The 102,291-nt window shown below is 60.5% G+C and overlaps 9 protein-coding genes across 26 annotated transcripts; 3 read left to right on the top strand and 6 right to left on the bottom strand.

Annotated features, from left to right (window-relative positions):
• The first annotated feature begins 3,206 nt into the window (after positions 1 to 3,206).
• On the top strand, positions 3,207 to 11,835 carry ARAF (A-Raf proto-oncogene, serine/threonine kinase). 2 transcript variants are annotated; one of them, XM_029067014.2, is made up of 16 exons: positions 3,207 to 3,261; positions 6,385 to 6,581; positions 6,882 to 6,985; positions 7,122 to 7,224; positions 7,327 to 7,481; positions 7,917 to 8,018; positions 8,340 to 8,478; positions 8,604 to 8,631; positions 8,908 to 9,068; positions 9,202 to 9,404; positions 9,531 to 9,707; positions 10,064 to 10,110; positions 10,236 to 10,354; positions 10,516 to 10,647; positions 10,900 to 11,034; positions 11,257 to 11,835. In XM_029067014.2, exons 2-16 carry the CDS (start codon positions 6,396 to 6,398, stop codon positions 11,389 to 11,391), a joined length of 1,926 nt encoding a protein of 641 aa, XP_028922847.1. In that variant the 5' UTR covers positions 3,207 to 3,261; positions 6,385 to 6,395; the 3' UTR covers positions 11,392 to 11,835. The 2 variants fall into 2 exon arrangements, with proteins under 2 accessions (XP_028922847.1, XP_028922848.1); XM_029067015.2 differs by having other exon boundaries at positions 8,908 to 9,059; positions 11,257 to 11,391.
• A 293-nt stretch (positions 11,836 to 12,128) lies between these two features.
• Positions 12,129 to 33,231, bottom strand: SYN1 (synapsin I). 2 transcript variants are annotated; one of them, XM_029067013.2, is made up of 13 exons: positions 32,305 to 33,231; positions 27,917 to 27,974; positions 27,604 to 27,695; positions 27,286 to 27,442; positions 25,536 to 25,625; positions 16,443 to 16,505; positions 16,190 to 16,332; positions 15,935 to 16,009; positions 15,683 to 15,785; positions 15,087 to 15,227; positions 14,250 to 14,337; positions 13,414 to 14,107; positions 12,129 to 13,103 (listed from the first exon to the last, which is right to left on the bottom strand). In XM_029067013.2, the coding sequence occupies exons 1-13, from the start codon at positions 32,709 to 32,711 to the stop codon at positions 13,076 to 13,078; spliced, it is 2,139 nt and encodes a 712-aa protein (XP_028922846.1). In that variant the 5' UTR covers positions 32,712 to 33,231; the 3' UTR covers positions 12,129 to 13,075. The 2 variants fall into 2 exon arrangements, with proteins under 2 accessions (XP_028922846.1, XP_028922844.1); XM_029067011.2 differs by having other exon boundaries at positions 12,129 to 13,141; positions 32,305 to 33,230.
• TIMP1 (TIMP metallopeptidase inhibitor 1) lies at positions 21,356 to 25,188 on the top strand. 2 transcript variants are annotated; one of them, XM_029067018.2, is made up of 6 exons: positions 21,356 to 21,452; positions 22,608 to 22,752; positions 23,298 to 23,386; positions 23,490 to 23,616; positions 24,363 to 24,484; positions 24,853 to 25,188. In XM_029067018.2, exons 2-6 carry the CDS (start codon positions 22,629 to 22,631, stop codon positions 25,036 to 25,038), a joined length of 648 nt encoding a protein of 215 aa, XP_028922851.1. In that variant the 5' UTR covers positions 21,356 to 21,452; positions 22,608 to 22,628; the 3' UTR covers positions 25,039 to 25,188. The 2 variants fall into 2 exon arrangements, with proteins under 2 accessions (XP_028922851.1, XP_028922849.1); XM_029067016.2 differs by lacking the exon at positions 21,356 to 21,452 and adding an exon at positions 22,020 to 22,138.
• A 9,011-nt stretch (positions 33,232 to 42,242) lies between the features above and the next one.
• On the top strand, positions 42,243 to 44,354 carry LOC114812903 (serine/arginine repetitive matrix protein 1-like). The gene is made up of 5 exons (XM_039912445.1): positions 42,243 to 42,544; positions 42,832 to 43,001; positions 43,463 to 43,678; positions 43,865 to 43,934; positions 44,147 to 44,354. Exons 1-5 carry the CDS (start codon positions 42,478 to 42,480, stop codon positions 44,224 to 44,226), a joined length of 603 nt encoding a protein of 200 aa, XP_039768379.1. The 5' UTR covers positions 42,243 to 42,477; the 3' UTR covers positions 44,227 to 44,354.
• Positions 44,355 to 45,220: 866 nt separating this feature from the next.
• LOC100080161 (complement factor properdin) lies at positions 45,221 to 51,400 on the bottom strand. 2 transcript variants are annotated; one of them, XM_029067069.2, is made up of 10 exons: positions 51,222 to 51,400; positions 50,696 to 50,909; positions 50,140 to 50,312; positions 49,647 to 49,817; positions 49,186 to 49,380; positions 46,644 to 46,817; positions 46,264 to 46,455; positions 45,993 to 46,104; positions 45,662 to 45,810; positions 45,221 to 45,388 (listed from the first exon to the last, which is right to left on the bottom strand). In XM_029067069.2, exons 1-9 carry the CDS (start codon positions 51,286 to 51,288, stop codon positions 45,663 to 45,665), a joined length of 1,446 nt encoding a protein of 481 aa, XP_028922902.1. In that variant the 5' UTR covers positions 51,289 to 51,400; the 3' UTR covers positions 45,221 to 45,388; position 45,662. The 2 variants fall into 2 exon arrangements, with proteins under 2 accessions (XP_028922902.1, XP_007657408.1); XM_007659218.3 differs by having other exon boundaries at positions 50,872 to 51,028; positions 51,222 to 51,398.
• An 8,005-nt stretch (positions 51,401 to 59,405) lies between these two features.
• On the bottom strand, positions 59,406 to 67,112 carry ELK1 (ETS transcription factor ELK1). 5 transcript variants are annotated; one of them, XM_029067855.2, is made up of 7 exons: positions 66,916 to 67,109; positions 65,936 to 66,144; positions 64,609 to 64,623; positions 64,255 to 64,386; positions 63,236 to 63,757; positions 62,556 to 62,657; positions 59,406 to 62,144 (listed from the first exon to the last, which is right to left on the bottom strand). In XM_029067855.2, exons 1-7 carry the CDS (start codon positions 66,965 to 66,967, stop codon positions 62,046 to 62,048), a joined length of 1,131 nt encoding a protein of 376 aa, XP_028923688.1. In that variant the 5' UTR covers positions 66,968 to 67,109; the 3' UTR covers positions 59,406 to 62,045. The 5 variants fall into 5 exon arrangements, with proteins under 5 accessions (XP_028923688.1, XP_028923689.1, XP_028923687.1 ...); XM_029067856.2 differs by having other exon boundaries at positions 64,255 to 64,377; XM_029067854.2 differs by having other exon boundaries at positions 64,255 to 64,623; positions 66,916 to 67,110.
• A 955-nt stretch (positions 67,113 to 68,067) lies between these two features.
• UXT (ubiquitously expressed prefoldin like chaperone) lies at positions 68,068 to 72,817 on the bottom strand. 2 transcript variants are annotated; one of them, XM_029068112.1, is made up of 7 exons: positions 72,740 to 72,817; positions 72,455 to 72,548; positions 70,427 to 70,508; positions 69,956 to 70,023; positions 69,249 to 69,356; positions 68,478 to 68,541; positions 68,068 to 68,270 (listed from the first exon to the last, which is right to left on the bottom strand). In XM_029068112.1, the coding sequence occupies exons 2-7, from the start codon at positions 72,535 to 72,537 to the stop codon at positions 68,205 to 68,207; spliced, it is 471 nt and encodes a 156-aa protein (XP_028923945.1). In that variant the 5' UTR covers positions 72,538 to 72,548; positions 72,740 to 72,817; the 3' UTR covers positions 68,068 to 68,204. The 2 variants fall into 2 exon arrangements, with proteins under 2 accessions (XP_028923945.1, XP_039768368.1); XM_039912434.1 differs by lacking the exons at positions 68,068 to 68,270; positions 68,478 to 68,541 and having other exon boundaries at positions 69,249 to 69,423.
• A 1,448-nt stretch (positions 72,818 to 74,265) lies between these two features.
• USP11 (ubiquitin specific peptidase 11) lies at positions 74,266 to 83,431 on the bottom strand. 3 transcript variants are annotated; one of them, XM_029067909.1, is made up of 21 exons: positions 83,311 to 83,431; positions 82,980 to 83,089; positions 81,898 to 82,028; positions 80,614 to 80,731; positions 80,114 to 80,259; positions 79,900 to 79,961; positions 79,527 to 79,626; positions 79,240 to 79,413; positions 78,917 to 79,075; positions 78,558 to 78,782; positions 78,278 to 78,361; positions 78,073 to 78,167; positions 77,720 to 77,920; positions 77,435 to 77,541; positions 76,780 to 77,151; positions 76,296 to 76,366; positions 76,073 to 76,185; positions 75,822 to 75,971; positions 75,540 to 75,655; positions 75,262 to 75,350; positions 74,266 to 75,053 (listed from the first exon to the last, which is right to left on the bottom strand). In XM_029067909.1, exons 1-21 carry the CDS (start codon positions 83,394 to 83,396, stop codon positions 74,901 to 74,903), a joined length of 2,862 nt encoding a protein of 953 aa, XP_028923742.1. In that variant the 5' UTR covers positions 83,397 to 83,431; the 3' UTR covers positions 74,266 to 74,900. The 3 variants fall into 3 exon arrangements, with proteins under 3 accessions (XP_028923742.1, XP_028923743.1, XP_028923744.1); XM_029067910.1 differs by having other exon boundaries at positions 77,441 to 77,541; XM_029067911.1 differs by having other exon boundaries at positions 78,917 to 79,048.
• Positions 83,432 to 85,390: 1,959 nt separating this feature from the next.
• On the bottom strand, positions 85,391 to 101,096 carry CDK16 (cyclin dependent kinase 16). Of its 7 annotated transcripts, XM_029067431.2 has the most exons (18): positions 95,372 to 95,509; positions 95,168 to 95,294; positions 94,240 to 94,479; positions 93,596 to 93,729; positions 93,238 to 93,363; positions 93,025 to 93,081; positions 92,610 to 92,724; positions 92,262 to 92,356; positions 91,881 to 91,943; positions 91,539 to 91,662; positions 91,166 to 91,286; positions 90,963 to 91,060; positions 90,742 to 90,847; positions 90,591 to 90,633; positions 88,949 to 89,039; positions 88,690 to 88,767; positions 88,442 to 88,521; positions 86,203 to 88,119 (listed from the first exon to the last, which is right to left on the bottom strand). In XM_029067431.2, exons 1-17 carry the CDS (start codon positions 95,447 to 95,449, stop codon positions 88,484 to 88,486), a joined length of 1,734 nt encoding a protein of 577 aa, XP_028923264.2. In that variant the 5' UTR covers positions 95,450 to 95,509; the 3' UTR covers positions 86,203 to 88,119; positions 88,442 to 88,483. The 7 variants fall into 7 exon arrangements, with proteins under 7 accessions (XP_028923266.2, XP_028923264.2, XP_028923265.2 ...); XM_029067433.2 differs by lacking the exons at positions 86,203 to 88,119; positions 88,442 to 88,521 and adding an exon at positions 85,391 to 85,879; XM_029067432.2 differs by lacking the exon at positions 88,442 to 88,521.
• Positions 101,097 to 102,291: the final 1,195 nt, after the last annotated feature.

Genomic DNA, 102,291 nt, shown 5'->3' with positions numbered 1-102,291 from the left:
TCCCCAGTCCGGGGTCTTTCCATTGAGCCAGGCTGCTTGAGGAGGGGAGGTTGGCCTCTGGGCCAATCCCGGCATGCTCCGCGCGCCAGCCGCCCATCCCTGCGCTCCCATCAAGGGCCGCCTGGGGGCGGCAGATCCTCGGCCCACCGTCCCCGCACGGCGCCACTCCGAATTGCTGAGTAATAATAATAATAAATAATAATTAATAATATTGTTGGCATTTTTTAATTGCTTACTATGTGTAAAGCATTGTTCTAAACGCTGGGAAGGATCCAAGGTGATCAGGTCGCCCCCCTTGGGGCACCCAATCTTCATCCCCATTTTACAGAGGAGGGAACTGAGGCCCAGAGAAGTGAAGTGATTTGCCCAGCCTCCCAGCTGACAAGCGGCGGAGCCGGGATTTGAACTCATGATCCCTGACTCCCCAGCCCGGGCTCTTTCCACTGAGCCCCGGCTGTGGGGAGCATCTTGCCCACAGGGCGTGGTGGAGGGCCGCACCGCCTAGCGTGGCTCAGTCGAAAGAGCCCGGGCTTGGGAGTCAGAGATCGTGGGTTCGAATCCCGACTCTGTCACTTGGCAGCTGTGTGACTGTGGGCAAGTCACTTCACTGGGCCTCAGTTACCTCATCTGTAAAATGGGGATTAACTGTGAGCCTCACGTGGCACAACCTGATTACCCTGTATCCACCCCAGCGCTTAGAACAGTGCTCTGCACAGAGTAAGCACTTAAACATTATTATTATTAACCCAGGGCTGCAGGAGCACCGGGACCTTGCCATGGGGTCTAGGTGCTGGCGAAAGGAAGGCGAGACACCCTTCTTGCCTCTCCAAGAGCGAAGGATAGAGGCTCCGGGACTCCCCACCAGGCCTCACTGAGGACTCAATAAATGCCTTGAGATCCTTGGTGGGTTCTTAGATACCCAAATCCCCTTCCTGGGAGTTACAGCCCCTGGGGACTCGATCGGGGCTCCCCCCGGCCCAGGGCTGGGCCCTCCAACTGCAGGACTGAGAGCGCAGCCCTCTCCCGCCCTGTTTTTTGTGGGAGCCTATGGGCCCCAGTTTTCACACGGTGTCAGGCCTCACTTTCCTGTCGAGGGATTTCCAAACGCCAGAGTCTATAGCTCTAAAATCAGTCAATCGTATTTATTGAGCAGCTCGAGAAAAGCACTTTATTAAGCGCTTGGAAGGGTGCGGCATAACAATGCAACAGATATAGTCCCTGTCCACAGCGAGCTTTCAGTGGGATGGGCGGAGGGGGGAGAGGGAGGAAGGACCCAAATGCCAGGGAAGGAAACTGGGGTACAGCGTGGGGACTCAAAACAGTTGGGTGAAGGGCGAAACCCAGCCTAAACCCACCTTTTCTCCAGCTCCTCCTTTCTTCCCCATCGCCCCAACTTGCTCCCTTTGTACTTACTCCCACCTTCATCTCAGCCCCCTTTTCCCCCCCTTTCCCTCTGTTCCTCCCCCTCTCCCTTCCCCTCCCCTCAGCACTGTGCTCGTCCACTCATTTGTATCTATTTTATTACCCTATTTATTTTGTTAATGAGATGTACATCCCCTTATTCTATTTATTGCTACTGTTTTTGTCTGTCTCCCCCGATTAGACTGTAAGCCCGTCAATGGGCAGGAACTGCCTCTATCTGTTACCGATTTGTCCATTCCAAGATCTTAGTACAGTGCTCTACACATAGTAAGTGCTCGATAAATACTATTGAATGAATACCCCACTCTCCCCGCACAGCACTTGTGTATAATACTAATAACGATGGTATTTGTTAAGCTCTTACAGTCACACAGCTGACAAGTGGCAGAGCTGGGATGAAGACTGGGAGCTTCACGTGGGAAAACCTGATGATCCCTCTGATTTCCCTCTGCTCCTCCCCCTCTCCCTTCCCCTCCCCTCAGCACTGTACTCGTCCGCTCAACTGTATATATCTTCATTACCTTATTTATTTTGTTAATGAAATGTACATCACCTTGATTCTATTTGCTATTGTTTTAATGAGATGTTCTTCCCCTTGACTCTATTTATTGCCCTTGTTCTTGTCTGTCCGTCTCCCCCGATTAGACTGTAAGCCCGTCAAAGGGCTGGGACTGTCTCTGTTACCGATTTGTCCATTCCAAACGCTTACTACAGTGCTCTGCACATAGTAAGCGCTCAATAAATACTATTGAATGAATGAACGATCCTCTAATAATAATGTTGGTATTTGTTAAGTGCTTACTATGTGCAGAGCACTGTTCTAAGCGCTGGGGTAGATACAGGCTAATCAGGTTGGCCCACATGAGGCTCACAGTCTTCATCCCCCTTTTACAGATGAGGTCACTGAGGCCCAGAGAAGTGAAGTGACTTGCCCCCAGTCACACAGCTGACAAATGGCCGAGCCGGGATTCGAACCCATGACCTCTGACTCCCAAGACCAGGCCCTTTTCACTGAGCCACGCTGCTTCTCAGCGCTTAGTACAGTGCTCTGCACCTAGCCAGCGCTCAATAAATCCTACTGAATGAATGATCCTCTACTACTAATGTTGGCATTTGTTAAGCGCTGACTAGGTGCAGAGCACTAAGCGCTGGGGGAGATCCAGGGTCATCAGGTCGGTCCACGTGAGGCTCACCGTTAATCCCCATTTTCCAGATGAGGTCACTGAGGCCCAGAGAAGTGACTTGCCCCCAGTCACCCAGCTGACCAACGGCCGAGGCGGGATTCGAACCCATGACCTGTGACTGCCAAGACCAGGCTCTTTTCACTGAGCCTGGAAGCTCTGCCCCTAGTCAGCGCTTAACAAACACCAACCCGTATTATTAAATACGACTGAACGAATGAACCCAGGCGGTTCGCCATCCTCCGGTTCTCCCGGCCTCTCCTCGTCCTCCGCCTCGGTGAGGACAAGGCCCCGCCCCCGTGGAAAACCCCTCCGGAAGCCCCGCCCAGGAGCGCCATCACGCCCCCGTGACGTCACCCCTCGCCCCCTGCCGTGACGTCACGACCCTCTGCCGCTCAGGGCCCCACCCCCTCCCGGGCGCTTCCTCGAAGCCTCGCTCCCTCCCGGACGTGCCCCCCTCCCCCCTCTTGACGAGCACTGCTCCCAACCAATGGAAGCGGAGGCGGAACCCGGGGCGGGCCAATGAGCGCGCGAAGCGGCCCGAAGGGGGCGGGGCCGGCCCCGGCGGCGCCTCCCCTCTCCCTCCTTCCCCCCCCCCCGGCCGGTTCCTCCCCGCAGAATCGATCCCAAGATGGAGGCGACGGCGGGGCTGTGACAGGTGAGGACGCGCCGCCGGGGCCGGGCCGCGGCCGTCGGCCTGGAAGGATGGTAGGGCTGCCCCTCCGTAGCGGGGGAGCTCCTTCGGCGCAGCCCGGTCGGCCCATCCGCCCGCCGCTGGGCCGGGGACCTTCCCGACACTGCCGCCCCTTCGGGCCGGAGGGGGGAGAAGTGAGCGCGCGGAGCCACGCCCCTCGGCGCGCGGGGGCGGGGGCGGGGCCGAGGGGCTGCGCGCGACCCCTGACCCCCAGAGCTGTCAATCAATCCCCGCGCCTGCGCAGTCCTCTCCACATGGAGCTGTGCAAAGGGGGGGGGGGGCTCAGGGCCCACTGGAGCTGTGGAGGGGGCAATAATATTGTTGGTGTTTATTAAGCGCTTACTATGTGCAGAGCACTGTTCTAAGCGCTGGGGAGATCCAGGGTCAGCGGGTTGTCCCACGTGAGGCTCACAGTTAATCCCCATTTTACAGATGAGGGAACTGAGGCCCAGAGAATAATAATAATAATGTTGGTATTTGTTAAGCGCTTACTATGTGCAGAGCACTGTTCTAAGCGCTGGGGGAGATCCAGGGTCATCAGGTTGTCCCATGTGAGGCTCACAGACAATCTCCATTTTACAGATGAGGCCCAGAGAAGTGAAGTGACTTGCCCACAGTCACACAGCTAAGTGGCAAAGCCGGGATTCGAACTCATGACCTCTGACTCCCAAGACCGTGCTCTTTCCATTGAGCCAAGCTGCTTCTCTATAGGGCGAGGGGGTCCCGCTGCACGGGGAGGAGATCCCCTGACCTCCTCCCAACCCCGGCACGACCCACAGACCATCCCTCGGGCAGAGAAAGTGCTTAGAGATCCCCCCGGGGATGAGCTCGAACCCACTTGTGGAAATGGGGAGGGGACCCCTTAAATAATCATAACGATGTCATTTGTTAAGCGCTTACTATGTACAGAGCACTGTTCTAAGCACAGGGGAGATACAGGGTCATCAGGTTGTCCTACATGGGGCTCACATTTTTGTTTTTTTAAATCCCCATTTTGACAGATGAGGTGACTGAGGTGCAAAGAAGTTAAGTAACTTGCCCAGGGTCACACAGCAGACAAGCCGGGATTAGAACCCACGACCTCTGACTCTGTGCTCTTTCTACTAAGCCACGCTGCTTCTCTTAAACCCGAAGTTGAAAGTTTGCAGGCCGGGCAGCGCCGTGCGACTGCCCCCGACCCGTCCTTCCAGCTCGTTCAGCGGCAGCTCCCTCGGCCCAGGATGCTCTCAGGCCTTCTGTTGGCTCAGCCCCTCCTCTCTTATCCGTCCCACTTCCTCCCCGATCCGAGGCAGAGACACCCCACTCCTTCCTTCTTCCTCCACCCTAGGGCCTCAGCTCTGCCTCGGCTTCTTATTCCCCAGACTCTGCACCCGTTGAGGAGGACCAGGCATCCGGAGGTGGGATGGGCAGCGAGGGTGGGTGATCCCTGGGTGTGCCCCATGACTCTGGCCTGCCTCTCCCTGCTACTTCCTGGTTAATCCCAGGGGTCGGGGAACTAGAGTACTCTCCCGCCAGGCCATCCGATTTACCAGGAAACTACTGAGAGAGGAAGGGCAGGCCAGTGTAAAGTCTGGTGAGGAGAACAGTTGGATTCAGTGGCAGGGATGGGGCGCAGGTGGAGCGAGGTTAGGGGACCGCGTGCCTGGTTACCGGTGGACCGGACTAAGCCCGAGCCCCACAGGCAACCTTCCCTGACCAGAAAGGTCAGTGACCCCCCTCTGGGCAAAGCCTCAAAGCTTCTGGAGGTCCCCACAGAAGGGGCCCCGGGATAAAAATAATAATTACGGTATTTGTTAAGCTCTTACTCTGTGCAAGGCACGGTGTTAAGCGCTGGGGTGGATACTAGCAGATCGGGTTGGACACAGCCCCTGTCCCATGTGATGCTCACGGTCTCAATCCCCATTTTACAGATGAGGTAGCTGAGGCACAGAGAAGCAGAGCGACTTGCCCAGGGTCATACAGCGGACAAGTGGCAGAGCTGGGATTAGAACCCATGACCATGGGATGCTGCTGCTTATTGCCCTCTGACTGGGTCAGGCTTGCAGGGGAAGAGAGGTTAGGACAATTTTGTATGCAGAAGATGTCCGAAGTATTTGCCAGGCTGTAAACCCCCAAGGGTTATCATAGTCTCAGCACCTCCTACTCCCCTCTACCGTGGACCGTGGAGAGGGTTGTGTGTGTATGTGGCTTTGTGTATGCCTCAAAAGGGGACGGGGAGGAAGGAAGCCCACAGGGGACCAAAGTTTCACACATTCAGAATGTCTTTGACTCAGCACTGGGAGAAGAGAGGCCTCAGCATCTCCCTGCCTGCTGTCTTTCCTTCCCTGTGCCGAAGCAAGATCTGGACTGGGGCAGAAGACTCCCGACCCGTGCTCTGACCTCTGTCTCCTCTGCCTTTTGATCTCATTCTCTCCCCCCAATTCTGCTCTCTTCCTCTCTTCCCCTCTCCCTCAGGCTTTGGACAAAGGTCCTGTTTGCTTAGGCATGTGGCCCGGGACTCACGCTGGCGCCAGGTGGGCCGGGTCCTGACGGCTGCTCCGGGTCCAGCCTCCAGCTGGGCCTTACTCCTTCCCCAGCCCTTGGGGCGTGTCTCGCCGTTGCCATCCAAAACACACCGTCTCTGCAGCCCCAGCCTCCGGAACCACTCCCGGGTTCCCGGTCGGCTTCCCTGTCGGCAACTCCCCTTCTTCCCTGCTCGCACAGAAAACCTAGGCATCCTAAGAATCATGATGTTAGTTCGGCGCTTACTCTGTGCCACACATTGTACTAGGCCCTGGGGTAGACGCAAGATAAGCAGGCCTGACTCAGTCCTTGTCCCACATGGGGCTCACAGGTCAAGTCCCAGCCGTAGACTTTCCTTCCTTCACTCTGGGATAAACCGAGGCTTAGGGAAGGCAGAGGCCCACGTGGATCGTTTGTACCGTCTGGCATCGTGGGGACAACCCCTCGCTTTCACCTTCGGATTTCATCCCCTTCCCCTGTATACGTGGCGTTACCTTACCTTCCTTCACCCTCCGTAGACTCATCATTCACGGAATGCAGCCGTGGGCAAGGGCAGCACCCCTCAACCCTCCGTGTCTCCCCCAGGGGCTCCTCTGATGAAACGCAGCCTGGGCACTGCCAGCCTCATCTCCAATGGCGACCATCTGGCCTCGCCCGAGCCCCCCATGAGCCCAGCCCCGGGCCCTATGGAGCCTGCCCGGCGCCCCGCCCCCGATGGGGGCGAGGCTGGCCGCACCGGAGGCACCGTCAAGGTGTATCTGCCCAACAAGCAGCGCACTGTGGTGAGAGGACTCGGGGGTTGGGGGGGAGGGGAAGGGAGGAGGGGAGGCGCGATCCAAGGTGCGGGACCTGGCGAGGTCTTGGGAGGCGAAAAAGGTAAGATCAGCAGTGGGTCAGGAAGGAAGAACTGACACAGGACGGGAGATGAGGGAAGAGCCCGGGACGGAGGAGATCAGTTGGGAGTTGAATGAGGAGGGAGGAAGTGGCATTCCGTAGGGTGGGAAGTTCTCTTGGGGTGCTGGGGGTGGGGGAGGAGGGGTACTGAGGTCCAAGGCTTGAATTGAGCAAGCGGCCGTGTCCAGGTGACGGTGCGTCCTGGGATGAGTGTCTACGACTCCTTGGACAAGGCGTTGAAGGTCAGGGGCCTCAACCAGGACTGCTGCGTGGTGTACCGCCTCATCAGAGGGTGAGCCGCCCCTTCCCCTCTCCCGGAGACCCCGGAACGCTGGCTCCCAGCCTCCCAGGGTTGGGGGTTGGAGGAGCCTGCCCGAACCGGGTCCCTCCCCACGGTTGAGTCCCCCTCCCTGCCCCACGTTTGGCAGGCGGAAGACAGTAACGGACTGGGGCACAGCTATCGCGCCATTGGATGGGGAGGAACTGATCGTAGAGGTGCTGGAGGACGTACCCCTCACCATGCACAACTTTGTGAGTATCCCAGGACGAGACGTGGGCAGAAACGGGGGTGGGGGCATCGGGCGTCACGGCCCGGCTGGAACAGAAGTCGTGTGCCTCCCTGCCCCCTCCCAGGTGCGGAAAACCTTTTTCAACCTGGCCTACTGTGACTTCTGCCACAAGTTCCTCTTCAATGGCTTCCGCTGCCAGACCTGTGGATACAAGTTCCACCAGCACTGCAGCTCCAAAGTGCCCACCGTCTGTGTGGACATGGCCACTGCCCGCCATTCGTGAGCAGGGAGGGCAGGGAGGGTAGGGCCGGGCGGGGGGATTGGGGGGAGCCGGAGTGGGGAGGATGTCCCTGGAATTGGAAGATGGGGCCGTGGCTGCTGCTGCTTCTAGAGAGCCCCTGGACCTGTGCTCCTATCGCCCTCCAGGACCCCTAATACAGGGGAATCCCGGCCCCAGAGTTTAGGGCATATGAGAGTCCTGTCGTTCCCCCCCACCCCGCCCCCTGGAGCACCCACCTTGAGGGGCTAGCGTGCTCCTTCCCCACCTCAACCATAGACCCGGGGGGCAGAGGGTAATTTGGAGGAAAGCCAGCGGTGGCCACATCCCACTTGCCTTCCTCTAAGGATCCAGGGCTGCCAGAGAGGGACTCTTCAAGGTCCTGGGGCAAAGAGTGGCCGGGTGAGGTCCCTCGTCTCTTCCTCTTCCCCATTCAGGATACACACCTATGCCAGTGTACAGGATCTGTCCGGAACCGGAGTCCAAGAGCCACTGTCCAGCCAGTCCCTCCGGGAGCCCCTCACCCCCCAGCCAGTCAGGTATCCCTCCCAGACCTCCTTCCCTCCCCGACTCCCCCTCCGTCCATCGGCCTTGAAGAGACCAGAGGTTCCTTCGTCTACTCATCCTGGGTCCCGCGTCTATTCCCTAGCGCAGGCCGGGACATGTAGTCCTTGGGCCCCGCGCAGGCCGAGGCACCAAAGGTCCCGCTCCCCTTGGGCTGGAACCTAGGGGTTCCTCTTCCACCGAATGCTGGACCTCTCGGACTTTTCTCCATCTGGGGAGCCTGGTGGAGGTCTCTGCGGCCGGGGCCCCCTCGCAAGGTTCGAGGTTGAGTGTGGGGGTGGCCTGTCTGTCCCCAGCTCCCAGCAACACCTGAGCCCAGAAGCCTTCTCCTTCCCAGAGGCCCCAGGACAGGCCCTGCAGCGAATCCGCTCCACCTCCACCCCTAACGTGCACATGGTTAGCACCACCGGGCCAGTGGACAGCAGCCTCATCAAGGTGTGAGCGGGCGGGGGGGCGCCCGGTGGGCAGGATCGGGTTGGAGGGGATGAGGGTTAGGGAGGAGAAGGGCGGGGTCTTCCCCGGAAAGCAGCGAGGTCTGACCCCTGGCTATCTCTCTGCAGCGTGCAGCCCGGAACTTCAATGCCGAGGGTGAGTGTGCCCGCTGGCCTGATCCGGCTCTCCCCAGCCTCCACCATCAGCAGGCGGCCCCTCCCTCTGCTCGGCCTTTCCGTCCTCTCACCAAAGAGAAATCAGTCGCTGAACCCTCCTGTTGCCAGCGTGGCAGTATTAGCCACAGACTGTAGTCAGAAATACTAGACAAATTCAGCTTGCAGCTCCACAGACAACCCCGTCAGCTCCTACTAGAACCCTCTCCCCGAAACTCCCCTCCCCCTGCTCACATCTGCCTCTCTGTCTGCCTCCCAGGGACAGGGAATGGGGAAGAGGGGCACCCCCAGGGTACAGGTGGGGGCAGCTCTGGCCCACCCCAGGTGTCCCCTGGCAGGAAGTACTCTCACCCCAAATCCCCATCAGAGCCCCGAGAGCGGAAAGCTTCAGCAGACGACAAGAAGAAAGTGGTGAGTGGGGTAGGTGTTGGGGGATGGAGGAGGGAGGAGGGAGGGCCCGGTGAGGGTGGTTAGGGGCTGGACAAAGAGGGCCTAGTCAGAATGGGTCAGACCAGGGTTCTCACCCACCCCCATCTCCCCCACCGTCTTCCAGAAAGCCCTGGGCTACCGCGACTCAAGCTATTACTGGGAGGTGCCCAAAAGCGAAGTGCAGCTCCTGAAGCGCATTGGGGCCGGCTCCTTTGGCACCGTTTTCAAGGGCAAGTGGCACGGGGACGTGGCGGTCAAAATCCTCAAGGTGACCAGCCCCACCAGTGAGCAGGTGCAGGCCTTCAAGAACGAGATGCAGGTGCTCAGGTAGGCACGGGGCAAAGCTAGGACTGGCTGGGGCCAAGCCTGGGAGGAGAACGGAGCCAGGATCGAAGCCGGCCCCCGGGGTGGGAGAGGTCTGGCCCCGGCCCACCCCGCCTCCCTTCCCCACAGGAAGACGCGGCACGTGAACATTCTGCTGTTCATGGGCTTCATGACGCGGCCCAAATTTGCCATCATCACTCAGTGGTGTGAGGGATCCAGCCTCTACCACCACCTGCACGTGGCCGAGACCCGCTTCGACATGGTGCAGCTCATCGACGTGGCCCGCCAGACCGCCCAGGGCATGGAGTGAGCGCTAGGCAGGAGGCAAGGGGGACAGGGAGAGAGCAGACGGGGGGAGCCGTGTGAGCTGTGGAGGAGAGTGGATTGGGCCAGGGGATTGAGGGAGAGTGGGGGGATGGGCGTGGCCGGAGGGGGAGAGGAGAGAGACCCCAGTTCTTTTGGGTGGAGGGTGGGGCGGGGGGGAGGGTGAAGGCTGTCCTAGGCCGCCAGGGATTCCAGGGGACAGGGCAGATTCTCGGGAGTGAGAGGAGAAAGAGAGCAGAGGGGGAGACGTGTCAAGGGAGTATAGAACAGAGGACGGGGCTGGAGGAAAGGGGGCAAGAGATGGCCCCCGGCCCTCAACTGCCCCCTCTCGTTCCTAGTTACCTTCACGCCAAGAATATCATCCACCGGGACCTCAAATCCAACAGTATCCACCCCACGCGACCCCAGGAAATGAGGGGTCGGGCAGTCTCTTGGGGGGCTGCAGGAATAATGATGTTGGGCCGGGGAAGGGGGCATAAGGGCGTCCCCCCGTTCTCCTTAACGGCACAGACATCTTTCTGCACGAGGGGCTGACGGTGAAGATTGGGGACTTCGGCCTAGCCACCGTCAAGACCCGCTGGAGCGGCGCCCAGCAGGTGGAGCAGCCCAGCGGCTCCGTGCTCTGGATGGTGAGGCCCCAGGGCCCGTCCGGACAGGATGGGGTGGGAGGGAGGGAGGGAGGACGGGAGAGGGGCGGCCAGGGAGGGAGGGAGGGCGCGGTGTCCGTCCAGGCCTCCTCTCCCCAGGCCCAGGAGCCGACGCCCCACCTCCCCACTCCCCACCCCACCAGGCCCCGGAGGTCATCCGTATGCAAGACAGCAACCCCTACAGCTTCCAGTCAGACGTCTACGCCTACGGGGTGGTGCTCTATGAACTCATGACCGGCAGCCTGCCCTACAGCCACATCAACAACCGAGACCAGGTACAGGTCCTCCCCTAGGGCCCGTGGCAAACTGCCCATCGGCGAGGAGAAGGCGGCGGGTCGGGGGGAGGGAGGCGGGGTCGGGGAGAAGAACACGTGCTGGAGCTCTTACTGGGATCTTGACCTCAGCCCAAGGCGCGCTGAGGAACCACGTTCTGGAACCCTGATCTTGGCCCTAAGGGTGGTAGGTTGGCCCTGTTTCGTGCCTGTGGGTGGGGTGACCCCCTTGAGTCCCCGGATCCCCTCCCCCAGATCATCTTCATGGTGGGCCGAGGCTACCTGTCCCCCGATCTCAGCAAGATCTCCAGCAATTGTCCCAAGGCCATGAGGCGACTACTACCCGACTGCCTCAAGTTCAAGCGGGAGGAGCGGCCCCTCTTCCCTCAGGTGAGCCTGGGGAATGAGAGTTGAGCTGAAAGGGAATGACTGGGGAGCGGGAGTGGGGATTGGGACCGGGGCTGAGAGAAGGAGCCCGGAAAGAAGGTTCAGTGTGGGGAAAGGGGAGGTGAGCCTGAGAGGAGACAGGGCGAGAGACGGGGGAGGAGCGGGAGGAGTCAGAGCCCGGCTCCGATACCAGTTCCTGACGGCCCCCACCCCCACCCCGGGCAGATCCTGGCTGCCATTGAGCAGCTGCAGCGAGCCCTCCCGAAGATCGAGCGCAGCGCCTCGGAGCCTTCCCTGCACCGCGCCCAGGCGGACGAGCTACCCCCGTTCCTGTTCAGCACCCTGCGCCTCGTACCCTAGGGCCTCCCCCACCCAAGTGGAGACTGCACTGGGGGCGCTTGAGGTGGAGAGGACGCGGGTCCCGCTTCTAACTCTCCTGCCCCAAAGCCGCTGCCCCGCCCCACTCCGCGTCCGGGGCCCGGCCCCTCTCCGCCGAGGCCCTCCTGCCCTCCGTCGGCCACGGGCAGCTGAGGCAGGGGCAGCGTGGACTGGACTAGCAATAACGCCCCGCCGGGTCAAGGGCAAGGGGAGGATGGGTGGCGGGAGGGCCTCAGGTTTGTTTTGTAATTGGAGGGGCCTGGCCCAGCCCCCTGAACAGACTGTAATGAAATAAACTGCAATAGGGAGCCAGGGCTGTTCTCAGCCTGGGGCTGGGTGGAGGCGGCCGGGCCCAGCCCCAGAGGCAGGCACACTGGTCCCCAGCGGCCGGAGCTCCCGGAGACAGTGTCCTTTATCTGAGCCACAGAACCTGAACCTAAGATTCTTCCTTGCACCCTCCCCGTGAACGGTGCTCCACTCATGGAGCCCCGTTCGCTCCTCAGCGCTCTGCTCCCTTTTATCCCTCACCTTCAGAGCTTGGCCAGCCCTTGGCGTAGGCTCCCGGCACCACCGCCAGCTGAGGGAGGGATGGGGACCACAGCCACTCTGCAGGCCCCCTAGCCCCACTAGTTAAACGTATTGGGGGACAGGGGGACTCTGCGCTCCAAAGCCTTCACCCTCCTCCATCCCAGGGGCCGCCAAGAAGCACACCACGCTGGTCCAGCTCTCCCTTTAATCACATGTCTTGTCTCTTCTGTCGAGAGCAACAGTAAAGAGGGGATGCGTGGCCGGACCCGGGGAGGGACCGGGCCTGGGAGACGGGGAACGGGCTGGAGACACGGGGCGCCCTGGGACGGTGGGGGTCGGGGGGCCACAACAGCTCACTGCGCGCATCACGGCGTCACGAGAAACTCCAACACACGCCAAGCGGCGGCACAGGGGGACGACACGCAACATGCCTGGCACACGGCACACAGACGGCACGACACACACGGGACGCCGGCCCGGGAGACGTAGGGGCCGGGGAGGGAAGGGGGTTGGGGCAGGGCTGAAGGAGGGGCGGAGGGGGCCCTTGCAGCCTCCCACTTAGCTGGCCTCGGCCTCACCTCCGGCCCCGGCCTGCCCACATTCTGGTGCTGCCCTAGGGTTGGAGGGAAATGGGAAAGGGGCAGTGCCCACTCCATGTGCAAAGGATTCCGGGTAGTGCTCAGTGATAGTGATTTGCATATTTCAAGACACACAAGTCTCTGGTTCGGTTTCCTAGGAGAGGGAAAAGGAGGAGGAGAGAGATGGGGCCCAAGTCAGTCACACAGTAAGGGGAAATACAGGTTTGGTGGGGAATGGGCAGAGAAGCCCTACCGGGTGGAGGGAGATGGTGAGGAGGCCTGGAGGGAATAAGACTGAGAAGGGAAAACCGTGGAGGTGCCGTAGAGACCTGGGGCCAGAGTGAGGGGTCCTTGGGGAGAGGGACAGCTCCATGGGGTGATGGGGGCTCAGGACGCCCGGGAAGGCTGAAGAGGGAGAAACTGCAGGGGTGGAGCCCGGGGCCGGGGTGAAAGAAGGGGGACTCTGGGAGGTCCCTGGGGTCCCAGGGCATCAGTCGGAGAAGAGGCTGGCGAAGGATTTCCTCAGGCTGCGGATGGTCTCCGCCTTCACCTCATCCTGGCTAAGGCTGGGCCGGGGTGGGGCCGTGTCTGGAAGGTTGAAGGTATTGGTCAGAGACTGGGATTTGCTAAAGAGAACAAGGCGGAGGGGGAGAGTGAAGGTGGGGGGGGCAAAAGGGAGGCAGGGAGAAGGGGGAGAGAAACATAGGATTATCGTCATGCCAGCTGTACCACCGCCCCCCCACCCCAGGCACCGCGCAGGAGAGGGGCCTGGGCAGAGAGGGAAGGGGCTGTGGCCGGAGAGGAGCAGGGCCAGAGATTAGGGGGCCGGCGGAGTCTCAGGCAGAGGGCCGGGGGCTGCGGGGGGGACCGATCCCAGGAGTTTGGGTCCTGCCCTTACTTGAGCTGTGGATGCGGGGCCGGTGGCAGGTCCTGGCTGGGCTTCTGGGCAGGCTGAGGCTTCCCCTGGCTGGGGGGGCGGCTGGCAGGGGCCCCAGGGCCACCTGGCCCCTGGCCCTGGGTGCTGGGCCGCGGCTGTTGCGTGGTGGGTGGCATCGGGCGTTGCTGAGGGCCCGCCTGGCTGGCCTGACGTGTGGGGCCTAGGCCTGGAGCGGGCCCGGCCTGGCTGGCCTGGCGGGTCGGGCCTGAGGGGCCGGGCGGCTTCTGTGGGGGCCCTTGGCGCTGTTGGGGGGCAGCCCCAGGAGGTGGTCGCTGCTGGGGTCCCGGGGGCCCCATCTTCTGGGGCTGAGGCGCCCCGCCGGGTTGTCTCTGGGCCGGGGGGCCTCCCCCAGCTTGCCTCTGCTGCTGGGGCGACTGGCTCCCCTGCCGCTGCGGGGACGGGGAGCCCGGCGAGGTGCCCGGCTGGCGGGGTGGAGGGCCCACCCCCGGGCCGGGCTGGCGTGGCTGTTGCGGGGAGGCCCCCGGCTGGCGAGGTGGGCCGGAGGCCTGCTGATTGGTGGGGCTGGGCAGGCGGGGCTGCGGAGGCCCTCCGGCCTGCGGGCTCAGGCCCGGGAGCTGCTGCCCCTGAGGCGGGGGGCGCTGCTGGGAAGGGGGCCCGTGGCGCTGGGAGCCTGGCCCGGGCTGCTGCGGTCCCCCTGGCGAAAGAGGAGACGGGGTGTCAGGAGGGCCCGGAATCTGGCCTGCGCCTCCCCGCCCCAAATCCCCATCCTTCAGAGGAAGGACTCCCCCCGGCCCTCACCCCTTCCGACCGAACCCGGGGGGTGCTCCTATCCTTACCCTGCGGGGGTGGACGCTGTTGGGCAGGCGGTCCTGGTTGGTGGGTGGAACTCTGCCGGGGCATTGACTGGGTCCCTGGGGACGGAGCCTGGGAGACAGCAGGGACAGGGTGGATATGGCCGAACTCGGGGGTCTGCTCCCCATCCCCCAGCTCCTACCTCTTCCCTCCAGGAGGCAGTTGGCCTTAGGGCAATTCCTACTCCCATCGAGGCTATCAGAGCCCCCTCCCCCAACAATTCCCTTCCCCAACAGTCCCGTCTCCCTCTCCCCACCTTGTCGACTTGTATCACTGAGCACACCCAGAATCCTTGGCTCATGGAGTGGAGTTGCCTCTTTCCCTTTCAGGCACCGGTCCATGCCTCTGTTTCCCAGACCCAGTTTCCCTCCGGCGCCTTTGTCCTTCCTCCATAGCAGAGGAGATTTCCCGCTTAAGTTCCCGCAGTCCTCACTCTTCGCTAGGCCCAGATCAGCCACCCATCCCGTCCTCTCTTTCCCCCACCACATCTCCCCTGACCAGAATGTCGCCAAACGGGCTCTCCCTGGCCTGTGCTCCCGACCCCTTTCATTCCCATTCTTGCCCTCCCAGGTGTTCCCTTGGCCTTCCGCTGACCATCCCTGGCCAGTCCTCGGCCTGCACCAAGCTCCTCAGAATTCCCCAGGAGCTCCTCGACCCTGTCTTCCAGTCTCATAGTTCCCCCTTCACCCAACGAGCCTCTTTCAGAGCCCCAGATTCAGTTCTTCCTTTGCCCGGTGACCCCATCAGCCCCCCCGACCTGCCCACCCCAAAGAGGGGCAAGGCTGTGAGAGTCACCGCTGTCAGAGAATTTGGGGATTGACCTGTGAGTGAGGCCCCCGGCCGGGGGAGGGCACCGAGGGGCGAGGCAGGGCTATTCCCATCTTGTTGACCACGAGCTCCACGATAAGTTGCTTGTCCTCATCCTGGTGGTCCCCAATGAGCGGCATGGAGGAGCCCACTACCTGGAAGGAGAGAGGTAGAGTAAGGCAGAGCACAGGGGAAGGAAGGGAATGGAGACTGAGGAAGGGGTAGGACTGGGGCAGATGCAGGGAAGCAGATGGGGGAGGGGAATCCAGAGGGACTGAGCCCAGAAGTGGGAACATGGTCGGGGCCTAGAACCAGGAGGCTTGGGGATGGTCCTGAGTCCCGTGGCTTGCCTCCAGCCCTGGTTGCCTGGCTCTGGGCCAGGGCTAGCCCGCGGGCATCTTGACCCGGCTCCACGCTGACCGTACTGCTCTTAGCCCTCTTGGCTCCAGCTAAGGAGGGATCCTGCGCACGACCCACGTGTGCGTGTCACTGTAGTGGGGCTGGTGATGAGTTAGGAAAGAATGCCAGTCGGCGGGGGGTCAGGGCGGGAGAGGGACCCTCAGGGTTGGTTGGGAGGCGAAGGGGAGGCCGAGGGTTTTGGGGAGCTGACCTCGATGATGTGGTCACGCCCGTCCTTGCCATGCAGAGCTTCCACAGCACAGATGTCCAGGCCGCCGAAGATTTCCGAGCAGGTGTCCACCCACAGCTTGTACCTGTGCCACAGCTGCATCAAGGCCTGCCCCCCAACACACACCCAGCACCCACCCCCAATTGGGCACCCACTCCGGGGACCCTTCCTAAACAGGAAACCCAACCCCTGATCGCGGACCTCCTCCCCGAAGATCTCAGCCCCGGGGCCCACCTGTCAGACATGGCGATCTGCTCCAGCATGGCTGAGCCTGTGTTGGTTTTCCAGTTTCCAGACACTGAGGTTCTCCTGGGAGTGAAGCAAGGAACATCAGGAGGTGTCCTTTTCCTCCCGCAACGGAGAGGGCCCGCACAAGGGGTTTCGGGGACGCCAAGTTTGGCGGGGAGCTCTTAGGGCAGGAGAAAGGAGGGATCAGGGGCCAGGAGGGGGTCAGCGGGAGAGGTCTGGGGAGCCCGGGAGTGTTCTCACATGTAGGCCTTGTAGTTGTGTCCTATCTTCTGCACCCGCACGTCATACTTGGCGTCGATGAAGGGCTCGGCCGTAGCGTAGGTTTTAGTCAAAGCCACCACGCTCGCGATGTCCTGGAAGTCATACTGGTTCTCTACCTTCACCTGTGGGTAAGGGAGAGGGTCAGCGGAGGATGGGGGAGGTCAGCCCTTAGAGGGCCTAAGGGGAGGAGGCATTTCCACATTCCCTAGAGGGAGGCAGGGGAGAGACTCACCTTGCCCATGCCTGAGTGGGCATGGCCCATCTTCACTACAACAGGATACTTGGCAGAGGTCAGCTGAGGGCGAAAAAGACCCAGAATTAGAAGGGCCCTGGGATCACCAAGCCCAAAGAACCTCTTGTTCTCTCTCCTCCATTAGCACGGAATGGGCACTGTCCCTCTTCTTCAGGCAACCGCTTCACTGCCTTCCCCTCCTGGAGGAGGCAGGCCCTCAACACCATCCTGCTGGCTTTCTCTCACCCACCTCATGTGCCTCACTTCCTGACCCCCGGCTTCTCCTCTACTCAGTCCTGGTCCTGAGGCCTCCATTTCCCCAGCTCCCATGAACCTGCTCGACCCAGAACAGGAAGAACCAACCCTCCACCCACCCTCAACCTGCTGCCCTTTGGGGAGCAGAGAAACATAATGGCCTTCCTCTGGGGTGGGTAATGGCATCTCCAAAAGGAAACGGAGGCTATAGAGCAGAGTGCCCTGGGTGCAGGGCAGAAGGAGACTGTCATCTCTTTCAAAAGTCCCTCTCCCCAGTAGGGCATTTGGCTTAGATTGAGGTCTGGTCCCTTGGGTTCTTGAGAGTAGCCAGGGAGGTCTACATTCCGACTTCCCATCTTCCCGATCTCTCCACCTCCTCATTCCCCCTCTCTCATCCCTTCCTCCCCATCACCGCCCCCCTGCTCCCATCATTTGATTCTCCATCTCCTCCTCCCCCTTCTTCCTCCTTTCTCCATTTTCTCCCATAAGTGGGTTGAATGAGTAAGCGGCTTCCAGCAAAAAAAGGGAAAGTTTACTGTATTTTCTCTCAGTGCAACCTGACCCTGAGTGCAATCAGAGATGTAAAATGAGTTCAGCTAGCTGGCCAGAGAGTGACTGGAGACAGCCGCAGCATGCGTTTACCCACTCCCTACCTCCACCACACACACACACACACACACACACACACACACACACACTGACATAGCTTTCCCCTCATCCACATACATTCAAAAGTTACAGATCTAAAAACACTTTCAAAGAGCCAGAAGTACAGCTAGACAGTAATGTGCCACGGATACTCGCATGCACGCGCACGTGTACACACACACTCACACATAATCAGCCACACAACCTCCCCCCCAAGCCGGAACTGCCCCAGACACCTCCCCCGATTGTGGCGGGACCGAGGGCGGTAGTGCTCACTTTGTTAACAACAATGCGGTGGGTGGGGTGTGCAAGGGGGCAATGTGGACACAACATCAAAGCCATCTGACAAGGAGAACTGGATGCGGTGCCCATAAGGCAAGCAGCTGTCCAGGCAGGAGAGAGGGGAGAGTGAGAGATCGAGGGGAGAATGAGAGAACGAAGGGAGGACAGGGCAGGACAGAGAGAGCCCTGACCCTTCTGCCTTTTCCCCCAGCCTCCTCTCAGGGTCCCCTCCGTATTCCCATGAATCTCTCCCTGGATGTGGGGAACCCTCTCAACCATTGCAGACTCTCTCGCTCACTTCCCAATCCCAATCCGCATCTTGAATTCCCTCTCACAGGGCCAAGAAGAGCCAGAAAGTCAGGAATTAAAACCTCTCGTCTCTGTTCCGAGGGCTCTAGGTTTGGGGATTGTGAGGTGAATGGGAGAGATGCAGAAGGTCTGGGAGCGCTCCAGGAAAAGAAAGATGAGAGGATCTCTACAGAACCAGAGTGAAGCAGTGTGGCCTAGTGGAAAGAGGACGTGGGTTCTAATCCAGGCTCAACCATTTGTCTGCTATGTCATCTTGGACAAGTCACTTAACTTCTCTGGGCCTGTCTCATTGATCAAACAATCAGTGGTATTTATTGAACACTCACTAAGTGCAGAGCACCGAAATAAGTACTTGGGAGAGTACAATTCAACAGAATTAGCAGACACATTCCCTGCCTCATCTGTAAAGTGGAGATTTATAATAATTATGGAATTCGTTAATGCTTACTATGTGCCAGGCACTTTACTAAGTGCTGATTAAGACTGTGAGTCCCATATGGGACACACACTGTGTCCATCCTGATTGGCTTGTATCCATCCCGGGCTTAGCTCAGTGACTGGTATAGAGTAAACACTTAACAAATACATTAAAAAAAAAAAAAGACCAGTGCCCAGACGACCATGAACTCTATATGGAAGTGCAGCTGCCTGGGAAAAAGTCAGCCTCCCCAGTCACCCCTGCCAACATCCCTCAGGAGGAAGAGTACGCAGCCAGCTTTGGGGGACGGAGGGAGCCAGACCCAAGGAGGGCCGTGTTGAGCCACATCCGTGCTAAGGAGAGGTAAATATGGCAGTTATTATGCTTGCCACATCCTAGAGGTCCCGCAAGGAGAGGGGCACTTGGGGAAGTGGGATAGACCCACAATGGCAGGGAGCCTAAACTGTCACCGCCACCAACATGCCCCCCGCCCTCCCCCAAAAACCCACTGTGCAGCAACACTATAAAAAAGCAGGCGGTGAGATGGGGTTGGAGTCAGGGCTGGGCGGGACGGCGGGGGATGGGGGAGTCAGACATGTGGGGCCATGCCAGAGGCACGAGAAAATCTTGGCAGTTTTTGAGAAATCTAAAAATGATTGCTCTGCGAACATTTGGCAACGCACAGACATATAGTGTTCGTAACACACGCGTGTGTGAATTTACATTCACTTATGCATATTCCAGGATCTAAAGGGAGAAGTTAAAGTTTCCCTTCCTCCCAGGGTTAAAGCTCTGGAAAGAAAAGGAAGGGGGGTGAGGAGGGAATTCCCGTCACTGTGACGCTAGAGGCTGACAGGAAGTCTCAGCCGGGATTCCATCCTCCCTCCTCCCTCTTCTTCTCAAACTCCTGACCTCCCCCAGTCATTTGAACTTCACTTGCTACTTCATCTCTGCCCCCACTTTCCTCCCTCATTCCCAGCTTCCCAATTTGCAAGTCTAGTCTCCTTCATCCCCAGGTGCACCCCTCCTTCCCAAGCCTGGCTTCTCTGCTCCCTCATTCCCAGCCGACCCTACCCCACCTCCCACCACCCCACCCGGCCTCGCTGCTCCTTCATGCCCAACTGACCCCCCCCCAAATCTAGTCTTCCTGCTCCCGCACCCCCAACTCCCCCCTTCCACTCAGTTTCCCTCTGCCACTGGGTCCCTCTCACCCTCAGCATCCTCTTTTCCCAATCGCAACCTTGATCTGCCTTCCACATCCACAGCTTTCATTCCCTAACCAGGCCCCTCATCCCTATCCCCCACTCCCTCTTCCTCCAACTTCAGCCCCTTCCTTCCTCTTTTCCCGACCCCTCCCACTGGCCTGGTGAAAAGAGCAGAGGCCTGGGAGTCAGGGCCCCAGGGTTCTAATCCCGGTTCTTCTAGTTGCTGTTGACTACTGACCTTGGGCAAGTCATTCTCCTTCATCTGTAAAGTGGGGAATTCGATACCTACTTCCCTCCTTTTTAGATGATGAGCTCCATGTGGGACAGGGACTGCGTCCAACCTGATTAACTTGTATCTGCCCCAGTGTTTAGAACAGTGCATAACACATAGTAAGCACTTAACAAATACCATAATAATAAGCCGTGGCTTTGATTCATCTTCCTAAAACCCAGGGGGCTTCTGTGGGAGGAAAGTGGCTTTATCTTGGAGGAAGAAATGGGAAGGAGCATTTAGGAATAACATACTTCCCAGACATCCCTACCTCTTGACCGCTGACTAATAATATACCCGGGAGGCAGCAGGATTACCAAGACAGAAGAAAGTGGCTCAGGTTAGCAAGGCTTCCCTGCCGGACAAGACCAGACCCCCTCCCAGGACTTATGTCTCCTGCCCCCAATATCCTGACAGGCTCTTGGTCTCCCTCCAGAACCCGCTCACATCCAAGAATCCCAAATTTCTGCTCCCCTCTAGACTGTAAACCCGATGTGGGCGGAGTCTACCAACTCTGTTATACTGTACTCTCCCAAGCGTTTCGTGCAGTACACTGCACAAAGTAAGGGTTCGATAAAGGCGATCGATCCATCGATTGATTCCCCAGCCCCCACCTCGACTCTCCCCTCTAGTTTTCCCAAGAATCCAGGCCTCCTGGCTTCTCGGCTCCTCATCACTTCCCAGAACCAGTAGATAGAGCACGGTCCTGGGAGTCAGAAGGTCAGGGGGTCGAATCCCGGTTCTGCCACTTGCCTGTTGTGTGACCTTGGGCAAGTCACTTGACCTCTCTGTGCCTCAGTTACCTCATCTGGAAAATAGGGATTGAGACTGTGAGCCCCACGTGGGATGGGGATTTCATCCAATCCCTCTGGCTTGTATGTACCCCAGTGCTTAGTACAGTGCCTGGAGCATAATAAGCACTTAACAGATGCCATAATTATATTATTATCATTATTAACCCCGGGGCTGCAAAGCTCTGAACCCAGCCAGGCCCCACCATCACCCTGAGGCACAGGACGCACGAGGGTCCGTGGAGTCTCCGGGTGCCAACCAGAAAACGCAGGGGAAACCCTGACGCCGAATCACCCGGCCTGTGCCCGGTCCGGTGGGGAACGGACGTCACGGCGGCCAGGCGGGCATCCGGGTGGTGGGGCGGGGGGGTCAGCCGGGGGTCGCAAGGTGTCAGGTCCCCACAGAGCTCTGGCCCATGAGCTCTTCTCAGTCCCCCCACCTCATTCCAAGGGGGGGGAAGAGAGCTTTCTCCTTGGCCCTTCCTTGAACGTCAGCCCTCCCTTCTTGGGTTTCTAAGGGCGACGGGAGGAGAGGGCACGCCTGAGTCCTTCAGGAGCAGGGGGCGCATCTTCAGGCCAGCCCCCGCTTCCAGGGTAGTGGCCCTTCCCCGCCCGGGCCGTGAGTAACCGGAAAGCTGGGCGGGTGGGGGCTGCCCTCGGCGCGCAGGCCGCCCCGCCCGCTGGGCATCTCTCCCTCGCTCCCTCCCTCCCTCCTTCCCTCTCTCTGCCGGCGGAGGGAGGGGCAGAGGCGGGGCGAGAGTCAAAGATATAATAGCGGAGCCGGAGCCCCAGTCCGCAGCTTCCCTCTCCGCTTGCCGCTGCCAACGAGAGGTAAGCCAAAGCTGAGCCCGGCCCCGGCCCGGCCTCCTCTCCCACCGACCCCCGGCCCGGGCCCCTTGGCTCATCTGGGAGCCCAGTCCACCCCTCGGGCCTCGGGGCCTAAGAGGGGAATTGGCCTTGGGCGTCTGCCCCAAAGCGACGCCTCGGGCCCGGTGGGGGCATCGGGGGTGGGTTAGGGAGGGAGCCCTGCAGAGCCGAGCGCCACATCTCCTCGGGGCCCCCGGGGTCAGGACAGGGCCACCGGGGGTCCAGGCTGAGGCGGCCCCCGCCGGGGGACCCAACAGCTCCTCTGGCCTTACAGCTCCCCCTTCGTCGCCCCAGACTGATCCCCTTCCAGGCCGTCCGGCGTCCGGAGGCGGGGGGCGGGGGTGTGCCCGGCCTGGAGGTGGCACGGGGAGGCCCCTCCGGCCTGCTGTGGTCCCCGATCGTTCCCCATCCCCGGCCCACAGCAGCCTGAGGGCAGGGGGGCAGCTCAGCTCGGCCCGGGCCGGCCCTCTGGGCGGGGGTTGAGCACTCGCCGCCCCCCTCCCGCCCCCTCACTGCCATCCTGGCACAGTCGAGGCCCTGGGGACGGCGGAGGACATGGAGTCAGCCTGAGCTCCTGGGCCAGGCTCGGACCCCGGGACCGAGGCCGGACCGGCCTGCAGAGGAAGGAGGACGGAGGGATGGGGCTAGTGGTCAGCTCCCGGCCACATCCGTTTCCCCCTTAGGGGCTGAAGGGCCGGCGGGGAGGAGAGGGGCCCGAGGGCTTCCCTCCTTTCCCTCTGCCCCCTTAGGACAAGGCGACTTTTCCCCCCGAGTCCTGACTCTCCAGGCCCGACTGGATGGGACAGGCGCCAGGGGCCGCAGGCCTCTGGAAAGGCGCTGACGGAGGAGGGCGAGGCCGTGGATGCCCGGGACGGGAGGGGAGAAAGCGGGCAGCGAGGCCGGGCCAGAACCCGCTCCGGCTCCTTGCCGGCCGTCCATCCTCCCTGACCTAACTAGGGGCACAAAGGGGCCTTGTAGCAACTGGATAAGAAACCCAGAGACAGCTAGGTTAACCCCTTACCGGCGGCAGGGCCGCCAGCTCCACCCAGGCCGAGGGCCGAGTTCAAAAGCTGGAGCTCTCAAATGGGACAACATATCCTTCCTCCTCCCTCCCTCCAGGACTCACGAGACACCCTCGCTATGGCCTCTCAGATCTACGCCCTCTTGGCATCGGTGCTCTTATGCCCGGCCTTGGTTCCCCCTTCCCAGGCCTGCAGCTGCGCACCCCAACACCCCCAAATGGCCTACTGCAACTCTGACGTTGGTGAGTTTAAGCCCCATCCCCGCTGCCTGAGCCTGTCCCCACAGCAACCCCCAGGACCCCCGCTCCCCGCACCAGTTTCCCGGAGGCACATCCAGGGTGGCAGCACCCACTGTTCTCTGCTTGTCTCTCCCAATCCTAATAATCACTTTCCTTCCCAGACAGGAGTCGGCTCCTGGGTGGTCCCCCAACCCCGTCCCTGGCTCCCTGCCTCCCCACTCCCCCTGTGGTTTGCCTGCTTCTATAAATAGCCCCGAGAATCAGCCACATCCCCCCCCCCCCCCGCCCATGGTGGCTTTGGCTGGGGAGAGGCGGCTGGGCAGGGACCTCCCTGTGGGAGTGGGATGTCAGGAATGGCCAGAGATGATCCCAAGGCCCAGGGGAGGTGCGAGGGCCTGGAAGATGCACTGCCCCCTTCTCAGAGTAGTACGACTCCCCAAAGCTACCCAGGAGAAGCTCGTCGGGCCTGGCAGGATGGCAATGGGGGAAGACCGTCAGGCCAGCCACTCTCTTCTCGCAAACTGACCCTGCTCCTTTCCCCTCCGCAGTTATCAGGGGCAAATTTGTGGGGGCTGCTCAACCCGGCCAAAACGACAGTCTCCAGCATCATCGACAATATGAAATCAAGATGACCAAGGTACTTCTCACCCCATCGCCCACACCCTACCTGGCCTCGGGCCACCCGCCTTGTCAGGGGGCTAGAGCCATCCACTCCCTCTCCTCTCCTCCCTTCTCTGCAGGTATTCAAGGGATTCGAGGCTCTGGGAAACCTCGCAGATCTGCGGTTCCTCTACTCTCCAACACTGGAGAGCATGTGTGGCTATGAGCACAAATCCTTGAACAAGAGCACGGAATATCTCATTGCAGGTAAATATCTCATTGCCAGTCGCCTAGCAGAGTAGACTCCCTGCCGGAGAGTAGAAGGCCCTTGAGCTCCGGCTCCACCCCCACACCCCAGAGCCAGCTGCATCTCACTAGTCAGAAGGTCACTAGTGGGTTCTAATCCCGACTCCACCGCTTGTCTGTTGTGTGACCTTGGGTAAATCACTTCACTTCTCTGGGCTCCAGTTACCTCATCTGTAAAATGGGGATCGAGACTGTGAACCCCACGTGGGACAGGGACTTTGCCCAGACCGATTTTCTTGTATCCACCCCAGTGATTAGTACAGTGCCTGGCACATGATGAGTGCTTAACAAAGATTGTAATTATTATTGCTATTTGGGGAGGAGTCCTTTTGCTTCCCTCCCTACATGTTATCCTCCCTGGCTAACTCGATGGGGCAGGAGCAGCCCTCTCTAGTTGCTTGGCAACGAGGGAAGGGGCGGACCTCGGAGGAAGAGAGGAAGGGGGCCAATCACCTCCCCGGCTGTCTTCATCCTGGTGGCCCTTGGTTGCCTAGCAACTGCAGAGGGGAAATGGTGTGGGGGAGATTAACGCACTGCAGCCCAGCCTGGCCAATCAGGGGGAGCTCCCCCCCCCACCCCCAAAGGGCATTCTGAGTACCCTTGGAGTTGGGGGGGAGCAGAACCCTCTCCCCCCAGCCCCCCCCCCCCACTTCCTTGCCACTTTGCCCTCTAGTCTCACCCTCGATAACAGCCCCTCCTGTCTCTAGGGCGACTGCATGAGGGCCAGGTGCACGTCACCACCTGCAGCTTCATCCAACCCTGGAGCAGCCTCACCCCGGCCCAGCGCCAAGGCTTCACCCAGCTCTACAAGACCAGCTGTGACTGTGAAGTAAGTGATACCCTGAGAGAGAAGCCTGGGGGGAGTGGGGAGGAAAGAGTCGGGAGCCCCCCACTGGGTGGGGGGGAGGGCTGGGATGACAAGAACCCGCAAAATTCACAAGGGCCTCCCTGGCCCTATGTCAGCTCTCCTGCTCAGCTCCCAAGGCTGCAGAAGAGACATCTCTGTACCCTGGGAATAGACTGGAAGGGAAAAGAAGGTTCTTCCATCTTTCGGGAATATGGGAATGTGGTGGGCTCCAGGGCAGAAGCTCTTTTCACCTGGGCACGGCGAGAGAGGGAGAAAGAGCTGGGACGGGGGCGGGAAGGGGCGTTGGAAGAGAAGGCTCTGGGCCAGCGCCGACCCATCTCCTCCCTCAGGTGGTGCCCTGCACAGGAATCCCTTGCTCTGTAAGCGGCGACCTCCAGTGCCTGTGGACAGATCGGGTGAACTCCCGCCTCGGGAGACACCCTCAGGCCCAGCAGTATGCCTGCACGCTCAAGAAAGGGGGCTTCTGCACCTGGACACTCCTGCGGCCCCACCCGACTGTCTCTGACTCCGCCTGAGCCTCTGCCCAGCTCCCCTCCCCTTCCCCACAAGGTTTCCTCCGGGGCCTGCCGCCTTGAGACTCCGCCAAGTGAGAGTGAGGCCCCAGCTCCCCCTGCTACTTCCCCGTTTGTCGTTTTTTGGAAATAAAATAAAAACTACTGGCTCTACGTGTGCCTCTGACAAACAGGGAGGCGAGGATGGGGGCCAGGTCCCTGGCTGGCTGGGAACCCGAGCAAGGAAAATGTAGCTTGTGAGAAGAGATGGGGATGGGGAGGGAAGGGTTCTCCCGAGCTTTCCATTTATCACAATACCAAGGAACTCTCCTGAGCCGTCCTTCCCACCCCAACCCCAATCTCCTATTAGCAGACTTGCCTTCCTCTTTAGCCAGACTCTGCCCCTCTGTCTGGAGCTACAGGCCCCCTGGCTTCTCCCAGACCCTGGCCCTCGATGTCCCCCGTCCCCCACACCCACAAACCCACCCACCACATACACTCCCCCCTTGTAAATGACTCACCATCTCCTTGTGGTTAGGATAGTACGTCTGATCAATGAGCGGAAACTCTTCTGCCCCCAGCTTCTTATGCAGCCTCACCATCTGGGCAAACTGGAGGTGGAGGAATGGGAATAAGGACAAGCTTTGTCATTACTGAGTCGGACCGATGGCCTGTCTCTGACCGTGGCAACGGGATGCTGGGAGGAATTGTAGGCTAGCTGCCTTCCTGGACTGCAGCACTAAAAATCACCTAGCGCCCCTTTGTCCCCTCTGCAACTAACTTTTCACTTGCCCATGAATTTATCCGAACTGCTCTTGAACCTGCAGATATTCTCTTCCCACACAATTTCCGGTGGTTGCCCATGCCTTATTATGAATGCCAGCTGTATTAAAAATGATTTCTGTTTGTTTTGCACGTACCACCTACCATGAGTGTCCTTCCCAGTCTATGGAGTTAAGCAACCACAGTTCCAGGATCACCCTGTCCACCCCGGCCCTGATGTGGGGATTCTAGCCCATCCCCTCTCAGTTTGCATCCTTCCAGATAGAAGAGCTCCAGATAATAACAACAACAATAATAACGATGATAAGAATTGTAAGCGTTTACTGTGTACCAGACTATGCATCCAAGTGCAGGGGTGGATACGAGCAAATCGGGCTGGACACAGTCCCTGTCCCACATGGGGCTCACAATCTTAATCCCCGCTTTACAGATGAGGTAATTGAGGCACAAGGAGGTTAAGTGGCTTGCCCGAGGTCATATAGAAGGCACGTGGTGGAGCTGGGATAAATTCTTCCAACCCAACCTCAGGAGAGACTCCTCCCTTCTTCATTCACCTCAGTCGCCGGTTTCAGCACCTCCTCTTTTCCAAAAGGCAGCGATCAGAACTGTGCACTATTCCAGGTGCAGGCCCAACCTGGCTAGACATAGTGACAAAACTCTGCCTTTCATTTGGTCTCCTCTCCCCTTCCCCCCTGATGCCAGGCAGTTGGGTGGGTCTCTTTGGTTGCTGCTTCCCACTGATTTAAAAGATCGGTCAACAATAACCCCAAGATCTCTCACTCCTGGGTCGCACCCGACAGCTCCTAGTCCACTTCCCTGCTGTGGTATTTGAGAATTTTTTCCTCTGTTATATTACCTTGCATTTGGTCAGAGTGAAGCTCATCTGCCATTTTTCAGCCCACTCGGCTTTATGAGGTCTTCCTGCAGAAGATCCCCATCTGCATGGCATTTCACCATGTGGAAGAGTTTAGCACCATCTGCAAACTTGGAGATCGCACTGCCCACTCCCTCTTCCAGATCATTTGTGAACACGTTAAGCAAAACTGGTCCGAGCCCCCATACCAGGAAATTCTCCATTATACCTCTCCATCCTGAAATCGTGGCCATTTATTCTAACTGTTTCCTAACTCTTAGCCAGTTTTCTCTCTGTGACAAAACATTCCTACCAAACCCATCATATTTTAGTTAAAAAAAACCCCTCAAAAACGATTGAGGAATGAGAGGGAGGTTCCCTGGAAAGCCTTGCCTCCCGCTGCATCTCGAGCAAAGAACCCCTCCCTCGGCCCACAGTTTTCCCCCAGAACCTTAAGGGTCCTTTAAGGGGGTTGGGAAGCCCCCCACCCCCACAACCCGGACCCATTAGTTTCCAGGGTTTCCGGGCCCGGCCCAGGCTGAGCTTAGGGTTGGAGCCGAGGATCCTTCCGAGGGTGAGGAGTTTGGTTCCGAGAGCCCCGGGAGGAGTGTGCGGGGAGAAGGCTGGTCACTCACCACCCAGGGCTTGTCGCAGAAGTTGTAGATGGAGTGCAAGGAGTTGACGCTGGGGACCCCCGCGTACTGCAGCCCGATGACCAGGCTGCGGAAGTCGCCGTTGCGGGCCATGCTGAAGGCATGCTGGCGGATCAGCACGAAGTCTGGCTTCAGGGACCTGCAGGGCGAGCAGCAGGGTGGCCGCTTACCCGGAAAGCTGGAGATCCCCTAGGGATCCCAGTGGGGCCCTGAGCCCTCCCACCTCCCTGCTCCGTCTAACCCGGGGTGGGCGAGTCCTGGGCAGACCGGCCCGGAGGGACCTGCTGGCCTGGCACTCACCTCACCACCTTGACCCCGTTGCGCAGCACTTCCATGTCCACTGAGAAGCTGCCGTTGGCGTGGGCTACCAGGTTCAGGTCAGAGAACTCCGCCTGGGAGGGCAAAGCACGGTTCAGATTCCAAGGATGGAGGGTCTGATCGCCCACCCCGCTACGGCCCTCCAGACGAGCCCCCCCCCCGCCCCAGCCTGGTCTCACCTGCCGCCAGGACCACCCCCCCCCCCCCAAACCCCAGGGGCACCTGGGCTTTAGAAAACAAGCAGAGTCGTGTTGTGCCCCTGATGAGCGCAGAGAGAACAGCCGCTGGAGCTCACCTGCTCCACCTTGATGTCAATCTCCCCATGGATCTTCTTGCCCTTGAAATACTTGGCCCTGGTCGGGGAAGGGGAAACAGGGATCAAACTCGGTCAGAGTGCCCAAGGGAACGAAGCTCTCTAGGAGATAGACTGGAGGAAGCGTTAATTCAATCAGCGCTATTTCTTGAACGCCCACTGCGTGCAGAGCGCTGTACTAAGCCCAGTACAACAGAGCGGGCGGACAAAATAACAGCCACGAAACTGGGTCGTGGGTAATGACGGCGATTGTTTCCTGGTCGGGCCAACCTTAAACAGAGAAGCATCTAACACGCCACCTCTCCGACCAGAAGCGTTGAGACTTGATCCCTTTCAGAGCTGGGCAGACCCTATCTCCCAACCTCTTGCGCTCTCTTCAGATGCGTCATTTCAGTCGGCAGAGTTGCCGATGAGCCATGAAAGAGCGTGGGTGGCCCAAGGCAGGGTTTAGGTGGCCCCAGGTGTTTTGGGAAGCGGGATTGGGAAAGCCGAACTGCCAGGATTCAGGGAATAAAACTTGGCACCAAGCCTCTCGGCGTTGGGGGTTTGTCGCTCAATAGAGAGGACCGGAACGCAGGATTTCTGCCTTCCCAACAGCGGCCTCACCCTCCACGTCCTGCTTACCATCTCAGATCAGGACCGGCAAGAGTCAGAATCCAGCTGCCCCTCCAGCCATCTCGACCCTGGGGGCTCCACCCCTACACCTCACTGCCTCAGTTCCCTCCCCCCACTCAGAGAAAAGAATCTGAGCTAAGCCTGGGGAGGGTCTCATCCACCCATGGGATGGATCCTGAGATTTCCCTCCTCTGAATGCCACCTGTGGTTTTGCTCTTATGGTAACTGCTATAAAAATAATTATGGTACCGGTTAAGCGCTTACCAGGTGCCAAGCACTGTTCTAAGCATCAGGTAGATACAAGTTAATCAGGCTGGACATAGTCCCCGTCTCACTTGGGGCTCCCAGTTTCAATCCCCATTTTACGGATGAGGTAACCGAGGCCCAAAGAAGTGACTTGCCCACGGTCACACAGCAGACATGGGGCAGAGCCGGGATTAGAACCCGGGTCCTTCTGACCCGTGCTCTGTCCACTAGGCCACGCTGCTTCTCCGGGCTGAATGTCACATTCCGCTATGCCCCTCTTCAGAGCTGATGGCATCACAGCAGAGGGGAGATTCCAGAATCCAGAAGGTAATTGAGGAAACACGTGGGCCTCGGGGGACAGACCGTGAGGGCCGCCTCCAGGACGGGATTGGAGCCTAGCCACGGCTCCGCCACTTATCAGCTGTGTGACTTTGGGCAAGTCACTTCACTGCTCTGTGCCTCAGTTACCTCATCTGTAAAACGGGGATTAAGACTGTGAGCCCCACGTGGGCCAACCTGATTACCTTGAATCAATCTCAGCGCTTAGTACAGTGCTTCGCACATAGTAAGCACTTAACAAATACCATCGTTTTTCTTTTTATTTTTTTTTTTTTGCTGAAGGTTGCTGGTTAGAGAGAACCGGGGTCGGGGACATATGTTGGGGAAAGCCCCGGTGGGGCAGGATGGATGACAGCTCCCCAGAGGGAGGAACCTCATCCTTTCAGGAGGAAGCGGATGCCTATCTCGATCAATCAAGGGTATATATTGAGCACTCACTGCGTGCAGAGCACTGTTCACAGCTCTTAGGAGAGTACGATGCAGTAGAGTCAGCAGACGCCATCCCTGCCCTTAAGGAGCTCACAGTCTAACACAGCCGCTTCAGAGAAGCTGCCGGCCGACCGCTGGAGGTCGGTCATGTAGCCACTGGACAGGTTCGTCACGAAGTGGCTGTCGGAGAGGCGTCTCCGGGGATAAGTCATCCTGCTGGTGGGAGGGGGACTCTTGGACTTGGAGAGATGTGGGAGACGCCAGATGATGTTAAGCTCTTACTTATGTGCCAAGAACTGTTCCAAGCACTGGGGGAGATACAAGGTTATCAGGTTGGTCGCAGCCCCTGTCCCACGTGGAGCTCCCAGTCTTAATCCCCATTTTACAGATGAGGTAACTGAGGCACAGAGAAGCTCAGTGACCTGCCCAAGGACACACAGCAGGCAAGTGGCAGAGCTGGGATTAGAACCCCGGTCCTTCTGGCTCCCAGGACCGGGCTCTATCCACTACGTCGCGCTGCCTCTTAGGGGTCTCTCTGTCTCCGAAAGGGGGGAAGGACAAAGTCAGGGGATCATGGCCAAAGGGAAAAGGTACCAGACCTTCCTGCAGAGCCACGGCCATCCAAGCCAACTGAGGGCACAACCGTCCTCTGGTAGTGCCAGACTGTGAAGGATGCCTTCCGGGGGTGAGGGAGGGGCAGCAGGCGCCCTGGGGGGACACCGGCATATGACTCTTCCTTGCAAAAAGGATGCTGCCCAGAGAATATATGGGAGAGACAAAGTTGGAGGGGGATGGATTTGGGAGGGTTTTGCCTCCCGGGAGGGAAAAGGGTCCCGGGCTCCCGGACTCATCACATATTAACCTAGAATTCATTAATTTATTATGGTATTTATTCAGCGCTGACTCTCTGTCAAGCACTGTTATAAACGCTGGGATAGATACAAATTAATCTGGGTGGATGAATCACAGTGCCCCTCCCACATGGGGTTCACGGGCTCAGTAGGAGGGAGAACTGGTATTGAATCCCCATTTTACGGTTGAAATCGAGGCACAGAGGAAGTGAAGTGACTTATCCAAGGTCACCACAGCAAGCAAGTGGCAGAGCTGGGAGAGCTGAGAACGGGAGAGTTTCGAGGCTCCAGCTCTTGGGAAGAACTTGCCAAGGGGAATATCAATTCCAGGTAGAAGGGAAAAAGGAAGGAGACTGTAAGCTCGTTGTGGGCAGGGAATGTGATGTTTATTGTTATAGTGTACTCTCCCAAGCGCTTAGTTCAGAGCTCTGCATACAGTCAGCGCTCAATAAATATGATTGAATGAATAAATGTATGAAGGAGGGATGGGCAAACATTGGAAAAGGAAAAGGGAAGGGAGACGGAAAGGGGCGTTGGGGAGGCGATGACAAAGCAGTTTCCTCTGCTACTTCTCCAACTCCCCCTGCGAGGAACACAAGGATGTTTGTCAGCATCTCAGACAGAGACGGGGCTGAGGGCCAAGAACTGAAAGGAAAAAGGCAGGAATCCTCCACTCTGTCTTTCCCTTCGGGGATGTCCTCCCCAGCCACTGAGATCCGTTCCTTCTCCTACAGGTGTATACTCCAACGGTCCCCTCCAAGATACAATTACAATCACAATCTCTCTCTCTCTCTCGCCAGTCCCCGCAGAGCTCTCCCACACAGCCTCTCCTTCAGGATCTGCCTCTCCATCAATCCATCTCCTCCCCTCCTGGGTTCAACTACCACCGGCCGCCTGCAGAATGCACCCTTGGTTCCAAGAGCTTGGGGTCTCCGGGGGTTGGGAATAATCGCCGGAGGTTCTCTTATTCCCAGGGCTCCTACCTCAACACCGGCAGGAAAATAGCAGCAACGACTGCTGCCGGTCACGGTTGTCAAGAGGCGGGGATTCGCAGCACTGATGCGTGCTCCCTTCGGCCCTCCTTATCCTTCACAGCCCCAAACCCGGAGGACCAGAGACGAGCCCTCCCGCTCTCCATCACAGAAATTTAGCATCCCGCCTTGTAGCAAACAAGGGTCAGGGGTTCCGGCCTGCTCCCCGGCCTCAACCTTTCCTAGCCTGGCCGGCTCTCTGCCCGCCTTAAAGTCAGGCTAGGGGGCTGAGGTGAGAGCTGGGGAGAAGGTGGAAGGGCTAAGTGCTGGACGGGGTGGGGGAGCGGGGAGTAGGGGCCATAAAGATGAAGGAGAGGAAGAAGAGGAAGGAGAGGCCGTAAAGGGGGGAGGAGAGAAAACGGGAGAGGCGGAGGTTACGGGAGGAGGGGCAGGGGGAAAAGAGGCAGGGAGAAGAGGGGCAGGTGGAAGACGGGAAGGGGGAAGAGGGGAAGGGAGAAGAGGGGCAGGTAGAAGACGGGAAGGGGGAAGAGGGGAAGGGGGAAGAGGGGCAGGAAGAAGACGGGAAGGGGGAAGAGGGGAAGGGAGAAGAGGGGCAGGTAGAAGACGGGAAGGGGGAAGAGGGGCAGGTAGAAGACGGGAAGGGGGAAGAGGGGAAGGGGGAAGAGGGGCAGGAAGAAGACGGGAAGGGGGAAGAGGGGAAGGGAGAAGAGGGGCAGGTAGAAGACGGGAAGGGGGAAGAGGGGCAGGGGGAAGAAGGAGAGGGGGAAGAAGGGTCGAGAGAGGAGGAGTCTGAAGACCTGGAGCCAGAGAGGCGAGCGGCTCGATTGGCTTGGCCGCGTTTGGGAGGGAGAGAAGAGGCGAATTCGGGGAGGGGGCGCGGGGGGCGGGCAGCCCTTACCAGTCGGTGTGGGGCTCGTCGATGACGAGGAGGGTCTTGCCGCGTCCGGAGCCCCCGGAGCCCCCCGCCACGCCCCCCACCTGCTCACTGAACGTGGCGGCGGCGGCGGCGGTGGTCTGCTTCACCGCGTTGGACAGGGAGGAGAAGAAGCCCCCGGCGCCGCCCCCGGAGCTGCCCCCGGGGCTGGGGGCCGCCGCCAGGGGGCGCTCGGCGGGGGACACGCTGCCCGAGGAGCCCCCCGACCCGCCCCCCGACCCCACGACTCCGGGGGGCCCCCCGGCGGCCGGGGACGGAGCTGACGGCGGCGGCGGCGGCGGCGGCTGCGGCCGCTGCAGGTCGGTCATGTAGCCGTTGGGCAGGTTGGCCATGAAGTTGCTGTCCGAGAGGCGTCTCCGGAGGTAATTCATCCTGGCGGGGCGAGGGGAGGGGCGACCCTCCGGCTGGGGAGACGCGGGGGGCGAGACACAGAGAGAGAGAGAGAGAGAGAGAGAGAGAGGGAGAGCCCTCGATCTGGGGGAGCGGCCCCTTCGGAAGCAGGGCGGGACGGAGCCCCGCCAACGGAGGAGGGAGGGGAAGCGGGGCGGGAGAGGCCGAGCCCTAGAGGAGCGGCATCTCCGGCGGCGGCGGCGGCGGCATGGGCCGATGCAGGCTCCCTCCGAGGGAGCCCGGGCGCGCAGCCCGCTCCGCCGCTGGAGTCAGACGGCGGCTCTGCCTCGGCGGCGGCGGCGGCGGCGGCGGCGGCGGCGGCGCCTCCCGCGTCCCGGAGCCGACTGAGCCCGAGTGCCTCGCCGCAGCATCACCGCCCTCCTCCCCTCTGCGCGTGGAAGCCGCCGCCTCCGCCTCCGCCGGCGCCGCGGCCTCCCCCGTTCGGGGAGCCGGTGGTCCCGTCCGGCGGTGCCGCGGGCGGCCCGGACCCGCCCATCCAGCCGAGAGCGGGGGGGGATCGGAGCGCCGTCACCTCCCCCGCCCTCCCTCCTCGCCCGGACGCCCGGACGCCCGTGGGCCGCGGGGGCGCGCGCGGGGAGGGGAGGGCGCGGGCGCGGGCACGGGCGGGGGCGCGGGCGCGGGCGCGGGCGGCGCCGCTGGCCCTGGTGCTGACGAGGCCGCGGCGGCGGCGGCGGCGGCGGCGGCGGCGGCGGCGGCGGCGGCCCGATTTGCGCAGCGCCCGCCCCCCTCCCTCCGGCCGGCCGTCAGGCCACTCGTCAGTCTGTCCATCCATCCGTCCATCAGTCCATCAGTCTGTCCACCCGTCAGCCCGTCCATCCGTCAGCGTGTCCATCAGTCAGCCCATCAGTCCATCCCTCCGTCAGTCCGTCCGTCCGTCAGTCTGTCCATCAGTCCGTCCGTCAGTCCGTCCGTCCGTCCGTCCGTCCGTCCGTCAGCCCATCCATCAGTCTGTCCATCAATCAGCCCATCAGTCCATCCATCCGTCAGTCCGTCAGTCCGTCCGTCCGTCCGTCCGTCAGTCCATCCGTCAGTCAGTCCATCCATCAGCCTGCCCATCAATCAGTCCGTCCACCCGTCAGTCCGTCCATCCGTCAGTCCATCCGTCAGTCAGTCCATCCATCAGCCTGCCCATCAATCAGTCCGTCCACCCGTCAGTCAGTCCATCAGTCAGTCTGTCCATCAGTCAGTCCATCAGTCCGTCCATCCGTCCGTCCGTCCATCCGTCCGTCCGTCCATCCGTCAGGCCTTCCATCCGTCAGTCCGTCCATCCGACCGTCAGTCAGTCAGTCAGTCAGTCCGTCCGCCCGCCCTCAACAGCGGCCTGGTGTCCCTCTCACGGCCACTTGCTATTCTAAACACCCCTAGCGCCGACAGTCCCTGCTCCTGCACTCCGACACCTCCACCCACGGAAACCAACACACCATCACACACGCACGGTCGGGATCGAACCGTGTCTGTGTATGTGTGTGCGTGTCCCCTCTCTCTCTGTCACGCTGGATCAGGCTCCGTCTGATTCACAAAGGCCTGAGGAGTCCCAAGGGGAAAAAAGAGCAGGAGTCGGGAGGCAACTCTGTACACTCTGATATTAAGGGAATTGACATGCAAATCATATGCAGAGTGCAGCGATTATTTTTGATTCACCACATCGACTTTTTTTTTTTTTTTTTTTGCCATAGAACTGCAGCTGCAGGACCCTGTTGCATCCATCCAGGGCTATTACTCAGGCCTTTTGGCGCTGTGATTCGATTCCAGTTCTGCTCCCGCTACTGCCCTGTGGCGTTTACACGCCCCCGTTGCTGAACCAGACAGGAACCAGAACGTAGTGGATAGAGCCCGGGCCTGGGAGTCAGAAGGTCCTGGGTTCTAATCTCGCTCCGCCATTTGTCTGCCGTGTGGCCTTGGGCAGGCCACCTAACTTCTCCGTGCCTCACTTCCCTCATCTGCAAAATGGGGATTAATTACTGTGAGCCCCTTGAGGGACAGGGACTGCGTCCAACCCGATTTGCTTCTACCCACCCCGGCGCTTAGTACAGTGCCTGGCACATAGGCGCTTAAAAAACACCACATTTATTATCATTATTATTAAGAACAAAGGGGAAGCTAAGGAAAATGGTACCCGACACCTAGAAGCACCCTTACACAGTTCCTCGCGTGCACACACACACACACACACGCACCTGGGCCTCCCTCAGCCCCTGACCCAGAATGGGCACCTCTGCCTAGCACCATACTTGTCCCCCGCCCCCCCCCCCCCGCGTGCACCCAATATAGACCCGTTCTAGACACTTCAAAAAAAAACTTTCTTTATAAAAACATGCGTGTGGGCAGTAGGAGAAGCTCAACAGGCACGAGCAAATGTGCTCATCCCCTGCCTCCAGCATTCTGTGTATGTTAGGTTCCCTCCCCCGTAAGTCTTTGATCACATGCCACACATGTTCTGACCACAGCGAGCATAACCTCATCTTTCTGCTGCCCCCAAGGGGGATGGGGGGGGGTAAATTTAATCACGGAAACAAGCATGATTAGTGTCGCCTCTCAGGGAGTGGGGAGGCGGGAATGTTCCCTGGGGCACGGGCGTGGGCTCCTCCCCAGAACGGGTTCTGGTCCACGCATGCGCTCGCACACTCCCCCATATACCCAGATGCGCGTCTGTGTCGGAGAAGGCATCCTCTCCCAATCTGGGTATAGACATTAATCGCGATAGAAAGTCATTCACATCACAGGAGACCTACTTAGCCTGGGGAGTGGACAGAAAGGGCAGGAGCCTAAATCCTATGAGAGAGGCCTGGATGGGGTTGGGGGGGGGGGGGGGGTAAGAGAAGGGGACGAGGGGCAGACTCGAAGACTTGGTCAAGGGACCGATCCTTCGTGGTTCAAGGGTCCTCCCTACCTGTCTCTGGGACCCTAAAGGGCCCCTCCACCAGCAGCAGGGGCAACAGCTCAGGAAGCAGGCCTTGCCTCTGGCCACATTTCAGGCCCTTTTCTCACCTGAGGTTTCAATGCTGGGGCTGGATGCCCGAGTCCTGGAAGCGGAGCGAGGTCTGCCAATGCTGTCGGGGGCCGACCACAGGTCTCATCACCGACGCTGCGGCTTGTCTGTCTGACCGCTGCAGTCTCACGGCCTGACTTTTTCTCTTCTTGATGCCCTAACTTACCCCCTTCACCCAGGGAGGAGAATTTCTAGCATCCAGGTTCTTTCCGTAAAGCTCTCCAATCAATCGATAAGTAGTATTTATTGAGCGCCCACTGTGGGCAGCGCTCTGTGCTAACCACTGAGTACAATAGAGTAATAAGATAACAATAATAATAATAATTTATTATTATTATAGAGAAGCAGCGTGGCTCAGTGGAAAGAGCACGGGCTTGGGAGTCAGAGGTCATGAGTTCGAATCCCAGCTCTGCCACTTGTCAGCTGTGTGACTGTGGGCAAGTCACTTCACTTCTCTGTGCCTCGGTTACCTCATCTGTAAAATGGGGATTGACCGCGAGCCTCTCGTGGGACAACCTGATGACCCTGTATCTACCCCAGCGCTTAGAACAGTGCTCTGCACATAGTAAGCGCTTAACAAATACCAACAAATACCAACATTATTATAATGGTATTACAGAAGTACTCGCTCTCTTCTGAGAGCTGGGGTAGGTACGAGGTCATCAGGTCAGACAGTGCCTGTCTCACATGGGAGAAGAGGGGTTGGATCCCCTCTTTACAGAGGAGGAAACGGAGGCACGGAGAAATGACGTGCCCAAGCTCACACAACGGGCAGGTGGCAGAGTTGGGATGAGAACTGAGGTCCCCTGACTGGCCAGGTGTGCCCTTTCCACTGTGCCACACTGCTTCTCGAGGAATTTACCCTCTAGTGGGAGAGATGGGCACTGAAATAACTTTGCAGCTAGGAGAAGGAAAGAGGACATGCCCATGAGAGTGCCTAAGGAATGGGGAAGGTAAGCTAGGCACTTAAGGGCCGCAGGCGGTTGTGAGTACATGAATGCTCAAGTGGTGCAGAAATGCTGAAGTGGCAGTTGGGAGGCTATAACGAGGGGCGTATAGAAATGAACTCATTTGTAAAATGGGGATTAAGACTGCGAGCCCCATTTGGGACAGGGGCCGTGTCCAACCAGGGTATTCTGTATTGACCCCGGCGCTTAGGACGGTGCCCGGCACGTAGTAAGCTCTAAACAAGTGCCATTTAAAAAACAAAACTGGGGAAGGCCTTCTGCAGGAAATGGGATTTCAGGAGGGCTGTGAAGATGGGAAAGCTGTGGTCTGCTGCTGAATCTGAAGGGTGCGGCGGGGAGGGTATTCCAGGCAGGGGGGAAGAACGTGGGCAAGGAGGCAGCAGCCGAAGACCGTGGCCCAGTGAGCTGGGGAGGAATAGAGGGAGAGCTGAGTGAAGTGGGAGAGAGGAGTAGATAAATAAGAAGAGAGCTGACGGACCGTCTTCAATACATTGACGCGGAAAGGCATGGGTAACCACTGGAGGGTCTTGAAGAGTGGAGAGATATGGGCAGAACAACATTTTAGAAAAACGATCCAGGTAGCAGACTGAAGTATGGACTGAAGAAGGGCGAGGCTGGAGGCCGGAAAACAGCATGGTGTAGTGCATGGAGCACGGGCCTGGGGGTCAGAAGGTCATGGGTTCTAATCCCAGCTTCACCACTTGTCTGCTGTGTGACCTTAGGCAAGTCACTTCACTTCTCTACGCCTCAGTTCCCTCATCTGTAAAATGGGGATGGAGACTGGGAGCCCCATGTGGGATAGGGACTGCGTCCAACCCAATTAGCTTGTATCCACTTCAGTGCTTAGTACAGTGCCTGGCACATAGTAAGTACTTAACAAATACCATAATTGTTATAATTACTAGCAACGAAGACTGATGCGGTAGCCAAGCCAGGGTATGGCAAGAGCCTAGACCAGCATGGTGGCCATTTGGTTGAAGAGGAAGGGGTCGATCCCCTAATGTCCTAACTCCATCCCTTACCACCCCTTAGAGGATCTAGCTCTAATCACGCTTTTGCGGGGCAGATTGCTAGTCCCCTTCCTGCTCTGATGGCTGGAACTTTTTAGGCAGTATGGTAAGTACAGAAATGGGGTGGGGGAAAGCAGGAAGCATGCTCCGAGGGAGCTGAGAGAGAGGAGTCGTGTGTGAGTGGGAACGCGGCAAGGTAGGTGTGTTCAGTGTATGAGGTTGGAAGCAGGGTCTGTACGTGACACAGTCGAAGGTAGCGACGTGAAATGTGTCTGGCGTTAGGATGTGGGTAGGGGTCTTTGTGTTGCATGGGTTTTACATCCAGCTTGTTGGGCAAGTGTGTTCTCTATATGGTAAATAGATACGAATGCATTTATGTGCCAGGTCTGGATTACATGTAAATCGTTATAGTAATATATTATTTTTATCATCATCATCATCATCATTATTACTACATGAACCGGGCACAGGAGGGAGTGCCCGGAGGGGTGGTATTTAAGTGAGAGAATGGGATGTGAAGGAGTGGTTAAATATAAGAGTTGGTGGATAAGAGTGGCGTGTGTGTAAGTGGTGGGCATCCAGCTGGTGCAAACTTTTGTCAGGCCAAGGTCAAAACACCTAGCTAGTCCTGCCTTTTTAGTTTCTCCTCCCCGCCAGAAGAATGAAAGAAACAGAATGCACGCAGTATTTGGACGGGATCCATCCTCCCGTATTAGTAGATTAGGTCACAGACCGTCGCCGAACTGCTGCCCTCCGGCTCCCCAACCTGCCATTTTGGCAAAGAGATCTCCAACCACTGATTGGGAATATCAAATTAAAGATATTTCATATTTAAACTTTCAGGGGGCCTAGGCCAGGCCCCGGGTCCACCAATCCCTCCAGACTGTGAGCTCCTTGTGGGCAGGGAAGGTGTCTACCAACTCTACTATCTTGTTCTCTTCCACACATCTAGTACAGGGCTCAGCACACAGTGAAAGGTCAATAAATACTACCGACTGATTGATCAGTCGATGGTCCCATGTTGGCATGTGGTCCCCCAAAGTCAAGGCCTAAAATGCCACCTCCCTGTGCCCTGTGCTTCCACCTGCCACGTTGAGGGGGGGGGGGGTGGAGCGAGGGGGGAGGGAGAGAAGTGCAAGCAGATGTCCCAGTGTGGTAGAGGGGCTCCCTTCCCCTCCCCCTTCACACCCAGCAGGCAACTGCTCTCCCTATTTTCAAGGCCTTTCTGAAATGACATCTTCTTCAAGAGGCCTTCCCTGATAAATCTTTTTGCCCCACCTAACGTTCCCCTCCAATTACTGCTTCAACACTTCTGCGTCACTTAAGCACTTGGACGCTCAAAACCCCTCTTCCCCTCCCCACTGTACTTATGTACAGCTCTTTCAACTCTTACTCCCTCCTACCTATAATTTATTTTAGTATCTCGAGGGCAGTGAACAGGTTGACTAATTCCACCGTAATAATTGTGATATCTGTTAAGTGCTTACTATGTTCCAAGCACTATAATGGGCGCTGGGGGAGATAGAAGATGATCAGATCTGACCTACATGGGGTTCACAGTCTAATTAGGAGAGAGAAGAGGCAATGAATTCCCATTTTACAGATTCTCCAACTGTTTGGTACAGCGCTCTGCATAGAGTAAGTGCACCATAGAAACTCTGATTGATTGCCGGGGCAGTGGTACATACACGGGAGCGGGTCTTTGCTGGTGTGTCCTTCGCTCTATATCCTTTCTGTCGACACCTCCAACCCTCCGAGGGTAATGGCTGTTCTTCCTCCTGTGTCCGCTGTTTGTAGATGTTTTGTGTTATGGCTCCTCTAGCTTCTGGAAAGCAGGAAAAACATGTCATGCTTCCGTCGTAGTCTTCTAAGAGCTCAATATGGTTCTCCGCACTCCGTTGGCACTCAACAAATACCACCGACTGCTTGATTGACTTAACAGACGATGACGGAGGAGGTCCCTGACCTTACTTGTCTCTCAGTGACCCCTGTGACCCCAAGAGCCTCTCGGCGGCTCCTGTGACCTCATGAGTCTCTCAGGGGCCGCAGCCCATGTGCCCCGTGAAGTATATTTCACATTCAGGGCAGCCCATGTGCCCTGAGGAGCAACATGGGGTAGTGGATAGAGCCCGGGCCTGGGAGTCAGAAAGTCCTGGATTCTAATCCCAGCTCTGCCACTTTTCTGCTGTGACCTTGGGCAAGTCACTTTACTTCTCTGTGCCTCGGCAACCTCATCTGTAAAATGAGAATTGAGACGGTGAACCCCACGTGGGACGGGAACTGTGTCCGACCCAATTTGCTTGTATCCACCCCAGCGCTTAGTACAGTGCCTGGCACACAGTAAGTGCTTACCAAATGCCATAATTATTATTTAACTCGTGGGGGCAGAGCTGTAGTGGCTCTCCCCAGGGGGTTATGGAAGTAGGGGTTCGGACAATTCCCCCAGCCCGCAGACCAGCGAGGCCCGTGACTGGCCCCGGGCTGCCCCACGACCGGCCCTGGGCCGCACCGCTGGCCGAGGCCTGGGGGGGAGAGGGAAGGAGACAGGGCAGGCCGGGCCGGGCTCCTGACCCTCTGCCGAGGTCACAGGTCAAGCAGGAGGCAGGAGCGGCACGGTGTACCCGCCAGAGCCCGGGCCCGTGTGTCAGAAGGTCATGGACTCTAATCCCTGCTACGCCACTCGGCTGCTGTGTGACCTTGGGCGAGCCATTTCACCTCTCTGGGCCTCAGTTAGTAAAATGGGGATTGAGACCGTGAGCCCCAGGTGGGACCAACCTGATTACCTTGTACCCACCCCAGTTCGTAGTACGGTGCCTGGCACATGGTAAGCGCTTAATAAATACCATAAAAAGGGGGAGGGTCTCGATGTGGGGGCTGGGAGGTCGGGGGAGGCGGGGGGGGGTGTTGTCGGAACCTCCCGGGCGCCGGCCCCCCAGGACGGATCATGGCGGGGAGGGGAGCGGAGCCGAGCGGAGCGGGGATGTTGCTCACCGGGGCGAAGCTGCTGAGCTCAGCGGGGCGGCGGGGCTCGGGGCGCGGGGGTCGGGACGGGACGGGGCGGGGCAGGCCCGGGCGGATGCAGGTCTGGGCAGGAGCCGCCCCGTCTGCACCGGGCGAGGGCAGCGGGCCGGAGCCCCCACCCCATCCCACCCCCACCGCCTGCCCCCCGCCCCCTCAGCCTGGCTGCCCACGGCTCTCGCCCCGCACGCGCCCCGGGACCGGTCTCCCCCAAGCCACGGACAAGGACCAACGCCCCCCTTCCCAAGCCCCGTCAACGGCCGGCGGCTCCGGCAAGCTAAGGACCGGCCCGGGCCGGGGCCCGCGCCGGGGAGCGCCCCCTCCAGGCCGGGGTGCGCCTCCTATAGGCCGGGGCCCGCGCCGGGGAGCGCCCCCTCCAGGCCGGGGTGCGCCTCCTATAGGCCGGGGCCCGCGCCGGGGAGCGCCCCCTCCAGGCCGGGGTGCGCCTCCTATAGGCCGGGGCCCGCGCCGGGGAGCGCCCCCTCCAGGCCGGGGTGCGCCTCCTATAGGCCGGGGCCCGCGCCGGGGAGCGCCCCCTCCAGGCCGGGGTGCGCCTCCTATAGGCCGGGGCCCGCGCCGGAGAGCGCCCCCTCCAGGCCGGGGTGCGCCTCCTATAGGCCGGGGCCCGCGCCGGGGAGCGCCCCCTCCAGGCCGGGGTGCGCCTCCTATAGGCCGGGGCCCGCGCCGGAGAGCGCCCCCTCCAGGCCGGGGCCCGGCGTCCATGCAGGCCGGGGGAGCCAGCGGGGAGCCAGCGGGGAGCCGGAGGGGTCCGGGGCAGGTCCGGGCAGGCGGCGGGTCCGGGAATGTGCGGAATGCGGACGGCTTGGCGGCCTCTCCCCCGGGGGTGGGAGCAGGAGCCGGGGCGAGGAGGTGGGGCCGGTCCGGGCACGCGCCGGGCAGGCCGGCCCTAAGCGGGGGCGGGGGAGGAGGGGGAGGAGGGGGAGGAGGGGGACGAGGACGAGGGAGAAGAAGACGAGGACGCTGTGGCGCTGACCCTCCCGCTTGCCCAAGCCCCCGGCCCGGCCTCTGTCGGGGCGCAGACCAAGGGGGGCCCGGGACGCCTCTTCCTCCCGCCCGCCCCCTCCCCCAAAGCGGGGAGCCCCCGGCCCGGCCTGCGGGAGCGGGGGGGAGGCCGAGCTCCAGGTCGGCGGCCGGACCGTCCCTGACCTTCCTTTCCTCCCCTCGGAACGAGCTCGCCGGCCCCCCTCCCCTCCAAAAAAAGCCCCCAAAGTACACACACCCGCTTCCACCCAGGCCCCGCTGCCCTGGCAGCATCTAGGCGTCGCGCCTCCCCGCCCTGCCCCGTGGGCGTCCGTCCGTCCGTCCGTCCGTCCGTTCGGCTTTCCTCCCCGCCCCGCCCCCGGCCCGAGGCGCCTCATTTCGGGCGCCGCACCTGCACCTGCCCCGGGCCCGGCGCCCGCCCTCCTTCCCTCCGCAAACAGGCCGGGGCCGGGCCGGGCCCGGGGGCCGGGGGCCGGGGGGCGGGGCGGCGGCGCTGCTCCGCACACTCGCTCCGGGCCGGCTGGGGGGGACCTGTCGGGACGGGCCCCGTCCTGCCCGCCGCCCTCCCCGCATATAAGGCCCGGGCCCGGCAGCCCCGCACTCCGAGCGGGGGAGGCAGAGGCAGCGGACGGCGGGAGGCGGCTCCCGGCCAGATCGGCACCGTCGGACCCCCCGGACCCCCCGGACCCCCTCCTCGTCCGCGTCCTCGTCCTCGTCCTCCCGCGGCGGCCTGCCCGGGATGGCGGTGGCCAATTTCCACTACACCACGGGCATCTCCAGCGGCTTCAAGGTCTACATCTTGGAGGGTGAGTCCTGGCGCGCTCCCCGGGGACCGCGCAGCCGGCGGGGCGGGGAGAGGGACGGACGGACGGACGGCGGGCCCCCGCTCCCTCCGGCCGGGAAGGGTCGGGGAATGGGCTTCGCCCGGCGGGGGAGGGCGGGGTGCTGGGTTCGAGGGGCGAGGTCCGCGGCCTGCGGCGGAGGGCGCCCCCTGGCGGCCGGCTGCGGGCCGTGCAGCGCCCCCGTTGACGGCCGTCCGTCCGTCCGTCCGTCCGTCGGTCGGTCGGTCGGTGACCGGTCCCGGTCCCCTTAGGCCAGCCGAGGCTGAAGGCCGACCCCAGACTCCGGCTCCTGCCCCGCCCGCCCATCCCCATCTACCCAATCAAACGCAAACTTAGCCCGGACCCGCGGCGAGGCAGCCAGGCCCCGGAGGAGCCGCCGCCCGGCAAGCTGCGGAGAGCCCAGCCCGGGACCCCCCCCCCGGTGAGTACCCCGGGGGCAGAGCGCGGGGGACGCCCCGGGGCCCAGGGGCGTCCCAACCCCCGACACCCCCTCCCCCCAAACACACACACACACACCCCCTCCCTGAACCGAGCCCACCCCCCGCCCCGGGACGCCGGACCTCCCCCTTCGACTCTTGGCAAAGGGAAGCCCGTGTCCCTGCAGGACAGGACGTCGCCCCTCGATATGATAATAATAATGGGGGTGGTATCTGTTAAGCGCTTACTATGCGCAAAGCGCTGTTCTAAGCGCTGGCAGGGAATTCAAGGTGATCGGGTTGTCCCACGCGGAGGCTCACAGTTTGAATCCCCGTGTTATAGATGAGGGCACCGAGGCACACAGAAGTGAAGTGACTTGCCCCAAGTCCCACCGCTGGCAAGCGGCGGGGGCCGGGATTAGAACCCAAGACCTCTGACTCCCAAACCCGGACTCTTTCCACCGAGCCACGTTATATCAGCCCCCGCTCCTTCCCCATCAATGATCCCTTCTTCTCCCGCAGCCTTCAGGTTTCTTCTGAGCGACCGGGCCGGGAGGGGGAGCGTCGGGCGTCGGGGGCGGATCCGCCCTCGGTGAGCCCCCGGCCCCTCCCGGACCAAGGGCTGGAGCTGAGCAAAGCGGCGGGGCCGCCGGGGGCTCTGCCGGCCTCGGTGCTGCAGCAGGTGAGGGGACCGGAGCGGGGTCGGGAGCGGGGGACAAGCTGCCCGGGCACCGGCAAGGGGGGTGGGAGAGGGCCCAGGGGACGACCCAAACGGGCCCATCAAAACTCCCGAGATGCCAGACCCCACTGGGCATCCCTTTGCCACGGGCTTCTGGGGGTAAACCAGTGCCCACCCTCCCCCCAACAGATGCGGCCTTCGGTGATCACACGTCTGCCCTCCTTGCCTCGCCCGAGCCCCGCCCCGGCCCGCCGCAGAGGTGAGCGATCCCCAAGCGCCCTCCCTTCCTGCCCTTATCATCATGGGATCACCCATCTGCCCTCCCTCCACCCTGGAGTGCCGCACTGGAACCGTGCCCCTTAACGCCTGCTTCCCTTGTCCTGGAATTTCTCCCCCCCACAACCACCCCAGAGTCAGGGTGGGGGCATCAGAACCCGCATCTGAGAGTGACCTCCTCTTCCCTTCCTGTAGAGTTTCCTGTGCTGCTGGAGTCCCCCTTGGCTTGGGGGCTGGACCAAGAAGTGCCTCTGCTCTGCCTGGAATCCCGCTGAACCAGGAGGCCGCCAGGCTAGAGGACACAGAGCCCCACCCTGCCCTGCCCTTGTACATAGTTATTTATTGGTGGAAGGACCCCCGGTGCCCAGCTGCAGGAGGAATAAAGCATGTGAGGCCAAGTCCATGTCTGCCCTTTTTGTCTCTAACCACCCCCCGCCCCCCGGTGACGTGGTCATTTGTCCTGTTTCATACCGGTCCGATCTTCGGTTGATTGTCCCCCGCCTAGGACGGCAAGGGCGCCAGGTGCCTATGCGGACAGTATTTTTAGTTGAAGTGCCAGCTTCCCTCGCCTCAGCTCCTGCCACCAAATTCCACGGTTTGGACGTGGCACCCGTGTTCACGGGGCCTGCCAAGACGCTGGAGCAAGGTAGAGGCGGGGAGAGCGGTCGGGGTTCCTTCGGAAAAACACTCTCTAGGTCTGGGTGGACACGGACCGACTTCTGCCAAAGGGTGTCCGGGACGCCATTACGTTACGCTCTGTGCTCGGTCTAACGAATGTGACGTCATGGGGGTGCCTGGTAATAATCATAATGTTGGTATTTGTTAAGCGCTTACTATGGGCAGAGCACTGTTCTAAGCGCTGGGGTAGTTACAGGGTAATCAGGTTGTCCCACGTGAGACTCACAGTCTTCGTCCCCATTTTACAGACGAGGTAATTGAGGCACAGAGAAGTTAAGTGACTTGCCCACAGTCACACAGCTGACAAGGGGCAGAGCTGGGATTCGAACCCATGACCTCCGACTCCCAAGCCCGGGCTGTTTCCACTGAGCCACGCTGGTACCAGGAAGTGCCATCAGTAGTCACTCTAATCCCCTGCCATCCAAGTCTGCCCCTTTTCTGGCCCATCTGCTGCCAATCTCCAGCCCCCTGCCTTAGGAACCAGGGACTGTTTGGGAATTCTGGGGTTTCTCCAGCTAGATCTTTAAGAACCCACCCCTACACCATATGGCGTGTGTGTCTGTCTAGATGCGGGTTCGTGTTCCACGCTACTTGTTGCTTGATTCCGTTTATTTGGGGATCGTGAGAGAGGGAAGAGGGTGGTGCCATGGAGGGACCAGGTTGCAGCTGATTGCTTTACCTGCGGGGTGAGAACACTTGGCCGGGAAGGAGGGAGGAAGGCGGAAGAGCAGAGTCTAAGGGTCTTTCTCCTCAGGTCCTCTGGGTAGAGAAGGGTTGAATTAGCAGAGGGACAGGCAGAAAACGCACCAATGCCCTACTCCCTACCACCCACTGCTCCTGCCCCAATTTGCTTTAAGCCTGTCCCATTGGGAGGAGAAAGTTGAGGGCCTGGAACGTCCTGGCGGACAGGAGCGGGGCCTGCCTGATCCTAAGCACTCGTGTCAGCCTGGAATAGGAAGGTCTCCAACGTACTGACAGGACAATAGGGGCAGACGCCCCTTCCACCCCCCCCCGCCCCCTCCAATCACCTACCCTAGTCTTGGCAGGGTGGAGGGTGGAGGCACGGTCTCTTATCCTCCACCTTCAGCTTCTGGCCATTCAGCTCGGAGCAGCTGGGATTTGGCTGCCCCCAGAAGGTCACGTTCTTCTTGGTCGAGCCCTCGACCTGGGAATAGGTGGGCCTGGGTGGGGTGAGGATGAGTGAGGTCGGAGGTCACAGTCGGGAACCCTCTCACCCTTAGAACCTTCAGACCCCTGAGTTCCTCCCCCCGATCTCGGAGATACTGAGGGCTCTGGGATCCTCGTGCCCGGCCCCAGGTTCACCCTCCCCTCCCCAGCTGTGCGCCCCCGGCCCTCCACTCACGAGTAGGGAGGCAGGATGGCCGTGCAGAGGCGTAGGCGGCTGCGGGTGGGGTTGGGGCCACAGGGCGGGGAGCACAGGCTCCACGATGTCCAGTCCGCCCACTGCCCATTCACTGGAGGAGACGAGGGGGATCAGTTCTCGGCTGGACGGAGAGACCTGCTAGGGAGCCCGACTCCCCACCCGGGGAGACGATCGGGGGCAGGGGAAATGGCTGGTCCCGGGCTGGGAAAGCTGTGGGGCTCGGGAGCTAGAGGAGGGGTGGGTCACTCACTTTTACAATAGTTGATATTGTAGCAGTGCCGAAAGTCAGAGGGGTGGCCCGGGCACCGCTGGCCTTCGTGCAGCCGGCCCTTGCAAGTGCGAGCCCGCTGTTGTTGTCCTGCCACCTCCTGGCACCTGATGTTTTGGAGCGGGGGCCGGGCACAGGGGGTCCAAGTGCTCCAGTCCGTCCACCAGCCGTTCACTGGGGCAAAGGGAAGAAACGAGGGCAATAGGGCAACTCTGACCTCAGCCCCCCTCCCTCCCCGGTGCTTCCCCCCCAGCACACCGGCCCCTCACTGCCCCTTCCCATCATCAGCTCCAAGCCCCGCCTGCTCCCCGGACTGGGGAGCGGTTCTTCCCGAAGCACCCTGTCTCCCGGGCTCCACTTACCAGGACAAGGCTTCTTGGTGTGGCAGACGGCAGAGCGGGTCCCCTCTCCCAGGCAGGCGGCCCCGCCGTGTTGCGGAGCCGGCTGATCGCAACGCCGATGCTGCCGATTCTGGCCTATGCCACAGGTCACTGAACAAGGTCCGGCGGGGGCCCACGATCCCCAGCCCCCAGCCACTGTGGGAGGTGAGGGAGGAATGAAGAAGACCCAGATGGAGCCTCCAGTCGGCCTCCCCTCCCGCCTGCCCTCAGAGAGCAGTGGCACCAACCTCCTCCCAATCGATCAGTCATTCAAAGGTATTTATTGAGTGTTGTGTGCAGAGCTCTGTACTAAGCCCTTGGGAGAGCACAGTGCGATAGAATTGGTAGAAACGTTCCCTGCCCACAATGAGTTCACGATCTAGAGGAAGAGGACCCTCGGCCAGTTTCCCATCTTCAGGTCTCATGCCACCCCCCTGCCTTAAATCCCTTCCAGTTTGCCCTTGTTCTGCTGAGCTGAGCGCTAGCCTCCCTGCGCTAACTCTCCAGAGACTTGATCTCCGTTACCCAGTTCGCCGTCAACCTCCTCTTCTCCCAACTCCGTTCCTCTTTCCTCACTGTCCTCCGTCCCTCGTTCATCTTTCCTCATTGCCCTCCGTCCCTTTCATCTTCACTCTTCCTCCTCTGGGCCCTCTGCGGAGCAAAGCCCTGCTCCTCCCAGTCCTTCCTCCAGGCCGGCGGCTGAGGTCGGGAGGGCATCCCAATTTCGCCACTGGGGTGAAGCCTCCGGGGGTGGGCTGGTGTGTTTCCAGCGGGGCTCAGCACTAAATCTCGGCCCGACCAGCCCCCAGGGCCTCATGGGGCCACCTCGCCTTGAGTGTTCGCTCTTCACCCTGAGCGGGAGTCTTCCCGTCCTCCAGGGGTTTGGGAGACAGGGAGGGATGCAGCCCCTGGGCCCAAGAAACAGCCTGGCCAAATGGAGAGAGCACGGGCCTGAGAGTCAGGAGATCTGGGTCCTGGACTCCGCTAATTGCCTGCTTGGTGGCTGTGGGCGAGTCGCTTCATTTCTTTGTGCCTCCATTTCCCCATCTGTAAAATGGGGATTCGATACCCGTTCTCCGTCCCTCTTAGACTGTGAGCCCCAGGGACCTTGTCTGATGCTGATGAACTTGCATCTACCTTAATGCCTGGAACAGTGCTTGGCACCTAGTAGGTACTTAATAAATACCACCCCCCGGGGCCCGTGTGGAGCCCTCTGGATGTCTGGCAAAGCAAGCAGGGAGTTCCCATAGCAGCAGCCCAGGGCAGGGTGGAATGCTGCCGGATCTGGGGTTGCTGGTCTCGGACTGCTGCCAAAACGGACACCAGCTCACAGAGGTGTTCCTGAGCCTCTGTACTAAGCTCTTACCCCCTCTTTCGCCGCCTTCCACCCCAACCGGCCACCTTCTCCTGCAGCAGCTCTGGAGAGAGTGGGTTGGGTCAGAGAGGGGCAGCAGCAGAGCAGGTCAGGCCATCTAGGCCCACAGCAGAAAGCGGAGGGAAGGGTATGGTTGCAAGACCTCTCCAGCCTCCTTCAGGGTCCCTTTGTCCACAATGCCTGGGGTGGCTGTCCTAACAGCCCTCCCCTCGGCCCCTAATTAGCCCACACTGTCCAGGGTAGGACAAAGACATTGACGGTCTCCCCTTCTCCCACTCTGGCCCCACTGAGCTGAGGACAGGAGGCAGGATGGTTGCAGGGAGGGCAGGGCAGGGACGCAGAGGCTGTCAGAAGGGTGCGAAAGCAAAGCTTCCATTAGCTCCGTCCCTGGGGTGGCAGCTGGGGGAGATGGATGCTGAGGAAAGGAAAGGATGGTGCCCCTCCTCCAGTTGTCCATTGCCCAGGAAGAGAGCTCTGCTGGGCATAATATTCAGACAGGGACCTAACCAATGCCAGGTAGAGCAAGTTCCAGCAGGTCTGGCTCCCCTTTACACGTCCCAGATTCCAAAGGCCTTTGACTGTTACAGTGTCGATTGCTGTATTGTACTTTCCAAGCAGTTAGTACAGTGCTCCGGACACAGTAAGCGCTCAATAAATACAATTGAATGAATGAATGAATACTTGGGACCAATCAGTGGTCCACTCTGATTCCTGGGTCTTTTTCTTCCAAACTTATTCTCACCCAGCCTTCCTCCACCCTGGATCTGCACGGCTTCTTCTTGGTCCCTTAGATTAGACAAACCATTCCTCTCCTGTGGCTAACTGCTTACTCGAGTTTTTCCACTCACGCAATTCTACATGAGAGATTCTCTGAGTAAAAGAATAAACTCTCCAAACTCCTCTCTGGGCCATCAAAGCCCTAGAGCTGACCCTACTTGGAACCATCAGGAAGACGCTGAGCCCCTCTCCAAGGCCCCACGCCCTCCAGGGCCTGCCCTGAACTACCGCACGTCCCCTGTGTCCCCTTCAGTGCTCCTCCACTGCCCTCCTGAGCCTTTTTCGATGTCTGCCCTCTTCTGCTCGGGCCCTCGTCCCATTGGGGTCCCTCTGGAAGTCCCCTCCCCGCTAACCACCTTGTCGTCCCTCTACCTGGGCAAGGAGGCAGTCCGGAGCTGCAGCTCCTCTGTTCATAGGCACTGCCGGGGCAGGGTTTCCCCGGGGGGTGGTCAGAGGGGCGGGGGGCCGAGCAGGAGCGGGACCGGCGCTGGGTGGGGGCCGAGGGTCCACCTTGGCAGGAGGCTGAGCAGATATCCCATGATCCCCAGGCACTCCAGCCTCCATGGGCTGGCGGAGAAGAAAGGCAGCAATGGAGAGGGGAAAAAACACCACCTTATATTTTGGTGCCCGGCCTGCTCTCCCCAACCAGCCTCTCCCCTCCATGGGGAATAGCCATCCGTAGCCCTCCAATCCCTCTGACCTTCAGCCCCCTCCCAGCCAGCAGCAGATCGGCCCTCCCCACCCCCTTTCCAGTCTCATCCCCTCCCCCGCCCGAGGCAAGTCTGCTCCTCCGTCCCCCTCCCCCCCGCCCCCCGACCCTCAGCTCCCCTCACTGGGGCAGATCTGCTGCGTGTCACAGGCCTGGCTCTCGCTGGCTGCCCCAGCGCAGCTCCCACCACACTGTGGCGCGGGATTGTCACAGCGTCGCTGCCGGGTCCGATGGCCCTTGGCACAGGTAACGGAGCAGCTTCTCCAAGGCCCCCACTCTGACCAGCCGCCGGCCTCTGCCAAGGAGACATGGGGGGGAGAACGCGGGGGCTTGTCAGAGAGGGGCTGGTTCGCCCCCTTCACCCCGACAAGACCCTCTCCCACCCGACCTCCACCTCTCCTCCAAACTGTACATCCCTACTAACCAAATCCCCTCACCAGGACAGCAGTCCTCCGCCACGTTCCCCTCACCAGGGCAACAGACCTCTTCCACTCTGATCCCCTCACCAGGGCAGCAGTCTTCTCCCGACCTAATCCCCTCACCAAGGCAACAGCCTCCCCGACCCCGATCCCCTCATTAGGGAGGGCAGCAGTCCTCGCCCAACCCGATCCCCTCACCTGGGCAGCATTTCCGCTCTTCACAGGCCTGCAGCTCCCAGCGGATGGGCTTGCCTCCTTCCCCTCCGCTGCACTGTCCCTGCCCGAGGCAGCGCTGGCGCCGCAGCCGGGACCCCTCCCCACAGGACCTGGAGCACGGCGACCAGGCCGACCAGGGGCCCCAACTCGCCGGCCTGAGAGGGGAGAGGGAGTCCGTCCCAGCAAGGGCTCAGTCTCGGCCCCCAGAGAGGGATTGGAGGGGGAGCCTGAGGCTGAGGATCGAAGGGCCAGAGGGCCAAGGGGATTGTGTTTGGGACCCGCAGGTTCGCTCCAGTGGGGAGTGAGAGCTGGGAGGCGTGGACTGAAGGGTCAGAAACTCAGCCTTTTCCTAGTCAGACCCGGGGGGTCAGCGGGAACACCTCCACCCCACCACAGCTTGCCTTTGGCTTCCCTCCTCTGTAGCGTAGTGTACAGGGCCCCCTCGGCCACTGACTCCCTCTCTCTTCCCATTCTGTTGTCCATCCGGGGCCCTCCGGATCCGGCCCCACGTTACCTCCCACCCCACCCTGCAAATCACCTGCACCCCCTGTCTGCGCTCTGAGTCCAAGTTGAGAGGCCCGGGGTCGGGCCCAGGTGGAAGTGGAGTCCTCCTGCACCGTTGGAGGTAGAGGGCCCCTCCGGGGGTTCCTGAGCAAGCCATTCCCTGGAAGCTTCCGGCCTTTGTTCCCTGGCCCAGTCCCCGGCACCCCTCACCTGCAGGACTGGCAGAACCCCTTCGGCACTCCCTCGGGCTGGAAGGCATAGTTGGGATTCATGCAGCAGTCCTCCTGGCTCACTCCAGCCCCCAGCAACTCCTTGCACTGACCCATCACCTCATCGAACTTAGAGTAGCACAGCACCGACTCTTGGCCTGGACACGTAGACACACACACACACACACACACACACACACACAATGGACAGACAGATACCAGGGCTCCAACCACAGCTCTGACCTCAAACCCGCAGCCCAACCCAGATGGCCCCCAACTTCTCCTCCTCTCTGCACCCTTTCCTCTCGCTTCCCTTTCCCCAACCCCACTTCTTCGGCATCTCCTTGTTACCTGCCACCTGGTGGGGTAGGGAGCCGCCACAGGCAAGGAGCACGAGTACAAGGCCCGGGCCACGCATGGTGAGAGGCCGAGGAGGGCGAGGAGGGGAGTGTCCCCTTTGGTCTTATACTAGGATCCCAGATCTCACCCCAGTCTCGCTGACTCAGGTCTTTCAATAAAGAGGAAGAGCTGTGGGGGAACTAACCCCAGGATTACCCAGTCCTTCCCCTTCCTGCCCGTTCCTCCCCCCAGAGCTCACGTTGCTCCCACCCACCAGATAAGATGCCCAATCCTGGCGATCAGGTCTGGTGGGTTCTGTTCCTGACTCCTCCCCACCACGTGACCCTACTTCAAGTCTTTCTTTTCATGTCTTGAGGGAGAAAGACATGCTTCCCTTTCCTTCCCTGCTTGGGTTCCTCTCCCTCCTCCCGCCCCATGCCTTTCCGCATCTGCCACCCCCTCTCCCCGCCGCCGCCACCTCCTGCTCCCGGGGGTCGGTGATGCGGAGGCCCGGGTCCAGGCTGGCCCCCTCCAACACCCGGCGGACACTCTTCCAGGCTGGCCAGCATGGTCCTTCCCAAAGGGTTCAGTGTGGTCAGCCCAGGGAGTGGACAAGAAAGGAAGTGAAAAAAGGGAATGAGTCAAGTCACTGGAGATTGAGGAACTTGGGTTGGGGGAGGTCAGAGATCAGGGCGGACCACCACCTTGGAGCCCCCAGCTAGGACGAGGATGGGAATCCAAGTGATTCGGAGAACCCCAGATAGAAACAGGGAGGGGCCTGGCTTCCCCTTCCTGGCTTCCCCTTCATCGTGACCTGCAAGGGAGCACGCAGCGGGGACTGGGAGCGCCCTACCAGAAATCGATGGCTTTGGTTTAGCCTGGGATCTAGGAAGGGGCCACCCAGGGGAGGTTGTGGTGGAATAGGTAGCAGCCTCAGTCAGGCAGGTGATATAGGTGTGGGGAGGGAGGGAGAGAGGGATGGAAGGATGGAAAGGGAGGAGCAGAAGCATCTCGAGAAGCAGCATGGTTTAGCGGTTAGAGCAAGAGCCTGGGAGTCAGAAGGTCATGGGTTCTAGTCTCCGCTCTGCCACTTGTCTGCCGTGTGTCCTTGAACAAATCACTTAATTTCCCTGTGCCTCAGTTATCTCATCTGTAAAATGGGGATGAAAACTGTGAGCCCCATGTGGGACATGGACTGTGCCCGACCCGATTAGCTTGGACTTACCCCAGCTTTTGGTATAGTGTCTGGTCCATAGTAAGCGCTTAACAAATACCACATAGATATGAAAGATAAAGACTCCTGACTCCCAATCCTGTGCTTTTCCCAGAGGGTCTGAGAGCTGAGGGACATGGGGTAGTTCTAGCGTTTACTGTTCACTGACCCACATCAGGTTTTTGGGAAAGGTAAGGAGAGACGGTACCCTGTGCTGCTCAGAGGGATCTCTCCAGGCCACAGTTAACTGTTGGAACGGAATCAATAATGCATCACTGCTAATGGCTAGTGCATTGTTTTTCCCAGAATGTGAGCTCCTTACCTGTGAGGACTGCCTCGACTCTGGATCTTTACCCCGGGAGAACTTGCTATCGCCCCCTCCCCCAGCCCCACATTTCCCTACACTCTCCCATACAGTAATGTATGTTCATGTCTGCTTCCCCTCTAGAGAATAATAATAATAATAATAATTATGGTATTTGTTAAGTGCTTACTATGTGCCAGGCCTAGGGTGCATACGAGCAAATCGGGTTGGACGCAGTCCCTGTCCTGCACAGGGCTCTCAGTCTTCATCCCCATTTTACAGATGAGGTAACTGAAGCACAGAGAAGTGAAGTGGCATGTCCAAGGCCACCCAGCAGACAAGTGGCAGAGACGGAATTAGAACCCATGAACTTCTGACTCCTAGGCCTGTGCTCTATCCACTGCACCATACTGCTTCTAGATCTGGAGCTCCTTGGGGGAAGGGAACATGTCAACCTCCCAAATGCTTAGCACAGTGCTCAGCACAAAGTATGCACTCAATAAATACCACTGATAGAATCCATCTTTCTCTGCCTAACCTCCAGGGCCCAGTTCCAGATCACTTACACTGGATGGTCTCAATACGTGACGGTGGTGGTTCCTGATCATCAGACACTCGGAAAGTGAGAGGCGGGGAAATGAAAGCGGGGGTGAGGAGGGCCCCCTCGTCTCCTGAAGTGACTCGGGTCTTCTGAGCTGCAGTGTGGGTTCCCACTCTTCCAGGGTCATGGGCCTGGGGGTGAGGGCGGAGGAAGGGAGGTGCCTTGTCAAATCCAATGGCCTCTACTCCATCCTAATCCTCCTCAACCTCTCAGCTGCCTTTGACACCGTGGACCATCCCCTTCTGGAAACATTATCCAAATTTGGCTTCCTTGACACAGTCCTCCCTTGATTCTCCTTCCAGCTCTCTGGCTGCTCATTCTCAGTCTCTTTCACAGGCTCCTCCTCTGCCTCCCACTCCCTAACGGCAGGGGTCCCTCAAGGCTCAGTTCTGGGACCCTTTCTATTCTCCATCCATACCCACTTCCTTGGAGAACTCATTCCCTCCCATAGCTTCAACTACCATTTCTATGTGAGTGATTCCCAAATCTACATCTCCAGGCCTGATCTCTCTCCTTCTCAGCAGTATCGCATTTCCTCCTGCCTTCAAGACATCTGTAGTTGGATTACCACTCTTGGCTTCAAAGCTCTCTATCACCTTGCCCCCTCCTACCTCACCTCCCTTCTCTCTTTCTGCTGCTCACCCCATACACTCCGCTCCTCTGCCGCTCACCTCCTCACTGTCCCCCGTTCACGCCTATCCCGCCGTCGACTTCTGGCCCACGTCCTACCGCTGTCCTGGAATGCCCTCTCTCCTCACCTCTGCCAAACTAACTCTCTTCCCCTCTTCAAAGCTCTACTCTAGGAGGCCTTCCCAGAATGAGCCCCCCCTTTCCCTCTGTCCCCCCTTCCCTCCCCCCACCCTCTGCTCTTCCCCCTTCCCCTCAGCACTGTGCTCATTTGTATATATCATTTTTTACCCTATTTATGTTGTTAATGAGGTGTATATCTCCTTGATTCTATTTATCTTGATGATGTTGTCTTGTTTCTGTTTTGTTCTGTTTCGCTTTGCTGTCTGTCTCCCCCACTTAGACTGTGAGCCTGTCTTTGGGCAGGGATTGTTTCTTTCTGTTGCCGAATTGTACATTCCAAGCTCCTAGTACAGTGCTCCGCACATAATAAGCGCTCAATAAATACTATTGAATGAATGAATGTCCTACCGGCACTTCAAACTTAACATGTCCCAAACAGGACTCCTTATCTTCCCACCCATACCCCGCCCTCCCCAAGATTTTCCCAACACTGTAGACAGCAGCACCATCTTTCCTGTCTCACAAGCCCACAACCTTGGCATTATCCTTGACTCATTCTCACTCATTCAACCCCCATATTCAGTCTGTCACCAAATTCAGTCGGTTCAACCTTCATTCATTCAATTGTATTTATTGAACGCTTACTATGTGCAAAGCACTGAACTAAGTGCTTGGAAAGTACAATTCAGCAACAAATAGAGACAATCCCTGCCCACAACTGACTCATAGTCTAGAAGAGGGGAGACAGACATCAAAACAAGTAAACATCACTAAAATCTGCCCTTTCCTCTCCACCCAAACTGCTAGCACATTAATCCAAGTACTTCTATTTCACCTTGATTACTGCATCAGCCTCCTTTCTGACCTCCCTGCCTCCTGTCTCTGTTTAAGCCAATCCATACCTCACTTTGCTGCCCAGATAATTTTTCGATAAAACCATTGAGTCCACATTTCCCCGCTCCTCAGGTAAGTCCAATGTTGCCCACCCATGGTCTAGTGGGTTGAGATTGGGCCTGGGAGCCAAAAGGTCATGGGTTCTAATTTCAGCTCTGGCACTTGTCTGCGGTGTTACCCTGGGTGGATCGCTTAACTTCTCTGTCCTCAGTTCCCTCATCTGTAAAATGGGGACTGTGTCCAACCTGGTTATCTTGTATCTACCCCAGTGCTTAGAACAGTGCCTGGCACATAGGGCTTAACAAAGACCATAATTATTATTATTATTACCACCAGCTTTAAAGCACTCAATCACCTTGACCCCTCCTACCTTACCTCCCTGGATTTCGTACTACAACCCAGCCCACATATTTCACTCCTTTACTGCCTACCTTCTCACTGGACCTGGATCTCGTCTATCTCACCACTGACCTCTCGCCCACATCCTGCCTGTGTCCTGGAACGCCCTCCCTCTTTATATCAGACAATCGCTCTCCCCGCCTTCAGAGCCTTATCGAAAACACATCTCCTCTAAGAGGCCTTCCCTGCCTAAGCCCTCATTTCCTCATTTCCCATTCCCTTCTGGGTCCCCAGCTACTTGGATTTGCACCCTTTACTCACCTCTCCCTCAGTCCCACAGCACTTCTGCACATTTCCATACTTTATGTATTTATAGTCATGTCTGTCTCCCCCTCTAGTCTGTAAGCTCCTTGTGGGCAAGGAATGCGCCTGTCAGGCTTAGTGCAGTTTGCTCTGCACACGGTAAACACGCAGCAGAAACAGCATGGCGTAGTGGAGACAGCGTGGGCCTGGGTGTCAGAGGTCATGGGTTTTAATCCCAGTTCTGCCATTTGTCTGCTGTGTGACCTTGGGCAAGTCACATAATAGTAATAATAATAATGGTATTTAAGTGCTTACTGTATGCCAAGCGCCGTTCTAAGTGCTGAGGTAGATACCAAGTAATCAGTTGTCCCAAGTGGGGCTCACAGTCTTAATCCCCATTTTACAGATGAGGTAACTGAGACCCAGAGAAGTGAAGTGACTTGCCCAGAGTCACACAACTGACAAGTGGCGGAGCGGGGTTTAGCAACACGACCTCTGACTCCCAAGCCCGGACTCTTTTCCACTAAGCCCCGCTACTTTTCACTCCACTGTGCCTCATCTGTAAAATGGGGATGGGGACCGCCTGCGAGCCCCACGTGGGACGGGGACTGATTCCCGCCCGATTGGCATGGATCCACCCCAGCGGTCAGTCCGGTGCCCGGCACACGGTGAGCACTTAACGAATACCATTATTACAGTGATTACGACTGATCGACTGATGGATTGATTGGGTTAAGCAGCGGAGAGCTGGAGTCAGAGGCTCCGGGTTTTTCTGTGTGAACTTTCCTCCCCATCTGGGGCTGCTGCAGCCCTCCCGGCTTCACAGCTGTGGTTTCCGGTTGCACTTGACAAGACTTGGTCGGCCTCCCCTTCCTCCTCCTCCCTCCCCATCCCCCACGCGTGGAAGGGCTGGGCTCCGGGGCGGGGTAGAGGCCCGAGGAAAGCACGGGATGGTGCTGCCTCCTTGGGGCTGCTCGGGCCCATTGCCGGGGGAGACACCATTTTAGGACTGTATGGGCCGCCCCCGCCTTCCCTCGGGACCACACAACCCCCCACCTAGTTGCCGGCCCTTTAGCTCCTGGCAAAGAGCCAGTATCAAAACGACTATTGGCTTCCATGCTCTCCATCACCTCGCCCCTTCTTACCTCACCTCCCTTTCTCCATCGCAGCCCGCACGCTGGTCCTCTGGTGCCACCCTTCTCACTGGGCCTCCATCTCGCCCTTCTCTTTGCCCACCCCTGGTCCCCCCCGCCAGACTGTAAGCCCGTTGTGGGCAGGGATTGTCTCTTTATTGCTGCATTGTACTTTCCAAGCGCTTAGTACAGTGCTCTGCACACAGTAAGCGCTCAGTAAATAAAATCGAATGAATCCTAATGAGGGTATTTGTTAAGCGCTTACTGTGTGCCAAGGATTATTGTAGGCACTGGGGTAGATACAGGGTCATCGGGTTGTCCCACGTGGGGCTCACAGTCTTAATCCCCATTTTCCAGATGGGGTAACTGAGGCCCAGAGAACTGAAGTGACTTGCCCAAAGTCACAGAGCTGACAAGTGGCGGAGTCGGGGTTAGAACCCACGACCTCTGACCCCCGAGCCCATGCTCTTTCCTTTATGCCACGCTGTTTCGGAATGAATAAATGAGGTCAGGGAAGTGACGACCGGGTCAGCTTCCACACCTCTGAGAGTCAGGTTCTCAGTTGGTCTGTCCCACGGTTGTATCGTGCTCTCCCAAACACTTAGTACAGTGCTCTGCAAGTAGTGAGCACTCAATAAATGCAACCGATTGATTGATCTATTGGAATATAAGCTTCTCAAGGGCAGGGATCATCTCTACGAACTCCACTGTACCCGCCCAAGCTCTTGAACACGATGGTCTGCCCAGTGTAGGTGTTCAATAAATGCTATTACCCGATGGATTGCACTGTTTGGCTGGAGCTTTGGGCACTCTGATGTCTGGCATTTTAAAGTCTCAGTCTCCCTCCACCTCAACTTTGGGTGCTGAGTTTCACGGTGCCCGTGTTCAGAAGAACCGGGAACGGCTCTGGAACGAGTGGGGAACGTCAGGGGACGTTCCCTGTTCCGATGAAATCCGATGGATTTCCACGAAATTTTGTGGGAGACATCATTATGTTAGGCAGTGTGTTGGGAGTGATATCGGTAAATTAGGTGGCTTGTTATGTCAATGACATGGCTATTTTAGACAGCGGGCCTGCCACCAAGGTCATCTCGGGATCTGAATTCATGCAAACCGGCTGCCAGGGGCCACCTCAAACAGGGAACTAGGTCCGGGACGTTCCCGCCCTCTCTGCATCCCCTGTTCCCGGTCAGGAGGTCAGAGCTGGATCGCTAGGACTGAGGGATTGGTGGAGGGGGACAGGGTTGGGCACAGACCTGTCTGATCCCCTGCCCCACCTGCAGGTCCGGCCTCTGATCCCGCTCGGGGACTTGGAGGGCAGAGGTTGCAGTGGGCCGGGGGGAGGGCAAGGCAGGGGCGAGGGGGCTGGGCCTGCCGGCCCCTTCAACCCCAGATGGTGCTCGCGGCCTGTCGGATCCGGTCTGGGCCGGCGGTTTGGGAGTCCGAGTAGGGCAGGTGCAGTGAGTTATGGGGACCAAACTAGTCATTGCAGACCCCTTCACCTTTCCCCCAGTCCGGGCCGCCATCTCATCCAGCTCCCTACCGTCCCCCTGGGTCCGCCGGTCTCCCTGGGTCCGCCGGCCCATTCACGCTCCCTCATCTCCCGACGGATCATCCCCTCCACATCCCTCACCTTCCCAGACCTGCTCCCCACTCCTCTGACTCCAAGAGTGAGAACAGCTTGGCAGAGGCAGAGGCAGATGGAATGGGATCTGGTCATCCTTTCCCTAAGTGCCTCTCCTCCTGCAGGCCTCCCCCCACCTGACCCTTCCCCAACCTCCTGCATCGGTAATTTACTGTAATTTATTTTTGTATATTAACGTCTGTCTTCTCCTCTAGACTGTGAGTTCGTTGTGGGCAGGGAATGTGTCTGTTGTTGTAGTATACTCTCCCAAGCACTCAGTACAGTGCTTCGCACACAGTAAGTGCTCAGTAAAGACAGTTGAATGAATGAATGAAACTGGCCAAGGGCAGAGCTCAGATGAGGGTCAGGTTTGAGAAACAGAACTAGCTCAGGAGTTCCCGGGGTCCTGGTTTGCCCTTGGCTCCCCATCCATTACTCCGGCTGCCCAGGGCAGGAGAGGGGAGGAAAGGAGCTGGGGGCCGGCAGCTGGGACCAGAAAGATCGCCCCTTGCTCTTCCCCCTCAACTGAAGTCAGAAAAATGTCCTTCAGTTGACCGTAGGCTAGTCGGAGAGTTTGTTGGAGGGTGGCCTGGCTCCTCATTAGTTGGGCAAGTAAATGTTGCCCATGAGACCTTGTGTCCCCCTAACCCTGCACCACTGATGAAGCCGAGAGAAGAGGCTAATCAATTGGCCACTCCCACATCCCACCTGGGTGACTGACTGTGATGTGATGCTCTGGTTGCAGTGTCCTGTGTGACTGGGGCGGGGGGGGGTGTAACTCCGAAGTGTTCCTGTGGCACTCTGTCCTCTGGTGCATGAGTTTCAGTCTCTGCTGGTCCATTGGTGGGCCCTTATGGAGGCGGGGAGTCTTCCTATAACTCTCGTTGGTACCGGAAGCGAACAGTTCCAGACCCAGAAGTAATGCCATCAAGCTGTTCACATAGACAGGCCCAGTCACGGCCCCCCACCACCTCCATGCACACACCCGCCGGGCCAAACATCCCAACATCAGAAGAAAGCCGACAACATGAGGCATCTCCTTTAAAAATATATATTTACAAGCCAGAGTTCCCCGTCTCTGGAACTCTTAAAAAACATCATTTTGGGGAAATGAAACGACTGAGACAAATGGCACAGGACCACCCCCTTCAGCCCTAGGGGGTCTCACCCATTCGAACCAGCCCAGGTCCTCGCTCTTAATCCCACCTTGTTGGATCCCAGACAGCGGGGTGACCCCAGAATTGGGCCAAGAGGCCACAGACCGCCGTCCCCTTCAAAAGCTACTCCACAGCCACCTGACCGGCCCATCCTAGCACAACTCCCCGATGACCCTGCCCATGCCAGCTACCTGAGTCTCTACTCACCCCAAGACAAGGGTCTGGATTTCCTGGGCTGCTGCTCTTGCTCCCCTGGCCCAGGGTGGCTCTGAAGGGACCCACCCCATGTCCCTCAGACAGTCCGTGTGAGGTCCCAAATTGGCCCAAGGGTGAGCAGTTTTCCCTTTGACCAGTGAGTGAGCCCAAAAGAGGCGGATCCTTCCCGATCCCCAAAGACCCTGTGCCCCTCCCTATGGCTATGCGGGGCCCCAGAACGGGACCCAAGAAAAGTGCCAATGTGCCTCGCTTTTCCCCCAGAAAAAGAAACCCCCAGAGAGAGACCCTGGGCTGGGGGAAGGAGGGATGGGGAAGGGAGACCGTGACTGCTGCTGGGCATGCTCAATAAAGGCAGGGAAGACCATCTCTCACCCCGCTACCCATCGCAGCACAGCCCCAGGGGCATGAGGCAAATGATTCGGCGCCGGGCGCCTGGCATCCCTCCCTGGCCGCTCCAGAGGGCTGCCGCAAATAGCTCTCTCCAGCACACCTTCACATCCAGACCCTCCGGGGGCCCCAAAGGAGGGGCAGCCAGGGCCCCGGCTGCTGCACACAGCCAATGCCCGGAGGCTCGAGTGATGGGTAGCTGCCTAGACCAACCAGCATCTGTCCCTTTACTCCCACGCTCTTCCAGGATCACTTCCATCTCCTCCACGACCCTTCGGACGTTGCTCCCAAATCTCCTGAATTGCACACTGCCCCTCTTACTCCCCACACCCTAGTCCGGTCTCTGCGTCCACCTTGAAAAGAGGGGGCAGATACTGGGCTCCGGCCCCAAAGCCAGTGAGGTGATCCCAGTCGCACCCCCCAACCCTCCCACCCCCAGTCATGCCCCCGTGACTCCCTGAGACCAACTGACCCCTCACCACGTCCATCCTGCAGGGGGGAGGATGGGGATCCCTGTCCCCAGGATGCCAACGGTGGCTGCGGAGGTTGGCAAATCTCTAAAATACTGGTTTGGTATCAAAAATAAAGGCTCAAGACCGAGCCCTGGGGCAGCCCCAGGCCGGGGGCGAAAGGCAGGCAGGGGGAGGGCCCCAGGGCAGCCTCCCCCTCACCCCAGCCATCCTCCCAGCTCCTTCTAGGTCGGCAGCCCCCAACCCCTCTGTGCATCTCGGATGCAGTCAGAACCCTCTTCCAAGTGAAAAAGCCCTTATGTCGTTCCCTGTTAAAAAATAGAATATGATATCAAAAAGTGGGGCAGGGCCCCATGCACAAACAAGCCCAGGCTCCAGCCGGGAGGGCTCCCCAGGCGGGTGCCTCTCCCCCAATGCCCTCAGCCCCGAGACATGATGGGACCGCCTAGGGCAGTTTGCCAGCTCGGGGGCCCGGGGGCGGGTCAACCGGTCAGGCTGCTCAGAGCCAACACGGCAGCCTGGCTCCCCACACTAACTCTGCTAGGCAAGAAACATCCCTGTGAGAGGAGAAAGAGCAAGAAAGGGCCACGTAGGGGTAGGGCCTCCTCCCCTGCTGCCGTTTTCATGATAAACACCATTTCCGGGCCAGAGACCTGCCCACCGGGTCCTAAAGAAAGAAAATCCCTCTCCCCGGTCGGCTCAAGTGCTTACTCCGGAACAGAAATGGCAGTGGCAGCAGGGGGTGTGGGGAGGAAATGGAGGGATGGGGGACTACGACAACAGTGGGATGTGGGAGGAGAGGGAAGGTACGGAGGGAGGTGGGACTTCACCTGCCTTTTCCCTGGCAAAGAGCCAGTGCCCTATGGTCCTCAGGAAATAAATAAATTGTTCTCCTGCAATTGCGGGAGAAACAGTGTGAGGCCAGGGCAGGCAGGGTGGCCTCCTGGGCCATTTTTGTGACGACAAGGAGTGACCTTTAACTGTACACACTTGCGTACACGTGCGCGCCCATATACACACCCACACACACTCAAGGGGACATAAGCGAAGAGTTCCCACCCGGGGGACCAAGAAAGAGGCCAGGGATCTGGACCAGGGCCGGGCTTCGCATCTCCTCCAGGCTACAACAGGAAACTCCAGCTTCCAGGGAGGCGTTGGGCAAGCCCCAGGGATCCTCTCACCCCAATGTAGAGGGTCTAGAGGCCAAGCCCCAGGGCCCAGAGGTCGGGTTTGGGGAGGGAGACAGCATTCTTCTCAACCTGAAGCTGACTCAAAACAGCCTCCAGCCCTTAGGGTCTCCCCTGACACCATGCAGCTTCCAGAAGACCCCGACCCCCTCCACTCCCACGGCTTATACCTACGCCCTCCGCTGAAAAACCCGAAGGGCCCCTCCCCACATTTGGAGAGGGGGAGCGGGGGAGTAAGGACGGAAAAGGAAAAAGAAGTCATGGCTTCTGGGGCCCAGGAGAGAGCACCACGGGGGTGGAGAGTCCATCCACGCTGAGCGAGGGAATGTGAACCTGGGAGCTGCTGCTGGTTGGAAACTGGGGAGAGAGAGACAGAGACGGAGTCAAAGAGAGAGAACAATGGGGAGAGAAAGAGACACAGAGAAAAAGCCAGGGAGAAGGGGGTGTGGTGGAGAGGGGTTTTAGGAGAAGTTGGACATGGCGGTGGACTCCACCAAGACTGGGTGGGTTCTGCTTTCAGGGGGTCCCTGGCATCACCCCAGGCCTGCCTTAGCGCAGACCTGCTCCCTCAGAACTAGGGCAGGGGCACTGTTCTCAGGACCCTGGCCCCAAGGGACAGGGGATTTGGTCAACCTCTGCAGGATCGCGACCTCTTCCCGCTTCCTCCCTGCCCGAGGCCGAGCCGTTCGAGCCGTGCCGAGAGGACCCGTTCCAGGCTGGGAGCCCACCGCCCGCCGACAGACCCACGAGGTAGTGGGCCGGGCGTACCTGGAAGGAGAGTTTGGCTGGGCTGCGGGGGGCGATGGGGCTGAGAGTGCTCCAGAAGTGGATAGTCGGCGGCAGGGAGCTCGGTGTCAGCAGCACTGGCGTCTGAAAGGCAGAGGAGAGGGGCTGAGGGGTGGCCCTGGGTGACTGACTGGCTCACCCCTGAGCCCCCCGAACCTACAGACCCCCTCTGCACGAAACCCAGTTTTATGCTCTGTCTTCACCCCTACCCAATCCTTTGAGCTTTTGGCTCTGTCTCCTAAGCACCAGTCAATGATAGTAACAATCATAACGATTACAGTATGTGTTAAGCTCTTCCTATATCCCAGGCACTGTACTAAGCGCTGGGGTGGATACAAACAAATCAGCAGGGACATAGTCCCGGTTCCCCAAGGGGATCACACTTAGTCCCGGTTCCCCAAGGGGATCACGCTCTTAATCCCCATTTTACAGTTAACTGAGGCCCAGAAAAGTGACTTGCCCAAGGTCACCCAGCAGAAAAGAGGCAGATCCGGGATTAGAACCCAGGTCCTTCTGACTCCCAGGTCGCTAGTCTATCCATTAGGCCATGCTGCATCTCGACATCTTCCCACCCCAACACACACATCGTAAACTGGGTGGTGGGCAGAGCCCGGGGGGACCCAGCTAGTCCACCTGGCCCTCCCCAGTCCCCGGGCACTCACCAGGGCATGAGAGGTGATGACAGATGGAGTGAGAGAGGTGCTGGTTCCTCCGGGGGCCAGGAGGCCACTGGGGGGTCCCGGGGCCCGATCTGGAGCGGGGCCGGCCAGAAGGCTGGGTGTGAAGGGCAGCTCCAGGTCCTTGGGCTTGCGGCTCTTTTGGGGTTGTGGCCCCTCGGCGGCCCGGACCTGCTCCTTCTCCTGGGCCCCCAATCCGGCCACAGTCCCGGCTCCGGCCCCAGCCAGGCCCAGAGCCAGCTCCGCCTCCACCGTCTCCATAGCGACCATCTCCAGCAGCTCCTTCTCACTAGGCGGGACATCCGGCTTAGCAGGGGGCCCGTCTGGCTCTGGGTTGGCCTCATCTCTGGGTGCTTCCCCACCCCCACCCCGGTCCTCCTCCTCCTCCTCCTCCTCCTCTTCTTCCTCCGGGAACTCCACCTTCACTTCGGGCAGGAAGGGCTGCCGCTCAGCCTCCACCTCCTCTTCCGAACCTTGAACTTTGACCTCCGTGGGGGCCAGGATGACCTGTGCGGGGGGCAAGATGAGAGGCCTGTGAGGGGGACGGCCCAGCCAACACCCAAGGGGCTGCCTCTGGGTGAAGACCGGTGGAGAAAGTTAGGGCTCTAGAGGAAAAAGTTAGGAACGTTGGATGATACTGTGGTTGAAAGGGGGGCAAACATCACCCGGTTGCTCCCCCAGGCATCCTGTTGCCCGCCCGGCCTAATACTGGGCTCCAGCCCGAGGTAACATCCCATCCCCGACACGCACACATCCCCGCCCTGGGCAAAAAGGACCCTGGGATTTAATGATCTGAACGGATGTCTCTCTCCTCCCTTCCCCGCAACCACCGACCCCTTCCCTCTCCCCCACTCCCTCCCTCTCTGTCCCTGGCGTCCCCCCTCTCCTCCACCCCAGTTTAGGGTGGGCATGGCTTCTCTTCCTTTCAGTTCCTGGGCGTGAGACCCTCTGCCTCCGCATTTCTGGAGCTGGATCATCACCGGAGCCCGGGCGGCCCCACTCACCTGCAGCGGGACAGCCGCCTCGGCCGTTTCCAGGCTAATGTCCAGCGGCGGCGGCGGCAGCTCGGATCCGGGGAAGTCGCTGGGGGGCGGAGCCTCGAGGCGGGCCGGGCGCAGGGCCGGAGCCTGCAGGGACTGGATGGTGAAGGTGGAGTAGAGTCCGGAGCGCATGTACTCGTTGCGGCTGCTGCGGGGGGGGGCGCCGCCCCCGCCCCCCCGCGGGGTCTTAGGCAGCAGCCCCGGCGCGGGGGGCAGCTTGGGGGGCTCAGCCGGGGCCTCGGGCCGGCGTCCTTCCTCCCCGCTGCCCGCCCCCTCTGGGTACGAGACAAACTTGTACACGAATTTCTGGCCGCTGACCTTGCGTATGATGTTCTGCAAGAGGAGGTGGAGGAGGGGGGAGTCAGGAGCGCCCACCTTTGCAGGGATGGGCGGGACTTGGGTCCACTTCCTCCCTGATCCCATCCAGTCCATCTGGTTCCAATGGATCAGACTGGGTTTCTGGTGCCAGTGGGACCTAAGTGGAGCCGGGTCTCTTCTCCTTCTATCCCCCATCACCAGGTACCAGAGGGATGGTGCGGGGACAAATGACAGTCAGTAATAATGACGGTATTCGTTAAGCACTTACTAGGCACCAAGCACTGTTCTAACCGCTAGGGTCGATAGGAGGTTATGAGGTTGGATGCAGCCTTAATTCCCATTTTACAGATGAGGTAACTGAGGCACAGAGAAGTAAAGTGACTTGCCCAAGGTCACATAGCAGACGAGTGGCGGAGCCAATATTGGAACCCAGGTCCTTCTGGCTCTATCCGCTATGCCACGCTGCTTCTCAAAGCAGAAACCCAGTCTCCTGCCTGGAGTCTTCATTCGGAGTCCAGGGAGCCTGAGGCTGGGTTTGAGGATGAGCTTAAGGTGCCGGCTGTCAAGGTGCGGAGTGTCACGCTGCCATGCTCCTCTTCTCTACTCCCCTCCCCTCCCTCCCACCCCACGAGAGGGTTAGACCCCGCCCCCCATCATGGCAGTTCAGTCCAAAGAGTTCCCCAGACCTTCCTGGACTATCTTTGATGGTTTAACCCGCTCACCCCCAACCCACCGGTCCAGTAAAAATTTCAAATTCGGCCTGCAGGGAACACGGGACCTTCCCACCTCCCCAGTTCACGGACACCCAGGGGCATAGACTTTGGGCTCGTCCGGCGAGGCCAGTGAGAGAACGGGGGAAAGGTGGGCCTGAGAGTAGGCTCGGGGCCAACAGGAAGGATGGTTGCCTGTGAGGGACGAGCAGCTGTGAGGGGAGGGGACAAACTGAGTGAGGGACGGGACCTGTGAAGCTGGGGCAGGGGGCCGAGGGGATGGAGGCAGTACTTGAAGGAAAAGGGTTGACCGGGATGCAGCTGGGCGGAGAGCTTTGGGTGCGAAGACAGACTCTGGGGGGCCGAGTTTGGAGCTGGGGATTGAGCCTGGGGTCGGGCAGGGTTGAAATCTGAAACTCAAGCTGAAGGCCTGTCACCGTGGGGAAAAGGGAAAGGTACGGAGTGCGGAGCCTGTGCTTGGGCGGGGAGGTGCGAGCCGGGGAGGAGGAGTTGTAGGGGCTGGAGTTGAGGTTAGAGGTCCAGGGGCCTGGTCCCCACCCCCACCCCCCCAAGCCCCCGCAGGTACTCGGAGACACGGGGAGGAGATCAGAGCCAACCTTGTCGTAGTAGTAGCGCAGGGCCCGGCTGAGCTTGTCATAGTTCATGTTGGTCTTATTCTTCCGGAGGCCCCAGAGCCGCGCCACTTCCTCGGCATCCACCAGCTTGAATTCGCCATCGCTGGACGTCCAGGCGATGAGGTGCCCGTTGCTCTGCTCCTCCAGGAGCTGCAGCAGGAACTGCCACAGGGTCACTGAAGGGTCCATAACTGCGGGGGGGACATCGGCGGGGAGAAGGGGGCTGTGGGGCCACGGCTGCTGTGGACGGAGAGGGCTTTTCCCGGGTCCCCCGTCCCCCTTCTTTCGCTCGGCTCCTACCGTTTACACCCCAACCCTCCTCCCTTCCTCTAGTTTTGGTGGGGCTGTGTGTGTGTATGGGGGTGGTGAGGGGTGGGAGGAAGGGTCCTGAGGGGGAAGAAGTGAGGGAGAGGGGATCCCATCTTATCGCTCTCCCCTCCCCACCACCCTGCTCCTTCCGTATCCCCTGCCCACAACTTGTACGGGTGTCCAGGCCGGAGGCGGGGGGCGGGTTGGAGTAAGGGAGAGGAGGATCGGATCCATACTCCTCTACCTATGGTTCTGAAAATGTTGGAGAGGCCCTGCCATCCTTCTCTCAGCTGGGCCGGGCAGAGCTATGCAGGGGAGGGCAGGGCCGAGCCAGGCCGGGCAGGGGAGGGCAGGGGAGCGGAGGGCCAGGCCTGGCAGGGGAGGGTAAGGCAGGGGAGGGGAGGGGAGGGCCAGGCCGGGCAGGGGAGGGGAGGGCATGGCCGGGCAGGGGAAGGGAGGGGAGGGCGAGGGCAGGGGAGGGGGAGGGCAGGGCCAGGTCTGGCAGGGGAGGGAAGGGTCGAGCAGGGGAGGGCCAGGCCTGGCAGGGGAGGGGAGGGGAGGGGAGGGGAGGGGAGGGGAGGGGAGGGGAGGGCAGAGCAGGGCCGGGGAGGGCAGGGGAGGGGAGGACCGGGTCACCGGGACCCAGGTCTCACCTGTGAGGAGGGCGGCAGCCGCGGCGGCAGCCCCCGGGGGCGGGAGCTCCATGGGCCCCGGGCCCCGCCGCCCCCCGGCCCGGTGGTGGGCGCCCAGCCTCCGCCTCCGGCCCCGTGTTCAGGCCCCGTGTTCAGGCCCCGTGTCCAGGCCGGCTCCGGGGGCGGCGGCGGCGGCGAAGCGGAGCCGGTGCGGGGCCCCTCCTCCCGCGGCCCGGCCCGGCCCGGCCCGGCCCCGCCCGACCCGCGGCCCCGCCCGACACTTCCTGAGCCCCGCGAGCCCCGCGAGCCCCGCTCCGACCCGGAGCCCGGAGGCGGAGGACGGGGGACGGCGGGGCGGAGCGGGGCGGGGCGGGGCGGAGCGGGGCGGAGCGGGGGCGGCGGGGGCCCCCGGCCTGACGGGGCCGCTCACATGCGCGGGGAGCCGGAGAGGAGAGGAGCCGAGCTGGCGAGCGGGAGCGCCGAGGGGGCGGGGAGAAAACCGCAGCCCCCGGACCCGCCCCGCCCCGTCCCGTCCCCGCCTCCGGGGCCCAGCCCGGGACTCCACGGCCCAGCGCCCCCGCACCGCTAGGACGACGACGACGACGGGGCTCAGAAGGCCCCCTGTCCCCCGGACCGGAGCCCCCCGCCCTCCCCCCGCCCCCGCTCCTCCGGGGCAGAGGGGGAGGTCCCGAAGGCCCGGAGCATCGTTGGGGCCCCGTCCTCATGGCAACCGCGGAGCGCCCCGGCGGGCGGGGCCCGGTCTCCATGGCAACCCCGGAGGGGGAGGGGAGGGTGGGCGGCCGCGATGGAGGGGATTCGCTTTTGGGCATCGAAGGGTGCGGGGGCTGGCGAGGTCTCGGCGGCGGAGGGTGCGCTGCCCGTCGCCATGGCAATGAGGGTGACGTCACGGCAGCACCCGGGAGCAGCTCGGGACAGACGCTGCTTGGCAACCGGAGGAGGGGGGCAACCGGAGGAGGGGGGCACCCGGAGGGTGGCACGGGCGGGAGCTTCCCCCTCCCTGCTTCTCCCCTCTCACCAACGAGGCAACCTCATTTCCACCGGAGGGTGCAAAGAGGGACAGCCTCGCCACCCCCCCACGGACCCCAAGAGGCCGTGCCCTTCGACGGGGGGGGAGGGGGCACCACCCAAGGGGTCGGGTGACGGCCAGACCCCTTCGTCGTCATCATCGTACTTTATTTACAGTCACAAAAGTGGGACTCTGGTGCCCACATCTCTACTCCCACCCCCCACCACGTTCTTCCTCCTCCTCCTTCTCCGGGGGCCGCAGCGGCGGGGCCGGGACTCGGGGTTCACAGAGGAGATGTGCGCCGTGGCTCCTCGACCAAATCCCGGAGCCCCTGAAGTTCCCGCAATCCCTAAGGACAAAAAGAAAGTCAGGCTGGAAAGGTGGAGGGGGAGTAAGCCGGGGAGACCTGAAGGAGCGGCCCCCGGCCTCGCGCCTGCCCTTGGCCCGACACCCTGTCATACCCCGTTTCCACCCCACTTCTGCCCAGGTGATTCTGGGGCCCTGTGGGGTACAGGGCAGGGAGAGCACCCCGTCTTCCCCCCCGCCCCACACTCACCTCTAGCACCAGGCGGATGTTGGCTTTGATCTTGGCTGAATCCTTGGTGAGGCTGTCGCTGAGGCTGGGGGGCGGGGAAGAGGCGCGGGAAGGCAGGGAGCTTAGGGCCACACACATTTTGGGCGTATACCCCTGCCCCGATCGGAGTTTCACGGCTCAAATGGCATAATCCTCGGTTCTAGGGCCACCCAACTTGGTCCAACTCATCTATAGCACTGGAGTCTTTTGGAGCTGAGCCGGGGGCGAGGGGGGTGGTGGGGGACCGCTGCCGACCTGCAGCTTCTCAGCCCAAACTGGGCCCAAATTAAGAGGCTGTGGGAGTGGGGCGTCCCAATAGGCTGCAAACCTCTCAAGGGCAAAGGCTGCCTCTCTCGCTTCTCTCGTCCGATCCCCAAAGCTTAGTTCAGCTCAGATGCAGCTCCATTGCCGGAGGGGGCAGATGAGAAGTTTCAGGGGGATCGGATGAACTCAGGAAGGAGAGCTTCGGGATGGGACCCTAAAGAGTAAATTAGGGATGTGGACGGAAAAGGCTCCACCTCACCATGAGAACGGCTGTCCCGGAGGGCAGCCGTTACGTCGTTCCTCTGAGCATCCTCTGATCAGGGAGACGCCCGGGCTGGATTGATCTAACCCAGGACCTTTGCTACTTGCGTCAGTCTTGGAGCCCGTCCGACTCTGGACGCTGGCCCTCTTACTCCCGGGCCCCACTCGACCCTTCCCCCCAAACCCCTGACCCAGGACCCCTGGCACTCTGGTTCAGAGGTCATTCACCTGGTCAGGAGGCGGCTCTTGCGTTCAATGAAGCGCAGCGCTTCGGGCAGCGTCAGCTCCAAAAAGAAGCCATATCCCAATGCCACGCAGATCCGTGAGGGGTCTTGCCTGTGTAAGAGGGGCCGGGTGAGCAAAGGTGGCTGAGGTCGGAGGGAGCAGAAGCAGTGAGTGTGTCCTAATGGGAACAGCACAGAACTAGGAGTCAGGAGGCCTGGATTCTAATCCAGCCTCAGCCACTTGCCCGCTGTGAGACTTGGAGTGGGTCACTGAACTTCTCTGTGCCGCAATTTCCTCACCTACAAAATGGGGAGTCAATGCCCGTTCTCCCTCCCGCTTAGACTGTGAGCCCTATGTGGGCCAGGGATTGATTGTGTAGTGTGTGTGTGCCCCAGTGCTTGGCACTTAGTATAACACTATTACATCCAACTCCCAAGTACACAGTAAGTGCTCAATAAATATGACTGATGGTTAGAAAGCTCTTAACCAATACCACAAGTCATATTAGGGAACAGTGCCTCCCTAGTTCTCATTAGTCAAAACCGTAAACGGCCTTAAAGGAGACAATAATGACAAGCAGAGCCTGGGGGGGGGGGGGGGGGGTGATGTCCCCGAAAGAGGATTTCGGAAGTAAATGTCCCGTGAGGGGGACGGGGAGTGAGGGGGAGCAGCTTTTGAGAGGCTGCAGTGACTAGATCCTAGATACTCACACTTCTGCGCTTACGTAGAAGTTGCAGCCCAAATCCACTTGGGTATGGAGCTCCGGGTCAGCCGATTCCTAGACGGCGATGGGAAGGTGAGAGCCTTCTCTGCAGCTGGTAGGTTGGGCAGGGCCGCAGCTAACTCCCTGGTCCGAACACTAGGGTTTGCCCTCCCGCCGTCCCCCTCCCCTTCCATATTGGCGCTCATTTTCTCGTCCCCTCCAGCTGCTGTGAAAGATTTTCCCAAGCTCCCCTCCAAAACACCAGGATGAAAACCTCCTCTGCCACTATGGGAATGCCTCCCCCTTGGAGCTCTCTCTTCCTACCCTATCAGCCTTCCAGCTCGGCCCCAACCAGCCTCTCCTCCCCAATCCCGCTCCCCCCACTTAGCCAGCTCCACTTTTCCCGCTGCCTCATCTCTCCAACTCCCCCTCCCCTGGGGGGACCCTCTCAGCCACCCCAGCCCCTCCCTGAAGTCACCTGCAGCCTCTCAATGATGTTCTTGAGCTGCAGATAGTGAGCCAGCTGCTCGTAGATCTCTTCCCGCTGCGTCAGCACCTGCCTGGAATCAGTACAGTTGACCCATCCGCCCCCTAGGCCGTCCTGGCTTGACCCTGGCCCGTCCTCTTTCCCAATCTCTAGCTCCCCTCCGGTGTGTCTCTACCCTGGTTTCTTCTCACCGTGGAACTGTCCCCTACACCACAATTCTCTCTTACTTCTGCCTCATGGGGACCCACCAGGGTATAAAATCACCAGACAGGAATCTCTCTCTTTCTCTCTCCCCAGGCCTGTTCGGGTTCGGTGGATTTTGTGAACAGAGGATTTCACGGGCCAGCAATCTGAGCAGAAGCTTCTCTGAGAAGCAGTGTGGTCTAGTGGAAAGAGCACAGACCTGGGAGTCAAAGGACCTGGCTTCTAATCCTGGCTCTGCCACTCGTCTGCTGTGTGACTATAGGCTAGTCAGTTGGCTTCTCTGTGCCTCAGTTACCTCATCTGGAAAATGGAGATTAAGACTGGGAGCCCTATGCAGGACAAAGCCCAGGTCCAACCTGATGATCTCATATCTACCCCCAGTGCTTAGTACAGTGCCTGACATGTAGTAAGTGCTTAACAAATACCATTTAAAACAATCTGTGGGCTGGCCTAATTCTGGCCATAGCCCCCCCTCAAGCCAGTTTGGGACTGGGGGAGGTTTTTGGTATTTCTAAGTGCTCACTATGTGCCAGGCACTGTGATAAGCGCTGGGGTAGATACGAAGTAGCGTGGCTTGGTGGAAAGAGCACGGGCTCGGGAGTCAGAGGTCACGGGTTCAAATTCCGGCTCCGCCATGTATCAGCGGGTGTTACTTTGGGCAAGTCACTTCACTTCTCTGGGCCTCAGTTACCTCATCTGGAAAATGGGGATTAAGACTGAGAGCCCCACGTGGGACAACCTGATCACCTTGTATCTCCCCCAGCGCTTAGAACTGTGCTTTGCACATAGTAAGCGCTTAATAAATGCCATCGTTATCATTATTATTATATGAAGCAACGCGGCTCAGTGAAAAGAGCATGGGCTTGGGAGAGGTCACGGGTTCAAATCCCGGCTCCGCCACGTATCAGCTGTGTGACTTTGGGCAAGTCACTTCACTTCTCTGGGCCTCAGTTCCCTCATCTGGAAAATGGGAATTAAGACTGTGAGTCCCAGGTAGGACAACCTGTTCGCCTTGTATCTCCCCAGCGCTTAGAACAGGGCTTGGCGCACAGTACGTGCTGAACAAATACCAAAGTTACTATTATTATAGGAGCTAATCAGGTTGGATGCAGCCCGTGTCCCCCAGGAGACTTCCAGTCTTAATCCCCATTTTCCAGATGAGGTAGCCGAGGCCCAGAGGAGTGACTTGTCCAAGGTCACAGGGCAGACAAGGGATTAGAAGCCGGGTCCTTCTGACTCCGAGGCCCGGGCTGTCCATTCCAAGCACTTAGTCCAGTGCTCTGCATATAGTAAGCGCTCAATAAATACCACTGAATGAATGGGGAAGCAGTGAGGCTCAGTGGACAGAGCCCAGGCTTGGGAGTCAGAGGTCGCGGGTTCTAATCCCGGCTCCGCCTCTTGTCAGCTGTGTGACACTGGGCCAGTGGCTTCACTTCTCTGTGCCTCAGTTCCCTCATCTGTAAAATGGGGATTAACTGTGAGCCTCACGTGGGACAACCTGATGACCCAACGCTTAGAACAGTGCTCTGCACATAGTAAGCACTTAACAAACACCAACATTATTACTCTCTGCGCCTCCGTTCCCTCATCTGGAAAACGGGGACGACGACGACGACGGTGAGCCCCAAGTGGGGCAACCCGATGAGCTCGTCCCCGTCCCCCGCAGCGCTTAGCGCAGTGCTTGGCACACAGTCAGCGCCTACCCAATGCCATCGTTATTATTTATTATTATGAATGACTGAGGACGGGCTGCTTCCCGCTGCAAAAGCCGGCCGGGAGCGGGGGGGGGGGGGGGGGGGGGGGCCAGCCCCTCACCGCAGGTCCCTCTGCAGCACGTCGCTGACGAAGGCCTCGTACTGCAGCACCTTCTCTTCCACGCGCCGCGCCGCCGTCTCCATGGCAACGGCCTAGTGCAGGGAACAGGCGGGGGGGGGGGGGGAGGGAGCGGACGAGGCGTCGCTTCGACCCCCGCCGCGGAAGGACCCTTTGGCCTGCCGCAACGGCCCCACCCGCGTCCCCCGGATCTCGGGTGGGGGGCGGGACCGGCCGCGGTACGGTTCCCCCCCCGGGGCCCTTCCTTCCCCCCCCCCCCCCCCCCCCGGCACGTGGTTCGGTCCCCCTCGCCGAGCTCGCGCCTGAGGCCCGGCGCGAGGCCACTTCCGGGGGGCGGCGGGGCCACTTCCGGTTGGGGGCCGGCCGCCGTTGGGCGGGGCGGAGGGGGGTGGGCTCTGAGGCGGCTGAGGGGACCGAGGCGGGGGCGGGGGCCGAGGCCGGGGCGGCCGCTCCCGCTCCCCGACGCCGTTAACTGCGAGGGAAAGGGAAGGACGAGGCCCTTCCGCCCCACCTGACGGGAAGTGGGCGGACCCTGGCGTCGCCCTAAGCGCTGACGGCCTCCCCACCGCTGCTCTCTAATGAGTCACCATGGCGCCTGCCCAGCCCGGTGCGCAGGGATCGATAGGAGGGAATGGATTTATCCCCCCCGGGGCGGCTCAAAGCCCGGATCGATCCCCATTTGGCAGAGGAGGTCACTGAGGCCCCCACTGGACTGAAGCGCCGCCCCGCCAGGGGTTCGCAGCTCACAAGGACGGGCTGGGTGGAGGCAGGGATTTAGGATCCCCGCCCCGTCAGCTCGGCCTCCGAAGAGCCAAGTGATTTATCCCAGATGGCGGGGTGGAATCGGAACCCAGCTCTGCGGGCATCCCGCCGGGCCGCTCGGGGACGGTCGCTTTCCCGGGCGTCGGAGACTTTGACGGGCCTGGTCCCGTGCACGGGGAGGCATCTCCCCCCTACCTCGAATTCCAAGCCGGTGTTGCAGCCAAGTACGGTGCACAGCTCTGAGCGACACGTTCTGTCCCTCTGCGCCAAGCAGCGGGGCGGGATGCTCCCCCTCTCCGTTCTCTCCCCCCCTTCCTCTACCGTCAAGCGTCGGCTAGTTTTCGGCGGGGTTCCGTCTCTGCGGCCTCAGGTCCTGGTCGGATCACCTCCTTTCCCCTCTCGTTCCTTTCCTAGAGTCGTGGAATGGGACGCCAACCCTAGGCAGGCTTCTGAGGTCCTGCCTTCAGCAGGGGACGCCACTTGGGCAGGCGGTTGGCTCCGGCCCTCGCAACCGCGGTGGGGAGGCGTCGTCAGGACCTAGGATCGGTCCCCGTCACGTCGAGCCGCCGGCTCGCGGGACTGAGCCGGAGGGGACCGGCGCCGGCCCCAGCGGGCACCGAGGAACTCTTGGCTACGGCATCGACCTATCGCTCCCTTATGAACCCTGCTTCCTTCTGGCCCAATCAAGGGTCGCTCGGCCCGTCGACTCGGGGGGGGCGGCTCCGGGATGATAATCATCGTGGTATTTGTTAAGCGCTTACTCTGTGCCGGGCACTAAGCGCCGGAGTAGATAAGAGGTCACCGGAACGGACGCCGTCCCTGTCCCACACAGGGCTCATGGTCTTAATCCCCATTTTCCAGATGCGGTGACCGAGGCCCATCCGCCCGAGGTCACGCGGCAGACACGCGGCCAGGCCGGGATCAGAACGCAGATCCTTCCGACTCCCGGGCCGTGCTCTATCCTCCAATCCGCCGGGCTAGAAGCGGATGTGTGTGCGCGCGTCGGGTGGCGGGGAAGGAGGAGCCAGGCGCTGGGACCGGTCAGGGCTTTATGTACATGGGTCCAGGCAGGTGTCAGTAAGAAAATACAATCTGTGCTCATGGCGCAGCCCTGCCGCCGCACTTCAGCCACCCCAAGGGACAAAAGAGAAAAATACATAAATTAAAAAAAGAAACGGGCTCAGGTGAAAGGGGTCTGGGAGGCAGGGGCGCCGATCTGGAAGGAGGGGTAACCTTATTGCTTCGATCGGGGGCGGGGGGGAGGACGGGGGGGAGGGCAGGCACTTGACTTGCTGCCACGGGCGGGAAGGGAGCGAGATTGTGCTTCTCCCGGGGAGAGAGGAGCTGCGGTGGGGGAGGCGCCGGGGAGGGGGGGCAGTGTTTTGCCTTCCTGGGCCCCTCCCTCTAGCAGGGGAGAGGGGGCGGGGGGGCGGCGGCTGCAGCAGAGTCTATGGCTGTGGGTCCCCGGGGGGTGGGATCAGAAGGGGGGCAGCGAGAGGAGCAGAGCAGGGGGCGGAGTCCTGAGCCGGGGGAGCCCCGGGGAGCCCCGGGGAGCGGTACCTGAGAAGGCCCAGGGAGGGGGTGCTGGTGTTGGTGGGACGGGGGGAGGGCAGGGATTTGAGGGGGTAGGGCCGGGAAACCCCTCCCCTCCCCCCCCGCAGCACTTTCAGTCCACATCCATCGACTCGGCCTGGGGTGCGGGGCCATCGCCAGAGAGCTGGGTCAGAGGGGCGGCCAGGGAGCTGGGGGGTCCGGGGCGTGCCGGGGGCCGCCGCACCTTGTCCTGCCGCTGGTAGAAGAGAACGTAGGCTGCCTTGGACTAGAGGGAGGGAGTGAAAGACGGACAGAGAGACAGATGGGGAACACGCTGAGACCAAGGGCGACGTCGCGTGGCGGTGGCCCCAAAGAGTTACGTTGGTGATGACCCTCACTCTCCGCCCCCCGCCCCGACCCCGCTGGGGCCCACTGCTCCCATGTCCCCGCCTCCTAGTCCTCGGGTCGGCGGGCGGCAACTCTAGCTGGCCTACCTCAATCTGGCTTTCAGACACCGGGGAGACACTGCTGTCATCAAAATAGTGCCACTGTCCACTGTCCTTGTTCCGGGCAAACGTCGTGTCTGTCACGGCAAAGGCCACGGAGGTCCACACCAAAGCGCAGGAACCACTGCCACCCAAACCGATGGCACTGACCCGCCCCCAACACACCCCACTTCCCTCCCAATTGCCACGGCCAAGCACGTCCTCCCCCCGTCTCCCCCCGCCGTACGCCCCCCGCCGTATGCCCCCCAGTTGTGTCTTCTCCGTACAGTGGCCGTCCCGCAGACCCCCGTAGTGGTTGGAGACAGCGATGAGGTCATATTTGCAGGGGGGCGCGTCGGCCTCCGTCCGTGGCTTGATGATGAACTCGGAGAAGTCCAGGTCCCTGTGCGGAGAGGCGGCGGGAGACAGGGTCGGCACGGGGAGGGAACCCAGGGCCCGCTCCTGGGGCGGACCGACCGGGCGGCGGGCCCTGGCCGGTCACCGTCTGCCCGCTCTCCCCCCGAAATCTCACGCTGCTCCCACCCACCCGGCTCCGGGCCCCCTCTGACCGGATGGGGAACTCGACGAGGGTGTCCAGCTTCTCGCGAGAAAACTTGGTGTAGGAAAAACGCTTGAGGTGGATGATGAGGGCCTCAGGCAGCGCCCACAGGTCTAACTTCTTGGTGGCCAGCTGGTGCCGCTTGCAGGTTGGGCAGTACCTGGCGGGGAGGAGGGAGAAGAGGGGAAGCAGGTGAGGTGAGGAGCCCCTTCGTCCCGGGCCCCCGCCCCCCACCCCCAGCCGGACCCTAGGTCCCCCCACCAGGGGTTCTCCTCCTCCAGCGTCTCCACTGTGGTGAAGAGGTCGACGCACTCCTGTAGCCGCACCGGGGTCTTCTTCAGCAAGTAACCCATACAGTCGTGCTTCACGTAGCCCTGGGGGGAGACGGATGGGGGGAGCTCGGGGGAGGGGTCTCTCCACCCCAATACTTCCACCCCGGGGTCCACCCCCAGGATGCCCCCAAACCTTCCCCAGCCCTTTTCACCTCGGCCTCCACCTCATTGTAGTAACGCTTCTTCATCTCCGGATCCCAATCAATGGCAATGTAAGGCTGGGCTGACGGATTAACGACAACAATGATATTAATAACCGTCATAACTCTCGTGGTATTCGTTAGGCCCTTCACTACGTGCCCGGCACTTCGCTAGACGCTGGGGTAGATCCAAGATCAGCGGGTTGGACACGGTCCCCGGCCTACATGGGGCTCAGGGTCTTAATCCCCATTTCCCAGATGAAGAAAGCGAGGCCCGGAGAAGTGAGGTGACTTGCCCACGGTCACACAGCAGGCAAGCGGCAGAGCCGGGTTTAGGACCCAGGTCCACTGTCTCCCAGGCCCGCCGCTCTCCCCATTAGGCCACGCTGCTTCTCTGGGGAGGATCGGGGGAGGGGATGCGCGTGAAACGTCAGAGGGCCCGCCGGCCCGCCTCCCGTCTCGCCCTCCGGGCCCGGCCCCGGGCGCCCCAGCTCACAGTTGAAGGAGACCCCGTTGGCGTCTTCGCTGAAGCTGGCTCGGTCACTGGTGCCGTTGGAGTTGACCGTCTGCAGACTGAAGAGCAGCTTCCGCCTGCGCCTGCGCCTCCTTCTCCGGCGCGGGGGACGGGGCGGGGGGCGGCAGGGCCGCTTGGGCTGGTTGGCGGGGCCGGGGCTGGGGGGGCTGGCGGGGGCGCTGCCCGGATGCCCCTCCATTTCCCCCTCTCCGCCGTCAACTGCCTCTGCCCGTTTCTCCTCTCCATCCGCTGGGGTGGAGACCGGGTGGGCGGAGCCTTCCAGGGAACTTCCCTCCCCTTCCTCCTCTTCCTCTTCCTCCTCTTCTTCCTCCTCCTCCTCTTCCTCCTCTTCTCCTAGGGCCAGGGCAGGAATGAGGGAGGATTAGTGCCGCTGGGACCGCCGCCCTGCCCCCAGGGCTCTGAATTCTTTTTGGCCTCAGTCCCAGGGCTCCGTGGAGCTGTCGGTCAAGCCGCCGAGCGCTTACTGTGCGCAGAGCACCGTACTTTGTGCTCGGAAGAGTACACTATAACAATAAACAGACATTTCCTGCCCACGACGAGCTTACGGTCTAGAAGACTGTCCCCTGACCAACCTCAGCCCCCTCCCAGTCTCCTCCCCCAGCCCCCACCCCCTCACCCTCACTCAGTCCATTAGGCCTCTTGTTGTACAGATTCTCCTCTTCGCTATTCTCTTCCTCCTCTTCCTCCTCCTCGTCCTCTGAGTCCGGCCGAGTCACGTAGCGGCTGGAGGGAGGGAGGGACGGACGGAAAGGGGGTGGCTGGGGTGATGCTGCCCAGGGTGGAGGGGGCAAAAGGAGGCCAGCAGTGGAGCGGACGGACGCCGCGGGCGACCGAGGCCTCGGGGGGCGGCGGCGGCACGGGGTCGGGGTTCGGGTGGCGAGGGGGGTTCGGGAGCACTCACGAGAGGCGATGCAGCAGGATGTGGTACAGGGCGTCCCAGGAGAGGCGATCGCGAGGCACCGACACCAGCAGCGGGTGGCCGAACAGCATGAGCCCGTAGTAGGAGTCGCTGTAGTCCCGGGCGGGTGCCCGCTCCCGCAGGTACACGGGAAGCACCACGTCCTCGCCCGGCCCCTCGCCTGACCCTCCGGACACCTCGTAGCTGTTGGGCAGAGTCCAGGCTCGGGGGGGAGGCCTGGATGGGACCCATCCCCCGTCCCCCTCCACACCCGCCCCCCCGGCCTCACAGCCGCCCCCACACCGCCTCGCCCTCCAAGGCCGCCGCCGCCCCTCGCCCTCCCTACCAATCCTCACATGAAGATGTCATCTCGGTCCAGAATGCAGCTCAGGGCCTCCTCCAGCTGGTAGATCTTATAGAATCGGTGACTGAACACGTCGGCCACCATCATCTGTAGAGACGGGAGGCGGGTCAGGGCCGCCCACGTTGCTCGCTCGCTCCCTCCCTCGTGCGGCCCCCGGCCTCTGGGCCGCCCCATCCCGGCTCCCCTTCAACGCTCACCCGATCAGGAGAGACGCCTGTGTGTTTGGCCAACGCAATGCAGAGATCCAGCACCTTCCCGGCTTTGGGGACCACCAGCCGGTGCTGAGAGGGGAGGTAGCCAGTGAGGCCTACGTCCCCGGCCCCCAGTCCCTCCGGGCCCCGGTTAGCGCTTGACCTCCACCCCCTGGGGCCCTGGGGCCAGATGGAAGACGAGGTGGCTCTGGGCCGGGACAGAAGAGAGGGCCCCATCTCCCCCGGCCCGTCCTCCGTGGTCTTGGTCTCCCCCGGTCCCCGGCACCTGTTCCGGCTTCTTGCGGGGATCCATGGAGACGAAGAAGACCTCCATGCTGCGCTCCTTGCTGACGGGCAGAGGCACGCTCAAATAGCAGAAGGGGTCAAATGTCACCGATACCTTGCCACACTCGGGACAGACCAGCGTGGACTTAAAGAGCCCGTGAAAGGTGTCCACGATGACGGAGTCGTTCCGCCGCTTGTGATTGCGCCAGGCCTCCTCTGCCACTTCCTGGCCGGAGGGGACAGAGCAGGGGGGTCCGTCGGCAGAGGGACGGGCGCCCCGGGGCCCCACCACCGCCCCGTGGACCTGGGCCCCGAGCCCCACCCAAGGGCGGTGGACCTTCTGCCCGCCGCGGGCCTCACCTGGTCTGGCCGGCCGGCCGCGTCCCGCAGCTCCACGTACTCCTTTTTTTTGACACGATTGAGGTCCTCGTGTAGCCCGTCCAGCAGGAAGGAGAGGAGCTCCTGGGAGTCATGCTGCTGGTAGCCCAGGAACTGAGAAGCAAAGTGGCCCACCTTGGTCTGGAGGATCCACGGGGAATAGGGAGATCAGGAAGAGAGAATCGGGGGCGCCGACTGCTGACCCGGCCGCCGCGGAGTCTCCCTCCTCCCCCCGCCACCCCCCGCCACAACCAGACAGGATCCTGGGGTCAAGATTCCAACCCAGGGCGGGAAGAGCTGGTGACCTTGAACATGCGGGGCACGACGGAGCGGTGGTGCCCAGACCAGGCCTGTTTAACCAGGTCAGCGTAGGCCTCGGCAATCTCTCCCTTCATGCCTAGCGGATTGCAGAAATTCAGTTCCTCAAGATAGCGGTTGTGCAGGAAATACTCGGTCAGAGGCGGCACGTTGCTGAGACACTACGAGGGAAGGTGGGAGGCCCAGTGTGAATGGGGGCGGGGGAGGAGGGGCGCACCCCCCAGACTTGGCCTGAACCTCCCAGCCCATCCTCCCGCTTAAGCCAGCGCAGCACCTGCAAGGCGGAGTTCATGAAGCAAGTGTTGCCGAGATTCGTGAGGCCGCAGACTCCGGGCTGGCCCCGGTACGCCTCCTCCTCATCCACCATGTTCTTCCTGGGGGCCAGACACACATCAGCACCCACCTCCCCCGGAATTACTTCCAACGGCCCCTCCGCTTAATCTACTGGGGACTGGGGGTGGGGGGAAAGGGGGCAGGGAAAACGGAACGGCCCCAAGGAGGCAGGAGGATGGTGAGGAGAGAGGTGCCAGGACTTCGAGGACGGACCACCTTCCACTTACCCACCACGACACGGGGGCGGAGGGGAGAAGACTGACCCGAGACGGGACCCTGGCATCCCACCCGCCCACCTGCCCGCCAACACTTACATGATGTGGGGCCGGGAGCTGGGCCAGGTGCCATCCTTGTTGCGTGTCTCCATGACAACTATCTGCAGTGGAGAAAAGAGGAAAGCCGGCCTAAGCTCCCGGGGAGGTTGGCTCCGGGCTTAATGGTGGGCGGGAGGTTCCCAGGGCAGCGCTCTGGCGCGGACACCCGACGGTGGGGCGAGCAGCAGCACGTGTGCCCGGAGGCGCCCCTGACCTGTCCGGGGCTCAGGCAGGCATCCAGGACCGACATGTGGGGGTTGCGCAGCCGCTCGCAGGACCCGTCCGAGTTCTTCACCCACAGTCTCGTCTCCTCTTCGGGTCCCACCTGGAACTGCTGCCGGGCCACACGCAGCACCAGCTCTGGAGAGATCGGCCAGGCCCGGGTCAGGGCGCAGGTGGGAGGGAGGGCGGGATGAGACATCATCCACCGCCTCCGATGCCCGACCAGAGGAAGGAGCCCAGGACCGTCTCGGCAGAGGCACCGCGACTCAACCTGCCAGATGATCCCTCCGATCTTACACGGGGGGGGTGGGACTCAATTCGCAGAGGAGGAGGAGGAGGAGGAGGAAGAATAACTGTCATAGCAGTAATGGTACCGAGCCTCTTCTGGGCGCAATCAAGAGCAGGGCACTAAGCGAGCGGGAAAGTACGAGAGAGGAAAGCAGCAGGGCCGCCCTCCTACACGCAGCCTTCCCCTCCCCCCGGCAGTGTTACCGATGGAGTCTGCGCGGCTGAACTGTGTGGTGTTGAGGCTGTCCATGTCACTGTGCTGGCAAAGGAGCAGCTCCACAGGATACACCTCCACCTTCTGAGTGCTGGGCAGCTCCACCACCTGGGGACAGAGGCAGTCTGGAGGTCCAGCAGTGGGGGAGAAAGGGTGGCGGCCCTCACCTGGACGGCCTCAATCAAGCAACGGTATTTACTGAGCGCTTCCTGAGTGCCCGGCACTGAGCACGGGCGAAAGTACCATTTCCACGGGGCTGGAAGACGCGGTCCCCGCTCACAAAGAAATGACAGTCTACGGGGGAAGACGAGGCATCCAAGTAGATTAGGAAGACAGGGGAATTAGTAGAGTACGAGAACATTTATGCGAGTAGAGTGATGCGGGGGTGTGTATCAAAGGGCTTAAGGGGTACACAGCCTTCGACACAGAGAGGAGGATGGAGAGGGGAAATAAAGGGCTTAGTCTGGGAAGGCCTCGGGGAGGAGATGGGATTTTAGGAGGGTTTTGAGGAATGGGGAAGAGCGGTGGACTGTTAGATATGAAGAGGGAGGCAGTTCCAGGCCCGAGAAAGAACACGAGCGAGGGGTTGGCAGTGAGAGAGGTAAGATCGAGGTACAGCGAGCGGGTTGGTGTTAGAGGAGTGGAGTGCGAGGGCTGGGCTGTAGTAGGAGATTAGCCAGGCAAAGTAGGAGGGAGTAAGCTGATCGAGTGCCTTAAGTCACTGGAGAAGCAATGTGGCTTAGTAGAGAGAGAGCGGGAGCCTGGGAGTCAGAAGAACCTGGCTTCTAATCCCAGCTCTGCCGCTTGTCTGTCGTGTCACCTTGGGCAAGTCACTTCATTTCCCTCTACCTCAGTCACCTCATCTGTAGAGTGCGGATTAAGACTGTGAGCTCCACGTGGGACAGGGACTCTGTCCAAGAGCTTAGAATGCTGCCTGGCACGTAGTAAGTGCTGAACAAATACCACAATTAAATCGACAGTAAGAAATTTCTGCTTGAGGGGACGGTGGACGGGCAGTGTTTGGAGGTTCTGAGGAGTGAGGAACAGAGGGGCCCAACAGGTTTTTGGGGAAAAACGATCCAAGAAGCAGAATGACATACAGACTGGAGAGGGGAGAGACGGGAGGCAGGGAGGTCAGCCCAGTTTCGCAAGACCGCCCCCCTCCATAAATCCTGGTCTCTGACTTGGAAGAGACACCAAGCACCCCCCCACCCCATCCAACCCCAACCCCATCCAGCACCCCCTCCCCGCCCCCACTTTTCCGATCCCCTCACCTTGCGTTCGATGGGCGGCTGTCCGTGCTCCAGTCCATACCAGCTCAGCAGTTTGTGCCAAACTTCAGCAGGAACCAAGATGTAGTCCTCACCCTCCACTAGGCGCTCCTTCAGCCGCCATGACTCCTGATCTGGGGGTACAGGTGAAAGGGTCAGGGGCTGGGGAGCCTCAAGGACAAGGAATCCTGCGTGGGGGGCCGGGGGGATTTGGGACCCCAAGATAGAGGAAAAACTCGCACGACTGCCAGAGGGAAAAGTACCTCGGAAGTGTGAAACACAGGCTGCCGATCAGAACTGAGAAGCAGTGTGGCCTCATGGAAGGAGCCTGGGCGTGGGAGTCAGAGGACCGGGATTCTAATTCCACCTCGGCCTCTTGCCCGCTGTGTGACCTTGGTCAACTTACTTAACTTCTCTGTCCCTCGATTTCCTCACCTGTCAAATGGGGATTAGATACCGGTTCTCCCTCCTACTTTGTGAGATTGTGAGCCCCGTGTGGGGCAGGGTCTGGGTCTGACCTGATTATTTTGCAACTACCCCAGCTTGGCAGATAGTAAGCACTTGGCATACGGTAAGCACTTAAATAAATCACATTCGGTGAACCCTTACTATGCACAGAGCACTGTACTAAATGCTTGGGAGAGTACAACAGAGTAGGTAGGCAGCTTCCTTACCCACAAGGAGCTTACAGTCTAGAGGGAGACAGTACTATAAGCAAATTACGGCTACGTACGGAAGCGACGTGGGGCTGAGGGAGGGGTGCATAAAGCGTGCCAAATCCCACGACAACAGTAGTGATTATTACACAGCTGAAGCTAGCCAAACTCCCTGGTTTGGGATCAAGACTGTTCCAACCCACCTCTCCCTGGGCAGGGGAGTCCAAGTGAACCCCAGAAAAGCCTCCAGAGGTCTGTCTGAAGCCGATCCAGATCCTCAGAACCACAGCTGACGAGGGCCAACTGGTGGGATGTCCCCAACTGGACTATCACCCCGGCCCGAACCGCTACGGAATCTGCCTCCTCGGGGGCTTCCCAACCGTGCGTCCGCTCGGTAGTCGGACGGTAGGACGCAGAGGGGCGCGGTACCTTCGAAGAGCTCGGCGTTATTGATTCGCCCAGGGAAGGTGCTGGACTCCTGGTCTCCGGACTGCACGTAAGCCTCCCACTGCTGATACCAATGCTGTTCCAGGAGAAACCTGGGGGGGAGGAGGGAAGAGGAAGAAGAAGAGGAGGAAATGGACAGAGCTCCCGGTCACTCTCCCTTCTTTCCCTAGCTCGGTTCCCGGGGGTGCCGGCTCACCGAGCGCTGGCATCCCGTCCCGGCCGGGGGCCTCGACAGCCCCTAGCTGGGGGAGTGGCGCCTCTCGGCTTTCCCGTCTCAAAATAGGGGTTTTCTCCCTTCCAACCGGCTGGTTACCTGAGTTTCGGGGTGAGGGGTTGAGTCTCCGAGCAGGGCCAGGGAGTCCTGACCCGAAAGCAGTCCTCTTCCCAGTCCCCGATCATTCATTCAATAGTATTTACTGAGCGCTTACTGCAGAGCACAGGACTGAGCGCTTGGAATGGACAAGCGCGGCTCAGTGGAAAGAGCCCGGGCTGGGGAGTCAGAGGTCATGGGTTCGACTCCCGGCTCTGCCACTTGTCAGCTGGGTGACTGTGGGCGAGTCACTTCACTTCTCTGGGCCTCAGTTCCCTCATCTGTAAAATGGGGGTTAACTGTGAGCGTGACGTGGGACCACCTGATGAGCCTGGATCTCCCCGGGCGCTTAGAACAGTGCTCTGTACAGAGTGAGCGCTTAACAAATACCAACATTATTATTACCATTCGGCACCAGATAGAGACCCTCCCTGCCCAACAACGGGCTCACAGTCTAAACGGGGGAGAGGGACGGCAAAACCCAACAAGTAGTCTGGAGTCGATATCATCAAGGTAAACAGAGTCCCAGAGAGCTGCGGCGTGGCTCAGTGGCACGGGCTGGGGAGTCCGAGGTCGTGGGTTCGAATCCCGACTCCGCCCCCCGTCAGCCGGGTGACTGGGCCGGTCACTTCTCCGGGCCTCAAGTGACCTCATCCGGAAAACGGGGCTGAAGACCGGGAGCCCCACGTGGGACCGCCCGCTTACCCCGCGTCTACCCCAGCGCTCAGCACAGAGTGGGCGCACGGTATCCAGACCCGCCCCTGGTCCCTAGGCGGGGGTCGGGGCGGAGGGGGGGGTGGTCGGGGTCCGGGTCCGCAGAGCGGGGAGAGTGGGGGGCGGGGATGTGGGGTGGAGGAGGGGTTCCCGGGGTCCCGGCCGGCCTCCGCCCCGCCCCCCCCCCCGAGCCCTCACCAGCTTTCCCCCGGCCGCAGCGGCCGCTCTCGCCCGCTCTCTCCGTTCTCCACCTGCCACCGCTGGCTCTCCAGCCCCGGGACGGGCCCGGCCGGATCCCCCCCTTCCAGCTGAGGGGCTCGGCTGCCGCCCGCCGCCGCCGCCATCGCCGCCGCTTCCCCTCAGCCGCCGCCGCCGCCGCCGCCGCCGCCGCCGGATGCAGGAAGCCAGCGCGCGGCCGCCGCTTCCGCCTTCGGCCCGCCTCCAACACGCCCGCGCGCACGCGCAGCCCCCCCCCCCCGGCCGGAAGCCAGGAGGCCGCCATCTTGAGATCGGGCAAGGCGGAGGAGGGGTCGCCATGTCAGATCCGGGCACGGGGAGGGCGAAAGCGCCATGTTAGGTAGGGGCGGACGACGGCCCGCTGAGGCGGGGGATGATTTAATAATAATAATAATAATAATGTGGGTATTTGTTAAGCGCTTACTATGTGCCGAGCACTGTTCTAAGCGCTGGGGTAGACATAGGGGAATCAGGTTGTCCCACGCGGGGCTCACGGTCTTCATCCCCATTTTACAGTTGAGGGAACTGAGGCACAGAGAAGTGAAGTGACTTGCCCACGGTCACACAGCTGACAAGTGGCAGAGCCGGGATTCGAACTCATGACCTCTGACTCCAAAGCCCGGGCTCTTTCCACTGAGACACGGGTTTGGCCGAGCCGTTTCAGATCTAGGGTGGGTCGGAGGAGCTCCCCTAGGAGACGTGGACAGAATTTTTCCTTACCCTATATTTTCATTACCCTATTTATTTTGTTAATGAAATGTACATCGCCTTTATTCTATTTGCTATTGTTTTAATGAGATATTCTTCCCCTTGACTCTATTTATTGCCATTGTTCTTGTCTGTCTCCCCCGATTAGACTGTAAGCCCGTCGAAGGGCAGGGACTGTCTCTATCTGTTGCCGACTTGTTCATTCCAAGCGCTTAGTACAGTGCTCTGCACCTAGTAAGCGCTCAATAAATACTATTGAATGAATGAATTCCATGGCAAGATGGGCTTCCCATCTCATCACCTCGATTCCCACGCCCTCCTACTTCCTTCGGTGCGGTCGTTGTTTCTCCTCCTTTTCCACGAGACTCAACCACGGAGGAGTTGGAGGTGGAGCCCTGCTAATAATCACTGTGGCGTTTCATTCATTCAATAGTATTTATTGAGCACTTACTATGTGCCGAGGGCTACACTGTGTTTCTCAAGCACTTATTCTGTCGCACAGGAGGTACTGGGGCAGTTACAAGATAACAGGGTCCTACGTGGGGACCGTTGTCTAAGGGAGACCGGGCACTGAATCCCCATTTTGCAGATGAGGGACAAGTGAAGTGACTCAACCAAGGTCCCCCGGTAAGGGGCAGGGTCGGCACTAGAACCCAGGCCCACACCGTTCTCACGAGGCCACGTTGCTTCCGCTGGTGGGATACGGGTTGGGGAGTAACCAACTTCTCTGGCCCACGTTGGAGCTAAAGCCAGGCCTTACTGTCAGTCATCGAGTACATATTGCAAACACCGCCATGGAAGACGACAGGTGGCCTGTCGGCCTGCCTGGAATTAGAGTCCTTTCCCCAGCGCTTACGGCGAGCGGAGCTTCTAGCGGCCCGTTCTTCCGTCCGGATGGCTCAGGCGCCCGACTCTGCTCGGAAAAGGCGGTCAGTGAGAAAGCAAAAGAGTAGGCCCAGGTAATGGGGAGGGGGTGGAATCAAGGTTGCTGCTAGAGTGGGGAGACTCAGGAGGAGCACCCCTGGAGGGAGCCTGTCTCCCGCTTTTCGGAACCCCGACGGGCATCGTCACAGTGAGAGCCCGGCCTGGGTGGCGGCCGGTCACGCTAATGAACTCCTCCTCGAGGGGCATTTAGAGGCCAGTCACGCTGAGCTCCTCCTCGTGGGGCATTTAGACCGAGGGGAAATTCCTCGAGTTAGGGGGGCCACGGCCAGAGGGACAGACAGAGTCCAGGCATTGAATTGAGACTTTAATATTTCATACAGCGGATATGGCGCATTCAGTAACCCAATCGAAACCAGAGCAACTGTCCCTCCCGCTCCCCTTGGGGCGTGGAGGCGGGACTGAAAAGCACCCATCCCCCCACTCTCCCCGGGAGGGGGGCAGCGGGGGAGCAGGACCCAGCCCCGGGGCCCTGCTGACCACTAGAAGGGCAGGATAAGGATGAAATGGGAGGCGCTTTGCAGAAAGGGGATTTAAACCATCAAAGGGCTGGTGGAGATGCTCTGGGAGCTTGAGGAAGGAAAGGGGAGGAATCTGGGGGAGGGAAGAGGGAAGGAGACAGCAGAAACCAGCCCGGAGCCCCTGACTCTTCAGGAGGGTCTGAGTCCCTGAACCTCTTCAGCCTCTGCCCCACTGCGAGGGACACAGGGGAACCAGCCCCCAGGCACGGATTGTGTGTGTGTGTGTGTGTGTGTGTGTGTCCATGCGTGCACACGCACGTGTAAGGAGGTGGGGAGAGGAGGGGTGTCCCCACCTCAAAGCAGAGGGGGAAAACCGTTGGACACTCAGCCTTTTCCCACCACTTGTAGCTTCCAGTCCCCCAACTCTAGGGCCAGAACCACGCCACTCCGCCACTCCACGCTGTCACTATGGCTCCGCAACAGTCCCTAGGGTGGAGGAGGAGGGGGGAAGGGAGGGAGCCGGGGGAAATAGCCCTAGGCAAAGGGGTTGAGGGACTCTGAGCATCAGCACCAACCAGGGAGAAAGGAGGCAGGGAGGTTGCTGGACTGGGAAGACCCTGAGAAGGAGGCCCCGAAGGGGGTTTAAGGAGACAGAGGACCCTGGGGCACAGATTTCTCCTCTACCCCCAGAGCCTGAGGGAAGCAGGGACTGAGCCTCCTCCACTTCATCCAGGGCTGATTTCTCCCCATCCTGTCCCCAGGGCAGAGAAAGGCACAGAGTGAGATACCTCTGCACCTCCCTGCCTCCTTTCCCTGGTCTTCCTACCCCTCTCCACGAATGGCAACAGTTCCACACCGTGAGCAGCTGCAGCCCCAGACACCCTATCCTGGGTGGTGGTTGGGGAAAGTAAGAGAGGGCGGGAGGGCGCCTATGACTCTGATGGGTTGGGAAGGGAGCTTAGAGTGGGCTGGAAGGGCGGGGGGAGGGATGGACGGGCCGCAGGGCTGGGGCAACGGGAGTGGTCCCCCCTCTCGCTCTCCTGCAGGTGAGAGGGGCGTATCCCAGACCTGGGGAGCCAAGCCCCGGAGGGCAGCGGCGCCACGTCCGGGGGCACAAGATGCCCAGGGAAACAAACCACCCGGGGAACCTCACACATCGAGGTCCCGGGGACTCCATTCCCTGCACTCCCGTACCCGGGGAGGGAAGAACTCGGATCCCCTCTCGACCCGGGGAGCAGTCTGCCATCACCTTTGATTGGCTAACCCAAGAGGGAAAGGGAACATCCCGCCCCCTTAGCAGCTGAGCCAACGGGGCATTCATTGCACGTAATACTGTGGTGAGGGACCGTGGGGCGGTGAGGCTGCACGGCCAGTCTTTTAAAGATAGAGATATTGCATTTAAAAAATAAAATCATCCAAAATTAAAAAAAAAACCAAAACAACAACAATGAAAAAGAAAAACCCCCAACAAAAAAAAAAACCCCAAAACAAACCAAGGGATGAAAAACCAGCACAGGGAGGTCTGGCCCAAGTTGGGCTTGTCTCTTGAGCCGGGTGGGGTCCTCCTGCCAGTGCCGGGCCAGGCCGGACTCTGTCCCGGGCTGGGTCCGATACACCGTCACGGGCCCGCGACCCCCAGCTGGCCCTACAGTTCACGTGGATGGCCGTGGCGGGGAGGAGGGGACGGGAGGGGAGGAGAGGGTGCTCTGGCCTCAGAGCGGGAGGCCGGCCCGGCCGTTCTGTCCGGCAACTGGCGAGAGAAGGGGCGAGAGCTTCGTTAGTGGCACATCCCCAAGAGGCCGGCGGCCCCGCTCCCCAGCTCTGGGTTGGAGGCTCGGGGAGGCCGAGGGACAGAGAGAAGCCAAGCCGGAGGGGCGTAACGAGCACGGGTGATAAATGAAACACAAGCCTGGAGCTGGGAGGATTTACTTAGGGAGCACGGTTCCCTCCAGGGGTCGGGGGAGAACGAGACCCGGAAGACCTCAACCTTCCACCCCTTGCTCACCCCTGTGGCTTCCCAGGACGCAGGTGAGCTGCCCCCTCCCCAAGGGCAGAGTGAGAAGAGCGAGTACCTTTCCCCGCTGAAGGGGAGAGGGGGCAGGGAGGCGAGAGGCCTAGAACTCGGTGTCCACCACACGGAAGGCTGACCTGCCTGTGGGGAGGGGGAAGGAAGCAGAGACCCGTCGGGTGGGAGGACTGGCTAGGGGGGCGGGGAGGGGAAATCAAGGGGTCCCTCACCCGGGAAGTGGAACCCGGTGGAGGGGCAGCTGGACCGCATGCTCTGGGGGTGTGAGGGGGTGTCAACGGGGGGGGGGCCCACCTGAGTCAGGGAGCGAGGCTGAGCGGAGGCCCATCTCCTTCTGTAACTGAATCTCCTTTAGTGCAAATATGGAAGTAGCTGCAGGGAAGAGAGGCGGCAGAGGGAAGGGGGGCCGGCTAGCCGGGAGGCCCGCTCAGACTGTTCCCAGAACCTGCTGGCTCCAAGCCCCCCCCGCACTCCGGCATCGGCCCTAATCGGCCCCGCGGCGCCTCTCAATCAAGCCGCTTTGTCGGCCCGGCCCGCTCCGTTCCCCACGTACTGTCGGGAAGTTTGAGGACTCGCTCCCCCAAACTGTGGAAGAACTGGTGACCCATGGCGTCCTCTGCGGAGATCCGATTCCGACCTTCAAACTGTGGGGAACAGCAAAAAGAGGGACGTGGAGAAGGCCCTCGAGGAGTAGGAGCAAAAACAGAGATCCCGCTGTTCCCCCTTGTTTGGTCCTTAATGGAGAGGGAGGCTACCTCGCCCCGCTCGGGATTACTATTTCTCCTGGCACGACACCGATGTCTCAGTCGGGGCCTGTGGGAAAGTGAGTGCTCAGACTGGACAGGGGAAGGAAGGTGATGAAGACCGTGAGCCCTTGGCCGGACAGGGACTGTGTCCAACCCGATTTGCTTGTATCCACTCTGGCGCTCACTTCAGTGCCTAGCACGCAGTAAGCGCTTAACAAATACCTCAATTATTATGAAGGCCTCGTCTGCTCATCCCAAGCACAGCCCCTAACCCCAGGCCAGTTGATTACGGGGACAACAATAATAAAAGCTGTGGCATTTGCTCAGCGCTCACTTTGGATCGAGCACTGAATCAAGTGTGGGGTTGGGTGTAGTCCCCGCCCCGCGTGGGGCTTATAGTCTGAGTTTACAGATAAGGAAACCGAGGCACAGAGAAGTTAAGTGACTTGCCCAGGTCACCCTGCAGGCAAGTGGAGCCAAGATTAGAAGCGAGTAGGGTACTGGGCCCCTTCCTCTAATTCCTCATGCGTGTCCTCCTCTCAGCACTGATTCTAGAAGTCCTGCCCTGCTAGGGGCTGGCACTGTAAAAGATAAATGCTGGAGGAGGGAGGGTCCGTGGAGGGAGGGGCCGTCAGACTCGGCTTCCCTGCACGCCCCCCTTTCCTAACGTTTGGCGGGGCGAGCCCCCCCGATTCCCGCGGGAGCAAAGCCAGTGAGCTTTCCCTCCCACACCCTGAGGGCCACGGTGGTCATCTCCCTCGGGGTGGTGCCCGTGGGCTTCAGGCGCTGCAGGCGGCCGGCTAGTGGGTGTCGCACCTCAACCTTCTCTGGGCTGAATCCACGCTGTTCTCCCCTCTTGCCCCCCAGCTTCACCGAATGACCTTTTCATCACCTCCAAACCCTTTCTCTTGGCTCGGTCCCCTCTGCACAGCTCTCAAGTCGCACAGCCTAGAAACAGCCACAGCGGTTGGGGGCCGATCAGCTAGGGGCTCCTTCACAGTACATCTGGTCTCGGGGTCACCTGCACCCTCTTAGTCCCGCAACTCCCACGCTGACTCGGTTCAGTTGGCAACGACCTCTGTCCTGGGCTGGGGGTGCCCAGAGCCCCCTCTTCCCTTTCCCTCCCTACCTGGGTGGGTGTGGATTTCCGGCAGCGACCCACCCCGCCAACCCCGCATTCTTTGTACGGTGCTTTGCACACAGTAAGCGCTCAATAAATACAATTGAATGAATTCTGCTCCTTTCTATCCAGGTCTCCTCGGGAAGGAGGGGAGAGTCAATCTCCTCGCCTGGGCTCACCCCCCAAATCCACCTCTCCCTCCTCTGGAGCCCTCCCTCTCCTTCGGCCTCCTTCGCCCCCCGGGCCCCCACCCGGTCGAGAGAGAAGCAGGGAATATTCGGCGAATGGTTCCGTCGGGGCCCCGGGGACTCGGCCCCTCCGCCCCTCACCTGCAGCAATTTGGCTAAGAGGTCGGCCCCGTCATTGTCCAACCTGTGGGAGACATCGAGAAGACCGTTCCTCCGGGGTTCCCCGGGGCTAGGGCTCCTCGGCCCCCCCCCGGCCCGCCCCCCACCCCACCAGGCCGGGTGGCTCTCTCACCGGGGGGCGTGACTCAACAAGGCTTCGGGCCGGTACTTGGGGTAGTTGTAGGTCTTGAACTCCTCGTTGGACAGGATCCCCGGCCAGGTCTCCTCGGTGGGGGTGCCTGAGGTGTGGGGGGCAACGGTCACCGACTCTCCCCGCCACATCCAGTTTCCAGTTCCCCCAACGCTTCGTCCCCACCCGTCCTCTCCCACTTCCTCCAACTCAGCCCGACGCACCCAGGATCCGGAAAATAAAATGCAGCTGCTCTTCCACGGTGGAGCCAGGGAAAAGAGGGCGGCCCGTGGACATCTCGTAGAAGATGCAGCCTACGCCCCTGAGGGGAGAGGGAGAGACACGGTCAGAGCTCACCTCCGGTCAGAGCTCACCTCCGGCACCTGCCCCTGCCAAGGCCTCACCCCCGGGGCCCTCTCCTTCTAACCACATATCGATCTGGGTGGAGTAGTCCGTGGAGCCAAGCAGGATGTCGGGGGGTCGGTACCATAGCGTCACCACCTCGTTCGAGTACGTTTTGGTTGGGATGGACTTGGCTCGGGCCAGACCTGGGAGAGAGGAAGGGTCCGGCACTTAGAGGAGAACCAGACCACCTGTGGGGCTCGGGAGGGGAGGGGTTTGAAAGCGGGCCCAGGGAATAGTGGGTCGAGGCTGCTAAAGGGCCAGAAGCTTGGAGCCTGGGTTCCTGCAAGCCCTCCTCCCCTGCCCCCGGCCACGAACCCTCCCGGGGGCCGGCGGGGGTGGCGGTGGGCTGGGGTCCGGAACGAGTGGCGGCCCTGGGAATGAGGAGGGGCCCCTACCGAAGTCGGCCAGTTTCAGCTCCCCGCGTTCATTGATGAGCAGGTTCTGCGGCTTGAGATCCCGGTGCAGCACCTTTTGCCTATGGCAGTACGCCAACCCTCGGAGCAGCTGGAACAGGAACAGCTTGGGGCGGGAGGGAGGGAGGGAAGGGCTGAGGCAGGGGCTGGGCACCTGGCCCTCCAGGCCCAGCCGACTCCCTGACGTCAAGTCTGCCCTCACCCTCACCCCGCGGCCTCTACATCTGGCTCCGTCACTGGCTCTGGGTGGACCCTTCTCCCACCCGGCGCGACTCAGGGGTGGGGCTCCCTCATCCCTCTTTCCTTCCCTCCATCCCTAGTCACCTTCACATTGTGCATATTGATGATGTTCCCGCAGTCATCTAGATACTGCTTCAGATCCTTGTCCTGCAGTGCAGGTGAGAGGAGGGGAAGGGAGGGAAGGAAGGAGAAAGAGAGGAAGGGGGATGGGTCGCCTCCCCTCTAAGCTCCTTGTGGGTAGGGAACGTGTCTATTGTACTCTCCCAAGCACTCAGTAAAGTGCTCTGTACACAATAAGCGCTCAACCAATACAATTGACTGATTCTGAGGACCCCTGCCCAACGGCCCTGAGCACAGGCACCTCCACTCCCTAGCCCCAGATCCTGCTTGCATTAGATCCCCCAGCCTGGAGCTGAGGGAGGGGGAGGATGGAGGGATTGGGGCCTCGCCCCGCCCCCCACTCACCAAATATTCAAAGACAAGGGTGAGGGACTTGTCAGTGTGAATGATGTCATGCAGCGTGACAATGTTGGCGTGCTTCAGGTCCTTCAGCAGCGACACTGGGGGCCAAGGGGGATCCAGTTATGCCTCCCGCCTGTGGGTCTCTTCTCCCCAGCCTCCTCCTCTCCCACCCAGTCCCCTTCACCCTGGAACCTGGGCCTTTACCGAACCCCACCTCTGCCACCACCTCCTCCTCCTCCTCCTCCCGCTACCCTGAGATGCCACCTATTCCCCTGCCCCCACCCCTGCCAAGTCCCTTCCCTGGCACTCCATCCTCTCTCCCCGGCCCCTCGCCCCCTTCCCCGGGCCTACCTTCCCGGATGGCGGTGCAGGGTGCCCCCTCCTCGTGCTCCAACCGGATCTCTTTCAAAGCCACCAGGTTGTCGGTCAACTTGCTCTTACCCTTGTACACGGTGGCATAGGTGCCCTGTGGGGCAGAAGGCTCAGGTGTTAGCTTATTTTCCCCTTCCCCAAGTCCCCCGCCCCCTCCCCGCCCAGTCCCCGCTGGCTCGGTTTCGGCTCCTGGGGAGGGGAAACTGGACAGGGCCCCACCGGCCAGATGCCCTCGCAAGGACGACGGGGGCAGAGAGTCTCCTGCCGCTGCCGCACCCCCCGGCCCGGCCTGGGTTCCCCCTGTCTCTGGTTCTGCCCATCACCACCTTACGAGACAGGCTGGTTATAGAGGGGAAACTGAGCCTTAGGATTGTTTCTGTCTCTGCTTCCTCACCTCCCCCAGCTTGTCCAGCTTCACATAGGTCTCCAGCTTCCCGAAGCCAATCTCCGACTGTGGGAGAAGAGGGAGGTCTGGAAAAGGGAAGCGGGGCCGGGGGTGGAGCGCGGTGGGGGTGGGGGGTGGGAGGGGGAAGGTCGGGCAAGGAAAGCGGGAGGCAGGAGTGAGAGCAGAAGCACGACAGGCCCCCAGCCAACCGCAGGCCCTCACCAGGGAGACCCGGCGGAGCCGGCGGCTCAGGGGCTTGTCGAAGAGCGGGCTGTTGAGCGTCAGCTTCTCCAAGTAGCCCTCGGGCAGCCGGATGTCAGCCGGCAGCGACAGGCGCTTGTTGATGTCCTAGAAGGAGGGGCCCGTCAGCCCCGCTGGAAACAAGGCCCAGGCAGGGGCCCAGAAGGCTGTCACCCAGCACCCCTCGGAGGACCGGTGGGGGCGGGGGGAAGAGGGAGGGAGGGGAAGGGCAAGCGTGGAAGACGGCGGGCCCGGTCAGAGAGGAGGGGAAGGTGGCCGGGGCGGCGGGGCCCCGGGGCCCCGGGATGGGGAGCGGCCGGTGGCCAGCCCGGGGCGGTACCTCGGTGGAGATCTTGCGGGCAGGGTGGTTGCGCATGCGGACCCGCACCGGAGACTGAACCTCGTCCGAAGAGGTGGCGGAGGCCTGGTCGCTCTCTCCGTCCGAGCCCATCTTCAGGTCCTCGTGCACGATCTCTGGGGGGCCGAGGGGGGGGAGGGGGGCGAGGGGAGGGCGCCGTGAGGGGCCGGGGCTCGGGGCCGCGGGGTGCTCGTCCCAGCGGGAGTCCTGATCCCGGCCCCTCCCCCCATCCCGTCCAATCCAACCATTTCCAGAGAGCCTGCGGGCCTCCATCCCAGAGGGGGCCGGGGCCCCGGCAGTGCGGCAGGATCGGAGACAGGGAAGGGAACAACACACCTTCCTTAAAGGGCTCTTCGCTTGGGCCCGGGGCCGGGTGGACCAAGGCCCGGAGGGGGGTGGAAGGCAGGCAGACATCTGGACTGAGTAGATCCTCGGAGCAACTTTCTCCACAGGATCCCAGAACCCAGAGCCTGGGCCCAAAGGGGAGGAGAGGAGGAGGAAGAGGAGGAGGAGGAAGAAGAGGAAGAGGGGCTGAGAAGAGCATGGCCCAGGCCACAAGGGGACCAAGACCAGGGACCGGGGTGGAGTGGGGAGGGGAGGTGGGGGGGCGGGGGTCATATAGTCACCTAGTCGGGAGCAGTGGTCCAAGGTGGAGCTGAGGCCCCGGCTGGCTCGGGGCCGGCGGGCGGGCGGTGGTGGAGGCAGACGCAGGGCCCGGGGGGGCGGGTGGAGGGCGGGCAGGCTGTGGGTGGCCCGGGGAGGTGGGCGCAGGGCGGGCAGGCTGCGAGATGCCCGGGGGGGAGGGTGCAGGACGGGCAGGCTGTGGGAGGTTGGAGGGGGACCCTTCCACCCCTTAGGGCTGGGGCCTAGGCCGGGGAGCAAAGCCAATAGGGATCGAATGGAGGAGAGCGGTGGGCGTGGAACGGGAGAGAGCAAGAGTAGCGGGAAGCGAGGGAGTGAAGCACACACAAAAAGAAAGAGAAAATGAAGAAAGAAAAAGGAGTAACACAAGCCCAATAGAAACTTAATGGAAACAAAGAGGCGCTCAGGTTCTCCAACCCAGGGACCCCGCCGGGAGGAGCACCCGCCACAGTGGGGGAAACTGAGGCCAGAGCAGAACCTGAGCGGTCACGGGGATGAACTCCAGCGGGATGCCAGGGCCAGCTTACTGCTGTTATCCTGCCCCCAGGGTGGGGTAGGGCCAGGAAAGCAAGAGACTGGGAGTTAGGACGCCTGGCTCCAATGCCCGGCAGAGGCTCTGCCCACCCTGGAGGCCTCAGTCTCCCGCCTGGGAAACAGAAGGAGGCTGAGGGCCTGGGCCGGGGAAGGGAGGGGCTCAGAACGCTCTCTGCTGCCCGCTCCTTGCTCCGCTGACCCGGGGCTGGCCCTTTCTTTCCCGCTCTGGACCTCAGTTGCCCCCGCGCAACTCGGGGAAGAGGGTCTTTCCTGCCGGGGAGCTGCGAAAGAGGAAGGAGCCGCAGGCTTCGTGCGTTTCTCATCTTCAGACCAGGGTCAGGGTGGTGTACCCGCAAGGGGCAGGGGGCGGGTGCTCACCATTGTCACTGCTGTTACTCTCCTCGACGTTGATCTGCTCCGTACCGCTATTCCTGTCGGCCGTGCGGCCGCCACGCAGGGTCATGGACAGTTGCCGCTTGATCTTCTTCATCCGATCCATGGCGGCCTGGAGGAGGACGGGGAGCGGCTCCTGCTCAGCCTGGCTCTTGGGGGTCAGGCTCCACCCGCCCAGGCCTCCCTCACCTCACCCAGGTAGTAAGGTGCGCCTTGGGGAGGGGAGAGAGGAGCCGAGCAGGTAGGGCCGTCTCCCCTCGATGACATACGCCTCGCCAAGAGGGGCAGAGAGGATTCTTGTGCCCCAAGGGTCACCGGCTCCTCCGGGAAGACCATCACGCTCCTCCCCAGAAACCAGTCACCTCTCTGGGAATGCCGGCGTCCCAAGAGGGCTACGGCCAAAAGGACCCCGGCGGGAGTCCTCCCCCTTCTGGGGAGGGGGCTCAGCCCACCCCCTGGGACCTGGAAACCATCCCCTGATACGACTGCAGAATGGTATGTTCCATTGGCATGAGCCCCACCCCCCCTCCATCCACCCCCCCCACCCAACTGCCACAGGACGGAATGTTCCTCCGCCACAGGGAGTCACGTGACTCTGGCAACCGTCGTCCAAAAAAGAGGGAGGGCCGGCGAGGCTCAAGGACCAGGGGACCGGAGGGAGCGGGGCAGCGCCCCCAGATCTCCCTTAGGTCCCCGAAGGCAGATTGACTCTCGGGAGGTTGACTTGAGGGGCCGGTATCCGCCTGGGCAGACCGAGGGAAGGAGGTGCCGCCTGGGGCCGGGGTCTCTCCCCCGGGCACCTCAAGAGTTGGGGCCTCGGCTGCCCCCTCTCCCCCGACCCTTGCCAGCAGCCTAGGGGGTCTCCCCGAAGGCCACGACGGAGCACCGCCCCGGTGGTGAACCGAGGCCCTCGTGAAGGACCCAGTGGCCCAGCAGTTGAGAGACTCAAAGGCAGCCGCTAGCTCCAAGCCAAACAGAGCCAGTCGGGAAGGGAATACGTCTAGGCGAGCCCCAATTCTTTCTGTCTCGGTTGCCCCTCCAGCCGGAGACCACTCCAGTCTCCAACTTGCCCCACCCCCTCCCACCCTCCCAGAGGCCGAGCTGGCAAAAACAACCGTGGCCCAAGCCTAGTGTTACCCTGCTATTTGAATGGTGATTTGTGTGCCCCGGAGGCTTTTGGGAAAACTCAGCGCTGCTAGCGGGAGAGGGGAAAACCAGGGCAGAGGAAAGGCTTCCCTCCCACGCCTATCCCCATTTAGCACCAAAGATGTCCAAATCCCCCAGAACAGTCTGGTCTGACAGTCAAAGCTAGGACAAGAGGGAGGAAGTCTGGGCCCAAAAGTTTCCAGATCCCTGGATCCCGTTTCCTCAGGATCTAGATTCCTCGGGATCCAGATCCCTCAGGACCCAGACCCGGGAAGAGATACGCCCAGATGGAATCGCTCTGGTGATTTCTAGGAGGGATCCATTCACGAGGGTGGCACCGTCAGCTCCATCCCTGCTGCGGTTCTCATGAGGGGCTGAAGGTGTGGGGGGCAGGGGAGAGGGGAAACCTATTCCCTCTTCCAGCAAAGCCTTGCTCCCCATCAAATGTCTCCCCCTCGAGACTGTAAGCTCGTTGTGGGCAGGGAATGTGTCCGTTTATTGTTGTACTGCACTCTCCCAAGAGCTTAGTACAGTGGTCCGCAACAAATACGACAATGAGTGAATGACCCATCCACGGTTCTCTCACCACCCAACCCAGCCAGTCTCTCAGCGGGCAGAGGGTCTGCCTAGGATAGATGGCCTCAACGGGGGCCAGGGGGAAGGCTCAGGGGCTGGGTGGGGGCTGACTCAGTAACTATAAATACATCCGCTCAAATGGAGCCACAAGCTGCAGAGCAGCGGGAGAGAGGGCGAGGGGGTCTTGGCCGGGGAAGGTTGAGGAGAATGGCCCCTCTCCACGGGGACAGCTGGTGGGGAGTCAGGGAAAGACGGATGAAGGCCTGGGGGGAGGAGGCGCCCATCCTTTTGTCCAAGGACTCATCGTTTTCTTCAAGAAGGCTGAAGGTGTTGCTGGGAGCTGTATTGATTAGGTCTAGTTCCTACTCTATGTAGGGGGGGCAGGAGAGCCTAGGCCGTTGGAGAGGTTTGGGTCCCGCGCGCCACAGGCTAAACTTTCGAGGAGGAAATCCCTTCAGTTGGGATTGGCAGCAGAGACTGACTTTGGGCCGGGGGGAGCGGGGTGGGGAACGGACATTTTAGCCTAGGCCTGACCCACGAGTCTCCGTCCCTACTACACAGCGTGACCTAATGGAAAGAGCCGGGTCTGGGAGTCAGGGGATCTGGGTTCTAATCCCGGCTGTCTTGGGCTGGACACTTCACTTCTCTGTGCCTGTTAACTCAGCTATAAAATGGGAATTAAGACTGCGAGCCCCATGTGGGACATAGACTGTGTCCAATCTCGTTGGCTTGTACCTGTATACCAACACTTAGTACAATGTCTGGCACACAGTAAATGTCTAATAAATCCCATTCAGAGGAAATTAAAAGGGGGGGTTACCAAGTCAACTTCATGCCCTCTCCAAGAGGTCACCACTTGCAATGGAACCCGGGAGGGAAAGGGAACTGGGCAGAATCACCATCGATGACACCACCATTTTTCCAGCTGGTAATCTTGGCGACTACTCTCTCTCTGACTGTGGGAGGTAAACGAGAGAGGCAGTCGATGCAAGTCCGGCTGGCCCTTCCTCTACATTTCAAGATGCCACCCCTACAATCACTAGTCAGGGCTCTCATTATCTCCCAAGGGGGCTACCGTAAACCCCGCTCCTGGATGGCTTCCCTGCCTTTCCCCTCGTCCACCCGTCTCAGACGGCGCTGCACAGATCCCATTTCCACAGCGCTGATGGGACATTTCCCTCCTCCCAAATCTCCAACAGCCTTCCGCTGTTCCCTGCATAAGCCTTCCATCAGTTGGTTCCCTCTATAGAAGTCCTAGCTGCTTGCCTTCCCCGACTCTCTCTCAAGAGGAGCTCTTTGCTCCCCCCCGCAAAATCCCTGAGCATCCAACCGTCCCCATGCCACTCAGGCTCCACCAAACCACGTCCCTCTCCGTTCCTTCAGAGGCACCTTCTTCAGGCTGTTTCCCACCTTCCTCATCACGTTCCCCTCTGCTACTTCGGGACTATTTTATATCTACTCTGTTATTCGTTCATCCGCTGGTTTACTACTTATATTTATTCTCACACTTTTGGATTTGCTCATTGCTAACAGCTTGTCTTCCCAATCAGAATATAAACTCCGCAAGGGCAGGAATTGCATGTTATCCTTGTATACATCTCCCAGGGCAGAGTAAAATGCCCTGCAAAGAGTAGGTGGTGCTCAACCAAGATGATGGTGGGATGGGATGGGATGGGAGGGGAGCGGAGCCAGGCTCAGGAAGCCCCAAATCCTCAGGGAAAATCTAAAGTCTCTAGTGCCAAACCTTGGTGGGCTCTGTTCCCATAGGCAAATAATGCTAGTATTAGGGCCTGAAGGAGGCAGAACAAGAGAAACCGGCCTGGACCCTGAAAAGCTGGGAGTCCTGTAGAGCCCTCTGTGTCCACTCTGGTGAGGGCCCAAGCAGACCAGAGAAAGCTGAGCCCAGCAGTCACACCGACGTGTCAGTTGCGGGCTAGAGAAATGAGGCCGTGGGATCCGGAGAGGGCTTTCTCAACCTGACAGGGAACCGGGGGACAGGGGCTTCTCTTCTTGGCTTTGAAAAGAGATCAGCTGGCAGACCCTGGGGCCAGAGGGAGCTTGGAGGAGTTGCTGAAGGACCCTTGGCAGAGATCCTGAACTGTCTGTGGAAAGTGGAGCTGCCCTCTCATACCTCCATTTCTCCTTCTCCTCACTGACCACAGAAGCTTCCCCAGGAAAGCTGACTTGAGGAAAGAGGGGTGGAAGAAGGCCAAGAGAAGAAAAAAAGAGGGAGGGGAGTTGGGACTGAGGGGGCGGGAAGCAGCCACTGCCAGCACAACCGTTGCCACGGAGATAAGCTCCCTATAGCACGGCCCCCTCCGGAGTGGCGGCCCCCCCTGCCCATCTCTTCCATACCCCTTTTGCGGTTCTCGCCTCCCTCCAACTCATTCCCGTTTTTCTGCCAGGGCCCAGTCCAGCAACGCGCCCAGACTCAAGATGAGCTTGTCACCCCTGTTCTCCGCACTTGCCTCTTCTCCATCCCGGGGAGATGCTCTTCCTCTCTAAACTTCCCTAATTCTCTACTCTCCTTCCCACCTTCTTAGTAGCTCTGCCCTCCTTTAAGTGGGAATGTCTTATTATTAGAGGAGGGGTCCTGGCCCGGCCCGGCCTCAGAGGCTTGTAACTCTTCCAGCTCCAGCTGCTAGACAGTCCCCGAAACGGGGAGAGGCTTGGAAAGGGGCAGGCCTCCGGTCTTCGCTCGGCCCAGATTCCCGCTTGAACCAGTGCCCCTTCCCCACTCCCCCACCCCCCGGAGCTGGAATCGGAGCAGAGCTCCCAAGGTGGGGAGGGGGAGGGAATCATCTTCACTCCGACACAGGCTCACAACTGGGACGGTGCCTCTTCTTCCCACCGAGGCAGGTGCAGAGCAGATAATCTCTGCCCCAGGGTGGCCGTCCCACTCTCTTAGGCCGAAAGGACCGAGGGGTGGGATGATCCGAGGGGGAGCAACACAGTGGGGACGGGAAGAGCCGATCCTCCTCCTCCAGGCCTCCAAAGCCTGCTCTACTACCCAGTGAACTGGAGAGATTCCCCTTCCACACCCAGACCCTAAAGGAGCTCTTCCCCTGGCCTCTCTCCCCTCAGTTCCCTTCTGCTCACATCTCTCCCTTTGGCCCAGCTCCCCATACGGGACCGACCCCTAGGAGTAACCCTCCCACCCGCCAGCCTCCTCCTTTCTTCAAGAGGCCCAGCACACCGGTCTCTGCTCCCAAATTACAATCCAACTTAGGCCACATTAGCAGCCAAGGGTCCCTCCAGCTTTCGAGCGGCTTTTCCGGCGGATACTTGACCGGAGTTTTAAGACGCTGCGAGCCACTGGCGGGTGCCTTCTCCACCGCAACACCACCGTGGGCTTTTGTCTCAGCAGGCCCTGGGGCTGGAGGGGCAAGCCGGTCCCTGCTTTTCACCGGGCTGCCTTTCAGCCCGAAGCCCCGACCTCTCCCCTCAAAGACCGGGGCTTTGGGGCATTTCATCCCTTCCCAGGCCGGGCCGGGCCTCCCGCTCTCCTCGCACAAAGGGGAAGGGCTCATCTCCCGCCCGGAGACTCCCTACTTGTTCAGGGCACCGGACTCTGCTTTACGCCCGGGGAGACGGGGGCGGGGGGGGAAGGGTGGGAAAAGCGAGAGGGGCTCAGGCATCCTCCTGGCTCGTCCTCCGGTCCCTTAGGCCATTAAGGCGACCCAAAGGGGCGCGTTTCGGTGCAGAGGCACTGTGGGAAATTCCCGGGTCCGCGGGCGGCATCCTCCAGCGGGCCGGGGTGGAGGGGCACGGCCTCGCCGGCACAAGGGGCGGCCGAGCCTCCGGTGCCCCGTCCCCCCGGCCGGTCCGAGGGGCGGCGGGGCGCGGCTCCCCCCCACCCCGGGCCTCTCCGGGCGGCGGCCGAGCGGGCCGCAGCCTCGCCCGCCGTCCGGGGCCGGGCCCCCCCGTCTCCTCCTTCTCCAAATAAGGATCCGGGGCCCGCCGGGCCAACCGTCGGCCTCGACCGTTGGGGGCGGGGAGGCGCTTACCCAGGGCCCAGGGCCTCGGCTTCAGCGCTAAGGGGTCGGCGCGGCTGGTCCCGGGCGACGGTCCCAGTAATCCTCGGCCATGGCTGTTGGGCTCGAGCCGCCTCGGAGGTCCCGCTCAGCCGCCCATGGGCCCGGGAGGGAGGGAGGGAAGAAGGAGGAGGCGGAGGATGGCGGCCGCTTCTCGTCCCGTCCCGTCCGGTCCGGTCCCGGCCCGGCCCGGCCCAAAGCCGCCCCGAGCCGCGCTGGCCCCACCGCCGCCGGCGCATACCACTCCGCTCGGAGGGGAGGGCGGCGCCGGGCGGCCCGTACCACCCGCCGCGCCGGGGGAGGCCCCGCCACCCGCGCGCCACCCCCCCGCCCCCGCCGCCGCCCCCACGTCCCCCACCGTGCCCACCGAACTCCATCTTTCCCTCCCAACGCCTCCGCCCGCGGATCCACCCGCTGGGTGCGAGCGGGGGCCGGGAAAAGCGGCGACGACCGGCCCGGCCCTACCCCCGGCCCGCTTGGTACAGCCCAAGCCGGGGCGCTACCACTGCCAGGAGAGGGGTAGGACTCTCCCCCCCGCCGGCCTCCGGTTGGCTTGGCTTTTGTGAGGCGGAGTTGGCGGAGGGGAAGGGGAGCGGGGCTTTTAGTCACCAGCCCCGTGGGGCCTACGGGAAGAAATAAGGCATTTAATCGCCGGGGGGCTGCGACTTCGGGGAATGGCACGTTTCCTCCCTGAAGCCCTCGCGGGCTTCACCCTGCCCTAGGCGTTGGGACCCGGGAGGCGAGGGGAAGGGTGAGATCCAGGGCAGGCGATACCATTTTCGTAACTGAACGGAGAAGGCCTAGTCGTTTTGGGTGTGGGGTTTTTTTCTTTGCCAACTACTTTGGAAGTTCCACCAGAGAAGAGCTTCAGGAGGAAGGGCTTGAATGCCCCTCCTGCGAACCCCGGATAATGGAGGGGGAGGATTGGCCGTCAGTCGGTACCCGGGTGGGATCCAGCTGGAGAAGACAGCCAGCGACAAAGTAGTAGGAAGAAGCCCTCCAACCCCCTCCAACCTCCGGGGGCAAAGAGTTGCCTGGGGGAGGCCCGGGAGGCCGCTCGGCCGGAGCCTCGTGGGTCTGGAAACGGGAGGGCCGGACCAGGGGCCACGCCATGGCCTCCCCACAAACTTTTCTCCTTCCTCACAAACCTTTCCCCTTCCTCGCAAACCTTTCCCCTTCTCCACAAACCTTTCCCCTTCCTCCCAAAGCTTTCCCCTTCCTCCCAAAGCTTTCCCCTTCTCCACAAACCTTTCCCCTTCCCCATAAACCTTTCCCTTTCCCCACAAACCTTTCCCCTTCCCCCCTCAACCTTTCTCCTTCCCCCCCAAACCTTTCTCCTTCCCCCACAAACCT

Source organism: Ornithorhynchus anatinus, chromosome 6 (assembly GCF_004115215.2).
Source record: "Ornithorhynchus anatinus isolate Pmale09 chromosome 6, mOrnAna1.pri.v4, whole genome shotgun sequence".
NCBI lineage: Eukaryota > Metazoa > Chordata > Mammalia > Monotremata > Ornithorhynchidae > Ornithorhynchus > Ornithorhynchus anatinus.
The sequence above is the reverse complement of the archived record's forward strand: the minus strand, read 5'-3'. Positions and strand labels throughout refer to the sequence as shown.

Excerpts from the sequence above, each read along its gene's own strand:
- TIMP1 (XM_029067016.2), top strand. Across the intron at positions 23,617-24,362 it reads CACGGAATATCTCATTGCAG|GGCGACTGCATGAGGGCCAG; the intron begins GTAAATATCTCA and ends TCCTGTCTCTAG. Across the intron at positions 24,485-24,852 it reads AGACCAGCTGTGACTGTGAA|GTGGTGCCCTGCACAGGAAT; the intron begins GTAAGTGATACC and ends CTCCTCCCTCAG.
- ELK1 (XM_029067854.2), bottom strand. The coding sequence starts at position 66,967 with ATGGAGCTCCCGCCCCCGGGGGCTGCCGCCGCGGCTGCCGCCCTCCTC. Across the intron at positions 66,145-66,915 it reads GGCTGCCGCCCTCCTCACAG|TTATGGACCCTTCAGTGACC; the intron begins GTGAGACCTGGG and ends TCCCCCCCGCAG. Across the intron at positions 62,145-62,555 it reads CAGCCAAACTCTCCTTCCAG|TTTCCAACCAGCAGCAGCTC; the intron begins GTACGCCCGGCC and ends CTCTCTCCCCAG.
- CDK16 (XM_029067431.2), bottom strand. The coding sequence starts at position 95,449 with ATGTCATCGAGGGGAGACGGCCCTACCTGCTCGGCTCCTCTCTCCCCT. Across the intron at positions 95,295-95,371 it reads CACCTTACTACCTGGGTGAG|GCCGCCATGGATCGGATGAA; the intron begins GTGAGGGAGGCC and ends GTCCTCCTCCAG. Across the intron at positions 91,663-91,880 it reads TCAATATGCACAATGTGAAG|CTGTTCCTGTTCCAGCTGCT; the intron begins GTGACTAGGGAT and ends TCCCGCCCCAAG.
- ARAF (XM_029067014.2), top strand. The coding sequence starts at position 6,396 with ATGAAACGCAGCCTGGGCACTGCCAGCCTCATCTCCAATGGCGACCAT. Across the intron at positions 6,582-6,881 it reads CCAACAAGCAGCGCACTGTG|GTGACGGTGCGTCCTGGGAT; the intron begins GTGAGAGGACTC and ends GGCCGTGTCCAG. Across the intron at positions 8,632-8,907 it reads CCGGAACTTCAATGCCGAGG|GGACAGGGAATGGGGAAGAG; the intron begins GTGAGTGTGCCC and ends TCTGCCTCCCAG.
- LOC114812903 (XM_039912445.1), top strand. The coding sequence starts at position 42,478 with ATGGCGGTGGCCAATTTCCACTACACCACGGGCATCTCCAGCGGCTTC. Across the intron at positions 43,002-43,462 it reads AGCCCGGGACCCCCCCCCCG|CCACGTTATATCAGCCCCCG; the intron begins GTGAGTACCCCG and ends CTTTCCACCGAG. Across the intron at positions 43,679-43,864 it reads CGGCCTCGGTGCTGCAGCAG|ATGCGGCCTTCGGTGATCAC; the intron begins GTGAGGGGACCG and ends TCCCCCCAACAG.
- LOC100080161 (XM_029067069.2), bottom strand. The coding sequence starts at position 51,288 with ATGCGTGGCCCGGGCCTTGTACTCGTGCTCCTTGCCTGTGGCGGCTCC. Across the intron at positions 49,818-50,139 it reads AGAGCGGAAATGCTGCCCAG|AGGCCGGCGGCTGGTCAGAG; the intron begins GTGAGGGGATCG and ends TCTCCTTGGCAG. Across the intron at positions 46,818-49,185 it reads CGGACTGCCTCCTTGCCCAG|TGGCTGGGGGCTGGGGATCG; the intron begins GTAGAGGGACGA and ends CACCTCCCACAG.
- USP11 (XM_029067909.1), bottom strand. The coding sequence starts at position 83,396 with ATGATCGGGGACTGGGAAGAGGACTGCTTTCGGGTCAGGACTCCCTGG. Across the intron at positions 83,090-83,310 it reads CCCCTCACCCCGAAACTCAG|GTTTCTCCTGGAACAGCATT; the intron begins GTAACCAGCCGG and ends CCTCCCCCCCAG. Across the intron at positions 78,168-78,277 it reads CAGGCGTCTCTCCTGATCGG|ATGATGGTGGCCGACGTGTT; the intron begins GTGAGCGTTGAA and ends CCGTCTCTACAG.
- SYN1 (XM_029067011.2), bottom strand. The coding sequence starts at position 32,711 with ATGAATTACCTCCGGAGACGCCTCTCGGACAGCAACTTCATGGCCAAC. Across the intron at positions 27,443-27,603 it reads AACGGGGTCAAGGTGGTGAG|GTCCCTGAAGCCAGACTTCG; the intron begins GTGAGTGCCAGG and ends CTCGCCCTGCAG. Across the intron at positions 16,010-16,189 it reads CACAACTACAAGGCCTACAT|GAGAACCTCAGTGTCTGGAA; the intron begins GTGAGAACACTC and ends CTTCACTCCCAG.
- UXT (XM_029068112.1), bottom strand. The coding sequence starts at position 72,537 with ATGGAGACGGCGGCGCGGCGCGTGGAAGAGAAGGTGCTGCAGTACGAG. Across the intron at positions 70,509-72,454 it reads GTGCTGCAGAGGGACCTGCG|GCAGGTGCTGACGCAGCGGG; the intron begins GTGAGGGGCTGG and ends TACTGATTCCAG. Across the intron at positions 70,024-70,426 it reads ACATCATTGAGAGGCTGCAG|GAATCGGCTGACCCGGAGCT; the intron begins GTGACTTCAGGG and ends ATCGCCGTCTAG.